This window comes from Nelumbo lutea, chromosome 4 (assembly GCF_056320005.1).
Source record: "Nelumbo lutea isolate HS-2025 chromosome 4, American lotus-T2T, whole genome shotgun sequence".
In the NCBI taxonomy this organism is placed as follows: domain Eukaryota; kingdom Viridiplantae; phylum Streptophyta; class Magnoliopsida; order Proteales; family Nelumbonaceae; genus Nelumbo; species Nelumbo lutea.
In genome coordinates, this window is record NC_142687.1 from 49,520,824 (window position 1) to 49,665,002 (window position 144,179).

Genomic DNA, 144,179 nt, shown 5'->3' on the forward strand with positions numbered 1-144,179 from the left:
TATTTTAAAATTATTGAATGGTCTAAGGTGCAAGTTTTGTTTTGTGAAGCAGGAATAAAACAACTTATCAAGCAACAAGAAAAGGTTTAAATGATCAAGAGCCTATTTGGAGTCAATCTGTGCTAATTATAGATGATCCAAACAGTGATCGAAGGATGGCATCTGAAGATCCAAGTAAAGAAGTTCGTGACTATTGCATTGTTATAACAAAACATACATGATGGGGAAAATAAAACATAGCAGATTTGCAGTCACCAGTTGGAGAAGAAGATTCGTTTGCAAGATTTGCAAACAATGCGAACTGCAAGCGGATAACTGACCCATTGTTGTCTTTTCTAGCCAGTGATACCAGCTCTTGTGGGAGAAGCATCAACAAGATTGTTAATATTAATACTATATGAAATGAAGGCATTTACAATATCAGTAGAGGAAATCCAAAAATATGTTATATATCTTAAGTTCTTAACAATCCAGAGCCGAGAGAGAATTTGTTAGGCATTCAATCGTGAACCAAAAAGAAAGAAGCAACAAAATATTAGGTGACAGAACTCAGCAGGATTAGAGTTGCCAATCTATAGGGAGAATACCCAATTTCTCCAAAATCTGGTTTGTCTGTGAAAAATGCCTGTTACAACACAATGAGAAAGAGAAACACCACAAATTATAAGATAGCACTATAAATATGAAAAATTTGTAATGCTACTATTTCTACATTAGTTGCACTACATTGTTACCATGTGCTATGTGTACATGCATAGCATCATCCACACCATTATATATAGGTTAGCCCTTAACTTCCAAGTACTTACATGGAACAATGTAGTTTTCATTTAAGCACTGCACTTATCTCCCTCCTTACAAGGATTTAAAACTCAATTTTCAACCAAGTTTTGACCTGGCTTGGAACTGAAACTTTGATACTGGTTTTGCAGAAATTTCAAATTATATATAGTTAAAATTTGGATTTTTTTTAAGGATGGTAATGAAATTTACAGCATTTTATATTATCACTTATCTATATCTATATACTAAAACAATGTATGCCATTTCAAAGGTCCTCTGCTTCCTTCATTGCCCCCTCTAAATTTTCCTTTTCTTTATTCTTTTTTTTTTCATTTTTCTCAAAGAATAATCACTCATTTCCTAATTTCTCCTCATAATCACCTCACTTCCACTTGCATTTATCCTTTCCTTGAAAGTCTCTCCTTAGACCTTTCCCCCTCTCCTAAACCCATACAATCTCTTCCCTATTGCCTTTTGTCTTTTCACTTTTCTCCTATAATAAAGTATCCATTAATTAAGGTACCATTTGGATAAGCTTTTATTTATGGACTTTCAGCTTTCAAAAGTCTGAAAATCTAAAAGTTAGCATTGTTTACTTGGTAGCGCCTACTTTCTGGAAGTGTCTAGAAAGCCAAAGTCACTTAAGGGTTGACATCCCAAAGTAAAAAAAAAAAGACTTCGAGCTTTAGACTTTTGGCTTTTGGGGTGAAACAACTCTCAATACTTGCCATCGACTCAAGAAGATTTTAACTCCAAGACTCAATAAGGCATGTGGTTAATAAGGTAGGTAGTTGGTACAACTACGTCACTCCAAAACTTCACAGGAACATGGGTAGCAAAAAGAATGTTCCTTGCAACTTCCACAATGTATCTATTTTTCCTCTCCGCTACTCCATTTTGTTGTTGAATACGAGCACAAGAACTCTGATGAATAACTCCAAACTTCTCAAGATAGGAGGTAAGGTCCTCAAAATATTCCTTAGCATTGTCTAATCGGAATATTTTGATGCAGGTATTAAATTGAGTACGTGTTCATGGAACTGCTGCACAAGTTTAGGCACTTCAGCCCAAGAATGCATAAGGTAAATCCAAGTATATCGTGAAAAATCATCAATAAATAGGATAAAATATTTATACCCACCCATACATGGTAAATGGTAAGGCCCCCACACATCGAAGTGAACAAATATTAAAAATGAATAGTTAATCTTTTATTACTTGAAGGATAAGTGCTCTTACAATGCTTTGAGAACTCACAAGACTCACAATGAAGACTCAATAGACTAATTCCTTTAACTAACTCTGGAAACAATTGACTCAATGAAGAAAATGACAAATGGCCCAAACGACTATGACATGACATAATACGACTAGTGGACTCTAAAACAAATGTAGTTCTCTTAGGTCATACTTGGCTCTACTTAGGCATGTCTAATAGATAGATCCCATTTGCCTCATGGCCACTCCCAATCACCTTCTGAGATTCCATGTCCTGAAAAACACAATATGAAGGAAAAAAAATGTCACATTGCAATTTAGGGATTTAGTCAAATTACTAACTAAAAGCAAATTGGAATTAAGTTTAGGTACATGAAGAACAGATGATAAGGTTAGGGCATTAGAGGTCTTAATGTTTCCCTTTCCTATGATAGGGGCTAGGGAGCCATCAGCAAGGGGTATCTTATCCCGACCAAAAATAAGTTGGTAAGAGGTGAATAATTATGGAACACAGGTCCAAGGGGTTTTATGAATACCTGAGACAGAAGCATGATGTGCAGTGACATGAATACCTGAGTGAGCATATGCAGAGGAAGGAACAGTCTTTGAAGGAGCTATAGCAATGGACTCCAAGTGACTGATGATGCAACCATACTTCTCATATTCAGCTCTGGCGGCTGCAAGTTGTTCTTCCACTGACTTCTCTCCACCCTATCCTTGTTCACCTTGTGAAGAGGTGGCTACATTTGCATTTCCACCTTTTCCAATTTCAACCCTTTTTCAACCATTTTCTTTCTTGAATCTGCCAAGAACGAGCTTTGGATGCAACTTCCAACATGTGTCTTTAGTGTATTTAGGCTTCTTGTAGTATTCACAGATAACATCATTTTTTCCCAATGCTAGCCTTCGGTTTCATCCCAACATTAGCATAGTGATCAACCTGTAGCTCAATAGACCGAACATGTCTTCAGCTCTCCTCACTGCTCACCATAACATATACCTAAGACAAAGTCACCCCATCCTTTGCTAATACATTCTGCCTCACAATATCATACTCCGAGTTGAGTCCAGTGAGGAACTCATACCCAATTTCCCTCCACCAACCTCCTATATGTTTCTGCATCCTTTGTGCAACCCCAAACAACAATCTCCATCAGATCAATCTCTTGCCAAAGAGATTTCATCATAGAGAATTAGACTGCTAAGGGCTTCTCCCCCTGTCTAAGATTATTCACATCATGCTTCAACTTGTAGACCCGAGCAACATTAAGCTTTTGGGAATAGATCTGTGTGACACTATCCCACACTTCTTTTGCAGTTTCCATCCATGTAAATCGGTGACAAAGAAAATATGTTATTGATCTACTAGATGAAACATCTAAGATTATTCACACCATGCTTCAACTTGTAGATCCGAGCAACATTAAGCTTTTGGGAATAGATTTCTGTGACACTATCCCACACTTCTTTTGCAGTTTCCATCCATGTAAATCGGTGGCAAAGAAAATATGTCCTTGATCTACTGGATGAAACAATACTGCTAGGTGTAAACCAGCTGAAACTCCCATGGAACCAAAGGCTAAGTTGAGTAGTGATACATGTGAAATATTTGATGATCTTCGAAGATACAGACGGTTAGTGGGGAAGCTGAACTATCTGACTATCACAAGACCAAGCATCTCCTTTGTAGTCAGCGTGGTTAGCCAATTTATGCAGAATCCTCGGATACCTCATTGGGATGCAATTCTTAGAATTATAAGGTACCTGAAGGGAGCTCCAGGCCGTGGGTTATTGTACAAACCAAGAGGAAGAATTGAGGTAGTTGGGTATACAGATGCAGATTGGGAGGCTCTGTATCGGATAAAAGATCTACTAGAGGTTACTACACATTCCTTGGAAGCAATCTAGTGACATGGAAGAGTAGGAAGCAGACTGTTGTGTCAAGTAGTGTTGAAGCCGAATATAGAGCCCTGACACACACTACATGTGAATTAGTATGGTTGAAAAACCTCCTACAAGAAATTGGATGCACAATGGACAGACATATGAGATTGTACTATGATAATCAAGCTGTAATTCACATCTCATCTAATCCTATTTTTCATGAGAGAACAAAGGATATAGAGATTGATTGCCACTTTGTGAGGGAGAAAGTCCTTACTAGAGAGATAAGCACAGAACATGTGGGCTCAGGTGATCAGTGGGCAAATTTGTTTACAAAAGGTTTAAACTTAGGGAGGATGGACTATATATGTAACAAGCTGGAATTATATGACATATATTCTCCAGCTTGAGGGGGAGTGTTAGAGTTAGTCGAATGAGGGGTATATTAGTCATTTTTAGCCAGTTTAAATTATATGCTTATGTGGCAATTCTAATTAGACTTACTGTCCCATACTTAAGTGGGGGCAATTTAGTCATTGTACTTAATTAAACCCCTATTCCATATTATGGTCGAATTGTAGGGTTTAGGCTACCATGTTCGATCGATTTGTTGTTGTTGTTCTTCTTCTTTTAGTTCGAACTGCTGAAGCCACTGAACAAACAAGATACAAGATGGTACGGATAAAAACTACTGATGTATCTCAAAAGTTTACATAACTCTAACACACTTTCTTCAAGAAAAATAGCATGTCAATGACATGAAGCTTGGATCTTAATGCAACAAACTTAGGTGGTGGTAATGTTAGACAATGTATGCCCTTAGCTCCAATCAGCATGATGTACATTATGACATTTATTGTAAATGAATAAAGTACATATTTGATTCATGTTATTGTGGCGTATTTCTATGTAATACCCTTAAACTGGACACATATGAGACTCGTGTTAGTTTAGAATCTTCACAGTCGTTTGATAGATCTTGGGAGATTTATCCTACCAAGGCTGACACTGATGTACTGCCAAGTTGGTTGGAGTGGCTTGTCTCAGCTGCCAGGGTGAGACCTGAGGTACATGCAATGTGAGTTTTCTTGAAACCTTAAACCGGACCAAAATTTCAGTATTGCCCTGGACCTTGGAGATAGATGGACAAAATCGGAACGTTACACCCGACCCCTAGACTCGATTATGATACTGCACTAGGTGTCGGATTGGGCTGTCTTCGATGTGCCAATCAATGAGATCCTTAGAGGGGGTCAAAACCTGGGTATGTTGGGTCAGTCCAATAATTCATTTGAGTGGGTGATCATAGTGACAGGATCAACCCTTTTGTCGAACAAAATGAATGATCGGGAAAATGCACTCTCTGATGGAAACTTAAACTGCCGGTAGTGGATTTCAAATGTGCTTGAAATTTGGTTTTGCAAAATATATTTATATAGAGATAAATATTATGGTTTTACAAATTGTTTGCAAAATGTTTTAATTCCCGGGGTCCATGTGAATAGAGAGTGCAGCATTGTACCTTGCAGCCGAGGGAGAGGTCATCTCTTGTCGGACAATGTTTGATCATTAAGGGCTGAGAGGTTAAGTGTAAGACCATTGAGGGTTATACCTGATGGGCTAATATTATATCTGCCCACAGTCCTTGGGCCTCCATAAGATGGCTGGACCCAACGACCATTTAGTATAAATGTTGGGCCCATTAAGAGCCCAAGGCGATGGACTCAAGGGTTCACTGTATTCAGTGGTGAATTCGGCCAGACCTTGTAACAGAGGCTAGGCTGAACCCATGTGGCTGATGTGTATATCAATGCTAGGGTCCCACGCCATACAAAGAGAGCCAAGCTAGCCTACGTTAAAAGGAAGCGAGTCTGAAAGCTTAATGAGCCTAAAACCCATTTCGAACTGGGTTAATTAGACTAATTAAATAGGGGCAGATCTAGGTTTGGATCAACAGATAAGGATAAGAGTATAACTCTTATCCGCTCAAAGAGTCCAGATCTAAATAGAGATTTGGATTAAGGAACTCCTAAATTGATTAGGAATAGCTAATCTTTATTTGCAAATAAGATAAGGGATTATCCTTATCACTTAAAGAGTCCAAATCCAAATAAAGATTTGGATCAAGAGAATCGTAATCAGATTAGGAGGTTGTCTCTTTAAGGCTATAAATAGAGAGCAGGGTGGATATGAAAAATACACACAGACATTACAGAAGACAACTCAGTTAGATTGATTTTGCCTTTAGTTCTTTTTCTCCCTACTCTTGCCACCCTACCATGTTCAATCTCCAATTCTTGGAACTGATCAAGATTTGATCTTGATATTGTTTCTTGCCAGAAAAAACAATTCAGAAGCTGTGCTCACTACCCCATTTTATTCTTGCTAAAGAATCACATGTTCTTGATGAAGAACTACATACTGATCCTACCTCATCCTAAGCTATGTCATCTTTAGTGGATGGAGGATTTGGTACACTCTTTGGGTGTGAACACCTGCGCTGAGAGGAGCTTTTTGCGTGGATTCTGTATCAGGTATATCCCTCCTTAATCTTGGTTTCAGATTTGGTTCGATTTGGTTACAAGAACGAACCTTAAAAGTGCAGTTTTCTAAATTGGGAATACGATTTCCGGATGGAAGTAAAGAAATTTTTGAAATTTCGCCCAACCTTCCTGCAGGGTTCGGCCAACCATATGATGGATCTCCCATCCTTTTAGGTAACCCTTTGGTGAAAATATTCACCAATTAATCAACAATAGCAAACATGCAACATCTTCTTGGTGACAAGGTTGCAACCAAAGTGAAAATTTACTTCAATATGTTTGGTCCTTGCTTGAAAGATAGGACTACCTGCCAAATTTAGTGCACCGACATTATCACACCATGAAATGGGTGGTCCACAAGAGGAGACCTCAAATTTATCAAGAAGTTTTTGAATCTAGAGGATCTTGGTGACCAACAGTAGCAAGAGCCCATAACTCCAATTCAGTGCTGGAGAGAGCAACAATGGTTTACTTTTTGGCACTCCATGCTATAAAATTGGGCCCAAGAAAGAGACCAAAACCATAGGTGATTATTTCCTTCGTGTAACACAAGATGCATTTGACAATAGACATATGGCTGACGATAGGATGGTGAAGGTATTGGCTACCTTGTTCATTGGAAATGAAACATCTCGTTGAGTCAACATGGCACCTTGTAAGCTTCCTACAATATTTCTATTGAGTGTAGGATCAATCAATACTTCACCATCATCCCATGAGAGTAGAGCATTGGGCACCATGGGACTTGAAATTGGCTTGGCATGCTTCATGTGACAATGTTAAGAAAGTATTTACTGTTGGGTGAGAAACATTCCATCAGAGTGATGGAGTTGAACACCCAAGAAGAAATGCACCTTGCCAAGGTCCTTGAGAGAAAAAGCATGAGACAGGTCACTAAGGAGTTGAGTGATGGATGACTTGTTGTTGCTGGCGACAAGTCTGCAATTAACATATACAAGAATAAATGTAGTAGCAGCAGGGGAGTGCAGATAAAAGAGAGAATTGTTTGAGGAAGATCCCTTGAATCCCAGCTGAAGCAAATAGTGCTAGAGCCTAAAAAACCGGGCTTGGGTGCCTGTTTTAGGCCATATAAGGCCTTGGATAACTCACAAACATGTGTGAACTGAGAGGGGTCCTCAAACCCAAGCAATTAAAGAAATAGGAAGGCATTTTGTACATCTAATCGATGCATGAGCTTGCCAAATGAGGCGGCCAGTGCCAAAACAGTCCTAATAGCGGTTTGATTCACCACAGGATTGAAGGTGTCTCCTTAGTCCAGACCTGGTTCTTGTGTGAAGCCTCACCCCACTATGCATGCTTTATTGGGCCATAGTACCATCATTGTTATGTTTGATTTTAAACACCCATTTGCAGCTAATTATATTGGCTCCATAGTCCAGCCAATTAGATGTAGCAACAGGTGCACAATCCATGATATCACTAATGGGTCAAGTATGACATGGTGGCGACTCGGTAGTAACAGTGGGAGGGGAGGGAGGTGTTACCGACTCAGCTGAGGAAGAGACCCAGATGTCAAGGAAAAAGGCTCAATGGACTCATGAATAGAGTGATCTATAACCAGTTCAGTATACTCATGGGGAGTGATCTTTAACAAGCCCATGCGAAGAAGTTGGGCCTTTGATTGGTGACTATGCTACTGTAAATGGCAATAGAAACAATGGCCCCTGTAGGAGGAGTAGCCACTAGTTGGGATGTTGTAGCAGTATATGGGAATGTATCTTAATTGAACATGACATTCTATGAGATGTAAAACCTACCAGTGGAAGGGGAGAAGCACTACCCTCAATGAGAAGAGTTGTACCCCAGGAAAATGCAGTCGTGAGATCTATACTCAACTTTGTGCTTTTTTACAGCCTGAGATAGGAGTAGCAACACATCCAAATACCTTTAAGAAGGTGAAGCTAGAGACTCAATTGAATACCTTTTCCATTCTGGCAACATTACCAACAGTAGCTGACGGTAACCTGTTAACAAGGTACACTGTCATCAACAGTGAAAACTGCTGTAACTAACCCCCCAACCCAACACTAGCTCTACCATACTTCTCCAAGTCCTTCGTACTAGAATGTGATGCATCAGGGGGAGGTATAGGAGCAGTGCTAATGCAGGAAAACAGCCCATTGCCTACTTCAGCAAGGTCCTCTCAGGACGGGCATGTGCAAAATCAGTTTATGAGAAAGAGCTTATGGCATTGGTGACAGTAGTACAAAAATGGCGCCACTACTTAGTGGGCCGCCACTTCATCATCTGTGCAGATCATAAGATCTTGCACTATTCGTTGGAGAAACAGATCCACACTGACGAGCAGCAACATTGGGCTCATAAACTCATGGGTTATAATTACACCATCAAGTACAAACTCGTTGAATCAAGCCCAGTTTATAACTTAGCAACACAACTCAAAGAAGAAGCAAAGACTGATCCCAAGCTTCAGGCTATATGTAGTAAATGGGCCAAGAACCCAAATACTACACCAGGATATACAGTGGTGGATTCAATCCTCCTTTACAAAGACAGATTAGGTATTTAGGCCCAATCAGCCCATTTGCAACAGCTCTTGGAATTGTTCCATGCATCACCACAAGGAGGACATTCAAGCATTCTCAGGACATACAAATGCCTCTCAGCCCATTACTTCTGGATTGGCATGAAAGGCCATCAAGACCTATGTGGCTGCATGTCTCAGCCCATTATTATGGTCCGTATACAATTTTAGAATGCATTGGGTCGGTTGCTTACAGATTGGACCTATCTCTCACCTCATGCATCCATCCAGCTTTTCACATTTCCCTACTTAAGAAACGTTTAACCCCCCACACCACACCATGTTCGGTATTACCAGAATTTAATGAAGAATGTATGCTGCAATTACACCCCCAAGACAATTCTGAATTATCATTGGGTTAAGGTGGGAAGCCAGATAATAAAACAAGCTCTGATTGAATGGGAAGGCTTACCAAGAGAAGATGCAACTTGGGAATCATGTACAGTACTGAGGCAGCAATTTCCTCAATTCTCCCTTGAGGATGAGGGCAATTCATCAGGAGGGCTTGTTAGGAACACAGGTGGATCCGTGACCAAGCCAGCTATGCAACAAGTTTATTCAAGAAAGAAGAAAAGTCTTCTACTCACCAACCCTTTCTGTCAAAAGAAATTTGGTGCAGGCCAGTTCCCCAAAAAATTATGGCGTTTTTTTGGAAAGTATTCCATGGGAAAGTAAACACTCTAGATAACCTACAAAAGAGAAGACCTTTCCTCTGTATTTCTCCTAATTGGTGTATCCTCTGTAGAGCTCACGGTGAGGATTGTTACCACCTATTAATATCTTGTCCCTTTTCTGCAGACCTTTGGGCTTGGCTACATTCGTTGTTTGGGAGTAGTTGAAGTCTACCAGCAAAAGTCCACATGCTCTTCAACCATTCTACCTTTTATTGGCCTACAACAATAGGGAGAATTATGTAGAGATGTGCTCGTGCTGCCTTGATTTGGACTCTTTGGGAAGAAAGGAATATTAGAATTTTTCAAGAAAAGGAAAGGAGCAGTCAGGAATTGAAAGACTGTGTGTTAAATAAGGCAATACCTTGGAAAAAGACCTTGGAAATCTTTCATCAATTCTCCTTTAATGACCTTTGGAGAAATTATTCAGTAGTAGCAAGGTGTTCATCTCTAAAGGACAAATTAATTACAAGCTGGTCTCCTCCATCCGAAGGCTCACTAAAGTTGAACTTTGATGGAAGTAGCATGGGTAATCCAGGATTATCCGGAATGGGAGGTGCTTTGAGAAATGAGAAGGGAGAGATTTTGTTGCTCTACTCAGGTCCCTTGGGAATTGGGGACTCCATCAGGGCAGAACTTTTAGCTACTGTACAAGGGATGCAATTTGCAAACCAGCTGGGAGTACAACACCTAACAATCAAGGGAGATTCCAAAGTGGTGGTGGGTTGGTTGAAAAATCTTGAAGAGGCTATGTGGCATTACAAGAATGAAATGAAGAAGTTTAGTTGGTTGACAAGGAATATGTTGGTCACTGTACAGTGGGTGGGGAGATCAGCAAATACTTTGTCAAATGTGTTAGCTAAGCAAGGGGTAAATAGGGAAGAATTGTTTTGGGCTCAGTTGTGATTCTTGCTTTTCTTTCCTAGTTTACTTGTAAGATTCAAGGAGGGGCTGCAGCTCGCGCCTCTCCCTGGGATGTTGTCTTGATTAAAGTCTATAAAAGGCCATGTAATAAAGAGAAGAGGGGAATCCAAGTTCCATTATTCCTTCTCTCTCTCTCTCTCTCTCTCTCTCTCTCTCTCTCTCTCTCTCTGAATATTAGGAGGCTCACCCCTTCAAAGCAGTGGCTTTAACAGAGGCTAACAAAACTTCAATTAAAAAAAAATCCATTTCAGAAGAATAATAATTATGTTAATTACATATAAAACTGACCTGCACCCAAAGAAACCTCTGTTTGCAGACAAACCAGAAGGATGAGCAGCTTTCAGAATATGATGCTTTGACTGGTCAATCAATCTGCATAACATGATTCCTCTCTAGTAAGCAAAGACATAAGCCAAAACAATACCAAGAATTCAAACTTATTAATGCATGATGTCCAGCATGGAGCTGTAGAACCCAAAACCAGTAAATTCTTACAAAATAGATAGGATTATAACCCCGATACAACATAGAAGGATTAAAGGATGTTGTCAACTGACTATATCTACGTAGAAACATCCAAACAGGTTCAATCAGATCCTAATCAAAAGACTGACAGAAAACAAATACAGTTTTATCATCACCATTATTTGATGGTTCTTTCCATTATAAAGAAATCTCAGGGGAGGGGGAGGGGACCAATTTGCAGGTCTGGAGCTTGCTAAATAAGTGCCACGCATCGATTTGGCCCTGATTTGAAAATCTCAATTGCAGAAAATAAGAGAGCATTTGTTTTGGGGACACCAGCCATGAAAAATATACATATAATTGACATAGAGCTCAGATGCTAACTTCATATAAAATATTATATCCCCTTCTTTATAAATGAATGAACTTATCTTTTCCAAATCCCATCTAAGCTAATAAGGAACTTACTTTGACTTCTCCTGTGCAGAATTTCCCCAAAGAAGAAAAACGACTCCACTTTTCTTCTCAGAGATTGTTCGAATTACAGCATCTGTAAATGGCTCCCACCCTTTCTTTGCATGAGAGTTGGCCTGATGTTTCCTCACTAAAAACAAACAAAATTATAAACAAAACAAAAAAAAGAAGGAAAATTTGCCAGTATATAGAGGCCTAGGTAAAACAAAAGGCAAGGTGCTGATTTCTCTGCAAATTCACCATATCATAACAGGAACAAATTCTTGGATGTTAAAAAGTACATTTTAATTTAGCGGTTATCTCATGCTTGTTTAAATTGAATAATTAATGAGGAATTAGTGAATGCAGAACCACTTCTCATCCTTTATCACTTTCAATTGTCAACCTAGAAAAACAAAATTGACCATACACAGAGGCAGCACCATAAGTTTTCTTAGATAAACGGTGAAATTGATTTAGTCTAGGTTCAAAGTATTGATACGATATTCCCTATCAGGCATATCATTCTGATACACCTATTTAAAGGTGTTTCCAGGAGACTGATGTTTTTATTGATTAAACAATACAAAAATGTGTAAAACTGAATTTTTGAAAAAGAAATTAAGAAAAAGCATGGGGTGAAAGGTATTGATACACCCCTGCCAGCATATCGAGGTGTATCAGTACATTAAACCATGGATTTAGTGATGCTTAACTTTGGTTTGTTCTTTGGACATTTAGGAGGGGATAAAACCTAACTTGCACTCACAACAAGTTAGAGCATAATTGACAATTTCATTACTTAATATTTTAACTTACACTCACAATATCATTACTTAGTATTTCTCAATGAGTCATCAAAATAATCATGTGCTAATGCAGGGTTGGAGGAATAAATAGATCATGCTGTCATCCAGGACTTTACCATCCCAGTTGTCCTTCAAATAGAGGGGTAAAAGATGCTTCACTATAAGTCAAGTGATGTAGGACATGATTGAGAAGAATTTGAAAAAGGAAGAAAGCATCACTTTATTTTGGTGAAGAAAGACAACTAAAAATCAAAATTTGTATCTTCTTGTAATGTGGCTATGGTTGTTGAAATATTTTTTCTTTTTTTTTTAATTTTCCATTATGTTCTTTCTAGTTATGATTAGCCTACTATTTTCTGAAAATAGAAGAAAAATAGAGAGAAATGGCCCTGAACTCAGACCAGATTGAAGAGAGAATAAGGAGAAGAAGAGGAAGCGTAAGGCTAGCAGAGAGAGAAATGGAAGGTTCTTTCTCACCCAATTAGGGTTTCACTACACCTGGCTAAATGGGAGAAAATGAAGAAGAGTAACCACTACTAATTGAGCTTCCCAAACTCTTTCCAACTTCAACTTCCCACTTCTAGAGATCAAAAGAGACCCCCAAGCTCTGAGCGCCACACTCAAATTGTCTCTTTACCCTGTAATTGTGACTCTCTAGTCGGCTAGGGCTTTGGGCAATAAATCAGCAGAATCACTTTCTTGGCAATCCACAGCCAAGCTCTGTCTCTCCAAACCCTCTACTAACTAGGGGCAAATGTTCTCTAAATAATCAGCAACTCATCTCTCCATACACTCTTCTAATCGAAAGGTGTATGGGAAAAAAAGGAAAAAAAGAAAAGAAAGGAATAGGTGCTCTGATACCAAGATGTGATTCAGTCCAATAAACTTGTAAATAATCTCAATTTTCAGCAAAGAAAAGAGGAGAAGATAGAAAAGGAACAGCAGGAAAGAAAGAAGAAGATGAAGAAGAAGGAAGGAGAAAGAAGTTTGATGTCTTCTCTCCTTACTCTCTAAACTTTTATTAATCCCACTTAATTAGAGATAGTTACAATTCTGCCCTTAAGTGGGCAGCCAGCTCATAATGATACTTAAAATAAAGAAAAATGGATTAGTGGGCCCATTATCAACCAATCACAAGTAAGAAACAATAATAGCAAAATACAAATCACTTGGGCCCATTCGGCCCAGTCTCTCTACAGCAGTCCCTTTGCATTGTTTTGATCTAGTTGGAAGTGGTTCCATCAATATACCCCCCACCCAGACCCTTTCCTTCAATATAAAACTAAAAATGGAATTTCCATATGGCATAGTTGGTCCCATCAAACTTAGTAGAAAACACATTACTTCATTTGAAATCCATCGGAAACAATAGAGTAATCAAAACAATCAGTGGAAGTGCTAAAAGTTGCTGAAAACTTCTCAACAATCAAAAGAGGAAAGGAAATAGATATGTCAAACAGAAGAAGGAATCAAAACCCTAACAAATCAAATTCAATCTTCACCAAAAAATATAGGCTGAAGCAACAGCCTAGGGTGACAACAAATCTAGAGTTTCACACCAAACAGAGAAGTCACTTGAGAGAAACAAGAAAATTACCAGACTAAATGGCATCTTCACCAAATAAACCTTATACCTTGTTCTGATTGAAACACCCCCAAAAAGATACTAACCACCAATGCAAATAGGCAATCTGAAATCCCTATTTGATGCTCTAGTAAAGAGGAATAACCTTGTTCATCAGCCCGTGAATGCTTTCTATAACCTTGTGCCACAACTTGTCTCTTTTTGATGGAAACCTCCAAAGCCACTTTCCTAACAGAGAAGTATTTCTATGAACCAAGTCCCCCAGTCCTAGACCTCCCTATTCCTTTTGTTTTGCTGACTTGTTCCCACTTTACTAGGGGTGAGCATTATTCGGTTAAAACCGAATAACCGAACCAAAAATTTTGGTTTCGGTTTTTTTGGTTCGGCTTTTTCAGTTTTTGGTTAAATCAGTTCGGTTTTTCGATTTTTGGAATTAGAATTTCGGTTAACCGAATTAACCAAACTTTTCATTATTATATGTAATATATAATATATAATATGTAACATATAATATATATAATAGAGTATATATTATTAAAATTCGATTTTAACTGAAATAACCGAAATTTTCGGTTTCGGTTATTTCGGTTTTTCTAAATTTCGGTTTCGGTTCGGTTTTTATTTTTTTAATTTGCTTTTTTTTTTAATTTCAGTTTACTTGGTTCAGTTTTTAACCGAATAAACTGAATGCTCACCCCTACCCTTTACTAGGTGATCCCTCTTCTCATCCCTAGGTTCCCAGAGAAAATCCCTCATAAGTTTTTCTAATTGTTCCGCTACTTTAGTTGGAATTCTAAATGTAGACAGAAAGTAGACTAGTAGGTTTGCTAGAGTTGCTCTAATCAGGATTATTCTCCCACCCAAGGTTCAAAGTATCGACACAGGCCGATACGCCTGTATCAGTGCTTTTTTTATGTTTTATTTATTTATTTTTTCAAAACTGGTTCAGAGGGGTCCGTTCAAGTCTCGGCTACCCTTTGAACTATGGTCTGACCCAATACAACCCCTGGAGGGGCGTATCGGAAAGCCATCGGCACAATATGTATTGGCCGATACGGGCCGGTACGTGTCAATACTTTGAACCTTGCTCCCACCTATGGATAGATAGTTCATCTTCCACAAGGCCAACTTCCTTGCAAACCTCTCCACCACTAGCGTCCAAAAAACTTCTGATCTTGGATTCCCTCCCAACGGTAGACCTAAGTACTCCAATGGCCATTGTTTAACCTCACACCCTAGAATCTCAACTAGCACTCTAAAACTTTCATCTTCCAAGTTAATGCCTACTATATAAATTTTTCCCCAATTTATCTTCAACTTGTAAACCAATTCAAATGAACTAATGAGCTTGTTAACAGCTGTTATTTTCTCCTTTTTCTATTTTAGTTGCTGTCACCCTAGTATATATATTAAAAAGTTGCGCTGCCAACAGTATCTTTGAACTCTCAGTTCTCTCTTCTCTCTCTTTTCTCTCTTCTTTCATTCTTCTCTCCTGCATAACATGGTATCAGAGCAGGAATACCAGATCTGAAAGGAAAAGTCGAGCGAACAGTCCTTTTTCTTCTTCGCACCAGATTTCCAGATCTGCCGCCCTCATCTGTTGTTCGGCTTATTGAAGATCTCACACATTGAAGTAACCTTTTTCTCTCTCTTACCTTTTTTTCTGGTCATGTGCCAAGGCAGAACCTGTACTAGGTCTGCCGATTGGATGTGAGGTGATCAGCACCTCTTTCTTTCCTTTTTTGTGGGGTCGACTGATCCCTGAGAAACTGTAGGTCGTGAGAACCTTTTTTGTGTGCTGCAACAGCAGCTTTTATGGTGAACTGTGGGTCAGAAAGTGACCAGTACCTCTTGTGTGCTGCAACAGCAACTTTTATGGTGAACTGAAGGTCAGAAAGTGACCAGTACTTGCTGTAACAGTAGTCCTGTTGATGCATATGTTAAGAGATGACCTGTATGCACTGTGGCAACACTTGTGTTGAACTTGTAAGTCAAGGGATGACCTGTTAGTGCTGTAATAGCACCTGTAACAACACTTTAAGGTTGTGTACCCCATTTAAGATTTGTTTTTTGAATCTGAAATCATGAGTGGTGAAGATTCTGCTACATCCAGTGTTTCCTCAATGCTGAATGGAATGAGTGGGTGTGGACCTATCATTTCCCATGGCTGTTATTCCTCTTGATGGTTTAAATTATTTAGAGTGGTCAAGAGGGATCAAGTTGTACATCACTGCAAGGGGAAAAATAGGTTATATTAATCGGAGAATCAAAGAACCACATTCTGGGAGTGTTGAATATGACAGATGGAACTAGGAAAACAGCATGGTCATGTCCTGGCTTTTGGTTTCTATGCAACCTCAAATAAGAAGGAATTTCATGTGGGCTGAAACGGCAAATGAAATATGGGAACAAGCAAAATCAACATATTCGGAACTGCAACACTATGCAAAAATCTACCAACTACAGGCAGAATCGTCTACTTGTAAACAAAGGGAGAGGTGTCTATCTGTGTACTACTCAGACTTGACCTCTGTCTGGAAGGAATTAGATCATTATCAGAGTGTGGACTGGAAGTGTGATGAAGATGCAAAACTGTACAAGAAACTCATCTCCCAACAGAGAGTGTTTGCTTTCTTACATTGAACCCTACATATGAATCTATTAGAGTTTAGATCCTAGGTAGCAAGGATCTTTCATCAGTTCAGGAAGTTTATGCTCTTGTACAATCAAAAGAAAGCAGAAGGAATTTGATGAACAATTCTGGAGGAGATGCAGTTGTGTTAGCAGCGAAAGGGAGTGTTACTACCGGTGGGGGAAATACTTTTAGGAAGGGAGATCTTCAGAAAAAGATGGATGACAAGGACAAATTGCGGTGTACTCATTGCCAGAAACCCGGACACACCTGAGACACATGATGGAATCTTCATGGGAAGCCGAAATGGGCTCAAGATCGGAATAAGAAGCAAGGTTCATATATGAACAAAAAGTCCAAACATAAAGGTACAAGAAAACACACTATGGAAAACATGGCTACTCAGGAGAATCAGCCCCCCATCCATACTGTGACTCAAACACATTCATCTGGATCTGACCCAAGGGAAGATATTATAAATTCCTTCGGTGACCATTTAGAGCTCTATGGTAGAGCAATTCGTTAGATGGATGCTCCTCCCTCAACTTCATTTGCGTCTACATCAAGTAACTCTGCCACAGCTTTCCATGTTGCTTCTCATAACCCTGACACTCCCTAGATCATTGATTTTGGAGCGTCAAAACACATGACTGGTTCGTCCTCTTATTTTCAAACCTATCACCTTCTTTCTGGAAGAGACAAGGTGAGACTAGCTGATGGATCATATACTACCATAGCTGGTCAAGAAACCATTTCTCTCCCTCTCGGCCTTACCCTCTCTGGTGTTTTACATGTTCCGAAATTTCCCATTAATTTGTTCTCTGTTAGTAGTATTACTAATTCCTTAAACTGCTCAGTGACCTTTTACCCTTCTTACTGTGTGATCCAGGATCTGGCTTCGGGGAGGACGATTGATAGAGGATGTATGGTTGATGGACTTTACATGCTGGAGAATAAGGCTGGTCTTCAAGTCACAGAGTCTAAGAGTCAGTCTTGTAAGAGTCAAGTTTATTTATGGCATTGTCGTCTTGGTCATTTATCTTTTGAGTCTTTGAAAGTGGTGTTTCCAAAATTGTTTAAGTCAGTGTTCGTTTTAGATTTCTCTTGTCAATCGAGTAAGTAGTGTAGAACTCATTTTCTTTCAAAAAATAATAAATCTGAATTTCCTTTTTACATTGTTCATTCTGATGTGTGGGGCCCTATTACTTTACCATCTAAGAGTGACAAGTATTTTATTACCATTATCGATGATTATTCTAGATATACATGGGTATATCCCATGCGGACCAAGGATGAAGTACCCAAAATTATCCAAGATATTCAGTGGAATGGTCACAAAAGCCAACCAAATTCAAGAGTTGTGGAGAATCTAGAAGTTGTACCTCCAGTGCCATTAAACTCTTCAGGGACGGATCATACCCACTTAGGTATCTTGGTTCTCATTGATGTTCCTGACCCCATTGTAGTTGATACCTCTGTTGCTAATGACCTTGACATTCCTATTGCTCACAGAAAAGGTGTTAGATCGTGCACCACTAAACACCCCATTTCCCACTTTGTTTCCTATGAAAACATTTCACCTTCTTTTCGAGCCTTTCTCACATCCATTGACAGTGTCCCTATCCCTAAGAATGTGGCAGAAGCTCTTTCAGTACCTGAATGGACAGATGCTATGAAGGATGAAATTAATGCCCTTCATAAAAATGGCACATGGGAACTTGTAGATCTTCCTAAGGGAAAGGATCCAGTTGGATATAAATGGGTGTTTACAGTCAAACATAGGGCTGATGGCACAGTGGAGAGGTATAAAGCTCGTTTAGTGGCAAAGGGGTTTACACAAGTGTCTGGAGTTGATTATGCAGAGTCTTTTGCACCCGTTGCCAAGATGAACTCCATTAGAGTTCTATTCTCTCTTGCTGCTAATCTTGATTGGAATCTACATCAACTTGATATCAAGAATGCATTCTTGAATGGTGACCTTGAAAATACAACCCCCTGGTTTTCAGGCTCAAGGCAATGAACAAAAGGTGTGCAAGTTGAAGAAGTCTTTATACAGGTTGAAACAATCACCGAGAGCCTAGTTCAGCAAATTCCATGCAACGGTTCAGCAAAAAGGATACAAGCAATGTCAATCTGATCACACATTGTTTGTGAAAAGAGGAAAAGGTAAAATTGTTGCTTTGATAGTATATGTTGATGATATAATTATCACTGGCGACTAGAAGGATGAAATCCAAAAGTTGAAGAGTTTTCTTGCCACACAGTTTGAAGTAAAGGATCTAGGTCCTCTAACATACTTCCTAGGAATTGAAGTTGCCCCCTCAAAAAGGGGTATCTTCATTTCCTAAAGGAAGTATGTCCTAGATTTACTCCAGGATACAGGAAAAATGGGAGTGAAGCCAGTTGATTCCCCCATTGATCCTAACCATAAATTAGGTGACAACCAAGGTGAACCTATCAAGGATGTGAAACAGTTTCAGAGACTTATAGGGAGATTGTTATATCTTTCTATGACCCGCCCAGACATTGCTTATGAAGTTGGTGTCCTTAGCCAGTTCATGCATGCCCCTTTGACCACTCATCTTGAAGCAGCAGAAAGAATCCTCCGATACCTTAAAAGGTTTCCAGGTGCTGGCTTGTTGTTTGAAAGGCATAGACATTTGAAAGTTGAAGTGTATACTGATGCAGATTGGGCAGGATCCCTAAATGACAGAAAGTCAACTAGTGGCTACTACACCTTCATAGGAGAAAATCTAGTTACCTGGAGAAGCAAAAAGCAAAGTGTGGTGGCTAGATCTAGTGTTGAAGCTGAATATCGAGAAATGGCTCATGGAGTGGCTGAAATTATGTGGATAAAGAATCTGTTGAGTGAGTTGGGTTTTCTAGTGGACAGACCTATGACCCTATTATGTGATAACAAAGCAGCCATAAGCATTGTTGCTAACCCTGTGCTATATGATAGAACTAAACACATCGAAGTCGACAAGCATTTTATTAGAGAGAAAGTTATCACAGGGGAAGTGTGTACTCCCTATGTTAGCTCTGAGGATCAACTTGCAAAGATCTTTACAAAGGGACCACCACTTAAGACATCATGATTTATGTTACAAGTTGGGCATGATTGACATCTATGTCCCAACTTGAGGGGGAGTGTTAACAGTTGTTATTTTCTCCTATGTATAGTACCGTAGGGGTACTATTGTACTTTTGCTCCTTTTCTTTTCTATTTTAGTTGTTGTCGCCCTAGTATATATATTAAAAAGTTGTGCCGCCAGCAGTATTTGAGCTCTCAGTTCTCTCTTCTCTCTTCTTCTCTCTCTTTTCTCTCTTCTTTCATTCTTCTCTCCTGCATAATAAAGCTCTTGCAGATTTCTTATATTCTCTTGATTATGTCCCTCACTGACTAATATGATATCATTTGCAAACTATAAATGTGTGATTCACCTCAAATTTTCCTATCCTCCAACCTCTAAATAGGTTGCTTTGATCAACCTCCACGATCATCCTACTTAGAACATCAGTAACTAAAGTGAATGGAGAAAGGGGATCACCTTGCCTCAAACCTATTTTCGCTGGGAAGTAATATCCACACCATCAATCATGATCGAGTACTGCACTAAACTTAGGCAACCATCATCCACACCCTCCACTTCTCCCCCAACCCAATTATCCCCATAATTTCCAAAGAAAAGACCAGTCCACAGAATCATATACTTTACCTCTTCTAAAAAAAGGAAACTAAGCAAATTTTAGTTTTCTTTTTTTTTTTCATTTCAATTGGTAATTTTTGTTTTTTATTTTATGAAATCCTTGTCACCTAGGAAACTAGGCACCCCACTGTCACTTAAAATTGCCTAAACACCGCATTATGGTTGTAATTGTTATTTCCTAGCAAGGAAGTGTTTCAGCACTTGGTGGACAGGCTAATACCTTTTGTTTTCTTTTATTTTTTTTGACTCATGGGGCTAATCAAGTTCGTTCTGTTGTCGATCTGGAGTTTGGTAGAACTTATTTTTTCAGATGCAAAATGTTAGTTCAGAACCAAGTTGGAGAACCAAGAGCATCCTTTACCAATATAATGTACACTATTCCAATCCATAAAAAATGAACAGTAGACATGACCATAGAACATAAGTATGCCGATCCAAATCATATCTGCATCACATGTGGGAAACAGTTAAAATATAGTGAAACAAGCTGGGTGGTAAACATGGTGTAGAAAAACCATTGTTGACAACTCAAATATTATACAAAGCAAACAGAACCAGATTCCAATTTATAGCCTTGAGCACCATAACAACTCCTAGCAATTAGCATCGACAGAAACATCAAAACTGATTTTCTTGAAATTCTTCAAAAAAATCCGACAAAAACTATCATCTCTTCACAAATGAAATTCTGAAAATTGATACTTGGACACCTAAATCATTCTAAACAAGCCATAGAAAGATCCTACTCTATAGGGCCGGGTGTCCATGTGGCTACTGACATCATGGTAACATCACCAATCAACAATGCACACTGATGAGTCAATACCTCTCCTCGCTCTGATACCAAGTTATAATCCAATAACCAGTGCTGTTCTTGAATAAGAAATAGAAGAATGCAAGGTGCCAACCAGCTGGTTGATAAGGTCTCCTGCTGGTCATAGTGGAGACTTGGGATCAAATCCAGCCTGCATCTGGGTGGGGTGGGGGGTTATGGGTTGGGGGATGGGATACCCCCTGTTGTGTAGCCCTTCAAAAGAAATAAAATATATATATAGAAGAATGGAAAGAGAGTGTGTCAAGAGGGAGGATTAAGATTGGAAAAACAGAATAGATTGATACATCAGTCTATTTCCTAACTTTATTAACTTAAGAAGAGATACAATTATAATACTCCCATTGTTGTAACTAAGTCATACAATATAATCAATACTCCAAAATGTCTATAACAACACATTTCTAGCGATCCTAGTTTAAACTTTTGACAATTGTGCTTCTAGATTATCCTATCTTCTAGGAAGATACATGGGATCCATTTCATAAGCAATACAAAAATGTATAGAAGGTAAGTTCAAGAAAACTAATCTTTTAGAAATTCTAATAAAAATTAGGCCATGAGGCTAAAGAATGAGAACTACAAGTAACTACCATAACAAAAGAATTCCTAAACAAGTTTATATTTCAAACTAACTCAAGCTACACTTTTGCAGCAACAGTAAGTAATCAATATTAATTGAGAAAGAATCCCCTCCCTAGCAACTTTCAAGATTTCATTGCATAGTAGAGAACCACATAATTTACAGGTCATTTGGTCAAGAAAAAAAAGTTACTTACCAGTAAGTACAGTGTTGAGCAATAAAACACCCTACAATTAAAAGGGAGAAAAGTTATTGTACGAAAGGCACCTTCATTGACAATATAACTTGGATGCATGCTCTGTTTCAGCCATTTCTAGGGAAAAACATCATTTCAAGAAGCACAATATTGATTTTGGTCTCGTTAAATAATTCAATTACAAATCCAAAAAGCCCACAAATCAGACATAAATCAAGTTATGGCCAATTGTGAACACCGAATGAGTAGATATTGAGAACCAATTGTGATCACTTAAAAGTGTATTTCACCTTTTCACCTGAAGCACACCTAATGCAAAAGGAAGAAAAGGGTTTCAGGATCTTCAACAATGAGAAAAAGAGATTTGAGTGGCTGACTAAGGATATGGATGTGCAATTCAGTTGAGTTAAAAAGACTGCAAATGCTTTTGCTGATGTTTTAGCAAAACAAGAGGCGGGAAGAAATCAATTGTTTTGGTCTCAATTGTAAATGCGTATTTGTTGTGGAGAGGTCAGACAGCTTACCTCTCTCAATCCTATAACTACTTTTATAAATCTAATGAAATTTTTTTGATAAATAAAATCATCTTCCATTAATTTAATGATTGGTTACATGAAAATCCCCTTAGAGGCGCAAGGTGCCGCCTCTCCGAACAGCAAAAACAAAAACTACAACAGAGATTACATGAATGTTGATGTTAAACAAGAGTTACAGTTGTTCCCAAAACAATGTTTCCCTATTTATCCGTTGTTTTGCCAAGACATCGGCAAATGCATTATCCATGTGCAATGAACTTCGATGTCCTTAGTCAGCCACTTAAACTTCCTCTTTTCATTGTTGTAAATCCAGAGCTTGGAGCTATCCTCTTTTAGCCAATTCACCACAATTTCAGAATCACCTTATATGATCAGTTTTTTAATATGCATGTCCTTGGCCCTTTGAATCCCTTCAAGATCTCCTAGAATCTCAGCCCTTAGAGAATCTCCCACCCCAGTTGGACCAGAATACATAGCTAACAAGTTCCCTTTTTCATCTTTTATCACTCTCCCTATTCCGGAAGGCCCTGGATTGCCCATGCTGCTGCCATCAAAATTCAGTTTGGTAAACCCTTGAGGTGGAGGTGTCAAACAAGAACTTGAGACCTTCTTCACCGGAGCTGAATCTGCAATCTCCTTCCAATTTCTTATCATCTGATCAAGTGAGAAACAGTTCTAAAGTTTTCAACTAATGCATCACCCTAACATGGATACTCTCCAAGATTGCTTCCAAGCTTCTCTCCTTATCTGAGAAGATCCGTGAATTTCTCTCCTCCCAAACAGTCCAACATACTGCAGCCCTAACACATCTCCACATTATCTTGGCCCTTTTTGTTGTCCAGCGAGGCATGGATGTGAATAAACTTTGCACATTCAAAGGAGGGGTCCACCTACACCCAAACAAAGAAGTAAATCATTCCCAAATACCTTTAACAAACTGACAAGAAATTAGTAAGTGGTATCCAAACTCACCATTTGAATTTCTTTAACTCATTTTTGTAGCCCCAAGTGACATCCTCCGGATTATTTAACCAGTCCACCACTATCTTAGAATCTCCTTCAATCAAAAGCTGCTCCACGCCCACTTCTTTTGCAAGAAGTATTCCTTGTATTGCAGCTAATAGTTCTGCCCGGATAGAGTTCCCAACACCTAAAGGGCCAGAGTAGAGTAAGACAACCTCTCCAGCCTCATTCCTCAGTACACCTCCCATCCCAGAGGGACCCGGGTTACCCTGGCTACTCCCATCAAAATTCAGCTTCAAAGAACCAAGAGGAGGGGGGACCCAACTAGTCAATACCCTTACCTTGTAGGAGGAACAGCTTGCTACCAACTTCCAATCCTTCCAACAATCAGTAAAAGAGAAATGGTTAAATAATTCTACAGTCTTTAACCAATGTATTGATCTGTACATAATGCAGTCCTTTAAGGCTTGACTGTTCCTTCCTTTTTCTTGGAAGATCCTGGCATTCCTTTCTTCCCATACTGTCCATCACAATGCCGCTCGTGTGCACCTCCACATTTTCCTTCCTCTTTTATGGGGACAAGAGAAAAAAGAAGGGTTAAAGATTGTGCTTACTTTTGCTAGCACATCCCAACTACACCCAAACAAAGATAGAAGCCAAACCCAGAGCTCTGTAGTTACACTACAAGATAAAAATAGATGATTACAATCCTCACCATGAGATCTGCAAAGAATGCACCAGTTTGGTGAAATACAAAGGATGGGTCTTCTCTTTTGTAGGTTATCCATCATGTTTACTTTACCATGCCACACTTCCCAACACAAAGCCATAACCCTGGGGGGAACTGGCCTACACCAGACTTCTTTGGAAGGGAAAATTTGTTGAGAGGAAGTTTGGCAGAGGAAATTGAAAAAAGGAGCCACAAGAAAAAGACTCATTGGGGTGAATGGCCCAAATCCTTTTATCAGGCTTCGAGGGATCCAGCCAAATCTTATCAAGGAGACATAAAAGAGTAGACAAACACTCAAATTCCTCATCCCTTAACCCTCTATGGAAACCAAAATCCCATGATAACGCTGACAAATTTAAAATCAACAGAAGGAATTTTGAGATCACCTCCTTTTTATACAAAGAAACAGAGTACAAAGAAGGAAAAAGGTCGTTTAGAGGGAGATCTCCAACCCAAATGTCCTCCCAAAACTAAATAGAATTACCAAAACAAGCATCATACCTGACAGAACTGAGGAACTGTGGAAGAATTTTGTGAATTGCTTTCCATGGTGTGGCTAGGTTAGCCCTCCTTGATGCACCAGCATCCCAACCACTCTCTATACATCCATGAATACTCTTCACTACTTCGTGCCAGAGTCTATCTCGCTCCAAAGGCCACCTCCACAGCCACTTCCCTAACAAGGTTGAGTTCTTTTTAAGCACATTCCCGAGCCATAATCCTCCTTCCTCTTTGCTTCTACCCACAACCCCCCAATTAATTAAGTGATCTTTTTTTACCTTCTCTCGGTTCCCAAAGAAAATCTCTCATCAATTTTCCAATTTCTTTGCTTCCCTAGACGTTATCCTAAAAACAAAGAGGTAATAGGTAGGTAGATTCATGAGGGTAGCTTTTATCAAAGTGATCTTCCCACCCAAAGAGATATAATTTTTCTTCCACACATCTAATCTCTTTTCAATCTTCTCCAAGACTGGGGTCCAGAACCTACTCTCCCTAGGGTTTGCTCCTAACGGAAGCCCTAAGTAGGACAAAGGCCAGGAAGAAATGGAACACTCAAGACAATCTGCAACCGCCTCAATCTCCTCAAAGTCTAGATTCACTCCGGCTATGCAGCTTTTTCCTAGATTGATTTTCAAATTGGAAACTCCTTCAAAAGCTCTAATCAATTCTTTCAGGTTTTCCACCTTCTCACCGAATCCTCCATCACAGAAGATCATCAAATCATTTGCAAACTGAAGGTGAGTTACTAGAATTCGGTTTGTGCCTACTCTCCATCCCCTTATCACATCCTCCCCATCAGCCCTAGTGATAATTCGACTGAACACATCAGCTACCAAGGTAAAGAGAAAAGGTGAAAGTGGGTCCCCTTGTCTAATACCCCTACTAGCTAGGAAAAAAATCCCTCACCACCTCATTTACTAGGATGAAATAGTGACAAGAGCTGGCACAACCAGACACCCAACTATACCATCTTTCCCCAAACCCACACTTACACAAAACCTCTAGTAGGAACTGCCAGCCCACCAAGTCATAGGCTTTCTCAAGATCAAGCTTACAAAAAAATCCTCTTTGCTTGGACCTCTTCATCTCTTCCACACATTCATTTATCTGACACCCTTGGATGAAAGCCCCTTGAGCCTGACTAATAATGGAGGGAAGGATTTCTTTAATCTTCAAAGACAGGACCTTGGCCAGGATTTTATAGATACTAGTCACCAAACTAATTCGACCAAAATCTTTAGGATGGATAGCATCATCTTTCTTTGGAACAAGGGCCAAGAAAGTAGCATTAATGCCTCGGCTAACTATATGCTTCTCTGCAAACTCATTAAAAACCTCACAAATATCAACTTTGACCACCTCCCAACAATCTTGGTAAAAAGCCATTGTAAAATCATATGGGCCTAGAGCTTTGGATCTATCCATCAAAAACACCGCCTTCCTAATCTCTTCTTCCTCAATATTTCTTTCCAACCATCTAACCTGATCTTCCTCCAAACTTGGCCAATCTACCCCTTCTATTTCCATCCTCTCTTCCAAGGGTCTTCTGTAAATCGATTTGAAATGATCCACAAACTTCCTGTCAATATCATCCTGATTAGTGAATGCCTCCCCCCCCCCTACCTCTAACTTAGACACAAAGTTCTTTCTCCTCCTCCCATTTGCTACGTCATGAAAAAACTTAGTATTTCCATCACCTTCCTTAATCCACCTATGCCTCGATTTCTGCCACCAGCTTATTTCTTCCCTCAGTAGGACCTCTTCTAGGTCCTTCAATTGTCCCCTCAGATCTCTCTCCCCCTCCTCCATTCTAGATTGGGCCTCTCTTTCATCCAACTCTTCTATCATAGAGATTAGATTCACTTTTTGCTCCTCAAGTCTTCCGAAGTGTTCCTTGTTACAAATCCAATCTTTTATTTTGGCTCTTAGCCTCTGCAGCTTCTTATGAATGCTGTTCAAGCTGCAGTTTCTAATGAAATTCAGTTATTGATAAAAAAAAAAAACTTCTCTTGTGAATGCTGTTTAAGCTGTTAACTTCCCTAAATATCAATCTGATAATAGCTGTTAGTCTCAGTTATCAACCTAGTGCGTTCACTCCAAATCACATTTACATCCTTTCAGTCTTCAAACAAAAATACCCATCATCCTCCCTATCAACATCCCTCAATGTATCATAGACAAACAACAAAGATGCATATCCCATCAGTCCTGCACCTGATCTCCTTGGCTCCCTTAAAATTACCAACTCTTTCCCTATTATGTCAACAATGTACTTGTACCCATCCCAGACCCCCTCCAATTCATCATCAACCCCATTAAACACCTCCAAAGCTTGATCAATATATAAAAATATTAAGTTCAAAGGCTTTCCAATACTATTTGATTTGCAATAGAGTGGAGCCGACTGTATCCCTATCATTTTTAGCATCCATAGACTGTCTTCTGTGTTTTCTAAAGCTCAGAACACCTGTTTGTGACCCTATGTAAGATAATTATTTACCACGGAAACATAAACTCTAACTCAACCAATCACATCTCTGCTAAGTATTCCTCGTAGTATTATTTGCTGCAACAATTTTCTAAATAAAATAAGGAAGTGATATTAAAACACAAAGATGTAGGCAGTAAACATTAAAAAAATGTCTGAAAGATGAAAAGGAGGCATGCAAGGACTAAAATGTAACTTTTACCTGTACAGCCCATCGCTCTAAGTTCCCATGAGATGGAACTGAACAACCCAGATCCTTCTGAAGTTCCTTAAATATATTAACCAGACTTGAAGGGACCTTGATTCCCTCAGGCACAGAGAAAGCAAGACCCATTGCTTGACCAGGACCGTGATAGGGGTCCTGAGAAGAAAAAATACCACTGTAACAATTTGTAATTATTTATTTAATCAATATAGAAACTACAAGTACAACCCAAAGGCATGCAATAGCCACAATATTTCCTTTTTCTTCACTCCATCATGACTCTGAAATCTGAATGCATTAATTTAGATGTCAAGAAGAACAAATTAAAACCAAAGTTCGAGAAAAGATCTATTTTAGTTCTGGCCCTCTGGGGAACACAATGTGCCCTAGTTCTGCATGTGAGGTTAGTAGCTACTAAAATCCTGGTATAATTATAGCATGCAAGGACTATGTTCATGATATGCAACAGGTAACAAAATTAGAGGTTTCCATCAGTAAATCAACAATAGTCATTCTTTCACTCTTTACATCATTATTATTTCAATCTCATACCCAGCTCTTGGGCGCCAAAGTCATGAACAATATACAACTTTATCTGGTGGCAATTAAATTTCTCCAAATAACAATTTCTGAATCATATTGGAACTTCCCAAACATCGAAGACATAACTGAAGCAAGTTCATCTGACTCTTTTATAAGTTTCATGTCCTTGATCCTCCTCATACATGCATCAAGTGATAACTCAAAGATCTAAGACAAGAAAAGTATTAACGAAGTTATGATTAGCTAACTTGCTACGATAATGTAAGAACTAATAAAACCTCCTTCAAAATTTTGCGATGGATTCCTTTTTTTATTATCCTTGCTTCATTAAACTTTTCTTTTAACATTTTTGGCATTGAAGCGGCTCTGCTTGGTTGTGGGAACATGAAGGTGGATTCTGGACCTGAGCTTATGGGATGAAGCCCCGGTGCTCCACAGCCTTTTTTTTTTTTTACTTTTTCTTATCAGTAACAAAGAAGAAATTATTTTAAACTAGAACAATAATATACAACTTTATACAAGAGCTAGGGCATAGACAGGCTATCCCTCCCCACAAAGAATGAATGCTCCACAGGCTTTACAACTTAGAAAGGTACCATCTTCTGAATAATGTAAGTCATACCTGACCGATAATCACAGCCTTGACTCGGTCGAACGGTGTAGTGTTAAGAGCATTGAATATCAGATGCGGAGGCGGATATATCGGTACACTGCCATGCATCTCTCGTTCGACAAACTTGCATAGACTCTTGGCATAGGGATTCTGCAGCTCTCCAGGAAGAGCTTCCAACCACGTTTGCTCCACCAAAAGATCTTCCAGTTTCACATAATCCACCCCTTCAGCTGGCACATACAAAACCAAAGCTAGATTACATTTTCACGTATGATCATAGAGAGCATAGAAAGAGAAAGGGCACTAGAAATTTCAAATACCTTTGGATTTAGAGACTCTCTCGGTGCAGATCCTGAGGTTCCGTTTCGATTTTGCGAGGGATTTGTTGAACTCGATCCTGGTTTTCTGCTCGACGGTGAGAGTGGAAGGAGAGTCGGTTCCGGTCCTGTCAGCGATGTTGTGGTCGCCGGTGGTGGAATGGCGGATAGAGGAAATGGTATTTTTGGAAGCTGGGGTTTCGCAGACCTTTAATCGCTTTGCGGGTTGGAAGAGTTCCATCAGGGTTTTGGAGGAAGCCATGATCGTGGTGACAGGTGAGTACGCAGAGCAGGGGAGAAGAGAGAGACTCGCAAATCCCACTCCCCCACCAACGGTTTGTGGCGGGAAAGTAAAAATTTTGGGACGCGATTCGATTGAGGAAGGTTACCGATTCCCAATTCTCATGTCCCGTGACGTTAGTAATTTAGGGTCCGTTTGGTTCGTGGGAATAGGAGTTTGGAAGAACGGTTCAATCTCGGCTCGGCGGAATCCAAATCCAACTCTCGATCCTAGCGGAATTACCATTCCCTCATCTTTTCCCTTCCTTTGGGAACGAGAATCCCAATCCAACTGATTCCAATTCTAACGGATTTTGACTCCAATTCCAGTTATAAATCAAACGGACCCTCAGTATTTATACTCTTCCTAGATGTGTAAATCGGGTCACACTGGGCTGGCACGGTGCCATGCTGGCCCATTGGTCGAGTCAAGTTATGTTTCCTTTCCTGGGATATTTTGAGGGGTCGGCCCGACACGATCCACGACCCAAGTTCAAGCAAGCCCATGTAGTGCCACAGGCCAGGCTAGTTTGTAGGTCGAGTCTTGGGTCAGGCCGGGCCAAGCCATCTTTTTTTTTTTTGAAAATAATGAAAATTTTAACATAAATTAAAAATATCTTAAATTTTTATTTTATATGAATTTTGATGTATACACTTGTTTATATATATAATAATAAAATAAAATATTTGGATCGTATTGGACAGGATCAGACCACCACCAACACAACCCTCAATTGTGTCGTGTCGTATCGGCCCATGGAGTGAAAGAGGGGATCCTCACTTGTTTCTCCCACTTAAGCCCAAACATCTGTCGTAAAATTTCAGAATCTTCAATCATTTCCATTTAATTTGTTAGCCTAAGATTCCATTGAGCTCAATTCACCTCTGTGTCTACATTTTCATGTACGAGACCTTGTATTTGAGTTTTCATGCCTTTTTAAAGGAACTGAGAATCAAATCATTTAGCGGAGAATGGCATAATCTATCAAGCATATATATGGAGTTGAGTACATCTTCAAGGGTCTATCAAGCATATATATGGTATTGCAAGCTAGCTAGTTTCTAATCACCTGCCTCTCCTCCATCACCCTTCACTTTCTCATCTTCTCTGTCCCAGAAACCATTTTCTTTCTTTAAAACACCAAGCCTCATAACACAATTTTCTTAAAGGAGAACTAATCATTCTTCAAAATAGAGAACGAGATGAAGTATTATATTGTATAAGCAAGAGGAAAAGGAAGAAGAAGAATAGAAGTGAAGCAATTCACAGCTCCAACACACTGTCTTTCTCTCAAGAACCACTACAAAACCCAAAACAATCTTACAGAATCATCTCCTTCAATTTCTCTATCACTTTCAAAGAAAACCCATGATGAATCGGAGCTCGGTTTTGCTTCAAACCATTGCTTGCAATAGCTTCTTTGAAACACCAACCATCACAAAGGATTTCTCTTTAAGCCAGAAATGCACGCTTATCTTTCTTTCAGTGGTGGTTCTGCTTCCTCAACACTCTAAACCCTCCAGGGCTCCTCTGCTTTTGTTTGGTGAAAACTCATTCCCTCTCTGCACGACTCGTCCGAACCTCTCCAATTTAAAATTATCCAGAACAAATTAAAAAAAAAGGTAAAATCGATAATTTCATAAGCTCGGTTGGTTGTTCGATTAGGTCTAAACCAATAGATTGTTCTGCTGTGCAAAGGAGATTTTATGAGAAAAGAACCAAAAAATAGACCGGAAATAGTGTATATGCTCAGTAAAATGCTAACTTGACAAACTGGAATATGGCTCTCTGTCTCTTGTTAGAGATCACATGGCAAAGTTATAACAAAAGAAATGTCTTTACTCTGGATTTCAAATCTGGAACTTGTATGAGGAACAAAGAGGCCAATACTCACCAAACAATGACTTTGACCTAGCCAATGAGAAGGAATAATGCAAAGACGTGCCTTGATCTGGACAAAAGTGATGGCACCAGTGTCGTTGCTGCGCAGGTTGTCAATGGCATTTTTCATCTGTGTTAGTGACATAAGGGTAAAATTAGTATTTAAGAAAATCGATGCATCAGCTAACATTGTCCGTCTCGGTCTGGGTCAGTGAGGAAGAGAGGTTTCTGTTGAGTTTCTCAAAAGTTCAGGGGGGAATTTGTTACAATGAAACTATAGGGAGGTTTTTGTCGAATTTCTCAAAAGTTAAGGGGGGAATGTTACAATGAAACTATAGAAAGGTTTTCATGATTGTCAAAAACTTCAGGGGAGGTTTTTGTATTTTACCCAAAAATGTATCGCATGGGAAAGTGAACTATTAGATTCTAATCCTAGGTTACTCATATAGAAAAAGATTCTAATCTTAGTTCAAGAAGGCATGGAAAGACAATTACCAAAAAGGACATTGATAAACCGCAGTAAATTATAATCATACTAAAAAGGACATTAGTAATATTTATATATAAAATATAAAGTAACGTAAGCACATAAATTATGTATAAATAACATATACATTTGTAGGCTTGATGCAGGTTCAGACCTGAGCCGATCGAGCTTGAACACAAAACCTAGGCCCAATCCTAGAATTGTCAGGGTGGGTTGGTTTGGACTGGAAATGATTATCCTACCTTTGCCCACTATCTCTTTATATTCAAGGGATAAATATTTAAACCTTCCCTAAGTTACCTGACAAATATTTAAACTTCCCCTCTATTTTCTAAGATAAATCCATTAACTTTTGTTTGCATACAATACCACATGCTCGTTATTTTATTTTAAATTTTAAATTTTATTCTTTCATGGTTAAAATGGTGCTTAGTTTGCAACCCAAGAGGGGTGAACCGGGTTACTCAATTGTGCAAGTTTTCACACTTAAGTTGGTCTTTTGTTTAGCTTCAATTGATGTTAAGGAATGAAAGACAATAATCTACTCAAATATGATAGCAATAGATATTCAATTAACCAATCCCTATCAATTGTTTGAACAATTAAAGCAAGCAAGTAATTTAGTATATATTTGGACACTTAAATCTCAGTTTCAAACCTTTTCAATCAAATCTAAGAATATATTGAATCATGCACTTACAATGAAGTTGAGGTTGAGAAAGAATGATAGAAGAGTAGAAAATGGCATCACGACTTGTACAAGTTCAGCCATTCCTAGGATAACATCCTACCCCTAAGATAACCATCTTGACATTTTGCAATCTATTAAATAGTGAGTTTCACCAATACCAACTAAACCATTTACCTCAACTAAATAAGCTTCATAGGTGTAATCCAAACCATTTCCCCATCAACTAATCTTGATGCATACATGAATAATCTCATTCTTGTTTCTCCTTACAATTTTCGCAAAAGATAGACAAATACAATGCATAGTAGTAATCTGTTTATTGGATTGAAGCTACCAATTATATCTTAAAATTATTGAGCTCAAAAAGATAGAACTCGCTTGCTTGAAGGGATGCCTTGAAGAGGGGATGTCACCTTAAGGTTTACCAATTTGTCTCTTCCTTTTTCTTTAAGATAAATTTCAAATTACAATACTATTCAAATCAAAGCACTTTTTTTTCATATTGATTTTCCAATTGTAACTCCTAGTCACTTTGACATGGAGTTCAAGCTTTTATACTCAATCAGCTTTTCGGTCTCTCCAATGTTTCTCTTGTTTTGGAAGGCTTCTCATTTTGCCTTTTGAAATAACTTTTCAACCTATACAAAAATGTCATACAACTTAAGAATCTTAACATTTTTCTTATTGGGAAAGTTTACTTTTTGTCTTCTAAGAAAAATATTATTAAAAGAACTTCCTAGTGTCCTTCAACAAATCATGGGTATACTTCCTTTGGGAAATAAAAATGCCTTTATTAGACTAAGAAACTTCAACGCCAATGAGCTATTTCAGAGGACCAAGATCTTTTAATCAAACAATGAGGCAAGAAATCCCTTCAATTCTTGAATTTTTTCTTTCCAATTTCTTGTTATCATAATATCATCCACATACACAATCAAAATGGTAACCAACTAACATTAACACTGTTGAAACCTCTTAAACCATGCCCTTGAAGATTGCTTCAAACTATATAGAGACTTTCTCAAGCAATAAACTTTATCCTTGCTACCATGTACTTACAATTTAGGAGGTTGTGACATATACACTTTTTCATAGAGGTCACCATTCAAAAAAGCATCATTCGCATCTAGTTGATTAAATGACCATGAGAAGTTGACTGCTAGAGATAATAGGACATGGATAAAATTCATCTTGGCAATGAGAAAAAAAGTTTCATTATAATTCACACCATGTATCTAAGAGAACCCTTTTGCCATTAGTCTTGCCATATACCTTTCAATGAACTCACTTGGTGCTTTACTATAAATATCCACCTACAACCTACTATTTTCTTTCCCTTTGGAAGATCAATAAAGTCCTATGTATGATTTTTATGAAGGGCATTAATTTTCTTACATATATCTGCTTTCCATTTAGGTAAATCCAATGCCTTTGCAATACTTTTTGGAATAAAAACATTATGAACAAAAAGATAAAAGCATTATAACTAGGAAACAAAGAATCAGTGGAAGTGAAATAGGCAATAGGGTGTTTGGTTCAAGTTCTCACACCCTTACAAAGTAGGTTCAAGCATACCTAAAGGATGACAAATGTAAGGATTTGCCTTATGAAAGTCTGATGACAATGGTTGCACAACAAATGGTGCCACACCTGTATTCACTAGCTAATCTAATGATGGACTTTTATAACACTACTAGGTATTACAAGAAAAAGTATGCCTTTACTCTCCCCCTTAGGTGGGACAAAAAAAAAGGACATGACTTAAAGAATGTAACATCCATAGAGATAAAGATTTTTTGAGACATAGGGTCAAAATACTTATACCCCTTATGAGTAGTAGGGTAATCAAGAAACATGCAAGAAATAGTACAAGAACCCAACTTATTAGATATAGGAGACAGATTTTGAGCACAACATTGGCAACCAAACACCCAGATAGAAATGTAAAACAACGGGGATGAAGGAAAAAAAAGCAATTGATGTGGGGCTTAAGACTACAAAAAACATGATGTCATGAAATTTATCAAGTATGCAGCAATGAGAATAGAGTTAGCCTAAAAATGTTTTAGAACATTCATTTGAAAAAGTAAACCATGAGCCACTTCCAATAAATGTTTGTTCTTCATCTTATCAACACCATTTTGTTTTGGTGTTTTAGGGCAATAACCTTGATGTAGTATAACATTATTCAAAAAATAAGAAGCATTAACATCCTTAGAAAAGTACTCCTTTATATTGTTTAAATGAAAAATCTGAATACCAATATGGAATTGAGTATATGTCATACGACGAAAGGTTTTTATAACTTTAGGGACTTCATCATGAGAGTAAAGTAAATATGTCCATGTGTAGTGTAAATAATCACCAATAAAACTAATGAAATATTGATATCCCCCTTCCGCAACAATAGCACAAAAACCCCATACATTAGAATGTGCAATGTGAAAAGAAAAATCAGCTTTTTTTTTATTAATAGGAGGATATGAGCTTCTTTAAAGTTTACTTAATTGACAAGTAGAACATTCCAAAGATGACAGAGACACTGACTTAAACAAGTCTAGAAACAAACAATTAAAGTAATCAAAAGATAAATGAACAAGATGAAAATGTCTGAGATAAATCTCATCTTTATTAGAACAACTCTTTTGTAGACTCAACTGACTCAATAAACTAGTGCTTTTATAAATGACACTAAATCTAAAATGTAAAGTCAATTTATCATATGTCCCCTACCAATCATTCTCCCTAAAGTCGAATCCTGAAACACACTAGAATCAGGAAGAAAATGTACAAAACAATTTAATGGCTTAGTAATACAACTAATAGAAAGAATATTCATAGTCATTTTTAGAACACGGTAAACATCATACAAATTTAACCCAATAGGAAATGAGACAACTCCCTATCTAGCAATGGAAAAGAAAGAGTTATCAGCAAGCTTATCTTTATCTTTTCTAGACAATACACAATAAGAAGAGAAAATAGAAGACTTATTGATCATATGGTTTGTAGCTATTGAATAAATGATCTAAAGGAGATTGAGAAAGTACGAATGAAATATGAAAAGCATTGGCATAGGCACCTAAGCTTGTTACATATGAAATGGAGGGAGTAAAAGAAGTTTCCTCCAATTATCTAAGAACACATCCAAATTGATCGTGCATGGTACTTAGAAGGCCTTTCTTAGCTGCAATGGGTATACCATAATTTAGCCTTATTAAAATCACCTCTTTTTTGCATATCACCCCTCTTGTTTTCACCCTTAGCAACATGACTTGCTCCGCCTCAAGATGATTCATAGTCGTTCTCCTACTTTCCTTGGATTGAACCAAAGAAAGATTCATTTAAGACATGGGAGTTTTTTACTACACAAAATCTAAAACTAGATAGATTTATAAATGAAATTCAAACTTGCTAAAAAAGAAAATACCCTTTCTTAAGAAAGTAGTTTTCTATAGGCAGAAGCATTATTATCATTTTTCTAGTCAATAATCATATATTAATCCAACTCCTTCCACATAAATGTGAGGAAAGAATAGTAGGTTGTAAGAAACTTGTCCCTTTGCTTACTTGTAATTGATAGATTATAGCAAAATGCCTTTGTTCCAAATATGTTGATTTTGCTTGGTCCCAAAACTCCTTAGCCGTTTCGTCCCACATGAAACTTTTTTTCTAAGTGAAGGTTGAAAGGAAGAAACAAGCCAAGACATGATTAGATAGTTCTCTTGTTCTCACTTATCACAATCAGCTCCTTCTATATTATGCCTCTTCATTTTCCTAGTGACATACCCCTACTTTCCTTGGCTCTAATAAACATTTTTATACTTTCGGACCACTCTAAGGAATTTAATCCATTAATAAGGATGATGGAAATTAGGAAATTGACATTCTCCATGTTTCTATTAGCACTATTTTTCCCTCCAAAGTGATTAGATGTAACTAAAGTATCGGTTTACATGGCTTAACAAGCTATTAACAGCACACCTTCAGGTCACAAAACTAGTCATACAATTAACACACTTCTAGGAAGCACACCAACTCAAACAACCACACAAACAACTCAAGGAAACTTTTTAACACTAAGGAAGCATTTAGTCAAATGGTTGGAAGGCAACAAACATACCAAATTTCAAACCTGTTTATTGCATAAACTAGGTTGAACTACTACTAGACTTCACATAGTTATCAACCACCTTGAACACGAAGAACACCAAAAAACTTTCCTTAGAACGTCACACAACCTTTCTACATGTGTTGAAAGGTGAAATAATGCCCACAAACAAAAAGCAATTGTCTTATGACTAGAAAAGAGAAAGATCTAAAGAGATAAGAGTTGATCGTCCCAAGGAGGTTATAGTGCTATGCCCTTCAAGAAATCATATTGTTGTAGAAGATGAGAAGAGAAAAAAAGGATTTCTATGACAGATTATGATTTGATACCAATGTAATCTATCAAAGATAACTCACATGAGAAGAAAGAAATAAGAGAAGAGAATAGAAGAGGAGGAAACAAAATGAAGAGTGAATCTATGTTCACAGAGAGGACCCCCCTACAAATAGAAAAATTATAGGAAGGCCCCCTATGCCTAAAGCATACAATAAAAATGCTTTACAATAGACTCCTTGACAAGTTATTATAGAAAATTAGTCATCAAAAGCTCCAAATTCTTTAAGTTTTTGAAAAATCTTAATGGTTGGTCTCTTTGAGCTTGTTCAGCTAGAGAGAGGATGGTGATGGTGCAGATTCACATTGAAGCATAGGTAAGCACTTAGCAAAACTTTACAATATAAGTTCATTTAATGTGCTTGTTATCATCAAAACACATAAGATCAACAATCTACACTTAATTAACTAGTCATATATTTTTATTCTCAACCATTTTTATAGGCATGGATAGTGGGAATCCAAAAAGTGGGTTGCCAGTAAAATAGAAAATCTAGCTAGCCTCTCATATATCCCTTATGATGAATCAATATGTAGTCAAGGGACATAGGAATATACCAATGAATAGGGTAAGTACTAATGATAATGATTGATCCTTTATTCTCATAGCATCATATATCCCATCTTCTTTCTAAAAGGCTAGGTACATGGTTGACCTTTTAACCTCATTTCCTTACTCTCCTCCATGGTATCTATATTTTGTTGACTCTTCCCACCAACACTAGCCATCCTATTGGGCTATGCATGGTTGTTTTTATAAAAAAATAATTAAAAGAGAAATAACTTTATTTTATATCTCTTTGTTTCTCTCTTATTTTCTATCAAACCAAATGGAGCCTTAGGATTTTTCTTTCTTTGGTAACTTGAATACCTTTGATATGGATTTCCTTTCTATTTTTCCTTTTTATTTTTCTTTTTTCCTACCCTTTTTTATTTTTATTTCCTTGGGGGATTCATTAAATTAAAACTCCAATTAGAAAATTAATTATGTTGCTATTAGATTGGGAAGATGAATAGAAATTAATTAAGATATGTTTCTGTTCTCGAGGAGACACTTTAAAAGCTCTACCCCCACCTCCTCATATCTTTATGCCCAATAAGTTTGAGGTGGTGGAAGATTGGAATGTGGGGTTGGTGCAATCCCAGTAGTTCCAACTTCCAAAATGATTGACCTTATTGTCCCATCTCCCTTGGCTGGGGTTAGTCTCAATTGGGATGGAAACTAGGTGGAACTAGCATGAACCCACAAAATGTAACAAAGAAATTTAAGGTACATTGATTATGTGAAAGAAAAAGAATAAGGGGGAGAAATAACTATAAATATAATTATTTATACTATATATAAAAGTGGATATGTAGAGTGGAAGTTTTTTGGACTAAAATTACCCTCCATTTCTTTGTTTAAGAAAGGGTATAAAAGTTATTTTATTAAAGATTTAATTTCAACTTTAATGGATATTAAAATGCCAATATTTGTCTATTTAGTCCATCTCTAATTGTAAGAGTTTAAAATGTAACTTCAATTATTACTTTTCACCACATTGAATCCCTTCTCATTTAGTCTTATACTTGAGGTATTAACTCCCATATTCTCTTATTAAATCCTATACTCAAGTTATTTTTTACTAATAAATGCTACTAATTAGATTGATGTCAATATTTTTAGGAATATAAACTCATATATTTAAAAAATGACTCAATAACAAAACCATTCTTTATCCAAGTGGAGGCTAAGCAATTCAACCATTTAAATCAAATTGAGCAACCTATGAAGTCATAATTAGCTAATAAAATTTTTAAAATAGAAATAAATTTAGAAAATTACAAAAATGTAGAAAAAATTAGGCACATTTATGATATTTTTATTAATCAAATTAAAAAAAAATAAGTGTAATAAACATGAATTAATTTTATTGATAATGAAAATGAAATACATAATTTAGAACTAACAAAAAATGGAATTATTTTACTATTTGGCAAAGATAAATAATTCAACTTTTGGGCCAAATGTGTCAACATTTAATGTCATAAATAAATAATTAAAAATTAATAAAATATAAAATACAAAAATGAAAAAAATACATAAATTTTGTAAAAAAAAAACATTGAGGCACATGTATAATATCATACAGCTATCATATTAAAAAAAGTAAGCATGACATATCAATTTTATTTTTTTACACATCGAAATACAAATATATATATATATATATATATATATATATATATAATATATATATATAGAAAAATTTGAACACATCTATAATTCTATATTTACACTACTATTAAAAATATGAATAAGATTGTGGAAATTTATTTTGACTAAAATACTCATTTTTTAATTTAGTCCCTATTTAATTGTGAGGTTTAAATTGTAGATTAAACTACTACTTCTCACTTCATTCAATTCCCTTTATTTAAATCTTACATTGATAAATGAATAGAAAAAAAAAGATACATAAAAAAGACAAAACATTACAAAAAGAAGAACCTAGCCAAGTGGGTAAGCCTGTCAATGATATTGAAACTTCACAACTCGATCCGATTATCACATATTTAGATGAAGTGCTTTTGTAATCAAATTTGGATTTTGTAATCTGCATTTAATTAATAATAAAAAACAAAAAAAAAAACAAATAAAAAGTACATATTTATAGAAAATTTTGGATACATTTTTACTATCATTATCATCATCTAAAATTGTCATGTGCATGCTTACTAGTAATGAAAAATAGACCAATAAATTAAAGGAATAAAGACCAAGAATCTTAAAATAGGTTAGGGTGTGAACTTTTGGCCCATGGCCCATAAAGTACAATGTCTATTGAGTGAATGGTCATTTTAAGTATACTAATAAATATGCACATGCATCAATTTTAAATGATGATGATGATGGTGCTAATTATAATAAAAGTTTTAGTACTCTAATCAAAACCCATGTAACAGTGATAAATAATTGAAGCATGGTGTACTTGTGGATTTTTTCCCTTTCAACCTAAAGACTTAAAGACTTAGCTTCAAATATTTTCATGGTTTATCAATATTTTCAATTTGTAGTCAAGTGGACAGCTGGTTTGATTTACCTTACATTGAGACAAATTTTTGAGCATGTTTCTAACTCAAACTACTTTCTTGCAAAAAGTGAAAAAAAAAAGATTTGGTCAACAACCAGTTGACCTATTCCTGAACTGCTAGTCTATTTGACCAAGTCAATATGCCACGAATAACGACATTAAATTTCTTTTTTATTTGTTATACCTTACCTACTTTCACCATTAATAACAATAATTATCAATTTTCACTCATTTTATTTGGTATGATGAATATATAACATAAGAGACATGCTCAAATTTCTATAATTTTGATAATATTTATGTGTTTTGTATTTTTAATTATTATTTAATTTATGGCATCATAAATTGAATGTTTAAGTAAGAGGGAAATGTGGTTCTAATCAACTTTTAGAACATTGATTTTTTTGTCAATATTTTTTTTTTATCTTGTGGTCAATTCAATTGGTTAGATTGGTGGACCTGTTTTCCAACCAGGATTTTGGGTCCGTTTATCACCAAATTGTTTGCCTATAAAAACATTTGACTCTTTTAACATGATGACCATGCTAATTGGAGCATTGAATTTTTTGACATAGTTAGTGGGGTATGGTTGGACATAAAATCTCTTTTTTCCATAATTTTTGTGTTTCCATCATAGACAAAAAATTTGTTTATCACTTTATTTTTTAATATGAAAAATTTGTAATATTGAGATGTGCTTATATTTTTCTATAAAATTTCTAAATTATTTACAACTTACTATATTTCTATATACTATTAAATTTTTATTATTTAATTTTAACATTATGGGTTAGTCCATTTGACATAGATTGTTGAACCATTGACCCACCACCTTGATAGAAAAATTTTGGGTTGATTTTATATTTTGTCTTCCATTTTGGTAATTACTAAAAATAGTTCTTATTTTTCATGGCTATTATTATTTTTTAAATATTTATTATTTCATTGTGACATCATGGGTTGGCCCAACTGATCCAAAAGATTGGATCATTGATCTGCCACGTAGATGGAAAAATGACTTCATTAATTTTCAGATTGAGTTTAAATTATGCATTTCTTTTACATCATGAGTCAAAATAGTTTTTGTTTACCACATTTATTTTTTTAATATGATTAAAATTTAATATTAAAGACGTGTTTAATTTTTTTTTTCTACCATCAAAAATTTTATTAACTATAGGTTTGCCCATTTCACCCAAATGGTTGAATTGCTTATCCACTACATATGACATCATGGATTCACTTTTTTGATTCATATGGCTGAAGTGTTCACCTACCATGTAAAAAACCAATTTTATTTCTAGGTCAGTTTTAAAGTATAGGCTTTTATATTGTTAAAATTATCGTTCATAAATTATTAATGGAATCTAATAGGGGGAAACAAAAATCCCTTAAATAGAGGATTGAATGAGAGAGAATGGGAGGGAATAGAATGAGCTGAAAATTGATATTCAAATTACAATTTACACTCTCACAATCAAAGAAGCCAAATTCAAAAAAAGGGTATTTTAGTAATGAAAACGTCAAGAAGCTATGAGGAGTTATACCCACTTTTTATGGCAGTATTAGTAAATGTGCATGTGCATTGCACATAAAAATTAAAAAAAATAATAATAAGGGAAAATTTCTTGAACTACCTTTATGATTTAGCTAATTGACTAACTCTACCCTTATTGTTTATATATTGTCATAAAGTATCTCTACTGTTTATAACAATTGTCTAAACCCCCCCCCCTATCATTTATTCTCCGTCATAAACTGTTCACATGTGACATCATATGACTAATATATTTTTCAAAAATCTCTAAAATACCCTTTTATCACAAAGAACTCAGGACATCGAGACCAGGAGCAGAAACTCTGTTGCAAAGTTTCAAAACCAAAGTACAATGGAACCAAAGACTGCCTGTTCTTTTAGAACCCAATGCTTGACGAGGCATTTAGTCATTTATGGCAGCCAAATTGTTCATTACAAGGGTTGGTGCTGCTGCAGAAATTAAGAATTCTGCTCAAAAGTAGAGTTCCCATGAAGCTCGAAGAAGATCCATCAGAAGACCGAGGAAGTCCGATAGTTGTGGTGAGGATCCTTCATTGTTATTTTCTCTTGGTTACAAGGGAACCTATTCAAATGTTGCAAAGTGATTCATAATGATTAACGACTGCGAGTTGGTATTTGATATGGTTTCGATTTGGAACACGCTAATCAACATGCTTGACCAATACTACTCGAGCTCGAAAAGTGAGAAGACTAGCTCCTCCTCCATTTCCACTCCTACTATAAAAAAAGGGAGAGAGACATCAAGTGATACGAGCATCTAACCTGATACAAGTGATCAAGTAAAAGGCACTGAGATGGCTTATTCTACAAGTCCACTTACAAGTTTGAAATTCAAATAATAGATACCTTCACATGGAATAAATTTGCATATACCCTCTATCGGACATAACCTTACATACTTTTAAGGTGGTAGCCAAAGCTACAGGAATACCAACAACGGTGCTTTATGACCATATTCTTTGAGCTATTCGAACTTGGTTGTCCATTTCCTGGTGAATCTATAACTTGACAAATGGTCAGTGGTGAAGATGGAGAAGACCATATAGTCCATTGATTCCTCACTTTCTGATTGGCCATAAGAAGCAGAAATTCTAGAAACTTACATGGAAGAACATGTTATCGAGTACAGTTTTAACCGCATTAAAGCTCTTCATTTTTGCAATCGCTACCTCGTCAGTTGAAAATGTTTCAGTAACACGAACCCATTCCAATCGTCTCTCCCCATCATTATATCATGTGAATGGCATCGCTGAGCTTTTCGCGTAGGTCCTTAATCTTCCCTAGTAACTGCTTCGATCGGTCTCCATTTTTCCATTTCATGAAGCAAGAAAAAATTAAGAACAGTATTTAGCACCTTCTTAACCTCCCCTCTTTTACGATTGAAAAGAAGAAATGACGAAAAAGGATTTAGAGCCAATAAATTTTATGGACCCCACCTGCTTCTACAGTTCTGCTTTCAGCTTGGTTGTGCGGGTCTCTTTCTTTTCGCTTGTTAACGAAAACTGCCACTAAGGGGGTATCTTATGTACCATTTGGGGAGAAAATTTTGCTAATGTATCAGTTAATTATTTAGAAAATAAATTCATACATATTGCTGAACCCCCCCGCCCCCCTCCAGACTTTCATTAGAGTTACTTGCGTAACATTAGGGGAGAAGATTTTTCAAAATTGATTTATATTTTTAAATAACTGTTGGTAAAATAGCCATGGGGTTGTATTTGTACATTTTTAAGGCTTTAGCACACCAGAAGGGGCAGTTAGAGAAATGACCGTGAAAGTGTGAGGGTCGGTCCCTTGAAAATCTATAATTTACCCCTGATGGTCAGGCTTCATGCAAGGAGTGAAAGAGTTTTGGTGTATTAACATCAATCGTCTTTCTTTACAAATTATGAGTTTTGGGGTTTCTCCTGTAACAACATTCATGAAACCCACCCAGCATTATCAATTCCTTTTTTTTTCTTCCCTTTACAAGAGCTTAACAACAATATGACTTGGCCTGAGGATCCAGGCGGCACCCTCAGATGAAGCGGAGTTAACATGTTCCCTTCAGTTTGTGCTCTGAATGATTGCCTGAGATGGATGCCCATCCTCAGTGGACTGAGGGCTTGAGATCTTCTGCAGAGAGCGGTATTGCAGGCGGACACTCTCTCCACTTCCAAGGATCTTTAGAAGGTACCTACAACAAAGTAAAAATAAAAAAGAATTTAATGATATACGAATTAAATTTGTAACTTAATGCTTCTTTCCAAAGCATGAACTTGACTTGCTAGGTCAAAATGTCTAGGTGTTGCCTGGCACTGGCAGCATATTAATTGTGCCAACAAAAACCAAAGTTTAAGGTGTTCACCCAATGAAGGAAGTTAAGGTGATAGACTAACCCCCCAAAAAACCTCAAAATGAAATAAGAAACAAGAAGAAAATAAACTAAACTAAGATGATCTGTTCTATTTCTCTGCGCTGTCAACTACACTGTAATTTCTGAAGTGAATATAGAAGGGCTCAACCATCATGAGTAATTTTACACTCAACCACCATGAGTGTAAAATTCTCCCTATGGCTTCCTTTTTTTTACAAAGCTAGAGCCTCATCATGAGTAAAGACTAAAGAGAATGTCTAATGGCTGTTAAGGTCTTTGGGTATTTTAACTTCATCAAAAGATTTCTCATATCACTCAACAGATATGATTAAATATAGGGGTGCAAATGAATCAGATTCTGATACAATTTGAATACGAATCTGATTCAATTAAGCCGGATTCAGATATCCATATGCACCTAAACGAATCAGAACAGATTGGTAAATATGATCATTAAGTTATCAGATCAAATTCAGATATTACGTAATTTGATCCGTTAAAATGCAATTCGATTCAATTACATATACACATATTACATAATATAAAATAATGTATTATATTTATATATTATATAATATATTATTTTATATACTATATATGCTAACACGTATCTGACAAACAGGTTTTGAAAGACTCGAAGCTTGTCTAGTCCCATCATTTCTGTTTGTTTGTCCCAAACCCTAAAAGTCTAAAACCCTGTTTCATCTTCACAAAGCCTTGGCGGTCATTGACTCGTCTCAAGCACATCTTCCTACATATATCACCATTGCCCATCTCCATCATCTGCTTGTGGTTGGACAGTTAGACCACCTCCTTGTTATTACCGCCAATTGCTACCTCACCATGGAGATCACACAGCCTTGGTCACAGTCTGGAGTAGAAACCAATCAAGTTGCAAGGAAAGGTCACTCCTAAAACCCTAATTTCTTGACAGGTTTGGAAAGCAGAGCTTTGGCTTCCTCATCCAGTCTAGCTAAGTGGTGATACTAGCCAATAGTTTTGGGCTTTAGTTGATGCAAGGGGTTTCAGAATAATACAAAAAGGAAGAAACAAGATAAACAGAATGAAATAAAAAAGTGGGAGATTGGCATCACCGTTTTGTTCTGCAACTACAAAGGGGAACAGAGGAGACGGTATACCTTCTTCTTCCAGCCTCTATGTCTTCGTCTCTTCCAAGTTCCAATCAGTATGCCATTATTGTTCAATCTCTTCAAGTCATTTTCACCTCTTAAGTATGCCTCTTAGAGACGAATCGAATTCGGATCAGGATATCTGATTACGAAATCAAATTGAAGTCGAATTGGGGTTTATGTATATCCATCAGATTTGAACCAAATTTGGATATACCCCTATCCGAATTTGACCCCATCCATTTGCACCCTTAATTTAATATATTAAAAAGTTTGGCTGTATCTTTACCAGAAAAAAAAACCTTGGCTGTATCAAAGGCCAACAACAGAACTATTCGGTTGATAAAGAAAAGCAAGGTTTGAGAACTAACCAGCCATTGAGGCACTGAGATGTAATCACAGCTTCTTTTCCAACAAATTTATCTGGAGTCCTCCTGTTTCCCTGCAGAACCGAGTAATCCATCAGCAGCAGTTTCACTTAAATGGCAAAATACATTATAATCAGAAGCTTACTGCAATTAAAAGCTTGTGATAGAAATCACCTTAATTACCACTTTCTCATTCACAGAGAATGGATATTGTACCCCTCTTTGTAGTCTAGGGCTGTCACCATCTGTAGTCATCTCCCCATTTTCCTGAAACATTTTATGCTCAATGTATTAATACTATAGTTTCTTATCGAGTATTCTTGCAGTCTGTCACATGATCTAACATTAACGTAATGGGTGACTGAAGTATCAGTAAATTGGCAGTTTTACTCTCAAAACTTTGTAATCACACCATCTCATGGCAGCTTCTAAAATGGACATGATGCACAACCATGGATTGTAACAAAACATGATCTTTGACAAAGGAGAGGTTGCCATCACATGATCTAACATTAACGTAATGGGTGACTGAAGTATCAGTAAATTGGCAGTTTTACTCTCAAAACTTGTAATAACACCATCTCATGGTAGTTTCTAAAACGGTCATGACGCATAAGCATGGATTGCAGCAAAACATGATCTTTGACAAAGGAGAGGTTGCCACATAAATGGGAACCCAGATGGCCATAGAATTCACAAGAAACAAACTATTGAAAACTAATTTTTAAGGTTCTCTGGTTCTGCCTATAAAGTTTATCCTTGAGATATTGGGAGCATTTCCCACACACAGATAACACAGTTTGAAAGTACCATATATATTTAGTTAACAGCTGTTTTACTGTAAAATGCAGTCGACATAGTCCTTGATTTACAGCAACTGCACTCTTGAGATATGCATTTTATAAAGCCACTTCGATTTTTTTTAATTGGAACATAAAGGAAGTGACACAAAAACAGCACCCATCCAGTTACTACATTCACCCATTACCTTAATCTTAATGTTTTTGTACCCCTATATATACCAATAAGGTTTTGAGTGGAAGTATAGATCTCTCTTGATGTACTAATACTTTCTGAAGTATACCCTGTTTAGTCTCCTTATTGAATCCATTTGTTCACCTACTTCTCTCCGGCGCTTTCGAAGAGTTGCATTATGGAAGAGTCTCCGATCATCCTCGTGCTTCACGGCTGCAGCTGCAGCTCTCAAGGCTGTGGAGAAGATCAGTTTCAGTAGATGATGGAAAAATAATGTGATGTATGTATAAGGAGATGACTATTACCATGATTAGGGATCAAAGATCCACTCTCAATTTCAGCACTGCAGAGGCTACATCTGGACTGTCATGAAAAACAAGAATTTTGGGAGCTTAAAGCATTTTCATTGTATTGAATCTTGCGTATATACTACAATTTACATGATTACACTTTTTGAATACATGATATAATACACACTCTAATCCACCCTTTCCAAACAAGAAAAGAAGAAAAAATCCTCTCCTTTGTCAGGATTATTAAATCTGTTGAAAAAAAAGGAAATGGAGAAGTGAGATTGTAATTGATTTTGAAACCATTTTAATGATCATGATACAAAAGGGGCTATTGTCATTTTGTTACAATTTTAGTTTGCATTTAATTGTGTATAGTAACTAATTACTCATATAGAAGCATGGTCATTAATAATAAAAAAAACAATACATTATTATATTAAAAAGCAGAGAGCATATAGTATGTATACAGAGGGCAAGAAAAATAGAAAATAATTACTAAGAAGATCAAAAAGAGAAAACATAAGATGGGGGGGGGGGGGGGCAGCCACACAGAAGAATAGCAATACCAATTTCCCTACAATAAAACTAAAGGACAAACCACCAGGCTTAACAGAGTAGTAAGCGAAACCTCATCACAATATATGGCTCACTGATCTTACTCTCAATACAATCTACAGCCACCAGCTTCACACTAGCTAAGAAAACACATTTTGTACATAGATCTGTAAATGTTGCAATATACATACCATAGTGGTACAACATTACAGAAAAATGTTGTACCATTTACAGACCACCAACTTTACTCTATGCTAAAAGAAAAACACTTTTTTTCATAGATTTGTAAATTTTGCAGCATGCCATTATGGTGCAGTATAGCCGTTTCTGAATTTTATTTATTTTTTTGATAAATTGCCATTTCTGAAATATTGGAACTCTATCTGTAAGATTATGTCAGTGATTCTAGTGATGCTTGAGTGTATTGGCAAGTGAGGGATAGAGGAAAGAAAAAGGAAAAGGAAAAGACTTCAAGAGAATGAGCACTTGCATCAGTCCCTCCTTGGAAAGCACTCGCCCCTGAGTGAATTGAGTCAAAGACTTCAAGAGAATGAGGATCAATCATGTGCAGTTCTTCTTTTGAAACCCCGAAACCATCTTCTAAGTCATCTCCCTTCCATTGGTTAAATATTCAAGATAATCTTTGCCATCAAAGTGAGTATTTGGCAGGCTAGGATGCTGTCAACCACAGCTTCTTCATCTCCTCAATGGTACACGGAGAGATCAGCAACATTAACAGTAGAACCAATTTCCAAATCAGCAGGCAAATCAATCTCATAGGAATTGTCATTAATTTTCTTAAGATCCTTGAAAGGTCCTATCTTCTTCTTACTAAGTTTTGAATAACTGTCGGCTGGAAACCTTTCCTTTCTTAAATAAACCATCACCAAGTCTGGAGTCTTCTTCTATGATTTGCATATGCCTTGTTCCTTGCACTAGATTCTTTTATCTTCAAATGGATGGCTTCATGAAGCTTTGACATCTGATCTACTATCTTTTCTGCTTGAACACTATGTTTTCTAGTTTCGGAAAGAGGAGCCAAATCTAGAAAACATGTAGGCTTCCTTCCATAAACAACCTCAAAAGGACTCTTACCTATGGTACGATTCCTTGACCAAATTCAGCTTGAGCAATAACAGCCTCCAATTGTTTTGCATGCTTTCCTACCAAGCATTGCAAGAGGTTTCCTAAACTCCTATTTACCACTTCTATTTGGCCATCAGTTTGGGAATGGTGGGAAAAACCATACTGCAATTCAATCCCAAATTTCTTCCACAAAGTACATCAAAAATGGGAAAGAGATTTGGAATCTCTATTGGAAATAATCAACTTAGGAATCCCATGCAAATGAACCACTTCTTGGAAGTACACATTAGCAATATTAGAAGCATCGGCTGCCTTCTCACAGCTGATAATCCAACAAGACTGGAGTCCATACCTCTTTGAGTTCTTGGCAAAGAGTCCATACCTCTGAGTTCTTGGCAATCCAAGCATAAAGTCCATGCTTACATCTTCCCATGGTACTGTTGGGACTGGTAATGGAGTATACAAGCCAGTATTCTACAAGTGTCCTTTTCTTGTTTGACATGTGATACACCTATCTACAAGCCTAATCATGTCCCTTCTTATCTTTGGCCAAAATTACTCGTCTTCCGCAAGTGCATAGGTCTTATCTCTCCCACTGTCCTCCTAATCCACCTCCATGTAGATCTGATATAATAGCCTCTCTAAGAGAAAATTGGGGGACACATAAGTGATTTCCTTTAAAGAGAAAATCATTGTCCAGGACATATTCACCTTGCACTCCATTAGTACTAGTATTCCAAATTTCAGCACAGTTAGGGTCTGCAGGGTATAATTCTTTAAGAAATTCAAACCCAATCACCTAAGTTGACATGGTAGACAGCAATATTGTTCTTCTACTAAGTGCATCTGCCACCTTATTGGGGAACACATAAGTGATTTCCTTTAAAGAGAAAATCATTGTCCAGGACATATTCACCTTGCACTCCACTAGTATTAGTATTCCAAATTTCAGCACAGTTAGGGTCTGCAGGGTATAATTCTTTAAGAAATTCAAACCCAATCACCTAAGTTGACATGGTAGACAGCAACATTGTTTTTCTACTAAGTGCATCTGCCACCTTATTCTTCGTTCCTGACTTGTACGTTAACACAAAAGTATACTCTTGTATAAAATCCACCCACCCACCAAGCCTTCCACCAGGTCGATGGATGCTATTCATGTGTACAAAGGTATTTTGTATTAAGTAATACCTCCAATGACTAAGTGCTTGCACCACAACATATAATTCTTGGTCATAAGTGTTGTATCTTCTTAATGTTGCATTAAGTATTTCACTATAAGAATAGATAGGCCCTTCCTTCTTGGCTGAGAAGTGCTTCTATACCAATACTTGATGCGTTAAATCCACCCCAAACAATTTCTCAAAACTTGGCATAGCTAACACGGGTGTTGTATAGAGCTTCTCCATAAGCAATTGAAAGCTCATCTTCGCTTCCTTACTCCATGTAAACTTGCCTTCCTTTAAACAATCAGTCACCGGTGCTGCTATAGTGCTGAAGTCTTTGATAAAGCGCCTATAAAATGATGCTAAACCATGAAAACTTTGTTAGGTGTAGGCCAATTGCGAACTGCTTCCACCTTACTATCATCAACTCGTATAACATCGGAACTCACAATATATCCCAAAGCAGCAGCTGGTCTGTTAGAAAATGACACTATTTCAAGCTGGCATTGAGTTATTCTTGGCATAGAGTCTCTAGCACTTCCCTTAGATATTGTATATGAGCCTCTTTAAAAGGGCTATACATAAGAGTCATCAAAATAAACAATTAGAACCTCCCAATAAATGGTTTTTGGACTTGATTCATTACACACATGAAAGTGCTAAGAGCATTAGATAAACCAAAAGGCATTACTAACCACTCATAAAGATCATCTCACGTCTTGGAAGTTGTCTTTCACTAATCATCTTCTCGAATTCTGGTTTGATGGTAGCCACTTTTCAAGTCAACCTTGGAGAAAACTTTTGGCACCATGAAGCAAGCCTAACATGTCATCTAATCAAGCTATTGGAAATCAGTACTTGATAGTGATCTTGTTGATGGCATGGCCATTCACACACATTCTCCATGTTCCATCCTTCTTTGGCGACAACAAGGCTGGTACGGCACATGGGCTCATTGATTCCCAAATAAATCCCTTTTAAGTATTCATAAACTTTGTCTTTGCAGATCCTTATGCTCCTTGGGGCTCATCCTATAATGTGGCAAGTTGGGTAGACTGGCATCGGGAACTAAATCAATGTGGTGTTGGATACTCCTAATAGGGGGCAATCCACCAGGCAAATCTGCAGGGATAATTTCCTTGAATTCTTCTAGTAGTGGCTGAACTTCATTGGGAATATCAAGTTGCTTTTCCTCTTTCACTTCTTGAACAAGTAGCACATATGTTATGCCACTCTCTTGCAAGTTGCTTCAAATTTTTGGGTGGTCAGCACCTGTTTTCCCTCCTCCTTGGAGGATTTTGGAAACTCCTCATCCTTAATTGGTGCAAGAACAATTTTCTGCCCATCCTTAAAGAAGGAATGGGTGTTCTTGTCTCCTAAATGAACTGTCTTCCTATCAAATTGCAATGCCCTGTCTAAGAGTAAATGACAAGCTTCTTCCATCTTTACATCGCATAAAACCTTGTCTTTGCATTTCTGGCCTATGGAATAAGAAATTAGCACTGCTTAGTCACCTTAGGTTCTCCTTTCTTGAACCATACAATGCAATAGGGCTTGGCATGCAGTTCAGTTTTGAGATTCAATTTAGTGACCATTTCTTGAGACACAAGATTCTTACAGCTACCACTATCAATAATAACATTGCATAGTCTTCCACTTGTTGTACACCACATCTTGAAGATGTTCCTCCTTAGCCACTCTTCTTCAGTTGCCTTAAGGGTATAAAGAATGTGCCTAACTACTAGAAGTGGTGCATCACAATCATCATGGATCTTTTCTTCTTCATGTTGGTCTAATAACTCAGCAAGTGGATCATCTCCTTCGAGTTCATCATCAAATATGCTCTTCTTCCTCTCTTGCCAAAGTAACTTGCCCCTATTCCCTGCTGTAAGTAGGAGGTGGTCAGGCAATGTGGGAGTGGTCTCCTTGAAGGACAAAGGAAGACCGGGAGAAGAGAATCAACCGGGAGGCTAGGGCAAGGGGAGTTATGAGACGGCTAAGCAGGGAATCCAATGATAGGGTTGATCAAGAGTTGAATGAATCCCTTTCGTTATGAGGAGGATCTTTATTTATAGGCAAGGATCCCGAGGTCCCGAAAGGAAGGAGCCAAAAGTACTCGTTTTCTACTAGGAAAGAAATATTAGATCCTCTGTCGGTCATTAAGGAGCATTACTAGGGTTTCACCACGTGTTCTTTTGAGATCTCTCAAGGGTTGACTTTCCTTTCACCCGAGGATTCTCATAACCCACATGTACTACAACCTTTTTGCACCTTACTTGACCGATGTGGCGCTACTAACGTCATTGCATAGCGGGCAGCCCCTTTACTAAACCTACATGGCATCCTATTATGCACGCTACTTAGAATTACACGTGCGGTTAATATTTAAGCCCAGTTCTTAACAAACCGGGATTCTATATTGGTCCAGGGTTTATCGTAAGACTGTGCTCATCGCCTCCTCCGGAGTTCATCGCTGGACCGTGTGTCTCTAAGGTTTATTGCAGAGTCGTGCACATTCAAGGTTCATCGCAGATTTAACTAGAACATGTTTTAGGCTCGTATTAAGTACAAGTCCATTGCGAACGTGTGATGAACTGTGTGTTTATCGCGAGCGTGCGGTGCGTTATAAGTTCATCGCAGGGCAACCAATAAGCTATGAACTGATCGTAAGCGTCCATATGGTATTAATTTAATGTCTTCTGTACTTTGAAGGACTGAGTGAGCACTATGTACCTACACCTGCATTTATAGCAAATAATTCATTGCCCTAGGCATTGGTGGAAACTACAGCTTTACCTTTGTTAAAGGTAGTGTTTGGAGGTCAACAACTAACTTGTGAGAGATGGTTTTCAACCTTCGTTGTGAGCTGAACTGCTGCTGCCAATGTCCAGCAGGGTTGCACTCAACTAAGTGACAAATGCTCACTTTCAGCCCCATAATATACCTTTGGATGGTTTGTATTTCAGGCTCACTAAGATTTGCTCTAGTTTTTATTTTATAAAAATCATTAGTATAGTCTCGAACTGACCTGTTTCCTTGGCGCAAATTCTGATATTGCTAAAATAGCAAGCCTTCATAATTCAGTGGTAGGAATTGTCCTCTAATGACCTTTTGCATCTTCTCCCAATTTTGAATTTTTGTCTTCCCATGATGTAGCCTTGTTGCTTGAACTTGTTGCCATCAAGCTAAAGCATAGCCTTTCAATTGTATCACCACATGCTTAACCTTCTTGTCTTCCGAAGGTTCAAAATAATGAAACACTCTTTACAGCATTGATCAGTCTAACACTTCTTCCAGTGCATCTTCACCAGAAAATCAGGGATTTCCACCGTAACACATGGATCTATACCCCTAGGTTGGTTGCAGGTTTGATAAGCTTGTTGCCCAACTGCTCCATAGACAGTTGTTGACTAGGACATTGGCCATGACTTGCAGAACACAAAATCCAGCCAACTTAAAGTCGTTAGTTGGGGCACTTTAACATGTTGGGTTGAGCTGAAATTCTACAGTGTTGAAGTTCTGTAAGTGTACACTCATGCCACCAAATCAAGCCAAATCAAACAACATTTGACCAGTGAAACAGTTCTTTTCCAGTTGACAATGCATTCTGCAAGTCTACTATTTGACCTTTTTTCTTCAATTTCTTTTGTTGAAACTTGCTTAAAATATTCTTATAAGCACTTGTATCAATTGGGTACATCAAAAACGCAATTTTATCTGTACAACTCAATACTCCCCTCAATTTGGTGTGAAGATACCAATCATGCCTAACCTGCCAATAATCTTGTATAGATGAATCTAACTCCTATAGTAAGACAATTTGCTAGCTGTAACTGAATAGTAATATGTGGTGTAAAATCTTTTCAGTGAGAAGCTTCTCCCATATGATTTGAAATGCAGAGGTGTGACACAAGGCGTTCCACTACCTAGAGGTGTGAGGTGTAGTTCAGAATGTAAGAGGCATAAGCCTCCTGAACATAAGGAGGCATAGATCTCCTTGAAAGGAGGGGGATGAAGAGGAAGAAGAACAAGGGAGATTTTTAACACTAGATGAAGGGGCGCTGGATATGGTTTAGTCACCTGTAGAGAAGACCATATCCAGCACTCATAAGAAGTGATCTAGTACAAATTGAAGGGCTAGAAGAGAAAGGGGTAGAGCAAAAAAAAAAAAGAGATCGGTTGAGGTAGTAGGAAATGATTTAGGGACTCATAGTTTAACAATGGATATGACACTTAACAAATATGATGATGATAGATAAGTTCAGCAGTGAACATTCAAAATTTCCAAATATCAACAAAGCTTTCTCAAGTTTCGATGAAATTGTTGAACTCCTTTGGATTTGCAATTAATTTTCAGCAACACCTTTTTAAACCTACCCACATGAAAAGGAAAGACACTATGGAGATGTTCTAGAACTGCAATTTTATGGGATATTTGGGAGGAAAGAAATGGGGGATTATTCAAGGAAAAGTCTCAAGACAGAAGAATTCTTATTGACCTCATTACCGTGAGAGTGACACATTGGGTGAAATCACTGAGTTTGTTCAGTTCCTTCACTACTGATGATGTTATTGGAAATTAGGGACGATAGCAAATTCATACATTACTAGAGTGACTGTTCAACTCATTTGAGCACCACTACCACACCTTTTAATCAATAACTCTGATTGGCTGCAGCAGAAGTAACTAAGGACCTTCTGGAATTGAGGGAGATTTTAGAAATGGCATTGGACATAATACTTACTCTTTACGCAGGACCTGCAGACCATGACAATGAGATTAGAGCAATAGTCCCATCAGTTCTACGGGAATAATTACACTAACATCATTGTTTAAAGGGACTCAAAAGTGGTCGTGGGATGGGTTCAAAATGAAGGAAAGTGACCTTAGCAGTATGGACACATCCTAAGAGAGATAAATGAGCTTAAAAGAGACAGAGTAGCTGCAGTTTCGAGGGTGTACAGATCTGCAGATGGGATGGCAGACAGGGCGGCAAAAGCAGTAGGATAGAAACTATTTTGGGGGGATGGGATGTCATTCTGATGACTGATCCCTTGTATTATAAATTTCTCTCCTTTAATGAATTCGTTCTGTTATTCATACAAAAAAATGTTTTCGGCAATCAGTATTCCTATTTAAGTTTCTTATTCTTCTGTTATTTGATATAGAAAAGGTGTTTGCAATGTTTTTTTTTTTTTAGTTTTAAATGTGCAATTACACTTTTTCAACAATCACTAAGTTTCGGAAACAACTGCCATGTTTTTGCTAGCATTTCGTTAATTTCTCTAGATTTTTAAGAGATCTTAACAGAACTAGCAAATATCCTAAAAGTCTCTCATTTTTGCATGGTCAAACATCCATTGAAATCAAAATTTTGAACCTTGGTCTTAATGAGAACAGCACCCTATGTGCTTGGCAACATGGACCCAAAACCAGGTATCAACAACGATATTTTCTCTTTATCTTTTTTATAGATCAGTAAAGGCTATTAATTTCAACATAGCCAGTCAAAGTTTAAAGTTTAACAAGAAACTGTGTGGGAAGCTAGGAATGCACATTGTCCAGTACAATACATGTATTGCATATTCTAATTTAAGCTCCACAGAAGGATATTTACTATGACTAACAGGCACATTAAACCTTTTAACAAATCTCATTAATAGAACCATGTTTTATAAACACTCCTCGGCTCTGCATGAAATACATTATCGTTGTTAAATGTGGAAGTGGAATTCTGCAGATATCAATCAAACATATAATATATTCTCCAAATGTGCTTAGCGGGGGATAATGGAGAGGAGAGTGGGTTTACTTACCGTTTCAAGAACCTTTCTCAACATCAAACCTCCAAATGAATGTCCACAAGAAACGACAACAGCATCTTCAAGAAAAGCACCACTGTCATCAATTAATGACAAAGGAAAACATCCAATTAATAATTTCTCAAAATCTTGTAATACATCCAATGGTTAAAAGAAAATCAAGAATCAAGTGTAAAGCAATTCAATACTGATTACCTAGCAAAGGAAAATGTTCTACCATAAAACATCAAATACAATAAGCCTTTAGTGAAATTTGGCATAAAGTCTTTAGCAAATGTCACAAAATTCAACTAACTCAACCTTAACCCCAACATTTTTGGGTTGGCTACACAAATCCTGTCCCGTCATTGTGCACCATCAAGAACCATATCATGCCATTGTGCTCCTCAACAACCTCTTCAGCTGCAGATGATCTCCGCCTTTTCAAAACTTCCTCTACCCATAATTTAAAACCCACTGCTTCAGAATTCAAATCTGCTTACGTCCTACCCTTCTCATCCAATTCTTTGAACACCTTCCTTGCAAACTCTTCACCATCAGAAAACAACAGACCCAACATTTTACACACCTTCACTTCTATGTTTACCATTCCTCAATCTCAATCCGCCTTTCTACTACTTGTGTTTCATCTATAATCACTTCATCTGAATTAAATTCTTCCTCTTCTAACTCATTCTCAAGTCCATCTTCGTCATTTAACCGCTTGGTTCTAGTTTTCTTTTTCCTTATCTTTAAGTCACAATTACCACCACTTCCCACCTCTCCCTTTCTTACAATCACAACTATCTCTTCGATTTCCTTAATCTCACTCTTCTCCCTCTCTTTGACTTCATGAATTAAAATTTTCACAACTCTTCTTGTTAATTTCACCCCTTTCTTCCTCTCTCAAACCTTCATCTAAAAGATTTTTCTCACCATTTATCAAAAAAAAAAGAGATTTTTCCCACCAACCCTTTCTATATCCCCTAGTTCACACCCTTCTCCCTCCTCCGCCTCCCCTACCAACTCCTCTTAACCTTCCACACATAAACCCCCTCCAGCATTCACATTAGCAGGAGAAACAACTTCTAGGACCCCCTCCTTTCACCAATTCTAGACGACCTCTCCACCTCCTTTGTTTAGGCCCTCCACATCACCATTACCCTTTTTTTCTCTACCAGCTCCACCCTTAATAGTCTCCTTATCTCCCCCACCACCACCACCACCTTTCTCTCCTAGCTCTAAATCTTCTCTTTCTTCCTCTCCCAACCTCACCTCTTGAAGTCTTACTCCTGAAGTCACCTGATCAGCTTCCTAAGCATTACTACTTACCTCAGAATGACCTGTGGGTTCACGGTTGTTTAGGTTGGTGTTGCCAACTCCATCAAAACCTTCCACCTCTTCTACTAATGTTTGTTTTTACTGCTTCCTCAATCTGCCCCAATTTCTCCTTGTTTACAATTTCTTCAATCATCGAATCCACCCCACTTGATCATGCAACAGTTTCAACACTAGTTTCTCTTCCACTTGCTCCTCTTCCTTTGTCACTTCCTACTCCACCTCCACTTGGAATCAAGCTGCCCTTAAAACTTCCCACATCTTCTTAAAAAGTGGCTCCTCTATTTGGCCAAAGTTTGAAGACTTTCTACCCTTCGTTACCAATAAGCCCCCTCCTAAATGCCCTTCGTCTTCCAATGAGCACAAAATCAAATCAACCTCCACTTCAATGGGAGAATGCTCAACAACCATGTACTCTGATTGACACCTTCAATCCATTGAGGCTCCTCGTTCGAACCTTTCCCAACCTTGTGTTGACCAGCCTCCCAATTCCAAGCCAAATGAGATTGCTTCTTGATGCAATCTCTCAAAATCACAAACAAACTTGGTAATCACCCATTCCCAAGTTTCACTCTCCTCTCTGTTACTCCTCTATACTACAAAATCTGAAGCACCCCTAGACCTCTCTCCTACAAGTTCTTTTTTCTTTTGATGTTTAAATAAAATTCCATTTTTAAACCTTTCATTCAAAATTCCCCCTCTATTTAAAAACCTTGAGACTTGCCTCCCCCAAAACTTTGAAGACACGGGCGAACCAGCTTGATTAACTGAGTTGGCCTCATCAATTGGTTTGACTTAATCCCACACAGCTCATTGACAGTCCCTACTTGAACTTCATTAAAAGTTATTCCAGCTACCCTAACTCTCGAAACAAAAATCTATTGACCCTTTGGCTCTTGAGCAACCACCTTGGAAAAGGAATTAAAATTAGCCATTAGATTCTTATCAAGGGTCACCAAAGGCTCATAAATTTTAACCTTCTAAGATAAAACATTCTCGTTCACCGTCTTTTTAGTATCCTACTTTTGTGAAGAGACATTGTCCCCTGTATCCTTGCTAGCTGCTCGTCACTTGTCCCAATAAATGCCAGGTCATCTTCCTCCTTGCAATCTCACCATAGCTGAAGCTCGAAGGGTGACAGAATCCAAACTTTGACCTGCTTACCCTCACGCATGAACTCCACCACCCTAGGGACACGATCAGGCCTATCTCCTACAATCTTTATTTGAGAAACTCTCAAGTTTTTGTACTGCAAAGTGTTCTTGATTTGCTTGAAGGAAACATTTGCAGAGATACCCACCATTTCCAGAACTTCCTCTGTCCACATGTTGAACAGCAGACCAACTACCCTTAATTCCAATGCCTGGGTAACCAAGGTCTGGGTTCCATTTGATAAGGGACACCACTTATAGAGCATCAAGAGACCCCAATGTGACTAAATCATCACAATCCTTCTGCTGCTGGATACAGCAAAAATAAAAACAGCCTTTGTGCTTGTGTTAAGTCCTTAAGTTTGCTGGACTGGGAGAAGGTTATTAAGGTTCTCCCAGACACAGCTTAAAAAATATAATAATAAAGAAGAAAAAGGGCTTTCTTATAAGCACAGTCAGTCCTATTGGTGGGCTGAAACATTTTAGTAAAGAAAGGGGCCTGCAATAGTTTAGTGAACAAGAAGCCCCAAGTTAATTGGGCTTGTTTGTAATGCAATAAGCATTTAATGGGCCTACAGTAGAGCCCATTTAATGAAACAACAGGCCCTAAAAGAATATATCTATATTAATTAATTTCTTGTGAGGTGTACCACTTATTTATAAGGGGATGCCACTTGTCCTATTCTAACAAGAGGGCTATTTTCCCTCCTTTAACCACTTGAAGTGGGGGGACATGTCACCCTAGGAGAGAGAGTTACTTTTCCTCCTCTAACCACTTTAAGTGGGGGGACCCATGTCACCCTAGGGGAGAGAGTTATTTTCCCGCTTCTAACCACTTTAAGTGGGGGGACACGTCATCCCAGGGGAGAGAGTTTTCTTCTCACTCCTTAACCCACTTTAAGTGGGGGGACACTTGTCACCTTAGGAAGGAAGAGTTTTCTTTTACCTCCTTAACCCATTTTAAGTGGGGTGACACTTGGCACTCTAAGAAGAGAGGAGTGAGGACTTACTTAACCACCTCCCTCCTCTATATAAACCCCTCTCCTACAAGGAGAAGGGGCTAATGCCTTTTTTGTTGGCTAGTACTAATTTATCTACAGGATTTCTAGCACTAAGAAACAAGTGGGAAGAGAAAAGAGAAGAAGATTGGTGTGGAGAGCATAAAAAAAAGGAAGAAGGTAGGGAATCTTGTTTTCTTCCTACACCCCTTCAAAATGATACTCCTTGTGCTTCCCACATGAGATGGAAGACCATATTATATCTATTCCTCTCACTCCTTTCTTTCTTCCTTTTATTTTTCTTTTCTTCCTTGTTTCATATTGAAATACATGTAAGGAGATAATAACCTATAGCCTTGTCTATGAAACTTGGCTAATTTTGGTTCCTTACTTCATTTTGACCCTGAAAATCATTATGTTATGTGAGGGAGACAACCATCTATAGCCTTGTTCATGAAACTTGGTTGATTATGATTCCTCACAGCATGATAATGCACGTAACCACAATGTAAAGGCCATTTGTAGCTTTATTGATAAAATATGACTTCTTATAATACCTATTTACTTGTTATGTATAAAAAGTTTGTTTATTTATGTGAAAACCTTATTTAGTCCTAGGTTACAATAGAGAAGAAGAAGAAGAAGAAGAAGAAGAAGAAGAAGAAGAAGAAGAGGAGAAGAAGAAGAAGGGTTCGGCCAGTAGAGGAAAATCAATCATCTCTCTAGTTGACCCACTTGTATTTATCTCCAATAACATAGTTACAAGAAAGACTATATTGTCCCTCATAAGTGATGGGACACAGAACTTAAACTTAAATAAAACGGACCTTTCACTCTCAAATAGATAAACCCAAATGACCAAAATACCCCTATTTTGTGTACTCTAACACTCCCCTTCAAGTTGGAGAGTATATGTCATATAGTCTCAGCTTGTCACAAATATAATCCACTCTACCCCGAGACAATCCCTTTGAAAAGAGATCTGCCCACTGATTTCCTGAGCTCACATGAGATGTGGTTATCATTCTACTTATCACTTTCTCTCTCACAAAGTGACAATCAACCTCAATATGCTTGGTTCTCTCATGGAAGATTGGGTTGGAAGAGATGTGAACAACATCTTGGTTATCACAGTATAGTCTCATGGGTTTGTCAACCAAGAACCCCATCTCTGGTAGCAAGTTCTTCAACCATACTAGTTCACATGTGGTATGAGCCATAGCTTTGTACTCAGCTTCTGCACTACTACTTGCCACCACTGTTCATTTCTTGCTCTTCCAAGTTACAAGATTGCCACCAAGGAAAGTATAATACCCTGTAGTTGATCTCCTGTTTGATATAGAACCAGCCCAATCAGCATCTGTATACCCTACTATTTCAAGAGTCCCTCCACTTTGGTATAGCAAACCATGACCTGGAGCACCATTCAGGTACCTAACAATCCTTAGAACTGCTTCCCAATGAGGAATCCGAGGATGTTGCATAAACTGACTCACCATACTCACAGCAAATGATATATCTGGTCGGGTAATAGTCAAATAAGTCAACTTTCCCACCAACCTCATATATCTTCCATCATCATCAAACTCTTCACCTGCATCAACACTCAACTTGACATTAAGTTCCATAGGAGTCTGCTGGCTTAGCACCTAACAGTCCTGTTTCTTCAAGTAGGTCAAGAACATATTTTCTTTGACATAAGTTAATTCCATGCCTTGACCTTGCAACTTCTATTCCCAGGAAGTACTTTAGCTTACCCAAACCTTTCGTATTGAAGTGGTCCTGTAGGAATTTCTTCAACTTGTCAATCCCATTACTGTCACTCCCAGTTATGACAATATCATCCACATACACCACTAGCAAGATTTCCCCATCTTTTGAGTCATGGATGAACACAGAATGGTCTACCTGACACTATTTCATCCCAAAGTCTTTCACTACTTCACTAAACCTGCCAAACCATGCGCGTGGAGATTATTTCAGTCCATCAATTGCCTTTTTGAATCAACAAACCTTACCATCCTCCCCCTGAGCAACAAACCCTAGTGGTTGCTCCATATGCACTTCCTCAATGAGATCACCATGTAGGAAAGCATTTTTTATGTCAAGTTGCACAAGAGGCCAATCATACATAGCAGCTAATGAAATCAACACCCAAACTGAACCAATTTTAGCCACAAGAGAAAATGTTTCCATATAGTCCACACCATACAGCTAAGAATAGCCCTTGGCCACTAACCTGACCTTCAATCGCTCCACACTGCCATTTGGAAGATACTTCACTGTGTAGACCCACTTACACCCAACAGCATGCTTACCAGGAGGAAGAGCAGTGAGTTCCCACGTGTGATTGTGTTGTAGAGCAAAGAGTTCCTCTTCCATGGCTTGCCACCACCCTGGGGAAGTAAGGGCTTCCTAGACAATCTTGGGAATGGAAACATATGGTAGCAATGATATAAAGTTGCGATGAGAAGCAGAAAGGTGAGCAGCTAAAACATAGTGTGAAATAGGATGAGAAGTACAAGTGAGTTTACCTTTCCGTAGGGCAATAGGAAGATCAAGGTCCAAGGGAGAAGAAGCAATGACAGGATCTGTCAACAAGGGTTGAATTGGAGGAGGGGTCGGTGCTCTTCTGTGAGTATACACTTGTCTGATTGGTGGCCTCTTAGTAGTAATTAGCATGGAGGTGAATCTGCAACTGGAATGGGAACCACGGGAAGGGGATCCGCAACAGGGACAGGAAGAGGAACTACGGGGGAAGGAGAAGAAACCACAGTATCTAGGAAAAAAGGAACCGATTCAAAGAAAGTGACATCAAAGCACACAAATGACTTATGGAAGTTAGGGTTATAGAACTTATATCATTTTTAAGTCCTTGAGTAGCCAAGGAAGATACACTTAGTAGCTTGTGCATCTAACTTGTCTAAACCAAGCCCCAAGTTTTGAACAAAACAAACACATCTAAAGACTCTTGGGGTGAGAGAAAACGGAGACTAGGTGGGAAACAACACCGAGAAGGGGGATTGACTTCCAAGGATGGACATGGGCATCCAATTGATGAGAAAACAGGATGTGAGGACAACATCACTCCAAAAATGCTTTGGGACATTCATATTAAGCATCAAAGACCGAGTAGTTTCAAGGAGATGTCGATTTTTCTGTTCAGCTACACCATTCTGTTGTGGGGTGTAGGCACAAGAAGTTTGATGAACTATCCCATAGTGCTCTAAGTATTGCTAAAATGGTATCGAGGTGTACTTTTTGGCATTACCGGAGCGAAGAATTTTAATGTGAACACCAAATTGGGTACGTATTTCAGCATAAAATTTTTGAAAAATAGAGAACAATTCACTGTGATCTTTCATAAGATAAATCCATGTCATCCTTGAAAAGTCATCAACAAAAATTACAAAATACTTATAGCCATTGTATGGCATCACTTTGATCGGACCCCAGACATCAGAATGAACTAAAGAAAAATGACTCAAGACACGATTATAAACTCTTGGACTAAAAGAGACTCTATGATGTTTCCCAAACTGACATGACTCACAATCCAAAGATGAAAGATGACTCAAGGAAGGAACCAGCAACTTTAGAGCCTTGAGAGAAGGATAACCAAGTCTACAGTGCCATTGAAGAGGAGTAAGAGATGACTGAAAAGCTACTAGAGGGCCACCACCATCAAGGTAATACAATCCACCTGCCTCATGCCCTCCACCAATCTTCATCCCCGTCTTGAGATCCTGAAACACACAAGAAGAGGGATAAAAGGTTATGGAACAATTAAGTGACTTGATTAATCTACTAACAGACATAAGGTTAAAAGGGAACTTGGGGACATATAAAACAGATGATAAAAACAAGGAAAAGAGATCAACATCACCAACACCATAGATGGGAGATGTAGAACAATTAGCAAGAGTAACTGTTTGAGATGTGGAGGCCCGAAAAAGAGAAGAAAATACATTAGGAGTCCCAGACATATGGTCCGAGGCTTCGGAGTCAATGATCCAGTGTGAAGGCTTGGAAGCCAAGCAAGCCATACCTGAATGGGCAAGGGTAGTTGTGTTCTGCTGAGAAGATGTTTGAAGAAACTACTCATATACTGTATGGGGAATACTCACCATCTCCTTCCCAGAAACACCAGTAGATGTGGAGGGGATCGGGTCAGTTTGCCGACTTTCAGTAGCTGTACCACTACCCTTAATCACAACATGGTTAGCCCAAGTGTTGGGTAGACCATGTAAATCATAGCAGAAATTAACTGTGTGCCCCTCTAATCCACAGTATGTACACTTCCTAGGGGCATTACTTCTTCCTTTACCATGACCTCCCCCTGAGTCCTGATCTCCACTCCGATCACCAGCACGGTTAAACATGGGACCACCACAATTGCCTAGAAGTCCACGACCACCACCACCACCTCTATTTCCACGGCCTCCCCCTCTAGTCACCACAAAACCAGATCTGTCTGAGATAGAAGAATGCTCTATAGACTCAATAGATGTCCTCCTAAGACGGGTAGAAACTTCTTCAAGTGAGGGAAGAGCAGACCCCCCCAGTATTTGTGCTCAGACTGGCTCATATTCAGCCTTCAAACCCACCAGAAACCTTGTCACATCAAGTTGCTCAGCTGTTGCTGAATCTGAACATCCTGTGTCAGAGGATTATACACATTGAGCTCATTTCGGATATTCCTCAGACTTGCATAGTATTCCTCCAAGCTTTGACTACCTTGCTTCATATTAAAGTACTCTTGGTACAACCGATACACCCTAGTTATATTGTCTTGTCCGGAATACAGTTTCTTAGCATGATCCCAGATTTCTTTAGCTGTATCTAGGAACATATAGTTCACGCTAATTTTTGGTTCCATGCTATTCCACAACCATGTCATTATTTGTGCATCTTCCTGTTCCCAGTCACTAAACCCTAGAGAATCAGATGAGGGTTTCTCCTTTCTCACATGTTTTACTTTTTTCTTGACTTTTAAAAACACCTCCATAGATTTTGCCCATGGGACATAATTCTCACCATTCAACTTAATAGATGTCATTTGAACATTTAGGTAATCCAGAGAAATCATAACACATGTTTTATTGTCATTCCCATCTCCAATCGATGCCATCTTAACTAATTCACCTTACCTTACAAAGAAATAACTGCTATATGTAGAGTATTCACCTTCAAATATTCAACACAACATCACGCGCTTCCACAAAACTTATCTCACTTTCAGCACCACCAACTTCTTCAAATACACATTACACATCAAATACAAAAGCTGAAATCACTCAAGTCATTAAATCAAACACCTGTACTGCACACTACTGAACCACTCACACCAAATACAAGAGATGAAATCACTCAGTCATTAAATCAAACACCTATACTGCACACTGCAGAACCATTCACACACCAAATACAAGGGTTGAAATCACTCAGCCATTAAACCAAACACTTACACTGCACTCTGCAGAACCAACTTGTACTCAGCTGAACACTGCTGTTCACCCGAACCTGCTCTCTTCATACCATCGAATAGAGAGCTTCCTACCAATCACCACAAACCGGAGGCATGAAGGCCTCCTACAGAGAAAAATGACCACTCCTTTTCAACCTTTCCCTTAATCTCCCAGTGGTTCTTGAGAAATCTGCAAAACCTTAGAGAGGAGGGCGATAAAAAAACTGGGTAAACCAGAATAAAAGAGCAAGACGAGCAGATCTGAACTTGTTACATGCGCTCTGATACCATGTGAAAACCTTATTTAGTCCTAGGTTACAGTAGAGAAGAAGAAGAAGAAGAAGAAGAAGAAGAAGAAGAAGAAGGGTTCGGCCAGTAGAGGAAAATCAGTGCTCTCTAGTCGACCCACTTGTATTTATCTCCAATAACATAGTTACAAGAAAGACCATATTGTCCCTCATAAGTGATGGGACACATAAATAAAAAAGACCTTTCACTCTCAAATAGATAAACCCAAATGACCCAAATACCCCTGTTTTGTGTACTCTAACAATTTATTTGTTGGTTTTCTCTCAAACAAAGAGAGAATATATATATATATATATATATATATATATATATATATATATATATATATATATATATATATATATATATATATACCAGAATTTTCAAAGGAAAATTCTGTAGAAAAGTGATACTTAGTTTAGTCTATTCATTTGTACTTCTGAATTAGAATCAAACTGTTTTCTCTACCCCTAGCAGAGATGTAATTAAGGAAATATTTACGTGATTTCCTAAACGGGGCTTACCCAAATAACAAAAAAAAAAAAAAACCCAGTTATTAGTTTAATTGGATGAATTATGTTATGTGAGAAATTATACTAAAAAAATATTTCCACTAACAGCTTGCAAATGGTTTTAGAACCAGATTGCAATTGAAGTTGTGTGACAGAAAGTTCCTAGTGTGAATGCAACTCTCTCGCTTCCTTTGGATGGCAATAACTAAGGCCGATTCCCACATATTTTCTTCAATATTTATCATCACCTTCAGCGGTTGCAATCCCGCCTTTACTGCCATTACAGCCTCTGTTTTTCTTCATTCTGCATTACTGTTCACACCTCGATCAACTTCTTTTTTCAGTTGCCTTCTGTAGTCAAGAAAGATCTGTAGGACTCCTGCAAACCCAAACCACCCCAAACTCCTTTCATCTTCTGGCATTCAGATTCCATTTTTTGTTTACCCCGAAGAATTCCAAGATATACAGGTATCTTCCATTCTTGTTCTCTTTTCTTCAGCCCTAAATTTCCTTTTGCACCCAAAGATTTCATTCTTCCAATCCCTTCTCAGGTTGAGATGTATAGCTCCCTCAACAAAGTTTTTTTGCCAAACAATAGTCTCATCATCCGAGAGAATAAAAGTTTTCCCCAAGTTCTCTGACTTTAATAATTGTCATGCTACTGTTCCTGATCTCCTCTAATGAAAAGGTTTTTGCTTCAACCCCCAATGATTGCCTTCAATCTCTTGCTTCACAAAACCCTTGCCCCTCCATGCTTCACACCTCTGTTTTTCTTTGATCTATATCAAATAACTTAGAGACATCTTAGAACCTTGAAGTAGCCGATGGAAAACCATCATTACCTCTCTGTGATCAAGAAATAAGTTAAACCATTAGGGGTAATGAGTTCTGAAAGGTGTCCACGGGCTCATTATTTATTTATTTATTTATTTTGATGAGTAACTGGTAAAACTTTACTAATAAAGAATCAAAGAATGAATATATATACAATATGTCCAGCTCCAGCATCCCTTTTGTAAGCGGGTTATCAGTACCCCCTATCCCAATTGTCCATTGGCTCACATGCAAGGCTATGTTGCAAGACATAATCCTCCACCCAAGTGCACCACATTTGACATTGTCTTTTTTTATAATAAAGATAAAGAAAACGTTTGCATGTTGTAGCTATGATACCGAGAGTTTAAACAGCAGAGAGTTTAACCTATGTATGACAAGGAGCTTCTTGTTAACAAGACATAATGCAACCAATTAAGATAATAAGCTTTGGAAATATTTTACTTCTTTCAGAATTAGATCTGCATGTTCTTAAATTATAGTTTTTTAATTTTTAAACAATGTGGCATCTCACTTCATGCAGACCCATTCCTCACCTTGTGCCTCAATCTCCAGGAACCCTTTGTGCTTTGATTGTGCTTCTCCCTTCAAAAATATTATAGGTAATGGAATTATTAGAAACTAATTTCCAACTTGTGTCCAATTCCTCCCAAGTTTCCTTTTGCTCTTTATCCATAAAAATGTCATAAAGGTGAAACAGTGAAAGTGGTGCCACCTTTATTTAACATACAAGTGCGACAACTCCTGCCCTCATGAAAAAGATCAAAAGATATATAATTCACATTTAGTTACATCCTCATCTCATGAAAGTAAATAATGTATTACTAATTCAGTACCAAAACATTCTTCACTAGGCCTAGTTGTCAGGAAACCTCTCATTTCAAACCTAAAGGACTAAGGTTCAAGTGGTATGCAAAAACAGTATTCACCACTCACCAGCTAAAAAGTAAGACCAAGATACCTCGAGTAAAAAAAAAGTGACAAAATGTAAAACATTAACAAGGGAAATTCAACTTACGATAATGGATCAGAAAGGACGCTTCTCAATGATGGTTCCTTGTTCAAATTATTTCGAGCATCCTGTGGACCAAAAAAATAGCTGCTAATATAAATGGTGCTTCTACTGAAAAAAAATATAAATGGCGCTTCTCCCATTAAGTTACCAAAGTAACACATCAGAGGAAAAGAATTGCATTTAATCATAACAGAAAGAAGGCACAGATAAAGAACTTAGAAGCAATCTAAGAGGGACGCAGGAGAAAATAAACCAAAACTTTACATGTGCTTTTGTATCCTTTTTACAATAAGGGTATTTTGACAATTATAGTCCCAGCAAGAAGAAAGAAAAATAGAGTAGAAAAGGGAGAAGAAAGGAGAGGAGACAGGAGAGAAGAGAAGAAAAGAGTTCCTTTCCAAAAGTTACTAGCTGGTGGCACATAAGTTAGTATTTATACTTTGGGTGACAGCTTACAAAAAAAAGGATAGGAAAGTCAAAAATACCCCTGCAGCAATACATAACACATTTCAACACTCCCCCTCAAGTTGGAGCATATATGTCAATCATGCCCAACTTGTCACACAACTCATTGTGCCGCAGATAGCGTAAACCTTTTGTAAGGACATCTACTAGTTGTTCCTTGGAACTGACGTAAGGGGTACACACTTCACCCTTCTCAAGTTTTTTCTCTTATAAAGTGCTTGTCAACTTCAATATGCTTAGTCCTATCATGAAGAACTAGGTTGGAAGCAATATTAATGGCTGCCTTTTTGTCGCGGTAAAGGGACATTGGACCATCAACAAAGATACCCAATTCACCAATTCAATTTTTTACCCAAAGCACTTCTACAACCCCACGAGCCATAGCCCGTAGCTCTATGCTCTATATTCAACTTCAGCACTAGATCTGAACACTACACTTTGTCTTTTGCTTATCCAAGTGACTAAGTTTCTAACAACAAAGGTGCAATATCCATCAGTAGACTTCCTATCGTCAACTACACCATCCCAATCTGCATCTCTGTAAACTTCCATTTTCATATAGCCATGTTTCTTGAACAATATACCAGTCCCTAGATATTTAAAGACTCTCTCTTTTGCCTCCAAATGAGAAATACTTAGAGCATGCATAAACCGGTTGAGGACACCAACATCATATGCTATATTCGATCAAGTCATTGAAAAGTAGAGAAGTCCTCCTACCAAACTTTAAAACTTCTTGACATCTATCACAAGTTCTCTAGCACAATCACCAAGTCTATGATTTTCATCAATAGGGGAATTTGTTGGCTCTACTCCCAACTTCCTTGTACCTTGTAAGAGATCTAGGATATATTTCCTTTGAGAAATGAAGATGCCCTTTTGAGAATGGGCAATCTCAATTCCAAGGAAATTACGTAACTGTTCCAAGTCCTTAACTTCGAATTGCACAACTAGGGATTCTTTCACCTTTTGAATCTCAAAGTCCTAGTTCCCCGTACTTACTATGTCATCTACATACATAATTAGGGCCATAATCTTCTCTTGGTTCCTTCTAACAAAGAGTATCGTTAGACTGACACTACTTGAACCCAATCTGTTGACGAACCAAGTAAAATATGCTAAAGCAAGCCCTAAGGTATTGCTTCAACCCATATAGGGATTTCTTTAGTTTGCAAATTTTTCCTTCACCCCCTTGTGCTATAAACCCAGGAGGTTGAATCATATATACTTCTTCTTCTTCTATATCCCCATTTAGGAAAGCATTTTTAATGTCTAGTTGATGAAGCTCCTAGTCAAAGTTAACAAGGATAATATGATCCGAATAGAGTTCATTTTAGGGTACCTCTGTGTACCCTTTTGCAACTAACTTGGCATTATACCTCTTAACTGTCCTATCCGCCTTATGTTTCACCATAAATACCCACTTACACCCCACTAGCTCTTTGCCTTCAAGAAGATCCACCAACTCCCAAGTGTTGTTTTTGTGTAGAGCACAAATTTCTTTTTTTTTTTTTTTTTTGATGAGTTAGAGCACAAATTTCTTCCTTTATTGCATTTGTCCATTCAAGGATAAACAAAGCTTCTACAATACTTTTGGGAATAAAGAGACAACCAATGGTAATCAAAAAAGCTTGAAACAAGGGTGAACTGTTTTCATAAGAGAAGAAATGGGCAATAAGGTGTTTAGTAGTACATGATCTAACACCCTTCCTATGAGCAATGGGAACATTAAGGTCATCACTAGAATTATCAATAGCAACAGGCTTAGTAACATCAAGGGGAACAAGAGTACCTGGATAATGCCTCCAAGGAGTCAAAATGTCAGATAATGTTGCATGCACAATTTTTGGCTACTCCACACCCTTTGAACTCAGATGTCCCTTACAACACCTCAAAATAACACGAAATGGAGTAGAGTTAGGAATGAAAGGAAGTGGAACTTGAGGAACTTGCCTCTCCTCCACACTATTCTCCCCCTGAGGAGAGGCTGGGAAGAAAGGACCAGACTCAAAAAAGGGCACATCCATTGAGACAAAGTACTTGCGAGAGACAAGATTAAAACATTTGTTGCCCTTCTGGGAGGATGAGTAACCCAAAAAAAAAAAAATACATGGGATAGACTTGGGGTCCAACTTACCTCGATTTGGGGGCAAATCATGAACAAAGCATTTGTAGCCAAATACACACACATGAATAGAAAACAAAGGAGATTGAGGAAACAAGAGCTGATGTGGGACCTTGTAATGTAAGAGACAAGATGGCATGCGATTGATGACATAAGTCGTAGCCATCACAACATCAACCCAAAACTGCTTGGGAACATTCATGTGTAGCATCACACTACAAGCAACTTCAAGAAGATGTCAGTTCTTCCTTTCTACAACACCATTCTATTGGGGTGTTTTGACGCAATAGCTTTGATGAAGAGATCCATGAAATGCAAAGAAATCATCTAGGTCATGATGAAAGTATTCTTTCACATTATCTAATTGAAAAGTTTGTATTTCAACATGGAACTGAGTAAAAATCATGTGATGAAATTCTTTCACAATTCTAGGTACCTCTTCTATGGAATGCATAAGATATATCCAAGTATATCTAGAGAAATCATCAATGAAGCTAATAAAATACTTGTATCCACCCTCAATGGGTATGTTCACTGGGCTGCAAACATCAGAGTGCACAACATGGAAAAGCAAAATGGATCTTTTATTACTCGAAGGAAAATTTGTTCTACAATGTTTGCTCAACTGACAAGTTTGACATTGCAATCCAAAAATAGACACAGACTTAAATATATCAGGAAACATAGCTTTCAACGACTCAAAGGACAAATGACCAAGTCAACTTGGAGGGAAAGGGACTTCCTGGCTTTCAAGAATGGTAGGTGAACATATCTCTCCTAGTGGAGGGGAGGGAGGAAGAAAAACAAAGGCGGGCTTCATGCCAGCAAACAGATGGAGGAAAATATTGGAAGTGGAGAAGAAAAGATTTCTACTGGAAAATAGGAGGAGGGTTGGTGGTTAAGATTAGAGAAAACAAAAGGTTTGTGGTGTTTATAAATAGGGAGGCGTCAGTTTGGAAAAAAGGCTTCTTCAACAACATATTCCATGGAGTTACTGAACTAGGTTGGAAAGGCGAACTGAACGCCATAGTTTTCAAGGCGCCAAGGCAAGGCTAGGCGATGGGGGGCGCCTTGTCGCCTAGTCGCCTAGGTGATGGATTTTTTTAAGTGAAAAATACATATCCTAGGTAGTTCCCTAGGTTCCATAACCATTTTTCCTTAATAACTATCCATAATTTTCATATAAAAATTATAAACTTCATGTTTATGTCTAGAAAATCAACATATTTATGAGAACAAAAATAAGAAAGAAAAGAAAATTCAATAAATATGGAGACTGAACCCCTATTTTGGTTAAAGGAAAAGAAGAAAAGAAAAGGTGGAAGAAGAAGAAGTGGAGGAAGAAATGTGTTGATTAGACAAAACTTTAAGTTTTTCCCTTACATATTGGTTCGAATTCTGAAGTCTTTGAGGGTTCAATAAAGTAGTTAGCAATGTTTGTGTTGATTAAACCCTAACAAATAAGGAAATAATAAAAATAAATTAGTTTATAAACACAAAAAATGAATAATTTTGTTTAATAATGCCTATTTTATAATTATAATCTCAAAAAAGTAACAATATAAAAGTATTTTATAAGACAGTACACAAAACTTCTAGGCGACTGAGCGAGGCGAGCCTCCAAGGGCGCCTTGTCGCCTAGTTGTCGCCTTGGCATTGCCTTGACAACTATGCTGAACGCACAAGGGAAGAAGTAAAACTTCATGGTGGAGAAGAAATGCAATAGCAGAGGTGCTTTCACGCAACTTTGTGAGGTATGTTCACCTACCATAATTTGCATACCAGAAGGAAAAGAAAAACAGGGCTGGTTGAGCTTTGCCAAAGCTCTAGATGATTTGGAGCAAAGATGGTTGAAAGAAAGGCCGCTTAATCACTATCCTCTCACAAAGTGACCAAGGCTATAGGCATGGTATATTTTTTAAACAATTTGGGTCTAGAAAGACTTAAAGAAGAAGGAGATTACAGAAGGGAAGTCAAAATGGAGATGGCATCTTTGGAAAGGGAGCTAGAAGACTTAATCTTGAGGGAGAAGACAAGGTGGAGACAAAAGTCTAGACCACTATAGTTAAGAGAGGGCAACAAGAATACATCATTCTTTCACGCTTTTGCAAATGGAAGGAGAAGAAGGAATGTAATTTCGAGGGTTCAAATAAGGGAGGAGGTGGTTAACACTTGGGGTAAAATTCAAGAAAAAGTAATGAAGTATTATAAGGACTTGTACATAGGAAGTAATTGGAGTTGGTGACCTTGGGAGATTTAGAACCAAGTCGGCTAAGTGACAGTGCAGCAGGGTGGCTAGAGAGGGAGTTTGAAGCCGCAGAGGTGAGGGGGCGTTGAAGAAGATTAAATGGGGACAAAGCACAAAGTCTTGATGGCTTCAATTTTAACTTCATTAAAAGCTATTGGCACATATTAGAGGAGGACTTTATGCAGATATATAAGGAGTTTTGGGAATCCAAAGTTTTAGACAGAAGGGTAAATGCCACATTCATTTCACTAATTCAGAAGAAGAGCGGGCAGTGGACATAAGAGATTTCAGGCCGATAAGTTTAATAAGTAGTCCATATAAACTATTGGCAAAGGTGCTGGCAAGAAGATTAAAAAGGGTGATTCAGAAGGTGGTAGGGGAATCTCATATGGCGTTTGTAGAAGTAATGCAAATACTGGATGGGGTACTAGTGGCAAGCGAATGTATTGACTCAAGATTAAGAAGTGGCAGGCCGGGATTAGTGTGCAAGTTAGATATAGAGAAGGCCTACGACCACAAGGAGTGGGGATTTTTGGAAGAGATGCAAAGATTGATGGGTTTCGGGGAGAGGTGGAGGGGCTGGATGTATTGGTGTATTTCATGAGCTTCTTTTTCAATGCTGATTAATGGAGTGTCATCTGACTTTTTCCAAGCTTCTAGAGGGTTGAGGCAAGGGGATCCAATCTCCCCCTTGCTATTTGTAATAGTAATGGAAGCATTAAACCTCCTGATGAAGAAGGGAGTCCAAAGGGGTTGGATAGAAGGTTTTAAAGTAGGAGCAGAAGGTCCATGTATCTCTCACCTTCAATATGCAGACGACACATTAATATTTTTAGATGCTTCAGTAAACCAAATATTGAACCTAAGAGCTATCTTGGTGTTGAGAACCTTCAAATTGAAGGTGACTCCAAGATTGTTGTAGATTGGTTAACAGATCCGAGCTCAGTCATTTGGTGCTACAAGAACTCTCAAAGATGGCCAGCTGGTTAATAAACATGAATGTTAGTATAGAGTGGGTTGGCAGGTCTGCAAATGCTATGACAGATTATCTTGTTAAACAAGGTGTTTGAGGGAACACTTGTACTGGGATACCTTGTAATCTTGATCTATAGTGCTATGTGATTTTCACTCTTTAAGGGAGGTCGCACCTCGTGCCTCTCAAAGATGATTGTAACAGTTCTCATATTGTCTTAATAAAATTCCTCTTCAATTATCAAAAAAAAAAAACTTAAGAGCCATCTTGGCCAACTTTGAGATGCTAACTGGGTTGACAGTGAACCTAGAAAAAAGTTCATTGGTAGGGGTGGGAGATTTAAATAGGGAGGAGATGGAGCAATTTGCAGTGGTATATTGGGTTGTAAGGTTGGAGAACTTCCATTCCAGTATCTTGGGCTGCCAGTGGGGTCTAGTACAGCAGCGGGTAATATATGGAACCCTCTTATAGAGAGAGTTGAGAGGAGATTAGACAGATGGAAAGCTAAATGCCTCTCCTTGGGAGGCAGAATTACACATATAAGAAGTGTTCTCTCTAGCCTACCAACTTACTATCTCTCATTCTTCAAGGTTACTAAGGAGGTGGCTATGAAAATTGAGAAGATTCAAAAGGATTTCCTTTGGGAAGGGGTGGGGGGCTAGAGCTGAGAAGGACAGAACCTTTTAATAAGGTGTTATTAGGGAAATGGTTGGGAGATTTGGACAAGAAAGGGAGGGGGAGCCTTGTGGAGAAGGGTAGTAGTTGGAAAATATGTAGTAAGGCTTGGGAGGGAACCAAGAGAAGTAAGGGGTTCTTACGGGGTAAGCGTTTGGAAAGGGATCATGAGATTTAGGCCCTGTTTGGCAAGCCTTTTTGGAAGATCTAGTGAGCTTTTAGAAGCCCAGTAGACAAAAATTGGTCTTTTCTTGTTTGGGTCGTGAAAGGCCGGTAGACCAGAAGACAGGACCTAAAAAAGACTGTAAAATCTCAAAATGGTCCATATCTAAAATGCTACAAGTGAAGCTTATGGCCTATTCGGGCTTTCAGCTTCCCAATACGTCTAGCAATATTTTAGAAAGGGGTCGATGGAAACCTCCTTCATTTGACTGAGAGAAACTTCTCACTGACTTGACTGAGAAGCATAGAAGGTATGTTCTCCTTTTCTTAACTTCTTCTTCTTCTTCTCTCCATTCAGGTTCTTCACCATTTTCTCCTTTTCCATCCATACTCTCCATTCTTCATTATGTTCAGGTATAATCAACTGCCACTTCTCATATTTTTTTTTCAGATTCCATTGATGCATTAGGGATTTAAATGCATATCTCTCCATGCCCAAATAGTTCCTAATGGTTAGGGTCTCACATTTGTTAACATTAGGATTTTAAATGTATAATCAACCATTATGCAGTGATACCTTTTAGTAGAACAGGGTAAATATTGCATTCTAGGAACCATTCACCGTATGCAGTGATTGGTGAATGGATGCATCTAACTGACCGATAGAACCAATATATATAGCATAACCAAAAAATAATTCCTAAGTAGCAAATCTTCTCTAATCTAACTGAGCACCTAAATATCTAAATGACTTCAATCCCAAGAACCTTTAGCCTTCAAACAAAGCCAGCTTCCAATTTCCTATATATTTGTGCTAGCATTGTAAATCAAGTTACAAATCAACCTAAGGAATTTGAGAAAGTTTTCAAAGTCTGAAAGCAGGGATTGATACAACAACATTCTTTTCCAGTCAGCATACTTGGGTGATTGAATTGAGCAGCTTACCCTGTAAAGGTGGATATGAAGGTGATCAACTGCATCAATCTTAACATTGACTAGGAATGAAATTACTGATTAGGTGATTAAGAGTTAAAATCACCCATTACTACAGTTATAGGATTCTCCCATAATAATCAATCACAGGCCAACTATAAACTATTTAATTGACTTTAGGATTGGATGTTAGGTGGATCCAAATAATAATACATAGGTATTGGATGTGGGTGTAAATAGTGCAGAGAAAAATTAGGTCTTACTATTAATAATGAATAGTTTACGTATCCTAATTTAGTCACAACAAATTATTTTTTTCCTACACTTTCAGATAAGCCTAGATGAGTTGTTGGCTTGTAAATTTTGGTTGTAAATAATAAATAGTTTTTTTGAAAGCCCTTAGGTTGACTGGAGGAATCTACTCATTCTTTAATGGCCTATGTGGTGGTAAGGCACAAATATTGGCAGCTAGAAACATACTACCTCCATGCTTGTCAGGCTTCATTGGATTCTGACTGATGTTTTAACTTAAATGAGAATTTGTTTCCTTGTGTTTTATTTTAGAATTAGCTTTCCTGGAAAAAAAAGGCCTTAGGTTGACCAAGTGAGAGGCTGGGTACAAAGTAAAGCAAAAAAAAAAAAAAAAGCTCTAATCAACTTGTTGCAAGGTCTGAACTGTTAGACTTTGTTGTCATATAGTCTACATTAACTTACCTATTAACTACATTAAGAAGAAGTCGCCATGGGGTTTTTGTTATACATCAATTTTGAATTAAATTTACCAGTTAAATATTTACGCTCATAAATGATTATCATCCACTAACTATAGCAGCATCTATCTTGCCAGGTTGAAGGGTTTGGACTAGAATAGGGGATCTTCGATGCTCTAATAGGATTTAAATTTTAAAATAATAATAAGTTGAAATTCAGTGAAGTTTGATTTGCATAGAAAAGAATCTGAATTTGGATGCAACAGGTATTCGATTAACAGTTGATTAATTTCTAGAATTAAAAAAAAAAGATGGTATCATTTTAAACAAGAGATAAAATTCTTAACTTGTAAATTGTCTACACAATTGATACAAGATCAATGTGTAAGAGTCTCTTACATTTTTAAGAATGAGAAGAGAACTGTAGAAATTGTATTTCATAATGGTCTTAGGAGAGTATATATAGCCATTTTCCTTTGCCTTAACATTTTCTAATTTTTTTTTTATCAATAACACCAGCTTCATTAAATTAAAAGAAAAGAGGGAATATGGATACAAAAGGGGAGATAAAATATCTTAGCTCCCCAAAAGGAGAAAACAAAGGGAGTGCAAAGAAAAAAGATCAAAAACTACCCAAAAAAACAAACTCCCTATTCACTCCTTGCTTGGCCAACCCATCCGCAAATGAGTTGGCACTCCTCTTCACCCAGCTGTACTGAATCTCAATGTCTCTACCCAGCCATAAGAACTGTTTTTTTTCATTGTTAAAGTTCCACAAACCACTGTCCTCTGTTTTCAACCAACTAACCACCACCTTCGAATCACCTTCCAGGATCAAACGGATGATATTTAATTCCTTTGCTCTTTGAATTCCTTCAAGCGCTGCAAGGATCTCAGCCCTAAAAGAGCACCTTCTCCAATAGGGCCAGAGAATAAAACAATAACAATCCCTTCCTCATTCCTAAAGACTCCTCCAATCCTAGAGGGCCCTAGATTCCTTACACTGCTGCCATCAAAATTCAGCTTTATAAAGCCCGAGGGGGGAGGGGACCAAAACGGACAAAGAGTCCTCTTGCATCTAGCATTGGAAGCAATCTCTTTTCAGTTTCTTAGCAAATCATCCACAGGAAAATCTGAAAACAACTCCAAAGATTTTAGCTAGTGGACAGCCCTTAAAGGATTCGATCTAACAATTCTTCCAATGCTCTTTCCTTGTCGGAAAAAATGTGTGTTTCTTTCTTCCCACAATGACCAGCATACCACTGCCCTAATACACCTCCACATAGTCTTCCCTCGCTTCCTAGGCCAGCTGAAAAAATGAGAAAACAAACCTTGGACAGTCTCCGGAGGATACCAAGAACACCCAAAACGGGAGAAAACCCACTCCCAAACAGTTTTAGCAGCCTTACAAGAGACCATGAGGTGGAAGCCAGATTCCCCATCAGCTTTACAAAGAGCACATCTATTAGGAAGTAGCCAGATTCCCCATCAGCCTTAACATTTTCTAATTAATGTTGATTCTAATGGCCATTCAATATGTTGCATTAGGATCATTTGTAACCTAATGAACCAAATCAGAAATAGATCCATCTCAATTAACATGAATTGCAACCACAGGAATAAAGTTGGTCTAAGATCTGTGACACTGCCAAGGAAGAAATAGAAAGTTGAGGAGAAGTTCTTAACAAAATTTGTAAAGTTCCTTAAGAACTTTGCCTTAACTTTCTGTCATCTCTCTATGAAACTTGTTCAAGAGGTCAAGTTGAATTTCATGGAAACTCTCTTGGTTCTAACTCCTAAAGCCAGAAGGAACTAGAGACATGTTCTTGAATAGGTATTCTATGGTCAATAGGCTTGTATAGGTCATACAATTGTATGAGACATTTGCAAAGAGAGGAACAAGAGAAGTTTTCAAAAATAAAAAGACATCATACAAGGCTCTTATGGTTTGGGTTCTTGGCTTCTTTAGCTCTTGGGTTCTTGTCACACCAGAAATGGAAGGGGTATCATATCCAATGCTAATACTGCCCAAAATCCTTTAGTCCTACCAGGGGTATCATAGTTGTCATTGGTTTTCTTGAACCTTATTTTTGTTGTGATTTACAAGTCTTTGTTGTAACTGGTGTTTATACAACTTATAGACTGATCCAGAACTTGCACAAGCTCTTCTTGGCAATGATCTTAATAGACTGTAGAACCTACTGTGTGAATGGCATCGACAAAGATCAATGTATAAATAGAATTACATTGTCATCTTACATAGAGAAATGCATGAGTGGGGCCCATTTTAATATTTTGTGTAGGTAAATGTGTAAGTGGAACCCACAAGTAATATTTGCATGTTTGAATGTGTTACTGGGTCCTGCACATAACATTTAACATGTATGTAAGAGGGACCAACATGTATGCTTGCCAAACAGTCTTTCAGTCTTTCTAGCTTTTGAAAAGATCTTTAAAAAAATTGCTACCAAACAGTCCTTGGTCTTTGAAGATCTACCTGTGAAAGCTCATCAGTCTTTTGAGGTCTTGAACTTTTGGAAAATCTTCCTAAAAAGACTTGCCAAACGCCTCCTTAATCAGGAGTTCAGGGGTCGGGTTAGTTTAATAGTGGGGAATGAGTCAAGAGTGAGGTTTTGGGAAAATGAATGGCTTGGGATAGGGAAATTCTGTGAGGTTTGTCCAAGGTTATACAGGTTGTCTGAGCAGCAAATCACAATCGATCAGCGCTATGTATGGAGAGGGGAGCAGCTGATTTGGTCCCCAAAATTTAGAAGACCTTTACTTGATCAAGAAGTTGAAGAATGTATTCTTCTGTTGGAGAAATTAGAAGGCACAAGTATCTCTACGAGCACAGGAGACGGCCTATGGTGGAAAGAGTGCAAAGAAGGAAGATTTTCAGTGAAGTCTTTCTATAAGGCCCTAACAAGAGAAAGTGTGGAGGCAGAGCAGATAAAAGGCGTATGGGGTAATCCGGTACCCCCTAGGATTGAGGCTTTTGCCTGGTTGGTAGCACATGACAGCATTCTTACTACAGATAGGGTTTCACATGGCAAGCTACTGTTGCTTATGCAACTTGGAGGAGGAAACAGTACTTCACCAGTTCTTTTCTTGCAGTGCAGCAAATTTCATTTGGAAGTTCTTCTCATTTCTGTTCGGGGTTAGTGTCTTTCAACCTTTATCCCCAGCAGAAATCTTCTCCAAATGGCCAAAATTCAGAGGAAGCAAGAAAGCTAAAATCATGTGGAGCTTCATTCCATTTGCAGTTTGCTGGTCTATATGGAATGAGAGGAACAGACCATTGATCTTCCAGTAGATGCAGTGAGTAATCTAATATCAGATTGGGTGCTACAGCTTCCAGAGTTCGATACAGTGAACAAATCTGATTAGTTAGAAAACTTTTGGAGTACTCTGAGTTACAGCCCTGTAATGAAGATTTATTTTCAGTTTGAGTGGTGTATCTTTGCTTGGTTTGTCAACTTGACAACCAAAAGTTTTGTACTGTACCTCTTTTTCAGTTTATTGAAAATTTTCTATTGATCCTTCAAAAAAAAATTCTAAACCATACCAAAGGTCTCAGTTTGACTTGATTGAGAAGATGGTGGTAGAAAATAGACATAATAACGTTGACTACAAGAATAATATTAATAAAAATGTTAGAAGGCATAAGGAAATACCAAATTTTAGAGATGATGATCCACAAGAATTATTTAATTGATTTGCTGAACTAGATGATTGTTTTGATTGCAATGATGTCTGAAAAACAGAATATTAGATTTGCATGCTTGAAGCTAACTCATCTACTCTTGATTCTCACGTTTTGGTCTATTTCCCCTTCAGGTCAATTCTCTTGTGCTTCTTTCTTCAAAGAACTCCGTCTTACTCCTTCCATTTCATATTCCTTTCCTTTCAAGTCCATTTGGTATGGTCCCATCCCTCCTAGAATTAAGGCTTGTTTTTTGTTTTTTAATTAAGGCTTGTTGTTGTGAAGCATGTCATATGAAGATCAACACTTGTGATACCATGCAAAAAAGGAGATCAAATTGTTGTATTTCTCTTAGTCTTCGTAAGTGTGGCCTTTGGGAAGCAAATAGTGAATCTGTACTTAATCTACTAATCTCCTGCAATTATACGTCTAGTGTATGGGATAGACCCTTGTCTCTTTTTGGTAGTAGATGGCCTTCACCGGGGAATATAGAAATGTTATTCAAAAAAAATAAAAAACAAAACAATTCTTCAACTAAAGACAAACAGGAGCAAAACCTTGGAGGTGTACAAGAGTGGCTACCTTATGATCCCATTTGGGAAGAGAGGAGCAATCAGATTTTTAATGAAAAAAAAAACAAAGGAAATAATAGACACCATTAAGTGGAGGGTAGTAAAGTGGGTAAAAATATTGTAAGACTGAGAAATTTTCAAAGGAAGATATTCTAAGGGGCTGGCAGCAGGTGGCAGAATCTTCTGTCACTAAATCAATAAGGTCAAGGGTTTGGTCTCTACCATCAGAATGCCTTTAGAAGCTATACTTTGATGGTAATAGCATTGGAAATTCAAGACTGATAGGTATTGGGGATGATAAGAAATATAACTGGGGAGTTCATAGGCTGGCTATAGAAATATAAATAAAGGCTTGCATATCTGTAAGAGAATGAATTTGAGCAGCATTTTGGTTGAAGGGGATTCTAAGAATGTAATAGGCTGGCTAAAGAATGGAACACAAGGCACCTAGAAATAGACACACTTTGAGGGAGGTGAAAAAAAAAATAGTTAGGAAGTTAATTTCTTGTAGTGTAGGGGTGAAAAAGCTATGGAATGGGGGTGGAAAAACTTGTAATTGAAGCAGACTCAAAATTGTGATAAGTTGGCTGCCGAAAACAAAGAAAGTTTAATGGGTGTTCAGAAATGAGACCAAAAACTTGACGAATACAGCTTCTTAGGCAATTGGTTGTGGAGATTTCCCCTTGAAAAGGATAGACTATGGCACAGGGTTATTGCAAGCATTCATGGTGTGCAGGAGAATGATTGGGATGCAAAGTTAGCCATAGCACCATTCTCCACTTCAAATTCTCCCTGGAAAGCAATATGAGGTATAATCAAATTTCCTCGGTTTTACTTGTTTTGATTTGGGAGGTGCCAATAGGGTTCTCTTTTGGGAGGACCTCTGGTTGGGTGAGTCTCCTGCAGTACCCTCTTTCAAACTAGAAAATAAGTCACTAGTTGACTATAATTTAAATAATTAGAGATAAACATAAACAAATAAAGCTTTAAAAGAAGTTTGTAGTTGACTAGGATAACAAATTAATGCTTAATCGTCCCAGATGACTGCATTATTAGTATCAACTGACTAGCTAGTGATGCAGTTGACCTGGCCCTCAAATGACTAGTTGATACTTTGATAACTTTATTATTGAAAACTACTGCTATCTCTTTTTACTTCCTTTTCCTTCACTAGTCTAGATGTTTTCTGTTTGAAGGTATAACTTACATAAGCATTATCAGGACGATTGCACACTATGTCATCCTCAGCAGAAAGGTCATCCATGAATTGGCTAACAGAGATTGGTACATAGCTCTGGGGAATTACATGACCAGCTGCTGCAATAGGAGAACAATCTAATATGGCATTACCCTGGGGCATGAGCCTAAATGCCAGTGATGTCCTACAAGCACAAAGCCAGCTTCCATCAGGTAGATTCTAATCAAATAAATGGAACATGTTGAGGGCACAATTGCAACTTGCTTCATTGATGCATCACAAGTACTTAGTGAAAGCAAAAAAAGAAACTACACCTTCCATTGTTAACGGTGCTAGAAGAGTACTCAGGAACAGCCCTATATGAAGCAGCCGGGCGAAGACCAGCTGTAGCATGGCTAAGCGCCTTGCCAGTAAGTAGCAAAAGATCCCCAGGACCTGACCCACCATCTGCTAGGTACCAACGACTATTGGGATCACAAACCTATGCAAGAAACAACTGGAAAAAATGATTTGAAGATCACAATAAACCAAAAAAAGTCAAATAATAATATTGAAAGTAGATAACAATAATAATGATTATGATAATAATAACAACAACAACGATATAATAACTGTAACAATAACAATAACAATAATATACCATACTAAAATAGTAAAAACAGAGGACTTGTAATTAGTAATGGATAATAACTGATTTTTTTATCAGTAACCATGGTTTGCAATTTCAATATTGATGGACATTTCGCCATGTAGAGTTGGAGAAATTTCGCTAAGATATTTGACAAATCTAAAAAATCAGAATAATTTTCTAAAAACATAGAATCAGTTAATAAACCATCAAAAAATCATTAGAAAAAAATATAATTGCATATTTAAGGCTCAAAAAGCCATAACAAAGAACATTATAAATCAAACAGGAGAAAATTAAGAGACTATAATAGGCATCTTTCAATTTTGTCTTTCTTTTGGTCTTTAGCCATCTTCTCTTCCTTAAATATGTCAATTACTTTTCATTCTGAGTTTTGCCCTTATTGCTACTATAAGCTTTCATTAGATTGAAAATACTCTTGTGTAGTTAAATGCATTTTTCTTTTTCTTTTGAATTCTAGTGACTTAGTAAGTGAATGATATCAAAATAGAAAGCCAATTGTCCAATGACCAATTCCCCATTGGTTCTTTTAGGAAAACATTTTTTAAAAATTATGATGATTTTAATGGAATAACAAAAAATTCTTAATGGGGATATTTGGTAAAAAAAAAAGATTCCTGAAAGATTTTACATTGCCACTTAGCAAAATGGGATGTTTCTGGGAAATTTCACAAAATATTGTCGAAATTGTGAACCATGTCAATAACAAGTAAAACTTTATTGATTACAAACAATATTTACAGGTACAACAGAACAGATACAAAGTAGACTAGCAAAGCTGTCTACACCCAAAGAGTTCCCTTAAAACCTCCCCCAAAACATTTGATCTCTATTTGCCACCTACCTAGATAAAGCATCAGCCATGCTATGCACACTCCTAGGCACCCACTGTAACGAAACCACCATATCAGCAGCCAACTTCTTCACTTGTCTTAGTAAATATCTATATACCCATGTTCCTTGATTATTGTTTTTCAACCATCCCACAATTACTGTGGAGTTTCCTTCAACTATTATATTCCTACATTGGAGAGTCTTGGCCAGCCTGTATAGCACTGCCAACGCCTCTGACCTTGTGGAGTCCCCAAACCCAATTGAGCCTGAATAGAGGGCTAAAACACCACTATCTGCTTGTATAAACACTCCTCTAACTCCTAAAATTTCTGGTTTCTAATGCCACAGATATTGAAATTCATCTTAATTTCTTGAGGGGTAGGTGGTGTCCATAAAATCCTTCTTCTATCTCTAATATGAGATGATGAATTGGCCACCAATTCATCATGGATGTTTCCATGGGGGTGATACCAAAAACATATCAAACAACCTTTCCAACCTAACAAGGATATTCCACCTGCACCCAAAAAAGAGCAAGAAACTCTTTCCAAATACAGCAAACAAATGGATGAGAGATTAGCGTGTGGTATGCAATCTCACCATTCAACTAGTACATGATACACCAGTTAGGAGATAAAAGTCAATTGGATCTCCTTTTTTATTGCAACAAGCCGCATGCATTAATACTTCTATGTAAGACTACTCAGCAAGAGGCACCAACTTTAGGAGGAAGAGGAACACACCACATTTCTTTCACAGGAAAGGACCCAAAGGGGTTAGCAATCACCAAAGTGTTGAAAAAGGAGCCACAAGAGACTACCAGTAGGGTTATGAACCCACAAATGGCTACCCCCCTTAGATGTATCAAGAACCACCCCATCCAACAATTTCAAAAGACTAGAAATAGGAATTTTTCAGAATCCCTAAGGTTCCTCTTGAAACCCAAGTTCCGAATAACTTCCAATCAAACCTAGGGGGCAAGAGAGAAGGTAAAAGAAATTCGAAAATAGGTTTGTCTTTAAGGTTGGAAAGGGAACAGAGAAAGGTATACAAGTCTTTCAAAGGAGACTCCCCAATTAAGAGATCATCCCAAAATTTATTCTTGTTACCAGAGGAAAGGTTATATCTGATGTGAGTGAGAAACAAGGGAAGAATACTGTGGATGGCATTCTAGGGTGAAGCAAGAATAGCTCTATGCAACAATCAAGCATTCCAACAATTCTCTGAGAGCCCATGAATACTACCCACAATCTTATGCCATAATTTTTCATTCTCCACTGGAAACCTCTACAGCCATTTCCCAAGAATAGATAAATTCTTCTTACTTACATTGCCTCTACATATGGAGTACCGGTCAGAAGGGAATCGCATGCCTTTTGAGCAAGATTTTTTTTGGATCAGCAATAAAGAAATAAATTCCCATTAATATAAACAGAAAATATACATCTTTTAATACAAAGCTGAGAGCATAACCATGTCATCCCTCCCCGCAATGATAATTACAAATTTCAGCAAGCTTTCCTCAACTTGACAAAATTCAAAGTTGGGATGCATTTAGTATTTACTTGTGGGAATATAATAGGTGTGGCACTGGTAAATTGTGTGACATCTGCCTGAAGTTGTATAGGCTGAGTGAGAAGAATATTAATATAAATAAAGAATCATAGAGTAGTTCCGTTCCTTAAATTCTGAAGACCATTGCTAGATAGGGAAATAGAGTTATAGAGGAATGTTTGGTTCCATTTGAAATGCTTGATGCTACGTGGTATAAGGAATACAAGAATGGTCAATCTGATTTGAAAGATCTGAGGTAAGAAGCATTTGGGGTAACTTTATTCCTCCTATGATTGTGGCTTTTATTTGGCTGGTAGCAATGAACAGTGTCGTCACTATCAACCAGTTCAAGAAGAGGGGTTTTTAGTTTCTTAGCATCTGTTGTCTGTGTTTCAGCAAAGAAAAGGATTCAAAGCATCTGTTTATTTCATGCACTTACTCTAAATTTATTTAGGGTTTCTTCCTTTCCTTGTTTGAAGAAGTGATTGGAGGCCTTCAAATTCAAGTGACATTGTTGCATCATGGCCAAGAATCCAAGTAGCAAGAAAGCAAAGATTTTCTTGAGCAGTGTTCCATTTGCTGCCATTTAGTGCATCTGGAACAAACAAAACAATAGAATATTTGAGAATTCCCAGATGGATAGAGAGAGTATACTCTATTGTTGGGAACTTAGTCCTAGATTGGATTATAGTCCAACAGAATTTGCCGAGATTCAAAGTTCTTTCAGATCAGCTATTTGGGATTGTTTCCTTTGATGGGGAATCATTATTTGGAGCTTTCTTTTTTCTTTTGTGTTTGATTTATTCTGTTTTGGGATGCTACCTCATCACCCAAGATATCTTTGTAATCTTTTTAGTCTTAATAAAATTTCTTTATTTTACTACGGAAAAATGGAATATTAACACTTAAATATCAATGCCAATATCTGCTATCAAAAGAAAATTCATATCTAGAATATTTTATTCATAAATAAGCCAATTTACCTGGAGACCAGGACTATCTGAGGCAATCAATGTTAATAAGCCCTTCTCCACTTCACAGTTCATTGTGGGCTTCCCTCCCCCAATGACCCCCTTGCCATTCTGTAAGGATGGATGAGAATAGGCTGCAACTAGAACGGATGAGGATGCCTCATTGGCAGGCAATGGAGTATCATCAAGTAAATGGTTAAAAACACTGGCCAGTAAAATATGCAAAGAACAAACAAATAAAAAATCAGAATTAGATTCAGGAGAAGGGTGCACAAAGCCACAAAGAAGACAATTTTCATATAAACATCCACTGTCATGGTTCTTACTCGCTACGCAGGCGAAGATGCTTTGCTATTGCAGAGAGAGCAGCTCGGGCAGCCTTTCCCAAACATTTGAAAACATCAGCCATGCATGGGGGTGATGAGTCCCCATCTTCCAAAGCCCTGCCACAATATGCATAAGAGTGTAAATTTTGTCTCATGAACAAAAACCACATATAATACCAAATAAATAAGTAAAAAAATACTCCATTGCATGATCATGAAGCAAAAGTCACAACCAAGCACAATAGCTGGTTGGAAAAACATGTTCACACCTTATTGAACCAACATAGTCAATGTTGATGCCATACCTGGGCATTTTGTAACTTTTCTTCTTTTACAATGATTTTTTTGTTTTGGGTGCTTACCATCAGAAAACCAAGAAGGTGATGCAACAAAGGTGAAACAAATCTTGAAGCAAGGAAAGAAACCATCGAAGAAGAAATCAAGCTTCTTTATATTCTTATAACAGTGGTATTTTGGTAATTTAGTGATTTGAATGTTTGTACTTTTCAGTTTTTTCAAATTTATTTCCAAAATATACTTTTTTTCCAAATTTATCTTCTAGTTTGTTGATGGCACTAAAGAGAGCAGAATGCAAAACAGGATTCATGTAGCCAACCCCATATGGTAGGAATAAGGCTTAGATGATGATTTTCTAGTTTGTTGATGTCCAAGGAATAGGGTTAACTGTCTTAAAGGACCATAATAATTTAAAGAGTCACATTATAGAAGTTCTAGAATTTTGAAAACCTATAGTGCAAATACATCATTTTTTTTCTTTTAATCTATTTTTCAAGGATCAAAACTTTTTTGTTTGAGTGACTCTGGTTTGATTAGATAGATAATTGAGTTATCAATCAAACCAGACCAAGATCTTGTAAATCTGACATGTTGAAGGGGTTACGCTATTTTAGTGATAGGATGTCAAGTCAGTCCATATGGGATTTTCTGAATCTTTCTTGGAGTAGTTTTTTATTTATTTAGTTTTGGGCTTTTTGGTAGTTTTACTAGGATTAGTAATGAGTTATAAGAGCTGTTTCCAGTGTTAGAGTTCATATCCGAGTGTCTAAAGGATTACATATGGGTTCATCTTAGTTCTAATACTTTTTTTTTAATCAGCAAAACAGAAAATAATTTCATTAAAAATATAAGAGGGCAAAACAACAAGCAGTTGTGAAAGAAACAAACTGACTCAAAGTAGCTAAACCCCCCAAAGTATTACAACTTAGCCCAAAACATAGAATGTCTCTGAACCCCTTGTTTATCTAGACCACCAACCATCTTAGTTCTAATACAATTAGGAGTCTATTTTAGTTAATTGCCCAACTGGAACTGGAGTCTATAAAGGTACATACAAGCCCTTATGCTTTTCTATTGGTTAACAATCAAATGCTATACATAATTACATATGAATACATCACCGTTCCTTTTCTCAGAAAACAGATTCAGCTTTCTAGGGGAATATTTCCCCAATACAATTAATTCCTCTGCACTCCTTGTCTAGCCAAATCATCAGCTAGGCTATTAGTTACCCAAAAACATATAAAAGAAAAGGGTAGGCTATTAGATCTTTTACCCCAAGAGAAAATTGTTTCTATCGGCCTACTTCTAACTTCTTGCTTATCTTATGATGTGTCTACTTGAATAAAAGAATAAAAAGATGTGTTCTCATAAGCTCTAGCAACATTAAGACTGGCTTCTCCCCTTGCTCTGGCTGTTTTTGCCCAAAGGTAGTTTCGGCTGATGTGGGGCTGCATAGAGTTGCATAACCAAATCATCACCAAATAGTTCTCTTGAACCCATTGTGGATGTGATGTGTCTTCCTTGGCTGGCTTCTTTGTGTCTCCAGTCACATAACCTAATTTACCTCTACCTCTAATGACCATCATTGCTGATTGGGCCCATTCCAAGTAATTGGTTCCATCAAACCTAACAGCCGTAATCTGAAACGAATTCTCAGTCATGCTACCAGTCCCAAAAAGTCCTTCCCCTTGTGTTTTTAACTCACTTCCAACCTTCTCCATTCTATGTAGAGCACTACAGATAAAAAAACTCCCAAGAAAATAACCAAAAGGAATTTCTTTTCTACTGAAACACTAAGAAATTTAGAGAAAAAAACCACCCAGAACTTAATCACAGCAATGAATAGTCACCAAGAACTTGATCTCAGTCGATAGTTACTTTCTAAGAAAGCATTCGTAGTCAAAGGTCAACTCCCTAGTTCATTATCAGTCAAAAACAGTCCTTGAGTCCTCAAAAAACTGGTCGAAGGGTTTTAAACAAGGGAGAAAACAGCAGGGAAAAATCAGATTTATCAGCCGCTGCTTATAGAGAGGCTTAACAACTTCTAATCAAGATTGGCTCTACTAAAGATTGTACCTTTCTCAGGAAAAAAAAAAAAAAAAAAAACACTCTGATCACCACATCAGTTTGAAACCCTAATCTTGGTCGCACCTAAATTCTCTGATTCTTCCTGTCACCGGGCAATCTCCAAGAATCTTTCACTTTCTTGGGCAGTCTCCAATACTCCAGCAACCTCCAAGAACAAGGAGCTACTGCAGAAGATCCAGTTCTAAAGAATTCTCATGTAGCCAACCAGATCAGGCTCACATGAGAACCCTAGTCTTTCCTCACCAAGAGCTTTGATACCAACTTGAATAAAAGAATAAAAAGATGTTGTTCTGATGTAATTCAGAAAGAACTAGGCTTCAAAGAGAAGAAGAAGAAGAGAGAAGAGAGAAGAGAAGAAAGAAGAAAAAAGGGGTTCGATTAGATCTGAAAATAGAATTGTATATATTCCTAGGATTGTGGAAGGATTGATTTAGAAAGATTTTTTTCTTTCTTTCTATTTTTGTACTTTCTATTTTCTCTTCTTTCTATTTTTTCTTCTTTCTATTTTCTTTTCTTTCTATTTTTCTTTCTTTCTATTTATTGCAGCAGCTTACTGTATAAATATGCCCATTGGCAATAGAATGAAACATATCAGTATTCTACCATTCCAAAACATGGTATCAGAGCTCTAGGTTTGTCAACCTTGAGATTTTTCCGGCCTTCATTGCCAGTTTTTTGTGTTTTTCTCTTCTGGCCTTAAGTGTTGATTTGTAACCAGAAGTGTTCCTTTATTCTCCTTTCCTGCTGGCCTTATTTTTCCTCCATTAACAATGTCCTGCATGACTGCAACAAGTGCTGCCGTCCAAACCGATGAAGGAGCAACAAATTCTCATCCTCACACTAGTGATTTGCAGAATATTCAGGCAACATATAGACTGAATGGCCAGAATTACTTGAAGTGGTCACAACTAGTGCGTACCTATTTGAAGGGAAAAGGAAAAATTAGTCACCTCCTTGGAACAGGACCAAGGTTGGGCGAGCCAAATTTTGATGCTTGGGACGAAGAGGACTCCATGATTATGTCATGGTTGTGGAGTTTAATGACACCCGAGATCAGTGATACTTGTATGTTTCTTCCCTCTGCAAATGCTATTTGGGATGCTGTCCAACAAACCTATTCCAAAGCCCATGACGCTACTCGTGTCTATGAGGTCAAAGTGAAGACTGTGGCGGCCAAACAAGGGAGCAAGAGTGTTACAGAGTATGCAAATCTGCTGCAAAATTTATGGCATGAGCTTGATCATTATCGGGTTCTTGAGACAAAGTGCGCAGATGATGCTGTGACCTTGAAGAATTTTATTGAAAGAGATAGGGTGTATGATTTTTTGGTCGGACTGAATGCTGAATTTGATCAGGTCCGAATACAAATTCTTGGCAAAGAATAAGTGCCTCCATTGAATGAAGTCATAGCCCTTGTCAGAGCTGAGGAAAGTCGCTGTGGAATCATGCTTGAGCCTAAAGATCCCGAAGGCTCAGCCATGGTGGCAAGGGGAGGAAGTTACAGTGGTTCAAAGGGTGAGAACAATCACAACTTGGCTCGTGATACCACCACCTGTGACTCTAACGATAACCTCTGGTGCACCTATTGCAAGAAGTCCAGACACACGAAAGATCAGTGTTGGAAACTTCATGGGAAACCTCCCACATCCAGCAAGGAATGGGGAAATCGAGGAGTTTCAAAAGGAGTTCAACAGGCCCATAATGTCTCCACAACCCCACAGCAAGAACACTCAAGTCAGGGACCATTTAATGATGACAAAATTGAAAGGCTAAGGTGCTTCCTGAAATCCTTGAAACCAAGAAGTGGTTCTACCTCTCTTGCTCTCTCAGGTGAGTCTTTATCTCTAGGATTACATGCTTCGGCTAGTGTTTTTCCATGGATTCTTGATTCTGGAGCTACTGACCACATGACACCCTCTTCACTACATTTTCTCACCTATACACCCTATCCTAGTAACAGAAAAATTTCTATTGCTGATGGTTCTTTCACCACAGTGGCAGGGATTGGGAATATTCAAATTACTCCATCCCTATTACTTAAAAATGTGCTTCATGTTCCTAAATTATCCACTAGCCTTATTTCTATACATAAAATCACCCAGGATGTGAACTGCAATGTTGTGTTCTTCCCTTCTTACCGTGTATTTCAGGACCAGGTTTCGGGGAAGAAGATTGGACTTGCTAAAGAAAGAGATGGACTCTACTACCTTGAAGCAACCAACAAATCATCTCACACTATTATGCATGTCACACACGAATCATTCTTATCTACCTCCAATAAAGATTTAATTTGGCGTCATCATTTCCGTTTTGGTCATCCTTCATTTCCTATTTTAAAAACAATGCTTCCTTCCTTGTTTAAAGGAATTGATGTTGAAACCTTTCATTGTGATGTTTGTGAACTTGCTAAGCACAAAAGGGTTTCTTTCCCAATCAGCAATAAAAGATCTTCAACTCCTTTTCATTTGATTCATTCGGATATATGGGGCCCTTCTCAAATTCCCAACATTACTGGTTCCAGATGGTTCGTCACCTTTATTGATGATTGCACTAGGGTCACATGGACTTTTCTTCTTAAGTCTAAATCTGATGTGGGTACGATTCTGCCCAACTTTCATAACATGGTCCAAACTCAGTTTGGTGTGAGAATTAAAAGGTTTCGATCTGATAATGCTACATATTATTTTAATCAGAATTTGTCCCCATTTTTTCAGAAAGAAGGCCTTGTGCATGAATCCTCCTGTGTTAACACTCCCCAACAGAATGGGGTAGCTGAGAGAAAAAGTGGCCATCTTTTGCAAACCACCCGAGCCTTTCTCTTTCAAAATCAGGTGCCAAAACAATATTGGGGGGAAGTTGTCCTTACTACTACCTACACCATAAATAGACTACCATCTAAAGTTCTTGACAACCGAAGCCCAATACAAGTCCTTTCTCAATTTTACCCTGATATTCGAGCCTCAAATAATCTCACACCAAGAATGTTTGGCTGCACTACCTTTGTTCATGTCCATAATAAGGGAAAATTAGACCCACGAGCAATCAGGTGTGTCTTCTTGGGATATTCCCCAACTCATAAAGGTTATAAATGTTATCATCCAGCCACTAGAAAATTCTACATCTCCATCGATGTCACATTTGAGGAAGGAAAATCTTTTTTCACTCAACCTTATCTTCAGGGAGAGCCCTCATTAATGGAAGATAAGGCCTCGGATCTACTCTCCCTAGATGTATTACCCTCCTCACAGACATTCAATCGTCAAGAATCACATCCCTCTGAGTCACATTCCTCTGAGCCCCACATTCCCGAGTCTCAACAAGAGTCAAACAACCCGACCATTGAACCAAATTCGGACACTATTAACCCCACGAATGATGTGCATGATAATGTGAGATATATGCAGATTTACTCTAGGAGGAAAAATCCAGATCCTCAACCGGTGCAAGTCCAAGATTCAACTCCTAATCCTAGAACTGAGGGATGCTTAGAACCTGAACCTACACCTTCACAGTCTGAGTATGAGTATGACCTACCTATTGCACTGAGAAAATGAACCAGAGAATGTACCAAACGCCCATTGTACCCTTTAGCCAAATATGTATCATTCCAAAGATTCTCTAAATTCCATAAAAGTTTTCTAGCCAGCTTTAACACCACTCCAATTCCTAATACTCTAGCCGAGGCACTTTCTAATAAGGAGTGGAGAAAAGCCATGAGAGTGGAAATGGAGACATTAGAAAAAAACAACACATGGGAAGTTGTGGATCTACCAAGAAACAAGAAGACGATAGGTTGTAAATGGGTGTTCACAATTAAGTACAAATCTGATGGGTCATTAGAAAGGTACAAAGCACGCCTGGTAGCCAAGGGATATACACAGACTTATGGGGTAGATTATCAGGAGACTTTTGCCCCAGTAGCTAAAATGAATACAATAAGGGTGTTACTGTCGTTGGCTGCTAACTATAATTGGGATTTGCAACAGTCTGATGTAAAAAATGTGTTTCTCCATGGTGATCTAGAAGAGGAGATATACATGAACATTCCACCGGGTTTTGGAGAAGGCATTAAAGGGAACAAAGTTTGTTGGTTGAAGAAAGCACTATACGGTCTCAAACAATCTCTGAGAGCATGGTTTGGAAGGTCTACGAAGGTAATGCTGAGTACATGTTACAAGAAAAGTCAAGGTGACCACACATTGTTTATCAAACACACAGCCTCAGGGGGAGTTACTGCACTATTAGTCTATGTGGATGATATAATCGTTACTGGGAATGATAAAAAGGAGAAGGAAGCATTGAAAAACTACCTTGCCAGAGAATTTGAGATAAAAGACTTGGGGAGACTAAAGTATTTTCTCGGAATTGAAGTTGCACATTCTAAACAAGACATCTTTATTTCTCAACAAAAGTATGTTGTTGATCTTTTGAGAGAAACAGGAAATATGGCATGTTAACCAACTTCCACGCCTATAGATCCCAATCATAAACTTGGAGAAGCCCATGAGAATGAAAGTGTAGACAAGGAGATGTTCCAAAGACTAGTTGGAAAACTCATTTATCTTGCACATACATGACCGGATATTGCATATACTGTAAGTGTAATAAGTCAGTTTATGCATAATCCTAAAGAAGTTCATCTGCAGGCTGCTCATCGAATTCTGCACTATTTGAAAGCCAATCCAGGAAAAGGAATTTTATTCAGAAGAAATGGAGGACTGACTCTTGAAGCATATACAGATGTTGATTATGCAGGATCTCCAGTAGATAGACGGTCCACTTCTGGTTACTGTACCTTCTTAGGAGGAAACTTAGTCACTTGGAGGAGTAAGAAGCAAAATGTAGTGGATCGGTCAAGTGTAGAGGCAGAATTCAGGGCTATGGCACAAGGAGTGTGTGAATTACTCTGGTTGAAGATAATTTTAGAAGACCTGAAGATTCCACAAGAGCCTATGAAACTATATTGTGACAACAAGTCAGTCATCAATATTGCTCGCAATCCTGTTCAACATGACAGGACGAAGCACATCGAAATTGACCGACACTTTATAAAAGAGAAACTGGACAGCAAGTTGATTTACACTCTCTATGTGTCTACAAAAGGACAACTGACCGATGTACTTACTAAAGGGCTCAATAGTACAGACTTTCGGAGAATTATAGCCAAGCTGGGAATGGAGGATCTCTATTCACCAGCTTGAGGGGGAGTGTTGGAAAACGTGGGGTTACTGGTTCAGATCTGAAAATAGAATTGTATATATTCCTAGGATTGTGGAAGGATTGATTTAGAAAGTTTTTTCTTTCTTTCTTTCTATTTTTGTACTTTCAATTTTCTCTTCTTTCTATTTTTTCTTCTTTCTATTTTCTTTTCTTTCTATTTTTCTTTCTTTCCATTTATTGCAGCAGCTTACTGTGTAAATATGCCCATTGGCAATAGAATGAAACATATCAGTATTCTACCATTCCAAAACATATATATATTCATGTCCTTACAAAAGGAGTTACTCTAATACCCCTACTTAAAACAAAAGACAAATAAACAAGGCCCATCCAACCCAACTACCAAGACTGTAACATAGGGGAATAAATAATAAAATAAAGTGTGGGGCTGGAACCACGCACACACTAATGAGCTACTATCTCTACATGTCTGCATTGCCAAGGCCCAAGACTGTCATTCTTAAACCAGCCCACTATCACCTTGTGATCTCCTTCTATCACCACATTACTATAGTTTTTCTCCTTTTTTCTTTTCATTGGTCACCACATTACCATATTTGAGAGCCTTTCCCAATCTTGGTCCTTGCGGTAAATGCTAACGGTTCTTTCCTTGAAAAATCTTCGTAACCAATTGGTCCTTAGAAAACTATCATAATTTGTTCTAGGTCTTTCTCAATTCTCCTTGATGCAATAGCATGCTAGCACGTTAACCCCTAAGAAAGTTGGGTTTAGACTCAGATTTTTTTATGGTAAATCAAAGAAATCTTTCATTAAATGAAAAAAAGATTACAATGGCATGTAGGGTGATGAACTAGAAACCATTCATCAAAATGAGCTACAACATGAATGACTAACATATCAAAAGCCACATCATAACACAAGTCAAGTGTATCCCAAAAGCCAAACCAAAATAATATCTTTGCAACCCTGAAAATTCCAGTAATTACAAAACCCAATAGGCATTCTCTGAGTTACCATGAAGGAAAAATCTTATTGACATTCTCTGGTTCAATAGATATCAGTAACATTATTAGGATTGAAATACATGCAGTGTTTCGGGGGCTGAGATTGGTAAAAGGCAGATTATATAAATATGTATACTGAAGGGGACTCATCGATAATTATAGTGGCTACAAAGGAACCTGGCAGGAGAATGGCAGTTGAGACGTGGATTCAAAAAGCAAGATCACTAATAGACACTTTGGGAGCTTTCATTTCATGGACATCAAGGTCTGCCAACGCACTTGTTGACTCCTTCGCCCATAAGTTAACAGACACGCTTTGATTTGAGGAGAACACCCTCTGGGATAAGGTGTTTACTTAGAATAACTGCTTATGGAATTCTGTTCTTTTTTATTAGTAACTGGTCAGTTAATTTAATTAATAAAAATAATGATATATATATATATATATACATGCATATATATAACAAAATTCAAAACTCTTCAAAGATATATTTGGTAGTGAGAGCCCCTCCTTTTATTCCAAGCAACATGTTAGGAAAGGAACATTGTCCAGCCTAATATCACAGCTATTCCAAAAGAGACAAATGGCAAGGAAGATTTCTCTGCATCTATGATACCCAAGCTCTTCATTTTACCCAAGTACTGTGTTGGACATTACACAACATGGGAATAGGAATGGAATGTGTCTTAGATCCACTAAAACATGTTTTTACAATGCCATGTTTGTTATGGATTGGGTACTGTTAGAGCTAGCCGAATAAGGGTAGATTAGTCATTCTATTTCTGTTAAGTTATGTGCTTATGTGGCAGTTTTAATAGAGACTTCCTGTCCCATACTTAAGTGGGGGGCAGTTTAGTCTTTGTACAACTAATTAGAGGTTAATCCATATTAGAGTCAACTGATAGGGTTTATGCTATCAGATTTGACTGTTCTTCTTCTTCTTCTTTCTCTCTTACTCTCTACTGGTTCGAACTACTTAAACAGAGCTGTCAAAACATGGTATCAGAGCCATAAACGAAGGAGAAGGCTGCGACTTCAAGATTTCCTTCCTGCGACTTCAAGTTCTCTCTCTTCTTTTTTTTCTTCTTCTCTGGGCTGCGAATCTGAGGTACACAATCTGATAGCTGCGGCATCTGTTATTTATTTTTTGTTTTAGGACTGCCGCAATCCCTATTACATGTATTAGGAAGGTGCAGCAACCTTAGGATATCAGCCTAATACTGCTGTCACCATGTGTGACAGCCCTAGTCGTGTGGTGGTGCTTGTGGTGTTTACCCTCTACTGAACAACTTCAAGAGGGTTTGTGTGTGGTTGCTCAAGATGTTGCATTGCTGTCATGGTGACTACTATTTCTGGGTTGTCAGTAGTGGTGTGAAAAGAAATTTTTTTGTGTGGTTGCTTGAGTGTTGTGTTGTTGTAATGGTGCCTAATATTTCTGGGATGTCAGTAGTGGTGTGAATAGAAAAAAAATTGTGCTGAAAGAAGTGGCCAAATACCTCAGCCTAGTAGCTTTCATCAATGTTCAAATCTGGATGGTAGTCGAATCTGGTCAAAACATCCAGTTCTTAACCTTAATGTTAGTCTACATCAAGTTGTTGATTGTGACTAGTTGTGAGATTGGTATTAGTGTGTTGTAGTGTTGCCTTGACAGCAGTAGTTGGTTGGTGACTGAGAGTTCAGCATTAGAGATAGCAGTGGGGGACATAAATGGCAGCAACGGGAGATGGTTCCAGTGATCAGAAACCGAGTGTGACGATCCCCTCCGACTATTTGGTTGTGCAGATGACCTCCATTAAACTTAATGGTGAGAATTATGTGCCATGGGCCAAGTCAGTGGAAGTTTTCCTCAAGGCAAAGAGGAAAGTGAAACACGTGAAGGAATATAAACCATCAGCCGACTCTCCAGGGTTTGATGACTGGGAACAGGAAGATGCCCAACTCATGACATGGTTATGGAATAGTATGAAACCCAAAATAAGTGTCAACTTTATGTTCTTAGATACAGCTAAGGACATATGGGAACATGCCAAGAAGTTTTATTCTAGGCAGGATAATACTACAAGGGTATATCCGCTCTATCAGGAGTATTTCGATCTGCAGTAAGGGAATAAAACCCTAGAAGAGTACTATGCCAGTATGAAGAACCTCATAAATGAACTCAATGTCTATCATCCCCTCACTCCAGATGTTAAGGTTCAGCAACAATAGAGGGAACAACTAAATGTCACTAGGTTCTTAGTGGGGTTGAAATCAGAATATGAAGCAGTTAGGGCCCAAATATTGGGAGGCTCTACTCTTCCTACACTTGAGGAAGTTTTTGCACAGCTTCATAGGATTTCTTTGGGATCTACAAAGAATCCCACACAGTCTGACAGATCAGCATTTGTGATAGCCAGAGGAGGTGGACATGATACTAGAGGGGGAGGACATGTCTCCCGATGAGGTCGTGGTGGTTCCGTATTTGGCCGTGGTGGTGGTCGTGACTCAGGGGGAGGCCGTGGTAAAGGAAAAAGTAATTCTACAAGGAAGTGTACCCATTGTAGCAGGGACGGACATTCGGTGAATTTCTGTTATGATCTCCATGGCCCTCCTCCTACATGGGCCAATCATGCAGTAGCTGGTGGGGTTGATGTTAGTGATAACCAACAGGCAGATCTAACACCTTCCACATCTACATCTATTTCCGGGAAGGAGATGGTGTGCGTACCGTGTGATGAGTACGAGAGATTTCTCCAAGCTACTCCACAGCATACTACAGCCACCCTTGCCCACTCGGGTATAGCTTGTCTGGCATCCAAACCCTCTCCATGGATTATTGACTCTAGAGCCTCTGATCACATGACTGAGACTCCAGGTGTGTTCTCTTCCCTCTCTGAAACTTCCACATCTCAAAATGTTACCCTTGCCAACATTTCCTCTTCTCCCATTTGTGGTGTTGGTAATGTTGACACGGCTTATCTTTCTTTATCATTTGTTCTATATGTTCCTAAGTTTCCATTCAATCTTATGTCTGTTAGTAAATTAATCAAGACTCTTAATTGCTCTATTACATTTTTCCCTTCCTTTTATAAATTAACCAAGACTCTTAATTGCTCTATTACATTTTTCCCTTCCTTTTGTGTTTTTCGGGATCTCAAGATGGGGAAAAAGATCGGTGGGGGGCATGAGGCTGGTGGATTGTATTACCTTGACGGTGGTGGATCGTCAGTTGCACTTCAGACTTTACTCACTCCTCTACAGTGGCATTGCCGACTAGGACATCCATCTCTCAAGGCACTCAAGATATTGATTTTGTCCTTGAGTCATTTGTTGTTTTTACAATGTGAGTCGTGTCAGTATGGGAAACATCGTCGTGTTCCCTATAGTCCTAGAGTTGAAAGTCGTATGTTGAGTCATTTTGCTTTAGTTCATTTAGATGTTTGGGGTCCGATTAAAATAAAGTCTTATAATGGTTACAAGTATTTTGTCACTTTTATTGATCATTGTTCAAGGATGACATGGATTTATTTAATGAAAGAAAGGAGTGAATTATTTTCCATTTTTCAAAAATTCCATGCTGAAATACGTACACAATTTGGTGTTCCAATCAAAGTTCTTCATTCAGATAACGATCGCGAATACTTTCTTACTTCTTTTCAACAGTATTTAGAACAGCATGGCATCATTCATCAAACTTCATGTGCATCCACTCCTCAACAAAATGGGGTGCCTGAACGAAAGAACCATCATCTCCTCGAAACTGCTCAGTCTATTCTTCATCATATGAATGTTCCTAAACAATTTTGGGGTGATGTACTTACTGCGTGTTTCCTTATTAATCGGATGCCCTCCTTCATTCTTCATGATCGGTCTCCCTTTTCTATTTTGTTCCCCACCTTGTCTCGCTTTCCATTAACACCCCGCATCTTTGGCTGTGTGCTTTATTCAAAATCTGAGTCCTAGGACAGACAAGCTGGATGCACGCTCTATTAAGTGTGTCTTTCTTGGCTACTCTCAGACTCAAAAAGGGTACAAGTGTTACAATCCCATTACTCAGAAGTGTTATGTCTGTCCTGATGTCACCCTTTTTGAGTTTGTCCCCTTCTTCTCAAGACCTGAAGCATCGGTGTCTCCACCTTTGCTTCCTCTTCCTCTTCTAGTCAGTGATCCCGTTCCGGTTGTTCCAGTTGGATTTGACCCTTCACCTCCTCCAGTGCAGACCCCTACTGAACAACCACGGATCCGACACGTGTATACTCATCGACAAACACCGGCTCCTCCTCCAGCTTCTACCTTGTCTGTGGATCTTCTTGTTGCTCTTGTCCTAGAACCTTCAGGACTTGATCTTCCAATTGCTTTACGGAAAGGTAAACGTAGTTGTACCCTCCATCCCATTTCCAATTTTGTTTCAGTCTCTCGCCTTTCCGCTTCACATCGCCAGTTTGTTTCACTGTTGTCATCTATTTCTATACCTAAGAATGTCCAAGAGGCTATTAGCTCACCTGGGTGGCGGCAAGCAATGGAGGAGGAACTCTCTGCCCTTCAGCATACTCAAACGTGGGAGCTCACTACTCTTCCTCCCGATAAGCATAGTGTGGGTTGTAAATGAGTATATACTGTTAAATACTTGTCGGATGGTAGTGTGGAGCATCTGAAGGCCAGACTTGTTGCTAAAGGTTATTCACAGTTGTATGGGGTGGACTATATGGAGACCTCTCCAGTGGCTAAGATTGGCTCTGTCCAAATCTTAATTTCCCTGGCAATTATGTATGATAGGCCATTGTTTCAACTTGACATTAAAAATGCCTTCCTTCATGGTGACCTTATGGAGGAGGTATATATGGAGCAACCACCTGGGTTTGTTGCTTAGGGGGAGGATGGTAAGGTGTGCAGATTGAAAAAGGCAATTTATGGGTTGAAACAATCGCCTCGTGCTTGGTTTGAGAAGTTTAGCGAAGTGGTGAAGAATTTTGGAATGAAACAATGCCAGGTTGACCACTCGGTGTTCAGCTATGATTCAGAAGCCGGAAAGATTTTACTAATGGTCTATGTGGATGATATTGTCATAACTAGTAATGACAAATTGGGGATCGATAAACTAAAGGTCTTTCTGCCAAACCATTTTCAAACAAAAGACCTTAGGACATTGAAGTATTTCTTGGGTATAGAAGTTGCTAGATCAAAACAAAGTGTAAACCTATGCCAAAGAAATATGTTATTGATCTGCTAGATGAAACAGGACTGTTAGGTGCAAAACCGGCTAAAACTCCCATGGAGCCAAATGCTAAGTTGAGCAGTGATACAGGGGAAATATTTGATGATCCTGGAAGGTATAGACGGTTAGTGGGGAAGCTGAACTACTTGACTATCACGAGACCAAACATTTCCTTTGCAGTCAGTGTGGTGAGCCAATTTATGTAGAACCCTCGGATACCTCACTGGGATGCAATTCTTAGAATTGTAAGGTACCTAAAGGGAGCTCTAGGTCGTGTACAAACCAGGAGGAAGAGTTGAGGTAATTGGGTATACAAATGCAGATTGGGCAGGCTCTATGTCTGATAGAAGATCCACTACAGGTTAATGCACATTTCTTGGAGGAAATCTTGTGACATGGAAGAGTAAGAAGTAGACGGTTGTGGCAAGGAGCAGTGTTGAAGCCGAATATAGAGCCATGGCACACATTACATGTGAATTAGTATGGCTAAGGAATCTCCTACAAGAAATCGGGTTCTCCATGGATATACCTATGAAATTGTACTGTGACAATCAAGCTACACTCCACATCTCATCTAACCCTGTTTTTCATGAGAGAACAAAACACATAGAGATTGATTGCCACTTTGTGAGGGAGAAGATCCTTACTAGGGAGATAAGCACACAAAATGTGGACTCAGGTGATCAATGGGCATATTTTTTACAAAAGGCTTAAGCTCAGGGAGAGTGAACTATATATGTAACAAGCCGGGATTATATGACATATATTCTCCAACTTGAGGGGGAGTGTTAGAGCTAGCCAAACAAGAGTAGATTAGTCATTCTATTTCTGTTAAGTTATGTGCTTATGTGGCAGTTTTGATAAAGACTTCGTGTCCCATACTTAAGTGGGGGCATTTTAGTCTTTGTACAACTAATTAGAGGTTAATCCATATTAGGGTTGACTGATAGGGTTTATGCTATCAGATTCGACTGTTCTTCTTCTTCCTTCTTCTTCTTCTTTCTCTCTTACTCTCTACTGGTTCGAACTACTTAAACAGAACTGTCAAAACAGGTACATATCCACTTAATTGGGCATATATCAAACATAAATTATTTACTGATATGGTTAAAACAGATAACTAAAATTTGACCTCACCACACCCATTTTTACATGAGCCCAAAAAACTTGTTGTCTATTGACCCCTTGTTTGGCTAGACCTATTTTTTTTTATAAATAAATTTCATTAATTTTCATTAGAATCAAAGGATAGCATCTGGTACAAGCATCCCAGTGAGAGGCGCAAGGTGCAACCTCACTCTAACAAAAAAATATAACAGATTTACAAATGGGCCTAGTACATCTGATCCCTAGTTACCCCTTGCTTAGCTAGAGAATCAGCCAAGGCATTGGCCTCCCTTCCCACCCATTGTATGGTTAAAATCATCTGTTGTGTTAGCCATTTGAACATCTTCTTTTCATTTCTGTAATACCAAATCACTGAATCTGGGTCCCCTTTAGCCAACCCACCACCACCTTGGAGTACCCTTCTATCATCAATTTCTCCATGCCTAATTCTTTTGCAACCTGAATGCCTTGTAGGGCTGCATATAGTTCTGCCTTTAAAGAGTCTCCATTTCCCATTGGTCCTGAAAAGATGGCTCTTAAATTTCCTTCTCGTCTCTTACAGCCCCTCCTGTGCTAGATGGACCTGGGTTGCCTTGACTGCTCCCATCAAAGTTTAGTTTCAGTCAATCTTCAATGGGAGGTGTCCAAACCATCATTGATTTAATTTTGTGTACTGCACTAAAGACTACAAAGCTCCAATTCCTTCAGATATCATCAAAGGAGAAAGATTTGAATAGGTCTAATGTTTGCAGCCAATGTATAACCCTAGTCATAGCACACTCCATAATTTGTTGTTTACTTCTTTCCTTCTCTGGGAAGATTCTTGCATTTCTTTCTTCCCATAATGTCCAGATCAGTGTTGCTCCCTGCTCTAGTGCATCTCTACATTATTCTTCCCCTTTTCTTCGGCAAAACAAAGGTTGATGGATCAAACAGCATTTTAATCTCCATTGGCATATTCCACTTGTACCCAAAAAAGGAGAAAAACCAATCTCAGATTTCTATAGCAAATGAGTAGGAGATTAGTAAATGAAAGCAAGATTCACCATCGGATTTACATAGAGAGCACCAATTCGAGGAAATACATAGAGAAGGTCTTTTCTTTTGCAAAGAATCCAAAGTGTTAATTTTCCCAAGAGCCACTTCCCAACAAAAAACCCTTAATTTTAGGGGGAATTGGTTGAGCCCAAATTACTTTCCAAGTAAAGGACAAAGAGGAGGGGGACTGGCAAAGAGCTTTAAAAAAGGATGTAGAAGATAAGAGAACTTTAGGAGTTAGGCACCAAAGTCTTCTATCAAGATTAGAAGGCTCTAAGAAAACTTTATCAAGGAGAAGGAAAAGCTCTAACAAACAAGTAGCCTCCTCATGCCTCAACCCCCGCCAAAACCCAAGATCCCAGTTAAGACTCAAAGGCAAAGAAGGAAGGACAAGAAAATTGGAGATCACCTCATTTTTATACAAAGGGATAGAATACAAAGAGGGGAACAACTCCTTTAAAGGCTAGTTACCAAACCAGATGTCCTCCCAGAAGCAAATTAAATTCCCTAAGCAAACATCATACCTGATATACCTGAGGAATTAAGGGAGGAAGCTATGGATCGCCTTCCAAGGAGCTGCCAAGGTAGCCCTTCATGATACACCAGCATCCCAGGCATTCTCCGATCTCCCATGTATGCTAGTCACTCTCTCAACCCACAAATTTTCCCTCTCTAAAGGCCATCTCCATAACCATTTCCCTAAGAGTGTTGAATTTTTCTTTCTTACATTCCCAAGACCTAAAACACCCTCTTCCTTGCTTCTGCACACCACCTCCCAACTTACTAAGTGATCTTTCCTGGTCTCTCCCAGCTTCCAAAGAAAATCTCTCATGATTTTTTCTAGTTTCTTTTCCTCCCTTGGTGGGATCCTAAAAACAGAGAGACAATAGATGGATAGGTTAGCCAATGTTGATCTTATCAAAGTAATCGTACCTCCCAAAGAGATATAATTTCTCTTACAAACAGCCAACCTCTTTTTACATCTTTCTACAACCAGGTTCCAAAAGATGCTATCCTTCAGGTATGCACCTAGGGGTAGACCTAGATAGGTCAAAGGCCAAGGGGTGATATGACATTCTAAGCAGTTCGCTGTCAAATTCATGTCATTCTCCTCCATGTTAACCCCTGCTATGCAACTCTTATCTAGGTTGATTTTCAAAATTGATACTTTTTCAAGCTTCTTATTCAGGTCTTTCAATCTCCTCACTCTCTTAATGTCTCCCCCTTCACAGAAAATAATGATATGTAAACTAATTAATTTTTTTTCTTTCTTTTGTTGTTGATGATTCCATTTTGGATATCAATAACAGAATACATCTAAATCAAATACTGTTTACTTGCATGATTGAAAATTAATATTTATCATTGTATCATTGTATATACAATGCATCCATATATTAGTACCAGTTGTTAGATCAAGTTTAGCCAAGTTGTTGTACCCAAAGACTTTGAGGTCAAACAGATTCGACTCCTAAATAAATACCTATACCTGAGTCCATATAACAGCTCTACATATATTCATTATGTCCTAGCAAGAAGAGGATCAGCTAGTCACCCTTTTCTTTCTCATTTGCTAGATGCAGTTCAGGGAAGTATTTTGGAGGAGAAATCCCAAGATCTGCACAGACTATAATCCAGTAGAATGTGATTTTAAAAGATTTCAGGAGTATCTCCATTATCGATAATAAGGGATTAATCTATGGTTATGAGATCTATTCCAACCCTCCGCAAATGCCACATAACATGTATCCCAGCAACAGACACCATCTCCTTATTAGTTCTTCCTTTGGAATGTGGATGAGGGGAAGACGGTGATACCTATATGAAAGACTAGATGAACAAGGCCTTCTTCCAGTCCCCCCCCCCTAGGTTAGCAGGACCAGCATGAATAATGAGCATTTATGGCATTAAGAGAGCAAGGCCAAAGAGAGAGAAATCTCCTTGCCCAAAGGTAACAACTTTCTATGGCTGGCTCTTGTAAAGAAGATGGGCCAAATGGCCCATAGGCTGTTTATCCTTTTTATCTTTTATGTTCTTTGTTGTATGGGCCTTAATCTGGGCTTTATTCTTTCTTATGTTATGTCTTTTTAATTTTCTGCCCAACTAGGGGCTTCTCCGTAAATTACTGAAGTTTAACTTAATGAAATAGAATTAAGGGAGTAAGAGAAGAGCTTATGTTCGAAAATCTCTCTCTGAACCCAAGTTGCCGCCACCTTCTTCTTCTTCTTCTCTCCTCTTGAACTCGGATTTCTGCTACTTTCTTTTGAATTTTTGCAACTTTCTAAACAGTCATTTCTTCTCAAAAGGCTGTTTTTTCTTCTTGGTATCAGAGCAGGATCGTTTTTCCCTTTTTTCCCTTTTTTTCCATACACAGTGTGTATAGAGAACTGAATCGTATGAATAGTTAAAGAAACCTATTTCAGCCCAATTGTTAGTGGTTTCCGGAGAGAAGAGGACTAGTTTTGTCGTCCTCTTGACAGATTCAAGTGTGTTACCCAAAACCCTAATTTTCTAGAGAATTTTGATTGCAGGCCCCACAGGGAATTTGACCTGGGCGTTTAGTGACTGAAGGCCTTCTCATTCTTCTTCTTGAAGATCGAATCAAGTGGATTGGTGTTCTGTGAAGTCTACAAGGAGCGGCTGAGTTTTCTCTGTTTCTCCTAGCTTTCGGGTGAGACGCAGGTTATTGGTACAGCTGCATAGAGGTTGGCTCACAACACAGTTTTTTGTTCTATCTTCATTTGTTGTTATTCGAAGTTGTTTGAAGTCATTTTTGAATTATTTAAGAAGATGAACTCCTCAGACTTTGAAAACAAGCATGTTGCTGAATCTGAACAGGTTTCAGGAGCCTCTGTAGACTCTCTACTGGTTGTGACCACAGTCAAAATGGATGGAACTAATTATCTGGCTTGGTCACAATCAGTAAAACTTCATATTTGTAGTAGAGGCAAATGGGGTTTTATCTCCGAGAGCAAAAAGGCTCATCCAGAAAATGATCCATCATATGAAAAGTGGATGCAAGAAAATTATACTGTTATTGGTTTGTGAACTCAATGCAACCACAAATTAGTCAGCACTATTTGTGGATAAATTCAACAAAAGAAATTTGGGATAGTGTTGTTGAAACATATTCCCAAAAATTAAATGTGGTCAGGGTTTACAAGTTGAGAAGTGATGTGAAGAATTTGAGACAAGGGGAGAAGCCATTAGCTGTATACTTCTCAACACTGAAGTATTTATGGCAAAAATAGATTTGATAGAAGTTGTAGCTTGGGACACCACTAATGATGTTGAGACCTATAAAAAACTGGTTGAGAGAAACAGGGTGTTTGAGTTCTTGACAAGGCTAAATCCAAAGTACAACATTACAAAATAAAATATTTTATCCAAGGATAGTGTCTCACTGTCTCAAGCATATGCATTGGTAAGTAGTGAAGAAAGCAGAAGACTTGTCCAGGTCCAAGGGGCTGGTCTAAATGATCACTTTGCTAATATGGGAGTGAAACCCAAGGGGGTTGCAGGGACTCCAAGTAGCTCAGGGAAGAAAGAGATTATCTGTGAGTACTGTAAAAAGCCAAAACACATAAAGACAAGTGCTAGAAATTGCATCCTGAGCTCCTACCACTTCGGTTTCAAAAGGAATCTAATAATATAAAGGCAGGGAGTGCCAATGTTGCTGCTGGTCCAGATAGTGACAGATAGCAAACTAAAGAGATGACGGCTAGTGAGCAGTTAGCAGCTATGAAGCAGAATATGAGAAGTTTGAGAGGATGATCAATCACCTAAAGTGTGTGACCTCTTCTTCCAACCCTCCAGGAAATTCAACATCTTCTGCATTTGCTCATTTAGGTATACGGGCTTCTGCCAATCATGCAACCATTTCGGGTAATCGTAGGATCCCTTGGATTATTGATTCTGATGCTTCTGATCATAAGACCAACCTTTCTACTTTGTTTGTTTCATATAATTTACGTCTTGGACATGAAAAAATCACCCTAGTCGATGGCTCTCTTGTCCCTATCTCCGGCAAGGGAACCATCAAGGCTAAAAACTCCTTGATTCTTCCTTATGCTCTTCATGTACCCAAACTAAATACAAACTTGTTATTTGTAAGTAGCCTAAGTCATTAAACTGTTGTATAACCTTCTTCCCTTCCTATTGTGTTTTTCAAGATCTGGAGTCTCAGAAGGTGATTGGGAGTGGTCGTGAGGCGAATGGAATATATCTGTTGGATACTCCTGAACAGTGCCATGAACAACCTGGAAAAACTGTTTTTTGGGTCTACATCTACAGAGTCCATCAGTCGAGTCATGTTATGTCATTTTCATTTGGGTCATCTTTCTTTTTCTGCATTAAGTCATTTATTCCTAGAACTGTTTAAGGGAATTAGTTTGTCCAGTCTTCATTGTGAGACTTGTGAACTGTCAAAACATTGTAGAAACAGTTATCCTCTGAATAATAAAAGATTTTCTTCTCCTTTTAATATTGTGCACTCTGATGTATAGGGGCCTTACCACTTACTTTCTATGGGTGGCTACAAATATTTTATCTTGTTCATTGATGACTTTTCTCCGTTCACTTGGATATTTTTTATGAAGTCCCGTAATGAAGTTCCCAGACTTGTGAGGCAATTCCATGAATTTGTCATAACTCAGTTTGATACTAGAATTAAAATTTTCAGATCTAACAATGCAAAAGAATATTTTGAAAAAAACATAATCTGCTATCTCACTGATTTAGGGGTTATTCATCAAAACTATTGTGTTAGGACTCCAGAACAGAATGGAATTGCTGAAAGAAAAAATAGACATATTGTTGAAGTTGCAATAAGTATTTTATTTGCCTCACATGTTCCTACAAAATTTTGGGGTGGTGCTATTTTTATTGCTACCTACCTTATAAGTTGTATGCCATCCAAGGTTTTAGGGTTTAAATCTCCCTTCAGTCTTCTTCATTTGGACAAAGATATATTTCATATTCCTCTTCATGTCTTTGGTTGCATTTGTTATGTACATATTCCAAGTGTCCAGAGACATAAATTTGAACCAAAAGCCCACAAGTGTATCTTCCTTGGTTATTCCCCCACCCAGAAGGGTTACTGTTGTTTTAATCCAAAGACTGGCACTCGATATGTCTCAATGGATGTCACCTTTGATGAGCTTTCTTCCTTTTATGGTTCTTCTCTGGAGAAACCTTGTCCAAAGGGGGAGGATTTGTCACAGGTGTTTGCTCTTCCTCTTCCTGTCCCAGTTGAGTCTTTTGCTGAGTCTCCTCCTCCTTCAAATGAGTCAAGGGAGGGTCAGTCACTTCACTCTCATTCCAGTGTTCCTATTCCTCCTCCTTTACCTCCTCGCCCTCTTTTTAATCCCAGGTTGTACCAACGACAGAGAACTAGAAATGAGCAGATTGTTTCCTCTACAACACATGAGCCTCATGCACCTCCAGTTACAGATGAGACAACAGGTACTGTTACAACCCCTTTGGAGCCATCCTTCTTAGACCTTGATATCCCCGTTGCTATTAAGAAAGGAAAAAGGAAATATACTACACATTGCATTTCCAAACACCTTTTTTATAGTTTGCTCTCTCCTTCATATTTTGCCTACCTTTCTTCTACTGCTTCTAACCCAATTCACAAGTCTGTGTCAGAAGCTCTTAATATTCCAGAATGGAGGGATGCTATGAAAACAAAAATGGATGCCTTGCACAAGAACGACACTTGGGAAGTGATTGATTTGCCTGAAGGGAAGGATCTAGTAGGTTGTAAATGGGATTTTACTATCAAATATCATGTTGATGGCACCATTGAAAAGTACAAGGCTAGGCTGGTTACAAAAGGCTATACACAGACACATGGGATTGATTATCTGGAAACCTTTGCCCCTGTTGCCAAGATGACTTCTGTGAAAGTTTTGCTATCTTTGGCTGCACACTCAGATTGGCCACTTTATCAACTGGATGTAAAGAATGCATTTCTAAATGAAGAGTTACATGAGGAGGTCTATATGTCTCTTCCTCCAGGGATATATGAAACAGATATGAAAGAAAAGGTCTATAGGCTGAAAAATCTCTTTATGGACTCAAACAGTCCCCTGGAGCATGGTTTGAAAGGTTTAGGGCTGCCCTTGTTACCTTTGGCTATGTACAGACATAGTCTGATCATACCCTCTTTGTAAAGAGGAGAGGATCCTTGGTCGTTTACCTGATTGCACATGTTGATGATATTGTTGTGATTGGTAATGATGTCTCAGAGATTAATGATCTCAAATATTTCCTTCATAGAAGTTGCTAGATCCAAGGATGGGATCCTTATCTCTCAAAGAAAATATGTTCTTGATTTGCTCTCTGAAACAGGGAAGATGGGTGCTAGACCAGTTGCTACTCCTATCGATATGAGCCACAAACTCTCTGCTTCAGATGGAATATTGCTAGAAGATAAGAGTCTTACAGAGACTACTTGGAAAACTTCTTTATCTATTGAAGCCTACGCAGATGTAGCTTAGTGGCAGGTAATATTGTCTCTTGGAGAAGCAAGAAACAATCAGTTGTTGCTCGATCTTTAGCTGAAGCAAATGATAGAACTGGGTATTGAGCATGATAAGCCAATGATGTCATACTGTGATAATCAAACCGCCATCAACATTGCTCACAACCCAGTGCAACATGATAGAACTAAGCATATTGAAGTTGATAGACACTTCATTCGAGAAAGAGTGGCTTCTGGAGAAGTGGGTCTACCTTTCATCACCTCTGAAGGGCAGTTAGTTGATTTCCTCACCAAGGGCATTCCCAAGGCTAAACTTCAGCATGATACTAGCAACTTTGTATGATTAATATTTATGCTCAGCTTAAGGGGGAGTGTAGAGAAGATGGGTCGAATGGCCCATAGACTATTTATCCTTTTTTATCTTTTATGTTCTTTGCTGTAATGGGCCTTAATCTAGGCTTTATTCTTTCTTATGTTATGTCTTTTTAATTTTCTACCCAATTAGGGGCTTCTCTGTAAATTACTAAAATTTAACTTAACGAAATAGAATTAAGGGAGTAAGAGAAGAGATTATGTTCAAAAATCTCTCTCTGAACCTAAGTTGCCACCACCTTCTTATTCTTCTTCTCTCCTCTTGAACTCTGATTTATGCTACTTTCTTGTGAATTTTTGCAACTTTTTAAACAGTCATTTCTTCTCAAAATGTTGTTTTTTTCTTCTGCTCTCTTGTTGCACAACTGAAGAAAAATTGCCTTTGATTTCATTGTGAACCAGATCAAGGCTCAAGGGGAGATTATAGTAGAGGTTGGACAAAAGAATTCCTAATTCAAAAGTGCCTTTCTGGTTGAAATTTCCTCCACCAACCTTTCAGAGAGTCATACTAAGACCGAAAACCAGATTTCCTCCAGCACCCTTGCTCAGAAGTATGCATTCCATGAACTTTTATGGTCTACTGCTTCATAGCACTATGACCCGGTTAATTTTCCATTTCTGTTGATTTAATTTTAAAAAGGGATATATTATTAAATCCACTTTCCTGAGATGTGAGGGACCAACTGCAATCTTCCAGACCCTCTAGGTTGCAGATGGCCTTTTTACTACAGGCCCCACTCAATTCCAGACTCAGTTAACCAAAAAAATAATACTTGTGGTTGTTTCTTCGGATTTCAATCAAAACAACCCATCTCATGCAGATGTTCTACTCAAACTAAATACATCCTCCAACTTACAACAGCATTTCCTGGACCTGAAATATCTTCAAGCAAGTAATTTTTACCTTTGATGTAAAAGGGGACTTCCATGATGTAGAAGAGAATATAGAGGAGCCAAAGAAGATAATCATAATAGATATATGGAAGATATTTAACAAGGAATATGATACAAAAAGACAGAAATTCCAAAGATGAGACTAATAACGAGTCGAAACAGGACAAGGCAACAGAGAGTAATGATTAATGAAGAGATTTGAGGTCCAAGTGACAATCAACTGGAGAACGGAAGGTGACAGAACCCAACAACAGTCAAGGAGCTCAGCTAGATGTGGATGGAGGTACAGATCCAGATCCTGCATCAAGCATTCCTGAAAACTGCCAGACGAACAGGGAGCCACCATCGTCATTCTTACTGGCAAACGACTATCCTCAACTGACTGAATCACATTAGTAAACCATCTTGGTCCATCAAGTATTTAATTCAACAGTAACTTCTAGCGAATGGCGAACCCTTAATAAACGACAAAAACACAATCTCCAATCAACCCAACCCATTAACAAACAGTAGAGCTCCAAGCGCAGTCATTTCCCAGAAGAAGGAACAAAAATATCAGAATGAGATATTTTTCACTTCTTCCTCAACCAAAATTTAAACAACGGACGTAAATAAAAATAAAAGAAGTGTTTTAGTAAAACATCTTAGTTCAGAATAACTGAGTACCTACCTTCCAGCCCTATACATGTAGATCCCTCGGCTCCCCTTTCCCCAGCTCCCACCAGTGTTGCCACTTTGAACTCTAGTTCTGAAATACAGTCTTGCAGACTCTAATGCACATCGCATCAATGTGGTTTCCTCGCTTCCCAGCTCGATCACTACCGCGTTGTGCCTCGTAAGTGACCCTGACAGTGCCTCCACGGACCTAACATAGGAACCGGCCGGTGCCCCGTCATAAGGTAAGATGTCTGCAAGTCGAACCCTTGCGAGCGGCACCACTCCAATAGCAGGATCGCCGGCGGGATGTGCGGTAGCAATTGGCTCTGGACCAATGACGTGTTGATCAGGACGATGGGAAGATGCCATCGTCGACGACGGCGGGAGAGACAGCAAGCCCAGAGAAAGAGTTGAAGGAAGCTGGGATTGCAGAGGTGTGGGAGGAGACCTCAGAGAAGAAGAGGGCGGATTGTTCGATGTAGGCGCCGTTAATGGAGACGGAGCCATGGCAGACATCTGCATGCCGTTCGCGGGCATCAATCATTCTGTGACCCAGACGGTTTCAATATATGGGAACTTAATGTATGCAACAAACAAGTCCTGACGCGCTGAATTCATGGCAATTATCGAACAATTTTAGGGTTTTTGAGTTGTAACCGTTATCAAACCATTAGGTTTTGCTTCCTCCTTTTATCCTTCCTGAAATTGTTTCAAATCCTTGGGTATCCATGCATTCTGATAATTTGGAATACAAAGCTCGACGCTAGACCTCGAAGGGATCTGCAACTGAATTTTACTTTCTTGATGCTTCCTTTTCAGATTCTTTCTCAACTCTGTGGAGACACGCAGAGCTCCGTTCTCTTGCACTGAGGTCTGTCTCTCTCCTGAGCAAGAATCTGGCACGCTTACTCGCTTTTATTTGACCAAAATGCCCTTTATATTGCACATTTTTTACCAGGTTAAGAAAGCTTCTTTTTCATCATCGTGGTTGCATTATCATCACCACCGCATCATCGTTGCCATCACTGTCACAACCACCACCACCATGATCATCATCATCCAGCACCGGTGCCGCGTTATCTCATTATTAATCCAAATTCGCAATGTTTTAAAAACCGACCCGGAACCGGAAGGTTTTGGCCACCAGTCCGGATCAGTGATTCGACCATTCATTCAAACGGATGGTTGTGGCACAATACAATTTAAAAAATTAGATAAGAAAATTAAAAAAAACATCATTAAAATAAAAAACCAAAAAAAACATTTTTCGAGTTGAATAAATCGATGGTTCAACCGTCTGGGTCAGTGGGTCACTGACTAAGTCAATAGTTTTTTGCCAATGAACGATATTAAGGGTGAAATGGAACTGGTTGTTTAGGCGTTTTTCAGGCTAAGTGGTCCAACTGTCAATCAACAACGATTCAAAAATCATGATTAATTGTCACCAATATATATCACAGCCATCACATTTTTTTCATTTTCTTTATTAGTAAAATTATTGAAACTACCCTTTACTTTAAGGTTCCTAAAGTCCTAAACTACCCATTTATTGTTTTGTCCTCTCAATTATAGATATCTAAAACCCCAATTCTATTACTCTCTAATCTTCTTTGTGAAAGAATATAGCTTGAAATAATTTGTTCATAGCCAAGATACTTGCTTTGCATCTGTTCATTAAACTTTGCTTTAAGGCCCCATTCGCTTTTCGATAAGTTACTTACTCAGGTAAATGCAATTACCTAGATAAGTTTTTCTTGGGAAACACTTACTCGGGTAAGTGCATTTACCCATGTTCTTTTATTTCTCAAGTAAATAACACAATGACGATTTTAGCCATAGAAATCCATTATTAAAAGGGGCATTTTTGTCACATTCAATTGTTGGCAACTTTCTCCCTATGTGGGAAAGTTATTTATCCACCTAGGAGATGGATATCACTTAGTATCACTTTTCCTGGGTAAGTGATACCTAGGAAAATAAACTTTCCCTGGTCCACAGATAAAGCTGAAAAAAGAACATGGGATTCTTGGTCAATGAAATCCAAAATCTCATCGATCAACTTTCCCCTCTCTCCAAATCCAAAAAAAGAATGCCCCCTAAGACCCCATTCGCTTTTTGGTAAATTACTTACCTAAGTAAGTGCATTTGCTCATATTCTTTTATTTCCCAAGTTAAATAAGGCAATGACCATTTTAGCCGTAAAAATCCATTATTAAAAGGGGCATTTTTGTCCCATTCAAGTGTTGGCAACTTTCCCCCAAGTGGGGAAGTTATTTATCCACCTAAGAGATGGGTATCACTTATCTTAGTAAGTGGTACTCAAGAAAATAAATTTTCCTTGATCCCCACATAAATATAAAAAAGGAACATGGGTTTCTTGGTCAATGGGAACCAAAATTCCATTGATCAACTTCCCCCTCTCAAAATCCAAAAAAAAAGAATGCCCCCCTAAGGCTTAGTTTGGAAAGAGTATAAATGCAAATATGTACAGTGCAAATATATATAAAATATACAAAATATAAGGTTTTTCACTCTACATATTTGCATTTGTACTCTTTCCAAACTGAGCCTAAAGGTTTTGTTATACAATTATTAGACAATAACCATCTTGTAGTAAGTAAGGGGCCACTATTATGCCTAAAGGTTTTTCACTGTTTACCTTTTTATAATTATTTATCTAATATATGTCTGATTTGAATTCTTTATTTAATTTTAAAAATTAAATGAAGTTTGTAATTAATAACCTATTTTATCTAAAACAATAGGAACCACACCATTCAAAGTATTTATAATAAGTTTTTTTTTTATTTGAGCTAGGAAATTAATAAGCATTTTTTCATAGGTAGCCATATGTTTGTCTTTTTTTTTTTTTTTTGAGAGAGAGAGTAAAATAAGTTACTTTCACCTTTTTTAGAGTAGGTAGTCATGTGCTTGAGGAAGAAGGCTTATATTTGAGAATGGAAAGAACCATTGGGATTCTATGTGATGTTGGTGAGATTGAAGGTATGATTTTAGTTTAATATTCATCAATGATCACTTAAAGAAATCCCACTCTTGATGGGCATTTTAATATGGTTGTGTCATGTGACACATCAACCCTAATGAGAAATGCTATTCTCTGTGACATTGCCACTTTGGATGGCATAAATACTTTTAATATTGGGCCCCATTAAGGCTCCAAGCTTGGATGGCAGATCCTCATTGTTCTATCTAAAGTCTTGGCCTCTTCTCCAAAATGATTTGGTTACTTTTATTCAAGATGTATTTCTAAGCCCACACAAAATCAAAGATATCAATTAAACAAATGTGGTGTTAATTCTGCAAAAAAGATGGAGTGGAGGAAGCGATGGATTTCAAGCTCATTAGACTCATAAATGTGCTTTATAAGGTTGTAGCAAAAATTATCACTTTCAGATTAAGGAGTCTTCTACATCACCTCACTCCAATGTAGAATACCTTCACTCTGAGAAGTCATATCACTAACAATCGCATTATTGCCACCAAAATGATTCACTTTATTGAGAAGATGAATGGTCAAGTTAAGATTCCTTACTAAAGATTAACTTGCCAACAATTTATGATAAACTGATTAGAGATTTGTCATTAAAGTATTGCATTTGTGTGGGTTCTCTCAATCTTTCTTAGATTTATCCATAAATATTAGTCTTCAATATCTATGGTGCTCAGTGGAGTCCCCTATGAACATATTAATCCTTAAAAGGGATTAAGGCATGGTTGTTGGTTTTCCCCATATTTATTCATTCTCTATTCAAATGTTTTATCTCACATTCTTCTCAATTGCTTCTGATGATAGACTCGGAGGTGTAAGGTTTGGCTCTAGTGGTTGCAAGATCAACCATTTGCTTTTTGTAGATGATATATTAATTTTGTGTGTTCTATATGTTGACTATGGCTCAATATTGTATATGTTTTGATGATAACAAACGTACCATAAAGTTATGTCTCAATGCTTCTCAAGTTACACATTAATGAATGTGAAAGAAAAGATGGATGCATAATACTCATGGTTTAAGATCATGATATTTAAGCAAGTAGTTTGTGTTGCAAGCAAGTGAAGTTACCTAATATGATGAAGAAGATTTAAAAGTAAGTAACTTCAAAAGTTGTGCTTCAAAGTGAAATATTGGATACCCCCACTCTTTTTTCCTCTAAAGTGAAATGTTGGAGTTGGCACTTAATATTCTAGAGAAGGGAGTTTAGGAAAATCTAATTTTTAACTAAAAACCAATTTTCCTGGTGACTCACCCAAAGGTAACCAAAGATTCCAGATTCATGATCTATGGTACATTGTGGGAAGATGTTAGCACCTACAAATTCCCAATTAAATCAACCTTTAATTCAACAGGTATTCAATTTGAACTTTTGCTAGTTAAAGGCTAAAATGACACTATTAGCAGCATACAAATAACAAAAACTAAGGTTAAAATAACGATCTACCAAGCAAACAAAATAACAAACAAATGAAATTAAGAGATAAAATGCCAAGTTAAACATAAACTAAAGATTATCCATTTGAAGCCTAAAAGGCATGAACTGATTTGCAAAAAAAAAAAAACAAACAATAGAAAGATGTCAAAAGCCTCATATATATAATAGATGCTCTAAGGAATGAATATTAAAAGATGAAACTAAAGAAAATAGTGATTTTAATGGCTAAATGCAAAGAAAAAATATGTCTTAGGACTATAACAAGTGCAAAAACAGAAACTTGGAAAGGAAAAAAACAAATGCAAAGGAGAAAAATGCAAAGAAATCAATGAACCCTAATGTGAATGAATTCTCTAAGAAATAAGAAAAGAAATGCAGTGATTTTTATATTGAAAATGTAAAAAATAAACTAAGGAAAATATGAGAGAAGAGAATGGTAAAAATTGTCTATGAAAATTATGGTGCTAGTGGCTATCTTAGGTGCAAAACATAGAGCCAATAACTACTAATGATACTAATATGCTAACAACCACTACATGTGCAACCTAAAGGATGTATGAGATGCAATTTTATGCCAAATTTAAAGAAGATTTATTGAAAATAAAAAGAGAATTTTTAGCAAAAAAAGGTGAAATGATGGAAAACTAATTATATCTATATATTTAGAGGCCTCTTTTACTATAAACATGCCTGAGCTAAGAATCGGTATTATCTTGTGAGCAAGTAGGTGTTCTAGTTTTTGAACATCATTAAAGTCTCGTTGGCACCTTTGTTAAGCCCAACTATAAGGTCTTGCATGCACGTGAAAGTCCTACTGGTTTAGGTCTTGTTGACACTTGTGAAGTCCAACTGGTTTAATTTTTGTAGGAACTTGGAAGTCCTATTGGTTATAAAGGTTTTGTTGGAATCCAATAAGTCTAATTGGTTAATGGATATCCTCAGTGGTGGTCTAAGATAAAGGATATAGGTAGGGTTGGCTAAACCTCTATAAAAATATTGTGCATCTTGTGTGTGTGTTTCTTTTCTTTAAGTTTTGCAATTTATTTGTTACTAACTCTACTAATATTCTCTTATAATTGCAATAACTTGAATCCTTGTGATCTTGCATACATTTTTTTTTTTATTTTGTTTTTTCTTTCTCTAGATCTATAAGAAATATGATCATCTAGTGCAGTTATTGAGCTACTAACATCAGTAACCATACTAACTATACTTTTACGATTGTTTACTTTCATTGCAATTTTATTATTCAAGTGTATATTTACTTTCAACAATTAATTTGTCATTGAGATTCCAGTAGTAGCTCACAACTGTTTGAATCTCAAGTTGATCATATAGGAGTAGTTAATCCTTCATACAACTACCCATTTTGTAGCCGCTCCTCTCAGCTAACATTAGTGGCTGGTCATCTCTCTCTCTCTCTCTAATTGTTGTTCAGGTACACACCACTAGTGCAACTGCCATATACTTTTATTGTTTATATACATTCAACTATCCATTTTAATTTCTATAGCTATTTGCTTTCGACATTTAAATTATTTGCTAGTTGTAGTACCACTAACCCGATAGTAAGCTACAATATTTATTTTATTCATTTACTTTCAATTGATATCTTCTTGTTAGTAGTTATTTGCTATTATTGTTTATATCTGTTTAATTGTTAATCCCTGTAGTTCTAGGTAGCATATTGTTCTTCTATTCTTGTAGCTATAACTCTTGTTTCAACAGTTAGAGTAATAGTCACTGATAGTAACTTCTTGATTAACTATTGATCTTAACTAACTAAGCCTTTATTTTGTTGCATTTTAATTTTAAATATCAAAAAGGCTTAACTTCAGTTTTAGTAGAAGGGTTTTCAGATTGACTTGTTCATGGTTAAAGATTTTTAAATCTCTACTCAATTCACCCCCTCTTAGGTAAGGCCATTGGTTCCAACAAGGAATTCCTAAACTTAAAATTTGGATAATCTCTCTTTGGAATAAATTTTTGGACCCTTGGGATAAATCTATGCAAGGTTTTTAAGGTTTTGAAAGGTGAAGAGAGTCAACTACCCAAAATGATGAGTTGACTACCTTTGACAGCCGAGGCATGTATTGAATATGACATCGAAGCTATTCTAGTATCTATTAGACGATTCACTTTCATCGTCTTTTTAATGTTGTTATGCTTACATTTAGTTTCATGGCAACTGATCTTAAAGTAATGAAAATAGTTACATAGGTAGATGTTAATAGATAGGATTGTACTTGGATCAAATCCAGTTGAATCCACATCCACATCCAATTGTAAACCTCTAGATCTACATCCACATCCAATTATCAAGTCAGATTTTGGATTAGATTCAAATTTAAGCTGCAACCATCTTATTGTGTTTAAAATGAGAAAATTTTCAAAAGTTTTAAAATAACTTAATATTTCTAACTTATATATGTATAATAAATGCATATTAATATAAAAATATTGAGTTTATTACTTATAAATTTTTATAATTATAAATTGAAACATAACACCATCTAATGGTGCTAGGGAGGAAAAGTCATAGTTCAAAATTTTGGGTATGCTGAATTTGAAATTCGGCTGAAATTATTCCCATAAATATAGGATTAATCTCCAAGATTTTAATTAAGATTTTTCAAACCCAAAAAATAGAGGAACAAGTTATCTAGCCTGATTTAATATGTCCACAAATGAAGCAAGAAGAAGTGGTTGTCACACTTCATGCCTAGATACCCAATCACACTTTGTCAATGAAGGAGATAGAGATGGTGCACCTCCAAGATTGTATCTTTATCCTTGCAAGTCCAACAACATATTACCTCTTGTACGCATCCAAGAAAGTAGTCTATGATAGCCAAGATCTTCACTAAGAACAGCTCTTACTGAAACCAAAGAATGTGAGGAGAAATCCTAATGATAACCAAGATCTTCACTAAGAGGTTTTATATCTCTTAGAGTTCATCAAACCTTTCCTAGTTACTTTCCTAAAAACAATTAGAAAAGTTCCAATCAAATTGGAGTTTTTAATTCAACCAAGAGTTTGAATAGTCAAATTAGTTAGTTACTATTCTAACTAAAACTCTTTCTAATTAGAATTTGACTTGCATTAGGCAACTTCAAAAACTTACAAAGGATTATGATTAGTGAGAGAGAGTATCTATGTAGAATGGGACCCACAAAATCTTAGCCAAAATTAATTAAATCGTGTGGTTAAGTGGGACTCCTACATGGGCCAACAATTGGCCCATTAAATGTCTTACATTTAAATTTGGGTCTCAGCCATGCTATGAGCCCAAGACTATTAATTTGGGATAAGTTAATGTCTACTAGGTTTTGGGTCCAAGAAGACACTTGCTCATTATCTCTTAGACAATAATATCATTGCACTGCAATAGATAAGGATCTTCCCAATTGAAAAATGGAGTACCACACTCTCATAATGGATCTTGGGGGTTAAGGCCAAATGCAAACAATAGACTTGACAATTGGGTTGGGTGGGTTGGGTCAAGATACTTCGGGTTGATTTCAGGTTGGGTTATCAAATGCTAGACCCTAACCCTAAATGTTCGGGTTAGGGTTGACCATGGGTCAATTCAAGTCATCCAAAAAAATAACCAAAATTAAAAAAAAAATAAAAAATGCCAAAATTAAAGGAATTAACCTTAAAATTTCAAATATAAAATAAAAAAACTTGAACATTTAACAATTTAAAGAGGAAATAATAAAGAGTAAAGACTAAATAGAAAGAATTAAAGAGTGGTAACTTCTAACAATGCATAAGTAGTCACAATTAGACGTGATAATCGGGTCAGCGGGTTGACCCATGACCTAACCCGGCCCGATTCAGTTATTTTTTGGGTCGGGTCATTTTCACATTTAGGTAGCTAAATATGAGACCCTAACCCTGTTTTTTCGGGTTCGGTTGGGTCAACTTTTTGCCAAGTCTAGCAAACATGTCATTGTCAATAGTTTTAGGATTTCAAAACAACTTGAAAGTCATTTCGTGTTTCTTAAACACCCACTCATTGTACCTTAGGTTCAACTTGAGTGATTAAGATAGACTACTCCACTAGTTTAGTAGTACAAGAGTGTAAACATTGGCATGGTAAACTCCCCAACTTTACCAAACAATTAAGAACATTTAAGCTAACATGAGTCTCATAAATGTCCAACTAAGGGGTATTCCATAGAAACATACCAAATTACACATGAAATAATAAATGAATTAAATTTATTCATTAAGAAAACAAATGTACATTAAACTATTGGAGCTAAGGGCTTATACTATCTAATAGTTTCTGCTTGCACTTAAGTTTAATCAGGCCAAAGCCTTTACTTTCCATATGTTTTTGAAACACTTTCTGTGATAATGGTTTAGTCAATAGGCTTGTCACATTATCCGTTGATGCTACTTTATGGATATGGATGCCCTTCTTCCAACTATCTTCCACAAAATATAATGCTTCCTCTTGATGTGTTTAGACTTCAAACGGGCTATTGGCTCCCTAAATTACACATTGGCCCCTGTATTGGTGCATAACAAGGGGGCATGTGATGTTTTGGTAGGTATGATGCCCAAATCTTGGTTGAATTTCTTTATTCATACAACTTCTTTGGCAACTTCCCTTATGGCAGTGTATTCAGCCTTAGTCATGGAATCTATGTTGGAACTTTGTTTTTTTATCTTCTAATAGATTACATCGGATCCTAATAGGAAGATATACTTAAGTGTGGGCCTTTTATCATTTGGATCTTATTGGAAGTCAACATTTATATATCTGACCAACTAGAGTGAACTACCATCAAGGACAAGACAATAGTCTTTGGTTCTTCAAAGTATTTAAGTATGTTCTTTACTATACAAATAATCTGTGCTATGCCAGGTTGAGTTCACAACATTGTGTACACGAGACTTCTTAAGGAATAGACATGGTGAATTTTCTTCATGTCCTCTACTTTCTCAAGTGTCTTAGGTAACATCCTTTTGGAGAAAGTATCCCAATGTTTGAAAGGTACAAAACCCTTCTTGAAGTCCAACATATTGGATTTCTTTACAATCTTATCAATGTAAGTAGATTGAGATAGTCCTAAAATACATTTTAACATATCTCTATAAATTTGAAGCCCCAAGTTTTGGAAGCTTGTTCAAGATCTTTCATGGTGAACTATTGTGAAAATCACACCTTTGCTGGATCCAACACCCCTACATCATTCCCAATGAGTAGGATGTCATTTATATATAGTATTAGGAAAGAAACATTGTCTCTTATTTCCTTCCTGTAGACATAGGGTTCATCTATATTATCCTTAAAGTTTATCTATTTAACCATCATGTTAAATCAAATGTTTTAGCTTTTTTAAACTTGTTTCAGTCCATATATTGATCAATTATGCTTTACACCATGTGTTCCTAACCTTTAGCAACAAAGCATTTTGGTTGTTGCATATAAATATTTTTAATAGGATCTCTATTCAAGAATGCACAGCCTTGGCTGAGAAGGTTTTTTCATAGTCAATACCTTATTTTTTAGTGTAAACTTTTGTCATAAGTCGTGCTTTGTAAGTCTTAACCTTTCCATCAGGGTTCTTCTTCTTCTTGAAAATCTATTTACAATTGATTACTTTATCCCTAAGGGGTGGATTAATAAGAGTCCAAACTCTATTAGTCTTCATTGAGTCCATCTCAACTTTTATGACATTCACTCACTTCAAGGAATTTGTGCCTAACATAGCTTCAATATAAGTTAGAGAATCTTTATCACCATCCTTATTTTCCATCAAGAACACTTCTTGATCATAACCATGTCAGACAAGAGGTTTAGATGCTTGGTTTCCATCAAAACATTCCTTGTTTCCATCTCTCACTACAACAATGCTCTCCTCGTCAATAACTATTTCCTAATGATGATCATTAAGGATATATTCCCCTTCTAAGAAATGATTATTTATACTTATAAACAACTTTTATTCTTTTCGGTCATAGAATTAGTATTATCATTTAAATCCTTAAGGTAGCTTACAAATATATATTGGTTAATCCAGGATAGCAATTTATCAACATATGTTTTTTACTTGTGTTAGACAAACTTAAACTTTCAGGTGTCTAAAACTTTATTTCTGGCCAGTCCTAAGCTCATATGAAGTTTATGAAAGTACTTTGATAGGAACCCAAATTAGCAATACGTATTGTAGTTTCAAGTGCAAGTCCCCAAAAGGGGATGGGTAAATTTGAATGAATAATAAGAGAGAAAACCATATCATGTAGGGTTTTGGTTCTTCCTCTTTAATATATCATTCAACCAAGGTGTAGCAGGTGATGATTGTAGTGAAACTGTCTCATTATCCCTTAAGTAGTTCCTGAATTCGTTAGAGTGAAATTCAAGTATTTTAATCTCTTTCCAATTATTTCTCGAGCTCATGTCTAAATTATTTGAACTTTTAAAATGATTCAGACTTATGTCTCATTAGGTAGGTGCATTCATACCATGAGAAGTCATTAGTAAATATGATGAAGTAGACATATACATCCAGTGTCCTAACATTCTTAGGACCACATACATCTAAATGTATTAAACCTAACATTTCTATGGTCCTTTGATCTTTATTAGTACAAGGCAACCTTGTCATCTTGCCTTGTAGGCAAGGCTCACAAGTTGATAGATCTTTTGTTATGAAAAAATTTAAAGGATCATCCTTAACCAATCTCGTGTTTTTTCTAAATTGATGTGGCCAAACCAGTAGTGCCACAAACAATTATGTTTAATAGTTTCATGTGCTCTTTTCAGGGAGTGGTAGTGAAACAATTTTAGTCACATTTGTTTATCAAAATAGAAATGGTAATTTGACCTGTCCCCATGGGGCCCTGCCTCGCTCCACCCCACTTAAGGCAGGTTTTTTGACTACTAATCGTGGTTCGGTGGAACCCGAAACTCTAGGGATCATGAACGAGGTGGGGATGGTATTTGTCCATGCACCTTGCCCTGACCCCGACCCTTACTATATTATGTAACATAATACATATATAACTATTAATATATGTTATATTATATTAAAATATTATATATCATATTATACTATATTTTATTATATAATTAAAATAGTTCTAGATAGGTTTTAAAAAAAATAAGAAAAATAAATTTGTAAGTATACAAGTAGGAATGATTGGATGGGGCAAATTTGGGGATCCCCGCTCCCTATGGGGACGAGGATGGGGTTAGAATTTCATCCCCCACTAGGGTTTGGGGCAAGGCATTTGAGTTCAAGGTCAGGGACAGGGCAAGCAAAACCCATCCCTGCCCTATTTCCATTCCTATCTAAGAACTGAGGGAGTATGTAAAAACCATTCTCTATGTCTCCATGAGAAAGGAATTTGTTATTTAACTTAATTGTATACTAAATAAAATTAAATAACCATTTATGCAAAGTTTTGAAACAAAAATATGTTTCCCTCTTAACTAAGGAATAAATAAATAATATTTCAAAACTATAGTTCATTCCACAAAAATTAAATTTACTATTCATATAACAATATTTGCAACTATTACAGAAGTCCCCAAGTAGAACACCACATCTTCATTTAGTCTTTTGCTTTCCCTGAACCCCTATAAGATGTTACAAATATAAATTGGGACCCTAAAGTCAATACACTAAGAGATAGAAATGACCAACATATTGATTTCTATGGCCTAAGTTTTGAACATACTTTCCTTCTTCTTCATAGAGTCTAGGTTACAAGGATAATTCCTCTTTTAATGTCTAGTTTACTTATAGAAGCAACATTCATCTCTTCTTCATAGAGTCTAGGTTACAAGGATAATTCCTCTTTTAATGTCTAGTTTACTTATAGAAGCAACATTCATCAAATGATTTTTCTTTCTTATGTTTCTTAGATTTGTTGCCACCCTTCCTCTAAGTTTTTTTTTTTTATTTACTTTCCTCTTTTTCTTGCTAGATTTATGGCCTCCTTCCATAAGCATGGCCATTGGATTTTCCCTCTTAATCAATTCTTCTATTCGCTACAACATGGTATTGAGCTCATGCAAGGTGGTACTCATCTTGTACATGTTATAGTTTAACACAAATTGATTAAAGGAGGGAAGGAGAGAGTTGAGAATGGCGTTTATATAAATGTATTCTTCTTTCTCACTACTGATATATTCCAACTCATTTATATAACCAATCATTTTCGTGACATGATCATGAATAGGTTGACTATTAGACAATCAAACTCTCAGTCATATGAGTGGTCATCAAATGTTTGTGGACCTATTGATGAGTAGAGCAATTTTTCTCCTCATATAGGGATCGTAAACTCTTTAGAACATCCATACAAGGTTGTATATTCTCGTATTGTTTCTGAATGGACTTATTCGTGCTAGAAAAAACAATTCTTATTTTTCCATTCAACACTTTCCTTCTTTCTCTCTTTAGAGGCACATGATCACAGAGTTTCCATAGGCTACATATCGACAATCTTATCTAACTTCTTGAAGACTAAAACTAAGTTGAGGTTCTTTTTTCCAATTTTCATAATTAGGTCCTTTAAGTTTGTTCTCTTATAGTATTTTATCAAAATGTCTATTTGTCATTTCTACAAAGGAATAATAATATCTGAATTAGTCCACAACTAACGATTAATTTCATCTGATAAATTGTAAAATGAGCTTTTATCTACTTTCCAATCTCATTTCTTCATCTCTAAGATTTTCCTTTATTTTAGAGAGAGAAACATTTTCATAACATTGAGAATGTGACAAATTACATAAGTGCATAGATATAACTGTTTCAGCCACATAACCCTATCACCTTTTGTGAATGATCTTGCATCCATTCATCTTAATGATCTTTCTCTTTGGACTCTACTAGACAAGATTTATAGCCATTTTAGGTTAAACCTTTTTATAGTTAAGTGTTATTTTATCGTAGAGTCTTCCATTTTAGGATAGGACCTTCCCACTAGTGTATGATGCAGTATTTAGAAAACCAGACTGGACCGACTCGTTAGCCTGGTTGAACCATAACTTAGGACCTTGGCTAATTTAACCATACCCCATAACCGCTTTAATTAAAAAATCAGCAAAAACTGGCTGATCGACTATTTTAATCAGAAAACCAATGAAACATTCCTGGTTTCATAAAACCACCTGGGTCCTTAACTAATGTAAATTTTAAAATGTGCATAACAAGATTTGAACCTACGACCTTTTATTTTCCTATATTGCTTAATTACTATTACTTTACCTCTTGACTTGTGTTATTTAATGATATCATATTGTACATATTGCTTTATTACACATGTACTTTAAAGAAAATGTATATCGAGAGACTTGAACCTTAATCATTTGCTTTAAAAACTAAAGAACTTGCCATCAATAAATCATATTTAAATATATTAACAGTTATAAAATATATTATATGTAATATTTATATGACCTTTAGTATATATGTATATACCACATCATCAGGGCTCGACCTCTAGCTCTACCCTAGTTGAACCTTTGACTCAGAAACTTCTCTCCTCTCTAATTCTATTCCCGGTTTGGCTCTTTGAACATTGGTATGATGCTCCTATTATTTTATGAGGTGCTTTAGGAGTAGATAACCTAATTTTATGATGCATCTATGCTCAATGCATCGGCTCATCTATACACTAATGATGGAAGACCTTTAGAGATTGCTTCTTAAGTTAATTCCTATCTAAAACATTGATATTTAGCTTAAGGGAACAACAAACAACCGCAAAGTTGGGTTGTTGGTCCAACCATAGTGACTCCATCGAGTTTCTGAGAATTCGGTACTAGGTGGGTCCCACAAGATTAGGGTTGTTGTGGTAAGATTCTTGTCAAGAGAGGAATTAAGAGAGGACCCACATTGAAGGAAGATCATTCGATGATCTTGGGACACTATGGTGATGATGTGCATCCAACCATGATTTTTAAGTCTATTACAAACCAAGCACTTATGTTCCCTATGGAAATTTTACAAACCATGCATATAGGATTGTTCACATAAAAAACCGTAGAAGAAAGAGAAAAAGGCATTGAAATCCCAGCCCGTTAAAGTTAACACACTACCATCCCATTAACATGTATGTTTCAGCATTTAAAGTCTCTCTAAAACATGGGCCCAATTGAAATATGCAGTTCAGTCCATGTTAAAGTATCCTATTGGTCTAGTATTGCTTTAACATCAAATAATTAGATTTCCAAGCATGGGATGAGTTGGTCAATGTTTTAGCACATCAAACCCCTATTTTCTAAGAGTGAACCACCACCAAAATAGTGATGTTGGGCTGTTAACAGTTCAGCCCAAAAGCTCATAAACCACCACAACAATTAGACCAGTTTTAGGTACCATAACCTAGGCCTGTTGAGTTAAAACTCCAACCAATCAAGAATTAAATGATTTGAAATCTACAGTAGTAAAATAACCTACAAAATCACCTCAAATATGAAACACAAAATCTACACCATCAAATAAGGTCTTCCCACCTTCTCCATTGATCTTTGATCCCCATCAAATGCAAGAGGGGTGATCTTTTATTTTCTTTAAAAAAAACAAAAAAAAAACTATTCTAATGCTTACAATGGAAAAATCCCTAATACATAAAAAGCACAATTAAATGCAATATGGAAAACCAACCATCAACAGTGGTCGCACATATGCTTACAACCTTGAATAATACAAATTAAGTAATCCATTCATCCATTCAACACATTGAATAATCCATCACAAGCCAACAAAAATAGCAATTTATTCAATAACAAAACACCTAAAATTAGATCAGATGGCCCTTTTGTTGTGAACCATTCACACCACAAATCAGTTTGTTGTATAGAAAAACCGATTTCTAAAACTAATCAAGAATTAATCCTATTAAAAGTAGGTCTAATAACATTTATTCAAATATTAGAGATAAAAACCATTATGCTCTTATATCACTGAAAAATGCCACCATCTAATGGTGCTTAGGAGAAAAAATCACAGCTCAAAATTTTGGATATGCTAAATTCGTAATTCAGCTCATCGATATACTTATTTTAAACTGAAATTATTCCCATAAAGTTAGGATTGATCTCAAGGACTTTCATCAAGGTTTCTTAAACACAAAACAAAAGAAATAAGTTTACATACCTGATTTAAACTAGCTACAAATGCAACAAAAATAAAACTACATTTGGCATTTCTTATGTTAAGGACTTATCTCATTTTTGAGGTTAAAATGCCCCTATGAACAGTAAGGATGCATTTGGCATTCCTTATTGTAAGGACTTATCTCCTTTTTGTAGTTAAAAACTTAGTGTGGGGCATTTTAACTGCAAAAAGGAGATAAGTCCTTAAAATAAGGAATTCCAAATGTAGCCTAAGTGGTTGTTCACACCTAGATGCCCAATCCCAATTTCACTTTGTCAATGAAAGAGATGATAATGGCACACCTCCAAGATTGCATCCTTCTAACTCCAACAACGTTTTTCTTCTCTTATGTGTCTAAGAAAATGGCCTATGATAGCTAAGATCTTCACCACAAATAGCTCTCAAAGAAATCAAATAATGTAAGGAAAAACCCTAATGGCAAACTATAATCTTCCCTCTTCCTTTTGCTTTTTTTTTTTTTCAAAACATTCTCTAAATGGAGTTGTTGGGTCTGTAGACACCATGTTTTTTCTCCTTCCAGTCTTTTTGTAGCACTTCAAGCTTTAAGCATGCTTCAACTAACCCCTTAACTGACTCAAAGACATTTTGAAATTTTATAAAAGTTTGGACTTCTAGGATTTGATGCCATAGGTACACAAAGCCCAAATTTCCATATTCGACGCACCAAGGTCATCCAAATTTGACACAATTTACCCCTTCATCTTAATACTCAAAGCTGAAGTTAATTGCAATTGTCTAATCGGGGTCATTTCAATCTTGAACTTTATCTAACATTAAATAAAAGATCCAACACCATAGGTATGCAGAGCCCGGAATTCTAAATCCAACGATACCAAGATCACCCAAATCCGACACCGTTTACCCCTTCACCTTAATACCTGAAGTCGGAATGAATTCCAATTGACCGATTGAGGTCATTTCAATCTTGAACCTTATTTCACATTAAGTAAAAAAACCAACATCATAAATACATAGATCATAAAATTCCAAATCAGACAACACCGTTTGCCCCTTCATCTTAATACCTGAAGTCGGAATGAATTCCAATTGACCGATTGAGGTCATTTCGATCTTGAACCTTATTTCACATTGAGTAAAAAAACCAACATCGTAAATACATAGATCATAAAATTCCAAATCCGATGACACCAAGACCACCAAAATCCGACACCATTTACCCCTTCATCTTAAGACTCAAAGTTAGAATTGATTTTGATCGTTCAATTAGGATCATTTTGATCCTAAACCATATCTCACCTGAAACCATATCCCACACAACCAGATATTTCTCCCAGTCTCTATAATCATCTTTAAATTTAAATTTAACAAGCTAAGGAGTCTCCAATCAATCAAGACAATCACCTAAACTCAGAATATTCAATTTAGGCAAATTTGTAAAACATTCCACATATTGTCTTGATTGATTTAGAAGATTTCTCACATGGCTATCATGTTATCCCTTTCTCACATTTAATCTCCCTCCAAAAACATTTTAAACCTTAGCTATTGATCTCCTCAAATTCAAATCTCAAACCTTCATTTCCTTCTAGAATCCTCCCCAATACTCTATAAATACCCATGCTTTCTCACACGCAAGGACACACATACTAACCTAGGAGGGGAGAGATCCATATGAGACTTACACACTCTTCAGCTACATCCCCAGTCATCCCTCTTCACCCTCTCATGTCCCTAGCTCAAGAATACCCTCTCTACATCCATACAATAGAAGCTCTAACCCTAAAAGCCTCCAACAAGTTTCTTAAAGTGTTTAAAAAATTCATAGTAGGATTACAGTCATTCACAAACTTCTAGCACTTCTCTACATTCCAAGAGTTCTCTTAGAGAAGCCTCAAAGCCAAGGGCCCCTTGAAGTCATGCATACACATTAAATCTATTGGAAGGGTTAGGATCCATCTTGTAGATGGCTGAACCATGCTAGATGGTCTTGCATTGAACCAGACCATATTTGAAACCAAATGAAGAAGGGAGAATTATACTTGATACGAATACCACAAGCGCAGATCGCAAGGTAGAAGTTCAGGCCCAAATCAGTCCTAAAGTCAGCCTCCACTGAAAATGGCATAGTGTAAGTAAAGTCAGTTCAACAACATTATTTTTAGCAAAATTGTGGTCCAACTTGCTTGAATCAAATGAGCTAAGTGAGCCTGATTTTCTTCAATGTTTTTCTTGTAAAAACTAAAAAAAAATTGCTCAATAATCAGTTCTTGAAAGCCTAGGTCATGATAGTGTTTATTAGGAGACAAAGAGAAGATGAGAGAACAAGAGAGAGAGAGAGAGAGAGAGAGAGAGAGAGAGAGAGGTGTTCTAATCTAGTTCACCATCTTCTGCACTCTCCTAATCAAATTAGGAGATATATACAAATCTGATTTGGGTTTGGACTCTTTTAAGAGATAAGCCTTATCCTCTTAAGAGGATAGGTGCTCCATACACATTATCAAACTCAGATTCGACCTATAGCACATGACAACTTAAGTTGTGTTGTCATGTGACAACTTACTTAATTTTATTAATTATAGGCCTTAGGCCCATCTACTTCAAAGGCTCACTACTCAAAATGTTGCATGGCCACTTTAGGCTTGATATTGTATGGCATGGGACCTCACATGGGTTCAGCCCAACTTCTGAAAGAGAATAAGCCAAATTCACTGCTTAGGGCATTAAGCCCCTGATCTAATTAGCATTGATCCAATTTGGGCCCAACATTTACACCTAAATGATCCTTAGATTCAGCACCCTATCAAGACCCAAGGATAATTGGTTCATGTAAGACAAAGCTCACCAGGTAATTAGTCCTGTAACAGTCTCTTACACTTAACCTATCGGCCCATAGTAATCAAAACACTGCTTGACAGGGAATGACCTCTTTCCTGGTTGCAAGGTGCAATGCCATACTCTCTGCTTGGATGAATCCCGAGATTAAAACCTTTTTCATAAAATAGTAGTATATAACACATAAATACATTTTGCAAAACCAGATTTCAAATGCAGATGAAATCCACTACTAATAGTTTAGGTTTCTATCAGAGAAAGTGTGAACCCTGACATTCACTTTGTTTGACATAGGGGCCGATCTTATCATTATAGTCACCCACTGAGTTAAATTCTTAGATTGCCCCAACATGCCCAAGTATTTGACTCTTAATGGATCTCTCTGATTGGCATATCAAAGACAACATAATCCAACACCTAGTGTAGTACCATAATCAATTCTATGGTTATGTGTAACTTTCTAATTTTGCCCATCTATCTCCAAGGTCCGATGCATAATTGGAAATTGGTATGGGTTCAGTGCTTCTAATAAACATCTATTGACTTGCTTGGGGTTTAACCCTAGCACCTGAGACAAGCTGCTCCAATTCCTTGGCAGCACACCAGTGTCTGCCTTGTTAGGATAAACTCCCTAAGTCTATCCAATGGCTGAAAATATTCTAAACTAACACAAATTTCTTAATTGTCCAGTTTAAGGGGTAATACACAGAAAAATATCAATATTAACATGAAAGACCAATGTACTTTATTCATTTATAAATAAATGTTTATGTACATCATTTTGATTGGAGCTAAGAGCATACACTGTCTAACAAAACCAAAGGTACGAAGCATACTAAATTCAAGAACTGTAGTAAAAAAGAAGCAAATACACAAAAATGTTTTCTCTGTTTTAAGCTATGTAAACAATGCCCTTGACTTTCTAAAATGATCAAGATTCATCTTAAAGCTGTGGCATTCCTCAAGAAGTTGGAGATCCCTGGAAAGTGCTCAACAAAGGAAGTACTTAAGGCTGTGTTTGGTTGCAATGCAAATAAATTTGTATTGATGCAAAACTATGAGAGTGCAAATGATTTGGGTGCAAGTTTTGATTTATTTTTGTTTCAAGTTTTACCTTATGTTATTTGATTATAGTACAAATGAAGTAAAATAAGACCTGGAACAGATAGAAGTAAAACCCAATAAAAAATTAAACCAGAATTTTCACTCCTATGCATTTGTACTAGTGCAAATAAGATTGTGTTGCAACCAAAAACAGCCTAAAGTTCGAATTGCTCATTGAAAGTTCAAAAGTTGCTAAATGCAACATGAAGAAAAAGGGCTAAGCCGATTTCTACTTGTTGAATCCCTTCATCAAGTATGTTGTTATTAAATACATTCTTCATTTTCTGTCTTTAGATATTTTCATTTTTGTTAGCTCCAAGTAGTTAGGGGTGTAAACGGTATTTGAAAATCCGATTTCAAATTCGAGATTCAGTATAATAATCGAATTCGGATAATTCGAATATCTAATTGGTCAAATTTGGATATCCTATTCATACCAAATAGCCAATTGGATTCGAATTCGGATATGACCTAATTCGATTCGATAAATATCCAAATTCGACCGATTATTTAATTCTTATGTATAATATATAAAATTTTTAAATATTTTATATAATTTATATATAATAATTAAATTATATAAATAATTTATATACTTTATATAAATAAAATATTTAATTTATATATTTATTAATTACCTAAAATAATTAATTAGTTGAATCAAATATTCGAATATTTAATCAGATTCAAATTCGAATATTAATTTTCAATATTCATCAGATATCAAATCGAATTCGGATATTGCCTCATCGAATTCGATCCGTTTACACCCCTACAAGTAGTCTAATAGAATGTTAGCCACTAGTTGCCCAAAGATGAACAAAAATTTGTTAATTTCTCTAAATAACATGATCCCTTCTCTCTTTTGGTTGCTTTTTAAATTTTGTGGATTTTTCATTAACTTGGATAACGTTTAAAACCATTCTCCATGCTTCTCCTCATCAGCAATAAAACTTCTTCTCTTAATTGTCTCTTTTATTTATTTATTTATTTTCAAACTTGTTTGACTGTTCAGCAATTGAATACTTTGTCTTCATTGCCCAAGGGAAGAGGCCTTGCTTTCACTAGATGATCCTATCATTTGTCATTCAATTCAAGATGGGCCGACACCATCTCATAGCTCATGCCAAAATTTAGATTTTCTGCTTTTTTCAATCTTTTAACTCACAAGGCAACTCTACCCTACATCAGCATGATCCATTCGCCCTCTTAGTTTTAATCTGATTTCTTTTGTAACTTTTAATGTTTTCTTTCTTAGTTTCAAATTTCAATAGTGTTTCTCTCCTTTAATCAGCCTCTTTTAGTAAAGTCAACCCTCCAGCCTTTGCATTAGGGGCTTGATTAATTATAAACATCACGGTTAGTGCATGGCCAACATAGTAGTCGGTCCCCATTGCATTGTGTATCAGTATTTTCACTATAGGCTGTGTTTGGTTGCAATGCAAATTTATTTGCATTAGTACAAATGCATGAGAATGCAAATGTAAAAAATGCAAATTCTTGTTTAATTTTGTTTTGGATCTTACTTTATTCTGCTTCATGTATTATTCTACTTCATTTGTACTGCAACCAAACAAAATAAACTAAAATTTGAAATAAAAATAGGTTAGAATTTACACTCAAATCATTTGCACTGCCATGGTTTTGCATTAGTGCAAATTTATTTGCATTGCAACCAAACACATAGTAAAATTATATGCATTCATGCATCATTGGAACTCCATAGAAGCCTTAGTTTCAGTTCAATAAACTTGTTTCATTCTTTTTCTTTTAAAAAAAATCAATTCATTTCCTCTCTAGGTTTACATTTTAAAATTTAATAGCTTTTGTTACACAGTTTGATACTTAAGATTTTGCTAATTCCAATTTTCATTTCTTTTTTCTATGTGACTATATATATATATATATATATATATATATATATATATTGTTTCACTTGTTAATTAATAGATTGAATGGTTAGAATCACAACTCTTTGTTCTTCATTTTGAATAAATTGCTATGCTTAATATGTGTGTGTGCATGCCAATTTAAATTATCCAAAAAGCCCAAAATTATAAAAATATTCCTTGGAACATTGGTGAAGTAGAAGCTGGTTTAGTCGGGTGCGTGTGAGTTCCTAAAACCTTTTCACACTGTACCTTAGTCCCTGAACCCTATGAAATTCTATCTCATTTTCCTAAATTCTCAACTCCCAAAATTATAGATAATGACTCCATCCTTCACCGTCTCCCTCCGGTTCTATTAGTCACAAGGTTGACCCAAGAGGTTTTATATCTCTCAGAGTCCAACAAACCTTCCTATTTACTTTCCTAAAACAATTAGGAAAGTTCCGATCCAATTGGAGTTTTAATTCAACTAGGACTTTGACTAGTCAAACTAGTTAGTTACTATTCCTAACTAGAACTACAGAAAACTGTTTGTTCAGAGCACTCCTTATGATTTGATAAACCTAGTCCATGACAGAGAGTTGAGGAACTAAAGCATGTTATGCGACCAGGGGGACCCAAACCAAATAGCCTTAGATTAGGGGCAATGGCAAGAAAGATGGTCATTTGACTTAGGATAAGACTGATAGAGGGCACAAAACCTTTCTTCTCCAACTAGGCATAACTTAACCTTGGTAGGAAATAAATATTCCAGAGCTCGTCATAGGGCCATCTTGAAACACCCAATTATTATTAACCAAGGTTCAAAATATCATTACGTATCGGCTCATCAATCGATATCAGGGCCTTCTTCATACGCCTCTACATGGAGGTAGGTTGGGAGTAGTTCGCGATATAGGGTTCTCCAAATGAAAAGCTTATATAGCCGAGGAAATGCCATTTCTTCCTTTGGTCCAGATCCATTGGGGATCTTGGACTAATGGCTGGATAGGAGTCTCAAATTTAATTGACTACCTCCTCATGAAGAAGCCTCAATGGACGAGGTCTATCCCAAGAACCATCCACCTTAATCAAATTATAAATCTTTTAAGTTTTGGAACTCCCTGTTCAAAGGTTGGGAAATTCCAGAAAAAACCTTATTTGTCCCTTATCTAGGGCACAATAGAAGTTAGGAGGTGAGAATCTGAGGCCACCAAGAAGCCCACCTCCTAGAATAAGTCCCTAAGGATTGGCCCAACAGGTTTCTAGAAAAAGGAGGTTGATGTTTTTTTTTTTTCTTTTAATTTTGAAAGGAAACAAAAACCCCTCCTTTATATATTTTGCTTGACATAATTCTGCCCACCATTCATGGTTTTTTGTTAGGAATCTCCAAGCAAGTCGTTTCAACAGAGATTTATTAACAGTCGGTCAGTCCCCCCACCTTGCACTTTAGGGGTGCAAAGTTTCTCCCAAAGAAGCCCACCTAAACCTACCTTGGCTTGATTCATTCCAATTTCACATTGATATGGCGACATAGAGATTTTGCTTTTTTTTTTACAAAGATTTTCTTTCAAGGAATTATTTGAAAAGGGAGATTGGATATTAGAAGGCTTCACTTAGAGGTCAATAAATTCCATGAAGGATATATGCTTTTTCAATGGAGGACACCGTGATCATGATGGGAATCACAAGTGTTACAAGGCAAAGGAAAAGGATATAGTTATGGCCATCATCATGATTTTCAAAATCAGACTGGATCGGACGGTTGAACCAGAAAAATTAGGAATCAGTTAGTTGACCAGTTCCGTTTTACCTCAGAATCATTATTTTGTCAAAAACTGTTGATTTGGTCCAAAAACTGCTGACATGGGCAATCGAACCATTTGAACTGTTCAATGGTTTTGGCCATTTTTTAATTTTTTTTAATTTTTTGTTAGAACAGGTCATCCATTCGGTTCAAATAGTCAGACCGTTCGATCCAAGAAGGTCTCTTTTCCAAATTCTTTCTTTAGCACTCGGTTTTATTTTTTGCTCACTAACATTGGGTAAATCTGTTTGAGATTGAAGTCTCACTTGTAGTCACAAGCAACAGAGAAACAAGCATATAATAGCTGCTACTGATCAAACAAAGAGCAAGGAAATGTAAGATGAAAAAGAGGAAGGGTGATGCAAGCAAGGTTCAAAATATCGATACGCCCCTATGTAACAGTAGGAGTGTAACCGTACTTAAAATAACACACTTATATATATATATATTCAAAATTTGGTTTTTAGACATTTAAACATATTTTTTTATTAATAAAAGAGTGGTTCTCAAAACCCTTTAAATAGGAGTATCATGAAGCCATCGATACAATATAATATGCTTGATACAAGGTATATCATATTGAATTTTTTTTTAGAATACTATCGTATGAAAATTTTGAACCTTGGATGCACTTAGCTAGGCATGGTGCATTGGTTTTCTACTATGCTTTGATTTTCTACCATGCTTTGGCTTTACTAATTTGGGATTGGCTTTAAATATATTCCATGGAATTATCAATTCATTCCAAGTTCACACTAATATGGTGATAAAAAGATTTTTTTTTCTTATATTTAGTAAAAGGTCTTTGCAATAGCTGATGTCTCCACGTAAAGACAACCTTGTTTCACGTTTTAATGAAGGGTAGAAGTGTCTACGCATTTAAAAATCAAGATAATGGTGATAAGGTATATTTAAGTTTAATTGAAAACTTACGTGTTATATATAGGGGTGTCAACGGTAGTCAAAAATCCGATTTTGAATTCCAGATTTGAAATAATCGAATTGAATTCAGATGATTTGAATATTATAATTGGTTGAATTCAGATATCCTGTTCATACCATCTAAGTAATTGAATCAATTCGATAAATATTTAAATTTGATCGATTATTTAATTCTTATTATAATATATAAAATATTTAAATATTTCATATAATTTATATATAATAATTAAATTATATAAAGAATTTATATATTTATATATTTTATATAAATAAAATATTTATTCTATATATTTATTAATTACCTAAAATAATTAATTGGTCGAATTCGGATGTAATTGAATATTTGAATATTTAATTGAATGCGGATAGCAAATTTTCTAATCGGGTTTGAATTTAGATATTATTTGATTCAATTTGAACTCGATCAGTTTACACCCCTAGTTACATATTGTTTAAGTCTGGTTTTTCTTCTTAATATTTTTATTTTTTATTTTTTTATCTTTTGTTTTTACTTTTTGCATCCATATTTTGTATTGGGCAAACAATCAACAGCTAAATTGCATTAACATTTGTAACTCACAAATTGAAACATGTAAAAGTGTAGATTTCATCATTTCAATACAAAACTGAACCGAATTTCGAATGTGGTCAATTGACTCCATTTGCGTAACATCAAGGTAAACATGGTTTGCACTCATTGACTAGAGTCTAGAGTAAGCACGGTTAGGATTCCAAAGGCTTCTGAGGGAAATGGTTTATATAACCCGGTCGGGTTTTGGAAATTGTTTTGGGTCGGGTTTGTGTTTAGGCAAAACCTACCAAAGCCGATCTGTTGATATCCCTACACAAATGCGACGTGAGATTTTGTCATGGGTTTGGATCCACTGTGATATTTGATATTTGTTTAGCATAGGATTGGAGTCAATATCGAGACAATTTTTTGGTTTTTGATGATCACCTTAAGATTGAGACCTAATTTAATTGGGTCGGTTGGGCTTGGATTATCGGATCTATCCGACCCATGGACAGTCTTATACTGGATTAATTGATACGAGAGGCAGAGAGATCATTCAACTTAATGATCTGAACCAATAAGTTTAACAAGATTTTAAAGTTACACTTAACGACCTATCGTTGAACGGTGAACCGAACCGGACCGACCCGACCACTTAGGTTTGTCTCAGCCTCTCAGGCCCAGTCTTTGAAACCGTGAAACGTTTATCGGAAGAGAAGCGATATATCGTGCAGATACACTGGATAACGGAACTGTGATTTGATATCACTCTCGAGATCAAAATCAATCTCGGGAAAATCGAGAGATATCTCGGTACCAACCAAGAAGATCTCCTCTACAATCATGACCGTTCCTTTCTGTCAGTCAAATCGTTGACTTTCCGTCTGGTTCCCTCCCTCTTCCTCCACATACTTCATGGCTTGGTCGCTCAGACGCGGTCCCCCACACTGCAGAAATCAAAAAACCAAATCTCTCTCTGCTGCCCGAGAGAGAAGAAAGAATCGTCACCGCCGAAATATCTGTGGGCCAAATCAGACCAAAATCTTGCTTTCTCGTTTCTTGAGCTATTGCGCTTGGATTCTCTTCCGTGGTTTCCTTCTTCATGTGGACAGAGTATATATGATATATATAGATGGTTCAAAGGGTCTCTCTGGTGCAAAGAGATGGATATGTCGGGTTCAAAGGCTTCAACTTCCTCTCCTCGGCGTGGCCTTGCCGGCGACACTCGTGAATCCGAGAGGTTGCATGTTCTCGCCGTCGATGATAGCTCGATTGACCGGAAATTAATCGAGAAGTTGCTTAAGAGTTCTTCTTATAGAGGTAAGTAGCAAGCAGCCGAGCACTCTGTGCATCAAGAGGCTTAATAAGAGATTTTACTTATTTTGACAGTTTCTCTGTTTTACTGATTGTTGGGCACAGTCACAACGGTTGAAAGCGGGAAACGAGCATTGGAGTTGTTGGGGTTGGGGAAGGAGAATTCTTTTTTCAAGGTGAGGGTCTCTCTCTCATTTGCAGTGTTCTGATTACTTTCTGCTTTTAAAACTATGTAAAAGGATGTGATTTTTAATTGACATTGGCAACAACAATTGCAGGAACAGAAGGTCAACATGATAATAACAGATTACTGCATGCCGGAGATGACAGGATTCGATCTTCTTAAAAGAGTAAAGGTTAGCAAGAGGGACGTCACTTCATTTTTATTATTCTGGGTCATAATTTTGAGAAGAGAGTTTCATCTATTTTTCATATATTGGTTTTCAGGAGTCATCAGCTTTGAAGGAAATCCCAGTCGTGATCATGTCTTCAGAAAATGTGCCCACTAGAATCAATAGGTAAAGCCGAAAAGGTGTCATCTTTACTGGGTTGTCTCTGTATCAATCAACAGAAACGTTTTTGGGTCTAATCTCTTGTCGTTTGCACAGGAGAGAAACTAATATCTGATTATGTTTTCGGCCATGAACAGATGCTTGGAAGAAGGAGCAGAGGAGTTCTTGCTGAAGCCTCTCAGGCAATCTGATGTGTCGCGGTTGCACAATCACATGACGAGGGTGAATCGTTGTGGCAGTGTTAGCTGAGATCTCCCGACTCCATTCTTTTTGTCCTTTTAGATGAAAATGTATTTCTCTGTATCTCTGAGGTAGAGAGAAGAAAATATGTTGAAACGGGATGGGATGGATGTCAATTGGGTCTCCATGAGAAAGAGAGAGAAAGATGGGTCTTTTTGTTCCAACGTTCCACCCCCTCCCCCTTGTTTTCTTTATGATGTTTGTAAGCACTTGGAGGTTGTAGCTCTGTGAATATTAGAAAAGAGATTACTAGCTTGCTTCATTCTTGAGACTGATTCAATTCTTTTGTTTTTGTTTGGGTTTTGGCGTGCGCTTCTTTTCTGTTATGCAGATCGGTTGGAAAAAAAATTATGGTACTGTACAAATGCTGCATATTTTGTATTTTTAAACCTGTATTTATTTGTACTGTACAAATATGTACTCTTCCCAAATAGAGTATTTATTAGAGCATATATACAATCCGGCAAAGAGACAGACATCCCCACCGTCTTGTGTTTGCAACAGAAATCCATGGAGCCCGTTCTAATTAGAGCTACGTGAAGTATTATTGTCCATCCAGGCGAAATTTTATATAAAGCACCTACGTGAGAGGTGTAGTTCATCTCAAGTCCAATCATCAATTCTGGCCCATTCTGAAAATCCAATCAATCGATTGGGCCAAGTTGGGATCAATTAATAACTTGACTCTGCCCCCACCTGGGGGGGGGGTTGCTCCTGGGATTTCTTCACTCTTTCTTAGGCACATTTGGTTTGGGGGAATAGGGGTATTGAATTGGAATTGGAATATATCATTCAGATTTCAATGACATTTTGAGATTGAGAGTGATCATTTCCTCTCTTAGGAATGAAATTCCATCTTAACTGATTCTAATTCTCATTCTGATTTTTGTGTACTCCTTCCAAACCGAGCCTTAATGTAGAGCATCCAACTCTTATGCAGGTCCAGACCAGGTAAAGATTGACTCGCTGCATCCAATTCTACATTAATTGTCATCCACTTCTGGTTCTGACCGCTGAATTTCATGCTCCAGCAGATTTCTACCGTCTGCAATCATAGCTTGGCTGAAATGATGATAGGCATGGGATCAGGAGTTGTTTTCCAATACTTATTTCTGAACTTTAAAACAATGTTTTCTAATCTTTGTTGATCCGGACAGTCGGACTGTTTTATTTTAATTATTTTTTATTTTTTGTCAAAATGAATTATTCATTAAAAAATTGATGGTCAAAATGAATTATCCATTCAAAAATTGATGATTTTTAAAACGTTATTTCCAAATACACCATATCCAAGAATATTAATCAATGAGAACATTTCTGATAATTCCATCAATTCCAACTTTTTGCCAAATTGCACCTCAGGCATATCGAAATGAATAATAGAATTCTTCACGGGAATCAACTTTCAGGACATTATTATCCACAATTGAAAAATGAATGAAACAGTGTGATTTAATATGTAAAAGAGTAATGATTATCAGATTGAAAATGTATTTTTGATAATTTTGTACTCTGAGAAGAGAATATTATTGTACCTATTTTTCAGATACAATTTTGTGTTCTTTTGATAATTAACTTTTTGATAAAAGTTAAGGCATTGGAGTATAAGATAATCGAAACTTCTAAAGATGGGCCCACACTTTGCACCGATTTCAAACAACAAAATGAGTGCAGAAGCGGTTTAAAATGTGAACCGTATTTGCATTTATTATCCAATAAAAAGGTAACTATACAGTGTACATATTTGTATTTGCATTGCAACCAAACACAACCTAAAGAACACACCAAGAAACAAACAATTTTAAGTGGTTCCACTCTTTGGCCTACCTACAAAATGTACAGAATCCACCAGATAGTTGCAAAATCTTCTTCCTTTTTCAAAAGCCCTGTCTTGCTTCTTCTCTCATACAAAAACCCTTATCCTTTTTCCCTCTCTTCTTACAAAACATAAAGAAATCCCTTTTGTAATAAGAAGGAATATCAGCCTTGGATCTTAGCAAGATGGAGTGGCTGAAAATGCAAGACATAATAAGAAAATATGGCTTCCCCAAAATACCCTTTGCATTTGAGCCACCTTAGAAACACAAATTTCCTTGAATAAATAAGTTAATTGCACTAAAGCTTTGCACCTTTTAATGCAAGCGACTTTGTCATTATGTCAGCAGTAATCTGAGATATATGAATCTTTACAATTTCAATCTTTCTTCGATTGTCAATTCCTATATCCAACGATACCTCACATCTATTTTCTTAGTTCTTGTGTGAAAAACTTGATTCTTTGCCAAATGGATAGCATCTTATATACATATATTAATAGGATTGGGGTGCTCCCTCCGTGCAAGAAATGGAATCTACTCGTACGAGTAGATTTCCATGCGAGAGCAACCCATTTCCTATTAATTATATAAATATTGTTAGATAATTAGATATATAATTATCTAATTATATAAATATATAATAGTTATTATAAATATTGTTAATAACTAGATATCAAATCATTCGAATGGTTTTGACCATTTTTTTAATTTTATTTCCTATTAATTATATAAATATTGTTAGATAATTATATATATAAGTATCTAATTATATATATATATATATATATATATATATATATATATATAATAGTTATTATAAATATTGTTAATAACTAGATATCAAATCGCTCAAATAGTTTTGACCATTTTTTATTTTTTATTTTTTTTGTCAAAACGGGCCGACCGTTTGACCCGATAACCTGACCCTTGACCAGTTCGGCCTTCGGGTTAGTTTTAAAAACCATGATGTTATGTCATTCGAACGTGTGACTCGTACGACCCAAAAATGGAACCATTTTGGCCACCGATTTTCGGGTCGACGATTCAACCATCCGGTTCAAAAGGATAGCCCATTCTGACAACAAAAACTAAAAAAATATAAAAAAATGGCCAAAAACCATTGAAGGGGTCAACGGGTTAACAGTTCAACCACTCAGGTCAATGGATTGTTGACCGATTCAGCGGTTTTTAGCCAAGGACCGGGATTGGGGTAAAATAGAACTGGTTGCGTGGACAGTTCTCAATTAAAAAAATAAAAAAACGGATGACCCGTTCTAACAACAAAAATTTTAGGCAAAAATTTAGTGTGAGGTCCATTAAGTAGTACCATAAATGTTATGTCATTCAAGTGTGTGACTCATACGACTTGAAAACATAATCGTTTTGGCCACCAATTTTTGGGTTGATAATTCGATTGTTTAGTTCAAACGGATGGCCGATTCTGACAACAAAAAATAAAAAACTAAAAAATGATCAAGAAACATTGAACGGATCAATGGTTCGACCGTCTGGGTCAATGGGTCATTGACCAATTCACCGATTTTTTGCCATGACTGAGGTTAGGATAAAATGAAACCGATCGCCAGGATGGTTCCCAATTAAAAAAATAAAAAATGACCAAAAACCATTTTACAAATCAACAGGTCGATGGTTTGATCACTCGTGTCAACGAATCATTGACCGATTCAATGATTTTTGGCTAAGGACCAGGTCAATGGATCAACAAGTCGATGGTTCCATTCTAGCCCCTATGAAGCAGGGTCCCTCCTCTAGTTCTAATTATCACAATGTAGCACTGCACATTCTTGTTTCAGCCCCAACTCTATAATTAGTCCACATAACCAGAAGGCCTCCCTGGCTACCTCAATTACAACCGTATATTTTGCCTCCGTAGATAAGGCAATAGCGGACTGAAGGGTTGACTTTCAACTAATGGGACCACCTTCCAAAGTAAACAAGTAACTTCTTGTTGATCGCCTTTTATCTAAGTCAGCTGGGGTAAAATACAAAAACCTCCCTTGAAGTTTCTAACAATCATAAAAACCTTCCCTATAGTTTTATTTTAACAAATATCTCCCTTGAAATTTTTAGGAACTTGACAAAAGCCTCCCTTCCACCACCGTCCCAGAAGGAAAACATTAGACTAATGTACCAATATTTTCCAAATATCCATTCTACCATTTTATAAGTTATTTTACATACAAAATTACTGAAATAATCCCATTTTAACTTAACAAAAATACATATTTCAGTAATTTTGTATGTAAAATTACTGAGATGATCATTAAAGGAGGTTTTTGTTGAGTTAAAATGGGGTTATTTCAGTAATTTTGTATGCAAAATAATTTATAAAAGGGTAGAATGGGTATTTTGAAAAAACTGGAGCATCAATCTAACATTTCCGTTTGGGGCAGTGACAAAAGGGAGGTTTCTATTGAGTTTCTCAAAAGTTCAAGAGAGGTATTTGTTAAAATGAAACTATAGGGGAGGTTTTTGTATTTTACCCTCACCTAGGTAATTTGCACCAAAATACCCAACAACAACCCTTGGACCTTCTCTACCAAGCTTAAAAGTCAGATTCTTTGAATTTGGAGAATCAGATTCTCCTAAGATCAATCTAGCATTGGATCAAATCACATTTGATTTGCACATTAAATATGAGAATACTTGATATGGACACCACAAATTGTAACTCCTAGATAGTAGTGGTTCACGCCAAATATTTAGACCCAAATTGCCCTCCCAACTGAAGATGGCATAATTGATAATGAAGGCCAATCCTACAATAGTTTTTCATTCGAACTCTTCCAACATGTTTGGAAGTTATAGATGTGAGACTACTTCAAGTTATAGTGTGTTATAGTAGAGAACACAATAGTCAGATTGAAAAAACAGTCTCTAAAGGTTGGTTCGAGCGGTTTATGGGTAACAAGAGAGAAGAGAAAGTGTGCATGAATGTGATTTGGTTAGGTCTCTAACTACATTTGATAATATGGAGATCCATACCCATATTCAATCCATTGCACATGACAACTTGACTAGTCTAATGGGCTAAGGCCTCTTACTTAAGTGGTTGATTAACATAACTGTTGCAAGCCTTATTGGGCTTGAATAATATATATTGTGGGACCTACAAAAGACTTATGTCACTCCTTATGGGTTTTAGTCCATCTTAGGAAAAACATGGGTCGAATTTACTGATCAAAGCTAGTGAACCCTTAAACCAATTGAATTGGCCTCTGCATGAACCCAACACTTAAGTCTCAGTGACCCTTAGTTTCAACCACCCTATGAAGCCCATGAATAATGGATTGACATAAGATAAGGTATGTTAGGTTTCAACCTTGTAATGGTCTTTTGATCTGAACCTCTTAGCCCTAAATGACCAAATACTACTCATAGGGAAGGACCTCTTTCCTAATTGTTAAATGCAATGTCACACCCTCTACTTAGATGGATCTTGGGATTAAAACATTTTACAAACATTTTTTTCATAAAATAATATATCATAAATATAAATACATTTTGTAAAGAGATTTCAAAAATGTTGAAATCTAATGCTGGTAGTTTTAGGTTTCCAACAAAGAGAGTGTTAACCCTAATACACTTTTTTTTTTATAAAGGGCTGATTCTATCACAATGATCACCCCACTCAGGTAATATCCCGCACTGCTCCAACATATCTAAGTATTTAACCGAAAGAAGACCTAACTACTTGGTAGTTCAGATATAATAGTGGTTGTCTAAGGTAGAGGACGTAAGCAGGGTTATCTAAACCTCTATGAAAGTTTTGTGTGCCTTGTGTGTTTCTGCAATTTCTTCAAGTTTTGGAGTTTGTTTGTTTACTAACTTTACTAACATCCTCAAATAACTTAATAACTTGAGTTCTTGAGGTCTTGAAGATATTTGCACTTACTCTATTTCTTATTTTAGATTTGCAAGATATAAAACCATTTAGTGTAGTTAATAAGCTACTAACCTCACCAACCTTACTAATTGCATTAACCCTTGGTTTAGTGGTCTAAGATTCATTGCATATTAACTTTTATCAATGACTAACTAATTTATTCTATCTGTTTTGCTTTTACATTTACTTTTATAGTTTCTTATCTTTGTTTGTTCATTCATTTTTTCAATTATATATGCCCTTGAGATTCTAGTATCAACTAACAATTGCTTGAATCTTAAATTAATTATACTTAGATAGTTGGTTCTTGATGGAGGGAGATTTGGCCCGACCCCTTGGTCGCGCGACACATGGAGGCAACCAAGTATGACTTGGCAGGAGCATCAGCTTGGCACAACGACATAGCCATAGCCCAAGAAGAGGCCCGAGCTCCCCAAGGAGAGGCCCCGAGCTCCCCAAAGGGAACCCGTGCTTCGCAGGAGGTAGAACCCGAGCTTTCCTTAGAAATCCCGAGCCCTGCAAGGAACACCATGAAAGGCAAAGCCCGGATTGACCCACCTCGGGTAAGTCCGGGCCACGCTCCTGTCCGAACTCAAGACTTCACCTCATGCACCACTCTAGCACCTCGGCTCCAGGTCGCGTGACTGAACGACCATACCTGACACCAAAGAAGTCCGTACTCTGAGGCAGCGCACCTGACTGATCAGGGATTTGACACATGACAGCCGCACTCCAACGGCCACCTGCTACCGCCATCCCAGTCGTTACAGAGATGGCTCCGACAGAGAAGATAGTGGCGGTTATGTCAGCCCCCCACAGAGGCAGTTACACCTGATCTGGCAGAGGCTTGTGAGTGAGTGCACTAGGACGATTATAAAAGGTCCTATTTCCCTAGAGTAAGGGTAAGTGATACTTTGCGCCTTCTGGTCCAAGAGAATTTCTCATCTCCCTTGATTTCTCAGAGTGCTAACTTGAGCGTCGGAGCGTTCCCGCCGGGTTCTTCCCCCGGGGATCTCTTGTTTCCTCGCTGTTTCAGGCATCTCCCGCTTCATCAGAGGCAAGGTTACCGGCAGCTAGGACCGACCAGATCGTGCATCATCATTTGGCATCGTCTGTGGGAACCACTTCAAAAAGCATCCCCCAACCTCTATCTCTTTCCTAAAAAAAAGAGGAAACCTAGCATTCATGGCTTCCTCCAGCAGTGATAGACGTAACGCCGACCTGAATGCCGTCGGGGAACACCCTCAGCCCCCACTGTCTGCATCGGGCAGTTCACCATCCCCCTCTCGGTGGATGGAGTCCCTAGCCTGAATGTGCCACAGACAGTGGTGCCTGTGAATGTTCCCCTTCCCCCCTATTGAGACAACCTTCGTTGAACCAACCGTTGCCCCCCTGGAGACCAGCTAGAACCAACTCGATGATTTGACGCAGTGCATGCGGGCCATGCAAGCCCAAATGCAGCAGCTTCAGCAACACCAACTCTACCAGCAGCAGGTGCTGCATCACGTCTCTCAGTACCACTACCAACAACAGTTCCCCCAACTGCCTCTGAGCCAGCTGCAGCTCCCACCTCGGCACCCCGCTGCCAAGCAACTCAAGCCCTCTCCTCAGGGCGGGTGCCCTCACCGGGGAGAAACTTCCTAGGCTCAGAACCCCTCCAGGAGCCAAGCCTCATCCCCCGGCAGGAGGGAGAGACCAACTATCCCCGCTTCGTAGCACACCGGTGAATCGGGGACCTCTCGGCCCATCAAGTCAGCATCACCTCGATGCTCTTAGTTCGGGCTCCCGCTCGCAGAAAACTAGTTGGGCACCTTAGCCGCGGACTATGACCAACAATCTGGGCCCATTGAGCTCGGCAACACCGAAGATAGTAGTGCCAACACCAGACCTTCCAAGCAGCAGCGGAGGCGCCGACGAACTCGCCGAACTACCACCTACATCTTACTCGAGCTCAGAGGTAATGAGGAAGTGAGCTCGGACGAGGTAAAGGTTACTCCTATCCTTTCAATCCCTTCCCCTCTGTCATCAAAACTTCTCATTGTCCCCATGCCCTAGGATTTCAAACTCCCCTGTTAGAAAAATACAATGGTTCCTTTGACCCGAGTGACCATGTTGATGCTTTTCAGTCCCAAATGCACATTGCGAGGGCCAGTGAGTTCTGCATGTGTGTGGCCTTCACTACCACTTTCATAGGAGTGGCCGCACCTGGTATAGGAACCTGGCCCCCAGATCAATAAGAAGCTGGGCCCAGTTCATGTAGGTCTTCACCGTGCACTTCGTCACCAGCAAGCGGTGCCCCCAAACTGAGGAGAGCCTCCTCGGTATAGTCCAGAAGGAAGGGGAGTCCATCCGAAGCTATATCAAGCGATTCAATGACGTGTGCTTACAGATACTACGCCTATACCCCATAGTACAGCTCGCAGTGGCCAAGAGGGTTGTGACGCACAAGGAATTCAAATGGCACATGGTGGTCAACCAGCCCGCAACCATAGCTGAGTTCCTCAAGCTCGCGGACAAGTTCATAAGAACAGAGGACGAGATCAATTAAGAACTGAGGGCGGGTTTGAAAAAAGGAAGAGGGAAAGCAAACCCTCCAACCAAGAGGAAAGGAGGAAGAAAGTCTCAGCTTGGGGGGCAAAGCCAAGTAAGCTATTCTAAGCTCCCATGGCAGATCGGGCAGACTATACACCCTTGAACGCGAAGCAAGCCGAGATCCTAATGGCGATCAAAGACGCCCCGTACATGAAATGGCCACCCCGTCTGAGAGGGAACCCGAATGAAAGGAATAAAAATTTATATTGCAGCTTTCACAGAGACCATGGTCATAGTACCAAGAACTAT

At 37.5% G+C, this 144,179-nt stretch overlaps 3 protein-coding genes across 5 annotated transcripts; 1 reads left to right on the forward strand and 2 right to left on the reverse strand.

The window, feature by feature from the left end:
* Positions 1-355: 355 nt before the first annotated feature.
* On the reverse strand, positions 356-29,351 carry UNG (uracil dna glycosylase). Of its 2 annotated transcripts, none has more exons than XM_088981859.1 (7): positions 28,754-29,351; positions 28,443-28,663; positions 27,275-27,433; positions 21,855-21,885; positions 11,523-11,658; positions 10,878-10,961; positions 356-625 (listed from the first exon to the last, which is right to left on the reverse strand). In XM_088981859.1, exons 1-7 carry the CDS (start codon positions 29,010-29,012, stop codon positions 559-561), a joined length of 957 nt encoding a protein of 318 aa, XP_088837985.1. In that variant the 5' UTR covers positions 29,013-29,351; the 3' UTR covers positions 356-558. The 2 variants fall into 2 exon arrangements, with proteins under 2 accessions (XP_088837985.1, XP_088837986.1); XM_088981860.1 differs by lacking the exon at positions 356-625 and adding an exon at positions 1,973-2,275.
* A 13,652-nt stretch (positions 29,352-43,003) lies between these two features.
* LOC148855672 (RING/U-box superfamily protein) lies at positions 43,004-109,981 on the reverse strand. Of its 2 annotated transcripts, none has more exons than XM_088985647.1 (12): positions 108,934-109,981; positions 84,598-84,714; positions 84,284-84,476; positions 80,578-80,744; positions 80,273-80,447; positions 66,503-66,564; positions 54,912-54,993; positions 46,300-46,357; positions 46,104-46,228; positions 45,194-45,286; positions 45,023-45,093; positions 43,004-43,341 (listed from the first exon to the last, which is right to left on the reverse strand). In XM_088985647.1, the coding sequence occupies exons 1-12, from the start codon at positions 109,455-109,457 to the stop codon at positions 43,212-43,214; spliced, it is 1,797 nt and encodes a 598-aa protein (XP_088841773.1). In that variant the 5' UTR covers positions 109,458-109,981; the 3' UTR covers positions 43,004-43,211. The 2 variants fall into 2 exon arrangements, with proteins under 2 accessions (XP_088841773.1, XP_088841774.1); XM_088985648.1 differs by having other exon boundaries at positions 46,143-46,228; positions 108,934-109,831.
* Positions 109,982-134,488: 24,507 nt separating this feature from the next.
* LOC148855673 (two-component response regulator ORR3-like) lies at positions 134,489-135,876 on the forward strand. Its single transcript, XM_088986007.1, has 5 exons — positions 134,489-134,868; positions 134,968-135,038; positions 135,141-135,218; positions 135,310-135,380; positions 135,512-135,876. Exons 1-5 carry the CDS (start codon positions 134,712-134,714, stop codon positions 135,621-135,623), a joined length of 489 nt encoding a protein of 162 aa, XP_088842133.1. The 5' UTR covers positions 134,489-134,711; the 3' UTR covers positions 135,624-135,876.
* Positions 135,877-144,179: the final 8,303 nt, after the last annotated feature.

Bases quoted from the DNA above. Each gene is read 5' to 3' on its own strand.
- UNG (XM_088981859.1), bottom strand. From the start codon at position 29,012: ATGGCTTCCTCCAAAACCCTGATGGAACTCTTCCAACCCGCAAAGCGA. The intron at 28,664-28,753 runs GTATTTGAAATT...TGTATGTGCCAG, and splicing joins GAGAGTCTCTAAATCCAAAG to CTGAAGGGGTGGATTATGTG. The intron at 21,886-27,274 runs GTAAAAGTTACA...TTTTAATTGTAG, and splicing joins TAGAGCGATGGGCTGTACAG to GGTGTTTTATTGCTCAACAC.
- LOC148855672 (XM_088985647.1), bottom strand. From the start codon at position 109,457: ATGCCCGCGAACGGCATGCAGATGTCTGCCATGGCTCCGTCTCCATTA. The intron at 66,565-80,272 runs GTAAGTTATACC...TTTGGTCCACAG, and splicing joins ATCGTCCTGATAATGCTTAT to GATGCTCGAAATAATTTGAA. The intron at 46,229-46,299 runs GTAATAGTCATC...TCTTCTCCACAG, and splicing joins ATCTTTGATCCCTAATCATG to CCTTGAGAGCTGCAGCTGCA.
- LOC148855673 (XM_088986007.1), top strand. From the start codon at position 134,712: ATGGATATGTCGGGTTCAAAGGCTTCAACTTCCTCTCCTCGGCGTGGC. The intron at 135,219-135,309 runs GTTAGCAAGAGG...ATTGGTTTTCAG, and splicing joins ATCTTCTTAAAAGAGTAAAG to GAGTCATCAGCTTTGAAGGA. The intron at 135,381-135,511 runs GTAAAGCCGAAA...GGCCATGAACAG, and splicing joins GTGCCCACTAGAATCAATAG to ATGCTTGGAAGAAGGAGCAG.